Source organism: Oenanthe melanoleuca, chromosome 1 (genome assembly GCF_029582105.1).
Source record: "Oenanthe melanoleuca isolate GR-GAL-2019-014 chromosome 1, OMel1.0, whole genome shotgun sequence".
Taxonomy (NCBI): domain Eukaryota; kingdom Metazoa; phylum Chordata; class Aves; order Passeriformes; family Muscicapidae; genus Oenanthe; species Oenanthe melanoleuca.
Window position 1 is genome coordinate 106,844,772 of NC_079333.1, and position 108,840 is coordinate 106,953,611.

General features: G+C 46.7%; 3 protein-coding genes across 10 annotated transcripts; all 3 read left to right on the top strand.

Annotated features, from left to right (window-relative positions):
* The first annotated feature begins 18,761 nt into the window (after positions 1–18,761).
* Positions 18,762–32,793, top strand: U2AF1 (U2 small nuclear RNA auxiliary factor 1). Of its 7 annotated transcripts, XM_056505383.1 has the most exons (9): positions 20,303–21,426; positions 21,637–21,693; positions 23,629–23,659; positions 24,248–24,314; positions 28,475–28,524; positions 29,108–29,206; positions 30,348–30,481; positions 30,757–30,849; positions 32,541–32,793. In XM_056505383.1, exons 1-9 carry the CDS (start codon positions 21,380–21,382, stop codon positions 32,674–32,676), a joined length of 714 nt encoding a protein of 237 aa, XP_056361358.1. In that variant the 5' UTR covers positions 20,303–21,379; the 3' UTR covers positions 32,677–32,793. The 7 variants fall into 7 exon arrangements, with proteins under 7 accessions (XP_056361333.1, XP_056361325.1, XP_056361317.1 ...); XM_056505358.1 differs by lacking the exons at positions 21,637–21,693; positions 23,629–23,659 and adding an exon at positions 18,762–18,940 and having other exon boundaries at positions 21,339–21,426; XM_056505350.1 differs by lacking the exons at positions 21,637–21,693; positions 23,629–23,659; positions 24,248–24,314 and adding exons at positions 18,762–18,940; positions 25,130–25,196 and having other exon boundaries at positions 21,339–21,426.
* Positions 32,794–42,964: 10,171 nt separating this feature from the next.
* LOC130260205 (cystathionine beta-synthase-like protein) lies at positions 42,965–68,337 on the top strand. Its single transcript, XM_056505398.1, has 17 exons — positions 42,965–43,141; positions 48,590–48,720; positions 49,468–49,679; positions 50,571–50,677; positions 51,390–51,524; positions 53,942–54,021; positions 54,460–54,594; positions 55,107–55,176; positions 56,721–56,812; positions 57,595–57,720; positions 58,430–58,514; positions 58,682–58,787; positions 59,521–59,595; positions 60,288–60,422; positions 61,315–61,423; positions 64,011–64,095; positions 65,341–68,337. Exons 2-17 carry the CDS (start codon positions 48,679–48,681, stop codon positions 65,448–65,450), a joined length of 1,704 nt encoding a protein of 567 aa, XP_056361373.1. The 5' UTR covers positions 42,965–43,141; positions 48,590–48,678; the 3' UTR covers positions 65,451–68,337.
* Positions 68,338–73,542: 5,205 nt separating this feature from the next.
* Positions 73,543–96,527, top strand: LOC130260210 (cystathionine beta-synthase-like). 2 transcript variants are annotated; one of them, XM_056505409.1, is made up of 18 exons: positions 73,543–74,115; positions 75,037–75,069; positions 76,952–77,101; positions 79,008–79,150; positions 81,398–81,504; positions 83,451–83,585; positions 84,140–84,219; positions 85,306–85,437; positions 86,293–86,362; positions 87,795–87,886; positions 88,935–89,060; positions 89,993–90,077; positions 91,548–91,653; positions 92,178–92,249; positions 93,366–93,500; positions 94,040–94,148; positions 94,462–94,546; positions 96,250–96,527. In XM_056505409.1, the coding sequence occupies exons 3-18, from the start codon at positions 77,090–77,092 to the stop codon at positions 96,444–96,446; spliced, it is 1,686 nt and encodes a 561-aa protein (XP_056361384.1). In that variant the 5' UTR covers positions 73,543–74,115; positions 75,037–75,069; positions 76,952–77,089; the 3' UTR covers positions 96,447–96,527. The 2 variants fall into 2 exon arrangements, with proteins under 2 accessions (XP_056361384.1, XP_056361391.1); XM_056505416.1 differs by lacking the exon at positions 75,037–75,069 and having other exon boundaries at positions 74,023–74,115.
* Positions 96,528–108,840: the final 12,313 nt, after the last annotated feature.

Consider the following 108,840-nt stretch of genomic DNA (forward strand, 5'->3'; position numbering starts at 1 on the left):
AAAACTGCCAAACCCTTGAGCTCTGCCCTCCAGTGTGTTCTCCAGATTATTCCCTGGATTATTGAGGAGGAATGAGGGAGCCCAGGTTGCTCTAAACCAAATCCAACCAGGCCTTGAACACTTCCAGGGATGGGGCAGCCACAGCTTCTCTGGGCACCCTGTGCCAATGGGCAACATAGAGGTAACCAGAGCACTCAGTATGTTCAGTGAGATGGAAGGAATTGGCTCTTTAGAGAAAAATGAGAAATGTCTTCAACTGAATTTTATCTGAAATTATGTATATTACCACACATTCAAATACTGGAAAAGTCTCAGCCAACTTTGTGGTTTTATGTCTTTACTTTCTTCTGGACCCACATTTTCATGGCTTTCCCTAGAATTAATCATATCCATGTGTCTTGGACAGACATTTTTGTCTTTTGTTGGCAAAAGTATTTCACTGAAATGCAAATTTCATTTACAGGGTTTTTTTCTGATGCAGACTTCATACTGTCTCTGGGAAAAAACCAACCTCCTGAGATGCATCACATGTGACTTCCAATGGTCTAAAACTTGTGTGTCCTATTCAAATGAGTTATCCATGCTGCCTGTCCAGTCAGTGGAGGGACAGATGCCTCCAGATAACATCATGATGTGGGACAGGTGAAATGAGACTCCTTTCAGCAGTGTCTGTATCTCAGGAGGCAATTCTAATTCTAATTCTAATTCTAATTCTAATTCTAATTCTAATTCTAATTCTAATTCTAATTCTAATCTTCTGCACAAGCAAAACTGGTGAGAATAATCCCATCCAGTAGGAATTTGGTATGAGAAGAGAAAGTGATCATTTTGCATCAGATCAGCAGAGCAGACCTCACAAGACACACAACATTTGAGCATCATTATCACCTGCTGAGCAAAAGCAGTGAGATTTGTTGGTGGAAATTGAATGGAAGAAAATTAATGTATATGGTCATGAGCACATCCAAGAGCAATGCATCAAAGGCAACTTTTTCCAAAGCTTCATTGCAAGTTTAGAATGTGAATCAAACTGAGAAAGTCCTCCAGAATGTTCTGCTGTCCAGCTTACCTTTGAAATAACCCCTTCTTAAACCATGAGTGAGACATTTAGTAAAGGATCTTGCCCAGGACAAACTGAAGAAGTCCCAGAGCACGTTCCTGAGTAAAGCTGCCATCAGCGATCAAGCACAGCCCTCCAGCTGTGTTTAGCTGCTCTGCATGACTGACAAACTCCCACCTCCCCATCCCAGGTCTGTCTCCAGCCCCTTTGCCAAGCTCTGTGCAAGCCCAGGGTGAATAAAAAAAGCAAATATTGAAGAGGAGCAGTCACTGGTCAGGTTAGTGACTGGTTAGCAGTGACTGTGGGGGGTTTGTAGGAGATTCTCAGGGGCTCCTGTTCCCAACTGGTTTGTTGCAGCCCCAGGAGAGCCAAGAAAGGCAGGCTCTGCTCTGATCTGCATTTCCCCTCAGGCCAAGTGTACTCTGCAGAGGATGCAACTCTTCAGATAGGTCTCATGGAAAACAGGAATGCATCTCAGTGCTTTTTCTTTCAAATACACATATCAACTCCCAAAATACAACTATACTCATTTCAAAGGTCCTCTGTGTTTAGATATCAGCTGTTTAGAGATGATATTAGGGACTGAGCAATCTCTGGCAATATTTAATGAAAAAAATATTGCAGAATGCCAATCAGACTGTTTCCACTTCATAGAAATCTGAGTTAGAAAAACAAGATCATGAGAGGGACACAAAGCTAGAGTAAATGATAATGTGATTTTTTTGCAAGTTTTCTTCCTGAAGTGGAAAATACTACATAACGTGTGTAAGAAAGCTGGTGAGTGGGGAAAAGAAACAAAAGACCATGCTTTTCTTTATCTTGCACAGACCAAGCTTTGGAAAGGATGCAAGAAGTCAAGATGAAGTCATAGAAGTCAAATTGCAAGCAGTCAAGCAGAAAGGGCAGGGTCACTCATGGTTATCAGTTTTGGCTGCTAAGCACTTACTAAAAGCTTTCCCTAGAAATGATCACAGAGCATTTTTTTGTCTCTTTCTTTCTTTTTAAGGGAAGAGCCCTTTCTTTATAAGACTAATTTCCTGTTCCTCATGGCCAGGAGCTTCAAACCTTTCCACCACAGGCTTGGATGATGATGGAGGAGGGAGCAGGTGATTATAATATCATTTTCCTGCCCACCAGACAGCATGGCAAGCAGGAAAGCAGCGATTCTGATGAGTTCTGAATGCTGTTGATATCTTGCTAAAGTTTAAAAGGGATGGGAGGAAGGGAGCCCATGTTATCAGGGCAGTTTGCTTATCTGGAGTTGGGGATACAGGGCAATGCAACGGGAGGTCTGGCATGAAAAATGGTAGGTGCTATTTTTTTTAAATTAGATTAATTAGTGATTCTTATTAAAAGCAAAGAACACTTGAAAACAAGTCTTGGGGAATAATTCACAGCAAAAAAAGGAACCAGTTAGTGGGAGGGTCACTACATGCTGAGCACCTTTGGAAAAACAAACAAACAAACAAACAAACAAACACCACCAAACTGGGCTTGCCTTGCTTTTAAAGAGAGACCAGCATATCCCTAGAGAGCCCTGCAAATTCCCATTTCTCTCAAACAGCCCTGCTGGGAGCAGCTGAGCCCCTGCCCTCCAGACTCTTGGCTAAGCTTGTCCTGGTGCAAACCAGCCCAGCTCTCCCTTCCCTCACCTCTGCAGCTCCTGCCTAATGAACGGCCAACCCTGACCCCGAGTTCTGTCCCAGGTGGTCCCCACTCATACTGACAAAATGCTTTTGTCTCACAGGGATTGTGTTGCAAAGCTGCTGAACACCAGAGCCAAGGAGGGAACAAGTCGTGGAAAGAATATTTTTCATTTTCTACTGACAAAGAAGTCTTCACCTCACCATTTTTAAGGCATAATCCTCTGTTTTACTGCTGCCCTTTGTGATTCTTTTTCTACTCCAACATCTCCTTTTTGCCCATTTTAGAGGGACGGGGCAATTTTCATTTTACAGTTTGCAGCAATCCACAGTCAGCTTTACAATTCAGCTGTACACTGGAAAAGTTAAACATCCATCCTACTTATCCTAAGACTGATATTTATTTTATCTAAAGAATTTATATAATATCAACAGTCTGCCTTGGTGCAGCCAAAGAGGCTTAAAAAATTACTAGCAATCCCTTTTTTCCACATCAGAGCTCACATCCTAAACACTGAACAAATCCCATCAGTGTTTAGGGCACATAATATCATTGTTGTCAAATCAATGGTGAATTTACGTGCTGCTAATCCTTGGCACTTAGTCAAACAAGCTCAGCAAGTTTTAGCAGCACAATGCATTTTATGTTTTCATCAATGGATTTGCATAGGGAATGAGGGATGCTCTTTGCTTCCCAGCCTGCAGCAGCTCCCAGAGAGTGGGAGATGAGGAGAGAGCATCTCATACACACAGAGCAGGAGAACGGGGACAGGAGCAGGTTTGGAAGTTTGCAGCTGCTTAGCAGTGATGCTTCTCCCCATCTGTAGATCTCAGGTGAGTATCATCCTGTAAAACGATTTGACAGAGACAATTTCAGCCCTTTTCAGCCCCCTGGTCCTTTATTTAAATAAAACCATCTCTCTTGCAACTCCACAGAGCTTGCAGCTGGGAGTTCCCCTGCTTTGCAACCAGATCTCATCTCCCTGAACTTTCCATGGCCCCTCATCCTGCTGTATAAAATATTCCCTTGGCTCTGGAAATTAGACCCATTTTTATTTCCAGACCAGACAGAGAGCATAGGGTTGTTTTGTGACGTGATGTTTACTCATCTAAAGCAAATAATTATGGCAAATGATGCAGCAGCTTGAGGAATTAAAATCTTGGCTATTTTTTTGAGAAGAAAGGAGAAATTATGTCCATTCTTGGTTTGGTATGAACCTAAAAAAATTTGAATGAATGAATAAATAAATAAAATATCTCTTCAGATAGAAACCTCTCCAAAAATAAATCACAACTTGCTATAACTTTGAATTCATAGAGTAATTTTCTTTTTCTTCCAGTGCTCTTGACTGTTTACATGTGGGTTATTTCTTCACAGCCCTCATGAGCATTCCTGCATTGAGCAGATCATCCTACAGAGCCCATTGCAGGGTGATCATACAGAATTTTCTTCTCCAAAGGATTGCTACCCAGCTTTTGCACTGGGAAAGTGTGGAATACAGGGAGGAGGGGACAGCCAGGAAGAAGAGTGAGTAGCCAGAAAGAAGAGTGGATTTATCTGCTGGTGCAGGGGATGTGGTGCTGATGTAGTGGGGAAGGAGAGGCAGGAGGAGGAGGTCTGGAGGAAAGAGGACTGGAAGAGAAGATGCCATGGAAAGAGGGTGGTCTGATCAGGACAAGCAGCTCTGTAAGAGGCATTCTGCAAACCCTGTAGCCACCTGGTGATTGTGTAGTGAACAACCCAGTCCTGGTCTGAGTCTGCCTCTGTCTGAGCAGGGCTTGGAGGGGCAGCACCAAACACTGAATGCAGATATCACTGCATGAATAAATAAAGCCACCCAGGAAAGCTCCAAGAACTGCCTGACTGCAGGTGATGCTGCAGGAGCTGAGGTGCAATGGGGCTCTGGGAATTGAGCTGTTTGTCAGGGCAGACTGGCTTGCAGAGAGGGTGGACAGGACAAGAAGGTGGCATCAGACCTGACAGGGACACTGATGAAGGGGGTTTGGACAAGCAAGGCTTGTTATTGATTCAGCCTAGAGAGTGGGAGGTATTGAGAGACCTGCTGGTACTACAGACACTGAAACCAACTCGATTCTCCACTGTGGACACAGGCTACCTGTATAATTAGGTTCTTTGAAGTTAAACTAGAAAACCTACAGTGATTGAACAGCACACATAGAGAAATTGCTCCAAGGAGAATGTCCATTCACAGGAGTGAATCTGAACCTGCAGCACGTTTAGAAGTACCTGTGCAGCACCACGGGATCTGCAAATCTCCCCGTGCTGAGGAGAAACACAAAATAATCACAGCTTTTATCTGGTTTGCAGAGACCCCTGTTCAGCCAGCAGCCTAACTGAGAGCAAAAAAAAAAAGCCATCTCTTGATGGGATAATGATCCCTGTCCTTCACCCCTGAATGCTAGATGAGTCTGTTAGGGTGGCAGCTGTCTGGTGACTTACAGAATTTATTTTTACAGCAGCTCAGTGATGGGAACCTCAGGAAAAAAAAAAAAAAAAAAAAAAAAAAAAAAAAAAAAAAAAGAAAAAGAAAAAGAAAAAGAAAAAAAAAAACCACCCCTTGGCAGAGAAAAGACCCTAATGAACCATTTGTCTAAGCTGCTGCCAAATCCTCTTGCTGGATTTGTGTGCACTCATGTGAGGATGAGCATCAGCAGGAGGCTGAGCCCGGCTCTGTGCGTCACCGCGCCCAGCCCTGACCCCAGCAGGGCTCCGAGCTGCTGCTCCGCACCAGGGCACGGGGGAGAGCCTCGCCCAGCCACAACCCCCCTGACATCCCTGGAGGAGCTGGGGAGGCAAGCAGAGCACAGGGGCAGGGCGGCAGCAGCTCCCGGCAGACTGGGGGATCCTCAGTGCAGAGCATCGCATTCCCCAGACTAACCCCAGCAAAGCGCTGTGCTCAGGCACAGCAGATGGGATCAGTGCTGCTGCTGGCCCTACACGGCCATGGCTCTGCTGGGTATAATTAAGGTTAAATGATAACGATTGTCACAGCATCTGCAGTCTCAAACAACCCTTCTTTTTCCCCCCCCCCGCCCCTTTCCAGATGTTTAATGCATTTTGTCAAAAGGTCATAACCGGGGGACCAAATATAGTGAGGGAAAACAAGCAAACAGAAAAATCCCTGCTGCAGCTGCTGAGTAAAAGAAATAAAAGAATTTGTGTGTTAGTTCTGGGAAAAGTGGTGCAGTGGAGGGGAGTTGCAGCTGTGGGTGCAATAACAGGAGAGAAATTCAGAACAACCATTTTAAAATGCAAGGTCCCAAATCTAAACTCGCAGCGTGCAAACACAGAAGTATTTGAATAACATTTCTCACTCCCTAGGCTGACACAGTGACCTGTAGATCACAGAGAGGCTTTTCAGTGACACAAAGAGGGTGCTCTTAGTTTTAAAGGTTTAAGTAATGCACTTTATGATCAGCTGTGGATGGAGGAGAATGGCTCTGGAGCCTTCTCACAGCTTTCAGGCAGATGAGCATATCAAACTGCAGTCCCTTGCCCAAGGCTTGGTGTTCTTTCTCCACCTAGAGCACAACAGGAGGAATGTTCTGCAGCCACACAGAGATCTGAGAGGTAACTCTCCTTCAGTGATAGCCACTGTTCTGCCATTGATTGATTGTGTTCAACTTTCCTTTCTACCTCCAAAGTCTTGTCCTGCTCTCTCTCTGACTCTCTAGTTTTATTCACCAGGATATCTGTGTATTCCTGTGCTGTGTAGTGATTAAAACCTGTCAGTGCTGTTCAGTCTTGCTCTGGCTCTGTGTTGCTTTACAGACCTGTTCCAGCTGCCTGCTCTTCCCAATCCAGACAAAAGCAGGCTCCATTCTCTGAAGGGCATGACGATTTCACTGCTTTCATGTCCCTGTTGTGCCCATCCTCTTCCTGTCCCAGCCTGTTTTGGAAGTTGGCTGCTGCCCCAGGGATGACCCAAGCATAAGAGGGATAAGAGGAGGGCAGACATTAAATCATCCCTATGGTAACAAAATGTGGTCCTGGGGGCTCCATCAGCTCTGCTCCTCTGGAGAGTGGGCAGGAGACATTCCTCACCTGCAAGGAGACATCCACACTTTGGTGCTGATTACCCTGGAAAGGGGGAAAGGGGATCCAGGCCTGACCACCCTGGCTGTAGCACTGTGCCTACTCAAAAGATGTGTAAAGAAATCATCCACAGAGGGCAAAGGGACATTTCCCTATGGGAAAGTATTCCTGAGAGTGTCACAGCTCACTCTGACACACAGCACCCTCCCTCCTGCCCTTCCAACCCACACCACTAAACTTAGCCAGTCCCTGTGCACTGTGTCTCCTCTCATGCACCCCCTTCTTCTGGAATTTGGGAATTTGGGGGGTTCTTTCTTTCTGAAGACATGAGTTTCAAGAGGAACGAGCCAGTCCTTCAGTCACTGTGCACTGCTGCATTGTGACACTTTATTTGTAAGGGATGGGTTATCTTGGCCTTCAAAGATCCACTTCGGTTGAAGAAATCAACAATCAGCCAAGAGAATACCTGCTGGGATCAATAAAACATTAAAAAAAAAAAAAAAAAAGAAAAAAAGAAAAAACAAACAAACAAACAAAAAAAAAATTGCCATGTATCTTTAAGAAAATGAGGACAGCCTTCCCAAAAACTGCATCTGTCCCTCTGGGATTCCCAGAACCTGAGAATTCCAGGCCATGTGAGTAGAAGTGCAGCCCTTGTAAGGATGTGTGATAAAGGTCTTCACACCAAGCAGGAGGGACGTGTCCCTTCTCCAGTGAATGTTATTCCAAGGGTTTGGACACGGCTGCTCCATGGCTTACAGAGGCTGGCAAGGGCTTTTTATCTACATAAACTGTTGCACAGGCAGTTTTTCCAGTGTGTTCACAGCGTATCAGATGCAATGTGCAGCCTTCAGCTGAGATCACAATATGCTCTACATCCATTTAACATCTATTCCCAGAGGTTGCCACACTGCAGAGTTGGCTTTTCCTTTTCAAAGCACTCAGGCAAAATATGCTCCAGGGTCTGAAAATCTGCATGGCTCTGGAAGGGGCTCAGCGGGGTCCTTGTTACACTGCCAGGCACATGTAAAAGGCTTTTCCAAAGCTCTGAAAAGCACCAACACCCAAACTGCCAATATGACCCTAATTAGTCAGGAATCTCATCCATCCCAGCCACTTGCTCTGTAAGCTGTTCCTCCAAAAGGGACAAAACATAGGTGCCTCATTCTCACCCTTAAATCACATCTGATTTTTCAAATGTTCATCTCCCAGCCCATTTCGGTCCATACACAATTAGATTTTCCCAAGCAGCTGCCAGCAATGGATCACATTCCTCTAATACCTGGCACAAATAGGCAAGAGGCGGGGAAATCGAGTTATCAAGCAAACAAAAGAAGGTGCAAAGGGAAGAGCTGAGCTTCCACAGGTGCTGCTGCCTCGTTTGACACCTCTTTAGCTCATCTCCTGGACAGCAGTACCCTCTGGAGGTAAGCACTGGCTTTAACTGGCCCCTGCAGGGTGACTTCTCAACCCAAGCTTCCAACTGCAATGGGAAATTCAGCTCCAGAGTAAGAGGAATGTCGCATTTGTCTTTACAAACAAGCTGTAGATCTGATGGTAGATAAGGTTAGCACTGAGAGATATAAGAGAAACAATGGGATGGGTTCCACTGATTGATGAATAGAAAAAGATATTTGCCTTTAAAAACAAACTGTAGGTTCGCTGATAAATGAAACTGGATATTGAAAGATGAAAGAAGCAATGGGGAAAAAACATGAATTCCATAAGAATTAAAAATTAAAAGGGAGGGTTATACATTAGAGGGGAATCTCAGGTGTTCTGGGAAGTCTGTGCCTCTCAAGTACCTCAGACAATGGGGAAAGAGAGAGGTAAATGAGGCTGGGAAATTGAGATAAAAAGGAATCTGCCTCCTCCAAATATTCGAGAGATCCCAGGGGAATGTCCCATGGCCTCTCCCTTTATTCGAATAAAGCAAAAGGACTCCTCTGTCTCCTTTTTGGACATAAACCTCTGGTGTTTGTGGATTAATTTTCCTGACAAGAGCAAAGCCTTGTTTTGTGACCCTCATTCTAAACACCCAGCATTGTGCAAAATCCAGAGCTGAAAGCCTGCTGCATCCTCAGCCTGCTGCATCCTCAGGCAGGGAGCCTCCTGTCCCCCATGTGTGGCACGTTCTGAGCTCTGCACCAAGTGCTCCACTAGCCCAAAAGTGGCACACACACCCCCCACCAGCTGGATCTGTGCTGCAGATGGCACTCTGTGCTCCACCGGCCACAGGGATGCACCAGGGATGGGGAATCACCAGGACAAATGAACACAGCAGCAGATTTTTTCTTTCCTGACCTTTAGCTGGAGGTAGGAGTGCTCAGGACCAGACACACACTATCTACCACATCTAAACAGAGTGAGGAATGACAGATTTGAGGATTATGACAGCCTGTAGGATTTGACCTTGTTAATCCAGCTGTTTAGTAGAATATGTAATTAGACAGCAGCTGTGGGTGAGCCTGCATTGATTTACCTGCTCAATACCCAAGCACTGCTAACAGGACATTTTTTGCAGCCTTGATTTCAGGACCACTTCTGGCCTAGAAGCACAGCAAAATTCCCATGACATTCCAGTGAAGACAACTGCTTAGGAAAGCAGTTTATATGGGGGGAAAAAACAAGCAGGCTCTTTTGTAGGCATTGGCATACTGATTAAAGTGCCATGGATCTTGCCTTAGGGTGCTCACTGCAGCTGCCCATTTGTAGAGGGACAAAGGGCACAGAGAGCCTGTGTGGAAAAGGGTTGGGAAGGGCATGTGCTGCTGCTCTGCCACTGCAGAGATGGAAGAGGTTGGGTTTAATGAGTGCCACAGAGGTAGAACAGCAAGCTCTCCTTTCCTGGTGGAGGTGATTCCCCATTCACAGAATCACAGAATGGTTTGGGTTGGAAGGGACCTTAAAGATCACCTTGTTCCAACTCCCTGCCATGGGCAGGGACACCTTCCACCAGACCAGTTTGCTCAAACTAAACTCTTGGCTTTGAACACTTTCAAGGATGGGGCTGCCACAGCCCCACATAAAGCATTTCTTGCCAATATAATCTAAATCCATCCTCTTTTAGTTTAAAACCAATCCTTCTTGTCCTATCACTGTCTGCTTATATACAAAATCAGACTCCCTTCTTTTTATGAACTCACTTTAAATACTGAAAGGCCACAATAAGGTCTCCCCAGAGCCTTCTCCAGGTTGAATAACCTGGCTCTCCCAGCTCTACAGCAAAGGTGCTCCTGTCCCTGCATCATCTTTGTGGCCTCCTCTGGACCTGCTCCATCATACCCTGACTTTGTTTTGCCAAGGACCCCAAATCTGGATCCAGCACTACAGAGGAGTCTCATGAGGGCAGAGTAGAGTGGGAGAATCACCTGCCTTGGCCTGCTGGACACCCCCTTTTTGTGCAGCCCAGGACATGGGGGTTTCTGGGCTGCCAGTGCCCATGGCCAGCTCATGTCCAGCAGCATCCCCCAGACTTTCTCCACAGGGCTGTGCTCAGCAAATTCTACTTCCAGTCTGTGCTCATGTCTGGAATTGCCCTGACCCAGGTGCAGTACCTTGCACTTGGCCTTGTTGAACCTCAGGAGGTTTGTGTGGTTTCACTTCCCAGACTTGCTCAGGTCCTTCTGCATGGCCCCATCCTTCCATAGTGTCACTTGCCCTGCTCAGCTTCCCACCCCCTATAAATGTGCTGAGGCTGAGCTGGATCCAGTGTCTGTGTCACTGGGGAAGCCATGCAAGAGTTTCAGGGCCAAGCCAGAGCCTGAGGGACACCCTCATCCCTGTCCTGCAGCTGGACATGGAAGCAGTGCTCAAAACTCCTGTGTCCAATCAAGCTCCACTTCAAGGTGGTGAACTGTAACATCAGTGGGAGTTTGCACCACTTAATTAATGGTTTCTCTCAGTCTCTTCTGCCTGCACTCAGAGCCAGGATTAACAAATACACAAAGGAAACTGATTTTCTTGTGTTTGGACTTGGTTGTTTATTAAATCTTATCAAAAAGTACAGAGCATTCAACAGCACTTCTAGCTACCTGCTAGAAGTGAGGAAAATTAAGCTGAATTCAGCTGCTACAAGGTCTCTTAAAGCTGAACAGTCCAATAGAGAATTAACACCTATATTATTTATCTTTGTAACCCAAGAATGAAATTCCCATGACCCTCAGTGTGACAGTGACTGACCAACCAGAAACTACTGCCTGAAACCATGAAGAAGGAATACAAGGACCGAAAGAGATACCACCCAAAATCCTCCATCTTGTCCCATATAATATAAAAACCTCAAATTTAAAACCCTTCACTATGTGAAAGCATGGTGCTTCTATTTAACTACCCACCTGTGATTTTAACTCCATCACTCAAATTTGGAAGCTTCTCCAAGTCTCAGGTCAAAAGCAGTGTTCTTGTTGGGGTCAGTGCCAGAAAGCACAGAAAGCTCAAAACCCCCAGGTTTCTGGGATCCAGCACTGAACAACCTGGTTACACACCACAGACACCACTTCCTTCAAAAGAACTTCTTTTACACTGGGCTTTCAAAAACCACAGTTAATGCACGCACTTCCTGGGCCAACAACCGAACAATTTTTTAAGTAATGCCTAATGTTCTGTGTCAGGTGAGGGTACAGGCAGCCAGTTTCAGCCTGTGGTTACCAACCTCTTCCCCAGATCCCAAGCAGAGGCAAGAAGTCAGATGGATCCTGGGAGCCCCTTGCTGCAGGCTCCCTCCAGTCTAACTGCATCTCCAGCACGCTCACCTCTTGTTTTGTTAAGGACAGTGAAGAAATAAAATCCAGACCCTTTTTGGGGTAGATGAGACCTGTAAAAATCACTGTGACCTGTGAGACCAGCTCACTGAGACTGCAGCACCATGGATCTGAAGTCTCCTGACCTGTGCTGGGAGATCCCTCTGGAATCTCCCTGGGGTCAGGCTGGAGCGTGTCTGCTGTGGGGACCGAGGTGTGGGCAGCTGAGGGAGAGACCTCCATCTCCCTTGGCAGCTGCCAGCCCAGAGCAGCAGCTCCAGGCTCCTCAGGGAGGATTTTGGCCATTCAGTACAATGAGAGGCAAAAGGGGCCAGAGAACTGAAACCAGAACTGCACACCTGACCCCAGCGAGTGCCAGGGGCTGTTCCAGGTGCAGTGTAAAAAACCTTTCAGCAGCATCAATGAGTGCACAGGGAGACTGTTTAACTTGGGCTAAATGGCTGAGTAGCCTCCTGCCAGCTCTGGCTTCAGCTGCCTCATGCTAGCACAGTTCAGGTTCCTTCCTTGTGACACTGTCACCTTCCAGCTCTCTCACACCAACAAAGTTAACAGGAACTAGTGCTCTTGCTTGTGGTTGTTTCAAACAGATTTTGATCTTGTGGGAAAACTTCTGTCTAGTATTACTCCAGCATTCAGTATTGCTCTGCTCTGAAATCTAACTCCTGGGAAACTCCCTTTGTCTTTTGCCAATCCAGAGTTCAGTAGATCCTTCCCAGGGTCCAGGTTGTGCAACACCCCAAGGACATTTCAACAGCCATCCAGTGTTGTGTGGGTTTGCTGTAGCAGATTTACACCCCAAGCATTACTTCCTGAGATGGTGTTACTTCAGCTAGAGCTGTAAATTGATCTTAACCCTGCTCTGCAAAAACACAGTTCTGCTGGCTGTTGTGAACATTTACTTCTTGCTAAGCTCCAGAGAGATGCTTTAAGACCATATAGCTTAGCAACAACACTGACCCTTTTTTTTTTTTTTTTTTTTCTCTAAGCCTCATTGCTTCCTTAGTCAGGTGGCAGCAGAAGTCTGTTGTTGCAGTGACTGCCCTGAAATTAAGAGCTAAAACAACAATGGGAAGAATTCACACGAGGCAGGGCAGCTCAGGAGTCAGAGCCAGCAGCTTTGATGCCTGTGCTTTCACAGGGCTGACTAAACAGATCGATTAGATCTGCATCAGCCATCCTGAAAGTCATAATTGGAAAATAATATTTTCACAGGGTTAGAGCTCCCTGCTTTGAAAATAAGCAGCTTGACTTTGGGTAAAATTTTCCAAGGCACCTATGAGGTGCAGAGAGCAGAGCCTGGCTCCAGCTCAGGTCAGCAGCAGCTTACCTGGCCCTGAAGGCAATGCTGGCAGTGGAGAAATGAGAGCCTGGGCTCAGGCTTCACCCCAGGCTGCTCTTCTGGACCTGTCTGGTGCCAGGTTTCCACTGCCATTGCTTTTGCAGGTGTAACTCCTCCTCTGCCTCTCCCCTGTGGTAACCAGGGCCACAAACACAGGTTTGTGTGCCATGCCTGCTTCCATCCCTGTGTTCACATCAGGCTGAGCAGGACAGACACAGTGTACTCTGGATTTAATTAGCATAAGGAGCTTGATAACCAAGATGCCTTGGTAAGAATAAACAGAACAAGAAGATTGGATCAAGGCTGGCGACAGGGAAGAAGACTGAATCAGGTAGAAAAGTTGCAAAATGTTTAAGTTTGTTGTGTGATGTTTAACCCAATCAATGTTGTAAAAAAATTACTAGCCTTCCTAGAGTGGTATATAAGCATATATAGCTCACAGTAAATTTGGATTCTGATCACCAGTCAATAGTCCCCATGTGAAAGGAATGTCGGATTTGTCTTTACAAACAAGCTGTGGGTCTGCTGGTAGATAAAACTAGAACTGAGAGATAAGAGAAACAATGGGATGGGTTCCACTGATTGATGAATGAAAAAAAAGATATCTGCCTTTACAGAGAAACTGTAGGTTTGCTGATAAATGAAATTGGACATTGGAAGATGAAAGGAACAATGCAGAAAAAAACATTAATTCCATAAGAATTAAAAATTAAAAGGGAGGGTTACACATTAGAGGGGAATCTCAGGTGTCAGGTGTTCAAAGGAGTCTGTATCTCTCAAGTACCTCAGCCAACCTCAGGGGAAAGAGAGAGGGAAATGCAGCCAGGAAATTGGGATAAAAGGAGGCTGCATCTTCCAGAAATCTGAGAGATCCCAGGGGAATGCCCCATGGCCTCTCCCTTTATTTGAATAAAGTAAAAGGACTCCTCTGTCTCCTTTTTAGACATAAGCCTCTGGTGTTTGTAGATTAATTTTCCTGACACAAGCATCTTCTGTTCCCCCAGGATGCCCATAGCTCCAAGAGGACACAGCAGGCATCACCCAGCATCCCTGTGCTGAGGTGAATGCAGGCAGCACAACCCTTGGCACCTGGTTCCACATGCCAGCAAGAGACATGGAGACACAAAATTCCTTGTGGGATGTGCATTCCCTGCTGCTCAGAAGGCTTCTGGTGGGGACAGGGCAGCAGCAGCTGCACTGGGGAGAGTCCACACTGCAGGAACCATCCCAAATCTGCTGCTTCTGGAGAGCAGGGGTCACAGGGTGGGAAAAGCTGTCCTGGATGATGTTCCAGCTCAGTTCTGCTGAGATGCTGCAGCTCTGAGCCCTTCCAGCCGAATGCCACGGGAGGGAGCCCCAGCAAAGCCAATGGAAAGCTGAAACTTCCCATCCACCTGAACCTGGCTGCCACCCGAGCAGCCGAGCCCCTCCACAGGGAATATTTCCTGTGAGGTCAGGAAAAGCAGCACCTCTCTGTCAGGAGGGGTCCATCCACACCTCAGGCTGCTTCTTCACTTAAGCACAGGGCAGGAAAGCTTTAGAGCCCCCGTGAGTAGCTGAGCCACAGCCTCCTCACCTGCAATTCCTACCCTCACCTGGCCCAGGACACCTCCCAGGGGATTTGGGGAGGCTTGTCTGACCCCAGCAAGCAGCAATGAGCCTGCTGTGGGTGTGTTGTGCCTTGCCCTTCTCCAGGCTGAAACGACTGGGCTCTTCCCCTAAACAAAGAACTTTCTGTAAATATATTTCAGGACAAGTCTGGCACAGATATAGTCAGGATGTAAGTCTGGCACAATCCCCTTTTTTGTGAAAGTGGAGCTGTGAGCAGAGATCAACTGCAGACAGCAAAGGGAATGTGCAGAAGGTCTCCCCCCCTCCTACAACAACTTTCTCTGATACCTCTGCTCTGGTTCTCTGGCAGAAACACCTGCTATTTTTAGATGTAATATTTGCTGATAAAAAAGTTCCACTGTGAGGGTACAGTCCCATGATGGGCTTGAACTGAACAATTTGGCTGGCACAGAAAGGGAGAAGCTTTCTGTCTTTCTCCTTCTACCCTGTCCTTCCTGATTTCCCTCCCTCCTCCTGCCGTGTGCTCCCATCTGTGCAGTGCAGCTTCATTTCCCTGTCCTGATTGCAAGATAAAATGATTCAGCTCATTAACTTGGCCATTTGAGCCAGTTCAAGGCACTCATGATGCAAGTGTGGGAGATGGAACAAAATAAGATCTGGGAGGGGTGGAGGCAAACCTGCCCCTTGCACCTGGGCTGAGCTCATGTGAGCCAAGGACCTGCTGCACCAGGAAACCACAACCAAATGAAGGCAGGCTGAAAACAAACACATTTATGGGATGGGCACAGCAGATCTGCAAGCTGCTTTCCTATGCAAAGAGCTTACATGGGCTCAGGGGCACAAGTCATTGGAGAAGAGATGTAATAAGAGATTTCCACCAAAATATCTCCTTTCACTGCCTTGGTGTCCTCTTGGTCCTCAAAGTACCTGAGGGCAGCAAGCAAGCAGAACCTGGAGGATTTTTCAAAAAGTACTCAGAAAGGTCAAAAGACATCAGCTGCTCCCACAAAATGCTTCATCCAAACTGCCCAGGACAGCTCAGAGAGGAATTTCCCTCCAAGGAGCAGCTGGGTTTGCTTATGAGATGGACTTTGATTATTTTCCAGTGGATCCTTTTGGCCCTTGGAGAGTGGAGGTGGATCAGGGACAGCCCTGGGGCAACACTTCAGAAGGCTGGGAGAGGAGGTCTGAGACAGGAGAGCCAGGATCACATTCACAAGGGGCAGACAATGAAAGAAAAAAAGATATTTTTTTTATTCCATGGTGAATAGGGATGCCATCTCCCCATGGCCACAGCAGAGTGATACTGCCCAATTGCTCACATTTGGGGAAAGCACAGGGATCAGCACAGAGAGAGGCCAGGGGATGGGGCTCACCTTTAAAAAACACCTACATTATTTTAGAGCTCTCCTGCCAGACTGGTATCACTACAGTCTCTACTTACATCTTCTCTTCTGGGCCAGGCTAGCACACATCCTGAACAGAACTTGGAATTCCTGCCTAGCAAGGGGGGCTGGAGTGCTATGGGGAGGCAGAATAGGGAGAAAATGAGTGATGTGCACCCAAATAAGGAGAGCGTTAACAATGGGGTAAAAAAAAAAAAAATAAAAAAATCAAGAAATGGTTCTGGAGGAGCCAGAAGTGAAGTTGCAGCTGTGGACACCAGATGTTCCTTGTGCACTGAGGCATGAAGAACAGGAGGCCACAAACACACCAGAATATTCCTCTTTCTGTCCCCTGCCAGGGCACTCCACCCTCACTGCCAGCTAAGAGATCCTGCTGCCTCGTGTGTGAGTGAGGAGATGGAGCAAGTGCAGCCTGGTGAGCCCTCCATCTGAACCAACAAGGCTATCCCTAAATTCTCACCCTGATTCTGCTCATCTCCTGTCCACCTTCATGTCAGGAAAATCACCTGCTCTCTGTGTCTCCTCAGTAAAGGGGGGAGGATGGCATTTTTGTCTGGCTTGTAAGCTCCTCTGGGCATGGGGAGAGGGCTTTTCACAAGCAGCAAATGCCATAATGATGGCCTTGACCCTAGATTGCACAGCAGCTTGTCCAGCAAAGTTTTAATCACATCAAATGTTGTGCTGAACTTAGAAGCCCTGCAACTTTACTAATTTTCCTGGCTTACAATTGTAAAGCTCTCCAACAGCAACAGCGAATAAATAAATCAGCAGTGCTCCTAATCAGGGGTTGGATCTCAAAGCCTCTCCAAGGAAAAGCCTCCCTGAGACACAAATCCCTCAGCCAGGCTCTGCAGTGTCTGCACTGCTGCCTCTCCAAGGCTCTGACTCAGCATCTCCTCTTCTCCTCCCTGCCACTCCTCCAGCCCCAGGGACTGTCCCTGGTGCCAGAGCAGAGCCCCACGGCCCTGCCAGGGTCAGGGCTCAGCTCAGGGGGATCTGGGGGTCTCTGAGGCTCTGTCCTCATGTGCTTGGTGGCAGAGTCCTTCACACCAAGTGAAGGACCACGCCAGTGAAGGATCACACCGAGCTGCCCCAAGGGATGAAACAAAACCACAGCCAGTCCTCCCCCAGACCCACAAGGAAAGCACAGCTCCAAAGATCTCCCTGCTGTGCTGTGCAGCCTTCCCTGGGGTTGCTATAATTAAGGATCTTATCAAAGATCTGCTTATATAACCATGGTGATTAGTGAAGTATAGGCATGCAAGTAGATTAGATGAGGTTACCAGCCACAGCTCTGTTCTAATGTACACGGGCTGCCTTCTCAGATCAATTTTTTGACATTACATCTTAAATTGCTTCTCTTTCCTCGCAGTTGTGCCTTGTTCCAAGAGGTGTCAAGCAGAGCTGGCAAAATTGCTAAGATGTCTTGCTGGCTGTGGGTCAGTAATTATCCCTGCATATGCACTGTTAGCAAAATCCTTTTAACCTGAGAAACCCAGTCCTGTGCACTGGCCTGGAACTCCAGGTACCTCTTTAGCACATAGTTCCGGGCTGGCAACAACAAAGTGCTACTAAAGTGAATGCTGAAAGTACTTCATGTACCGACCCCCGGGATGTGTTTCTGTGTTTGTTTTAATCTTTTTTTTTTTTCCCTGTATCCAAGCACTGCTTTCTTTTGCTTCATAATTTTTTTTTTCTGCCTTTCCTCCTAGCTCTGCCTCTTAAAACCAGCTGCTTCCCTCCTCATTTTTCCTCTCAGCCTTTTTATCTCCAAACCAGATCTGGGTGTCACCATTTTGTCCTGGGTTGATACTCAGTGATGACTGTGGGCGTTAAGGAGGCAGAGCAAAACAGAGGAGGGAGCATTTAACTCAATAGATCTGAGCAATCTGGGGCAGGGAGCAACCTGCAGTAAATGGCTAACCTGAGATTTATAGATAGGTATAAAAAAGAAACATGGAAAAAGACTGGCTGCTGTTACCATGCCAGGCAGAGATCCCTTCCCGACTCACAGCACCACGCAACACAGCGTGTTTCAAATATTGGAAACGTGTTTTGATTCCCCAGGAAAAAAAAAAAAGTATTTTGACATATTCCAGCTGAAGGCTTTAACAAAAATGTTGAAGCAAAAATAGTGCAAGTTTGTTGTAAGGAGCAGGTAAGCTTTACATCCCTAAAGAGCACAGCTCAAACCAAATCAGGAACTGCAGGTGTCAGGTTGGATGGAGCTTGAACTGGAACCTGCTCTAGTGGAAGGTGTTCCTGCCCATGGCAGGGGCTTGGAACAAAATGATCTTTAAGGTCCCTTCCACACCAAACCATCCCATGATTCTGTGAACAATCCAACTGGAGATATCAGCTCTATCGAGTGTATTTGCTACAGCTTCAGGGAATTGCAAAATATCTAAGATTAATTCTACTTGTCTCACGCTGAGGGCTCAGTCTCATTTCCTGAATCAGCAGAACGAGAAAGTTTATTTCCTGATGTGGTTTCCAGTAATGTGCAGTTTTGGAATCTTCCACGTGCATTGCTACTCCACTGCAAAAATTTCAGTTCATTGGGTTCAGACTTGCAGCTTTCGGGCCGCAATTCCATGAAACCTCCCAAAACAAGGACCAGAAAGAATTTCGTTTTACTCGTCACTCTGCCTTTTTTTTTTTTTTTTTTTCCTTCAAAAGCATGGCTTACTCTTAAAAAAAAAAAAAAAAAAAAAAAAAAAAAACCAAACAAAAAAACCAAAAAAACCCCACAAAAACAAAAAAAAACTTCAGAAGGTACACAAATCCCACCACCTCTGAGCAAGTAATTTTATTCTAGCATTTGGAAGTCACCACCCCCCGAACAGCCCCTCCGGGGGCGGGACTCGAACCCGCGGCTTTCAGGTTGCGCCCCCGGCCCCGCCCCGCCGCCCCTGCGCGCACGCCGTGGCGACCCCGCGCAGGGCGCACGCCCCGCCTCCTCTCCCCCTTCTTCCCTCAGCGCGGCGTTTCCGGCGCGGTCGCTGTGACGCGGCGGCGGCGCCGGGGCGGTCCGGCGGGCGGGCGGGCAGTGGGAGATGGCGGAGTACCTGGCCTCCATCTTCGGCACCGAGAAGGACAAGTGAGTGGCCCCATTCCCCCGCTTCCCGCGCCGCTCCCGCGGCTCCGCTACCCCCGGGAGGGAGGGGGGAAGCTCGAGGGGAGGCCGGAGGCCCGTAGCGGGTTGCGCGGGGACGCGGCCTGTTCCGATCGCGGCGGTCAGCCCTGCTTCCCTTCTCCCTTCCCCATCTTCCCTGCGGGGGGACCCCCGGCCCGTTTCGCCCATTTCTTCCACTGCCGCCTCGGGGGCGCCGCCCGGGACCACGTCCCCCGCCTTTCCCATCCCGCTGGAACGCGGCGGGAAGAGGGAAGCGAGAGGCGGCCGCGCTCCCCGTTCCACCCCCCCCCCCCCCCCCCCCCGCCCGCCATCGCCTCCCTCAGGCCCTTCCCCTCCTCCCCTCCCCCTCCCAGGAGCGCGCGCGCCCGGCGGCGCGTGGGTCCCGCGCGTTCCCGCGCGCGCGCCCGCCTGCCCCGCCCACGCGCTTCCCCTCCCCCCCCACCCCTCCCGGGCCGGGGCCGTTCTCGGGCACTCCCTCCCCCCCTTCTTCCTTTTCCTTCTCTTCCTCCTCTCCCACCCCTTCCCTCCCCTCCCCCGGCCGCCATGAGGGTGTGCCCGCGCCTCGTGGCGCGCTGCCGCCCTCCCCCGTCCTCCCTCCGCCCTCCCCCCTTCCCCCCGCGGCTGCGCCTTCCTGTCGGGGCCGCTGGGTGCCGGAGCTTCCCGCCGCCTCCTGCCAGAAAGCGCCTCCTCCTCCTCCTGTTCCCCTTTTGTTCGTGTCCCTGAGCCTCGCAGCAGCCTGAGAGCTCCCGCTCTGCTGCAAGGACAGCGACTGGTTATTTCTCCCCCCTCCCCAGGGTGCGGAGGATTTCCCCGACTGCTGCATCCTGATCCTACAGGCTTCTGCCTGCAGCCTTCCACGCGTCCGGGAACGCCTCTAGTTTCTCTGGTTGTTGGAAGCACACACACAAAACCCTCCTAACGAAAATTTGGTCACCATCGGCCTGACCAAACCGGCGTGTTTTTCCACTCGTAAAAATGAAAAGGGGGCATCGATGTGCTGCTGGACTAAATTACTCTTGTCAGCCCCTGGCCGTGGGGCTTCTGCTCTGCTCTGTAGCGCTGCCATTCCAGGAAAGCAGTGTCGGCAGCCTCTCTTTTGAGCTCTGTTACTGTAGCATCCTTTCACACAAAGGAGATACATAGGAATTTAATGCATTACAGTTTCAGAGTTTTAATCAGGCATGAAATTCCTGTGCAGCTCTTGTTTTCTATTAAAAAAAGCAAACGGAACCTTCCAGAAGGTGCTGAAGTTGGAGGCACTATTGGAAATTTCGTAGTTAGGTATTTCTTTTTGTTTCAGGTTAGAGTTCAGAAAAGACAGTAAGTATTTTATAATGCTAAGTGTTTGTTTTCAAAAACATAATGAAGAGTGAGCATGTTGCAATTTTACAGTAGAATGCTTTGCTAGAGATCAGATGTGCTTTAGTACTTTAATAATTCTCCCCTCCATGAGTTGATGTTGATTACACAGGATTGTGGAAAAGAATTGGTGTTAATTATGGGAATAATAATTTTTCTTCCAGGAGAATTTTAATATTTCACTTACCCATATATAGTCCATAATAGTTTTCTTGCCCTTCAGAATTTTGCATTTCCCAGTCAAGGTAACTAAACTCCTTGTGGTTTTCTTTCATCATTCTATGTGAATTACACCTTTTTGTGGGAGTTCTAGTAGCGTTTCTAAACTCAGATCATTATCAAGGTGCCATGAGATGGATCTTTCAAGAAAAGCTTGTGATTTAAAACAAAAAGCAGCTTACTCTTAAAATCATTAATTATATTCATGGAAATGGCTTAAATAAATGAATTAATTTTGCTTATGTGTATTCTTTCTGTAACATGATTTTCTCTTCCCTGAGTTATTTCGGATATTGTGTTGTAAGCAGCCTGAGTTACCCTTAGAGTATAATTTAAACAGGTGGTTTATAAAACATGAGAGAGGTGCAACTGTGTCAGTTTTAAAGGAGATTTTATTGCCTGGACCCAGGGCTGCATCAACTCGGCCACAGAGCTCCCAGTGTAAATTTTCAGACGTTTTTTTCGTTACTTTCCATCCCATCACCCACTGAAACTGATGTAAAGACAAGAATGGAGAAGCGGAAGAGTAAAACAGAGATCACTTCTGTGTGGTGCATCATGAAACCACTTTGGGGGAAATTGGTCAGATACTGGCTGTAAATTAGGGGTAAAAGGAATGAATATAGACAGGTTTGTTGGAATGCTTTCCTGTACAGTTTTGATGTGGGCTTTTTTGTGTGTTACTTCTCCACATCAAGATAAAGACATTTAGGGCATATGCTTTTTTGAAAATTATTGTTTTCTGTGCCAGTGTGTAACTACCTTATTCATTTTTTTCTTGCAGAGTCAACTGCTCATTTTATTTCAAAATTGGAGCTTGTCGCCATGGAGACAGATGTTCTCGGTTGCACAACAAACCAACATTTAGCCAGGTTTGTTTTCCCTTTTTTCTCTTTCTTGTGGAAGTATATTCTTGCTTTTTTAAAACATAGATTCTCAGATACAAGTGAATAATTACCAAGCTCCAGATTAATTAGTTCAGTTTTAGCCCCAGTTTATCTGGGTCTTTGCTTTTTTTTGGGGTAATCCATTTACTTCTCCCAGCATTTCTAATTATCTCCTGTCACCCTTAATGGCTGCAGGAAGCGATGCTGTTGTAAGCTTGCCTGTAGTAGAGACCAACCAGTGCTAACTTTCAGGTGAGTGTGCCTTCTCAGTGGTGTTCAGGCACTTAAACCATCCCAGAGTTTTTAAATCACAGACAATGGCAGCGCTTTCCACCTGTCCTAAGGTGGGAACTTCAATCTTTTATGCATATCATAGAAGGAAACTAATTAATTAATGAAAGTGGCTCATCTGTCATTGCATTTGCTCTCTGACCCAGGCTCTTTAAGTTTCAAGAGTGACTTGCATACTTCCTTTGAATTTGAGTGTGGAAGAAATGGTTCATTGAAAACCACTTGCCTGGTTGCTGAGGGTGAATTGTCAGTTGGCATGACAGATTAAATAATCTTTAGCTCGGTGAATATATTTAAGAGACATGATGTGTGACTGCATGTCTGCCAGAAATAAAAATAAATTTGAAAAGATGCAGGGAGTGGCAGGGTTTTCATTATTGTTATGAGCTGTACAGTATTCACAAATTACATTCCTGGAGAAATATGTGTTTTCCTACTTTCTATCAATGCTGATTGTCAAGGTACACAAGATAAATTTCTTTGGGAAATTTGTACATGAGGGATAGTGCTTTTGAAAGTTAGTGCACTTTTTACTACAGCAGTTTCAACTGCAGGGGTTTTAACTACAGAGAAAAAGTTCACATGACAGCAGAATCTTCTGCAAGTTCATCTAATCTGCTTAGGAGCAGAGTTGATGAGAAATGTGGGCTGATGTTGGTTTGGGGAGAAATTCGAGAGGGGAGTACTATCCATCTGATGGGTTCAGAGCTATGATCATCAAGTTAAAGTGTGAGTGGGCAGGGGGATATTTAGGGGAGAATGTCAAGGTTACTGGTGTTTAGAGACTTCTGGTACTCTAGCAATAAAAACTCCTCTTTGCTTCTGGTATTTTAAATTATTTTAATGCAGATACTATATTTAAAAAGAGTATTGTCCATTTTCAAAACTATCCTGAGTTGCTGACCTACATGGAGCGCAAGTTGAAGTGCAGTTGGTTTATTTAGAGACCCAAATTTAGGTCATTGGCTACAAAAAAGTATTTCTAAAGAAGGCAGCTTCCACAGTAGTTGTCTTTTAAGTTAAAAAAACCTCAAAAACCTAACAAAAAACCCCACGATCTTTACATGGTTTTTTTTACCAGTAGAAGTTTGTGTGCAGCTACAGCTTTCTGTCAGAGCAGCCTTTAGCTTGGCTTTAGACTCTGGTTAGCAGTGCCAGCTGAAGTGGGTCAGCAGGGCACGTCCCATTCATCCAGGGATGTTTGGGACTGCACAGCCTCCTACCTGGCAGCTGTGCTGTGACATCTCCCAGGTCCCTGGCAGTGTGTGGGGTCTGCAGAAATCTTTATTTTTTATTAAAGTGTGCAGGTTGACAATCAGCTGTGATAGAAAACAGAGCAGAGATCTCGCTAAATGGTAGGCTACCAGCACAATGTTTTAACCTTGTGCAGCTCTTGCTGGTGCAGCTACTTTACAGAAGAGCTGTATTCAGAAAGGTCACACAATCCAGGGTGATCAAATTACCCCCAATCAGCAGAAATACCCTAATGAGATGCCTGTTTCTGGCACTCTCCAGTTGTAGGCTAAAGCATAGGTAGTTTAAACCTGGGCTATGGAAGCACAAAGCTTTGGTTGGTTTGGCTGGACCAATGATAAATCAAGTGTATGATTTTAAATGTGATGTTACAGTTGTATTTTCTTTACATGTTAAACGGATAGTATCTGTAGGTGTGACATTGCTGGTCCTGTGACTTCTTTAAGATCTGAATTCTTACTGTGACTAATAATAATAATGTCTAAGCTAAAGTTACTTGGGGATTGCCATTCATACTGACTAACACTGAGCTTGTATTTTAAGTAATCAAATCTCAAATTTTGAGCTGCTTACAGTGATATGGACGTTTGGAATTTTTTTGTAATATTAGTTTACTAACTTAAACATGGTTTGTTTTTTCAGACAACTTGATTTTAAGAAGAACGGTACAAATGTAAGGTTTCAAGTCTGCCTGGGCTAATTCTTCAAGTAAAAAGCAGAAGGGCTAAAAGGATATTGTCCTTATTTGAAGGATCGGAAACATGTGAACCTATGATGCTATTATATTATTTAAACAGAAATTCCACCAAGAAAATCCTGATGCACAAAACAAGATGTAGCAGTTGCCTAAAGGCCTTGTGCTCTGTTGTAGCATTTTGGACACTGTGGCATTATATATTACATGCTGTGCACATAACACTTACTTTTTTTCCCCCCCTTGAGTTGCGGTAGTGAATCTGGTCTCGAAAGTTTAGGCATCTCCAGAATACCTGCTGTGACATTTTAGTTTACTGGGGCTCACACCTCCCATTTTGAGGATAGCTGTTGAGACAAACGCAGCTCTTTCTTGGTGGTTAATTAAAACTGTTTTCATAATATGATGGTCTGGATGCAGTTTTGGAAGATACTCTGCAAATACAAAAGGAAGTCTTAAGGATAAAATATGACTTTTAGCTGTTTGCAAACAAGTTGTCTCTTTGCAATTGTCTATTATATGCACAGCAGCCAGTAGAATTCCCCTTTTTATTTTTTTTCCCCGCAGACCATCTTGATTCAAAACATCTATCGTAACCCCCAAAACAGTGCACAGACGGCTGACGGCTCACACTGTAAGTCCCACAGTTGGAGAAATTTTTTTAAAGAATGGTGTTAAAGAGCCCACTCCTAATTATGAGAAAATAATGTTGGCTTCTGAGCTGCTGACATAAAGCTGTTGCAAACAGGACAAGTGACGGAACTCTTCTTGCGCACAGATCAAGAATTTGTGGAATGTGTGCAATACTGAGTGCAGAAAGGACTGCACAAATTGGACTTGATGCAGATTCCCTTTTGTGTTGCAAAGTGAAACTTGGTTACTTAGTAACACTGGATTCTTTTGAAAGGGTTAAACTGCAGACATTTCTCAAATTCTTGATTTAACACACCCCCCCCCCCAAAAAAAAAAAATAAATAGGTATAATGTGATGTACGGTAAGTCCCAAAACTGGGTTTTCTTTCATCTTAACTTTTTTAGGAAAATGGAGATTTCATGTTATGCTCTAATTATTGTATTACTTCCTTTCCTGGGATTTTGCTGCTAAGAAGTCATTCAGTAGTACCAAATTCAAATTATTATGCTTGTAATGTGACTGCTGTGTTCAGATGCTGCTTATTTTCAGAGCTGTCTGAAATCATGCAAAACCCTTCTATAGTAATATTGGTGAATTGGAGTGAAATTAAGAATACAATAATGGAGTATCATGAGATCTCTACTTTACAGTGTTAGGTTGATAGAAAGGTCACCAGCTAAGTGCAAGTTCTCCTGCTTGGGAGAGAATAACCACCTCTCTTTCAGCACAGACTCGGCTAAAGCGACCCTAAAGGAAACCAGTTTCTTGTTAAAATTATTTTCCATAATATAAAGTTGTTGCGTTTTGTATTTCAGACCATTGCCCTCTTGAACATTTACCGTAACCCTCAAAACTCTTCCCAGTCTGCTGACGGTTTGCGCTGTAAGTTCATACAAGTTCCTTCACTGGTTCCCTGGGCTTGATTGTCAGAGCTCAGTGTCGACTTAAGCTGGTCTGCCATTTTAGTTTAACAGATCAAACTGACCACGTTTCGTTACTTGTGTTCAAAACAAACACAAAAAAAACCCAAAATTTTTTTTGTCCCACTACCTTCCTCCCTACTCCCAAAATTATGAGGGGAATTTGAATAACAACTGTTAAATCAAAAAGGGTTGAAATTGTACTTCCCCTGTGAAGCAGTGTTGGTTGCACTGCTTTCTTCCTGTCACCTCTCTCCCTGCCAGTTGCCTGCATCATAGGAATGGTTTTCTGTATGTTTTGTGCTATCCATTAGGTTCCACTGTCGAAAAGAGCAGGACAGTGACACATTGACTTCATCCAGAACAAATGTCCTGCTCTGTAAATGTTAAGAGAACTTGAACTGAAACTTTTCAGACTGCATGCATAAATTTGTCCTAGGTTAATGCAGCTTCCATTTAGGGAGTGCACTTTGGAAGAACACACCATGACTGACTAGCCCCTTCTGGCAGCTGTCCTTTTTGGATGGGTGCATGCTTAAAATTCTTTCCATGCTTTGAAAATTCAAATTCCAATGCCATTTGGCATATTTACTTAAGACAAGTATTTTTCTTAAAGTACTTTTAAGGAGGGGGAGGCACTTGGGTATGGTCATGAAGTAATTTATTGTCGCCTCCTGAGATACAAATGGGCATAAGTAAACACACTTCCTGTGAGACTGGCAGCAGTTAATGCCTAGGATTGTTGATCGGCGATTAACTGACTTATCATTGTAATTGAATCATCAATATTAGAATAAGATTAAAAAAAAAAGTCTTAGAACCAAAAAAGGGTCGGTGTTTTTTTCTAACTAATATTTCTTGTTGAAGTGAATATTGACTGTGTGGTAATAAAGCTTTGTTTGGCTATCCTTTTTTTTTTTTTTTTTAACTGTTGGTTTATAGACTAGTTCAGATTAGTTACCAGCATTTGATTAGAAGGGCTTTGTGCATCTGCCACTAACTTAAAAGTCAATACTGTCTCTTGCATCTTAAAGGAATAATAGCTCTGTAATTTGTGTTTTTGTCAAACAATCAAGCTGGACATGTAAATGAGCTGTGTCATTTTGTCTAGATGCTTGACCAGTTCCATTGGTTTGTAGGCTCTCTCCTTGCAGAATCTTAGTAATTAAATTAACACTGTTTCAATAGACCAAAACATTTCCAGTTGGGTGTTTCCACTCTCTCCCTGAACTCTCAACATGCTGGTAACTAATTTGCACAGAGTTACAGCAGTTTGGTCTGTGGAGCTGTTTAGATTTGCAGCTGCAAGAGTCCTGCACAGATCCTCCAGTGTTGTAAATGCTGGTATCCAACTCTAGTTTGTTGTGACAAGCAAGTAGCTGTGTGCCAGAGCCTGACTGTACCTCCTGGGGTAGAGCTGGAGCTCTGCAAGCAGTAGGTTTGCTGAAACTCCTGGCTCCTTGGTTTTTGATATTTGTCCCTACTTAAGTACTGCATGTATTTTAAATGGATAACTTGGGTAGCTATTTAATGCCTTGTCGTTGTTGCTTAACTGTCTTCCTTTCTATTGCCGTCGTAGAGGATTAACCTTAGTTTGGAACAGCAGTAGTTTTCTGAGTATTTTAATTAGTAATTGGGCTTCTCATGGTTCAGATACCAGTAGCCCTGGAATATGGATGTTTGTAAAGCCTGTGCATATGTATGCTTCCCACTTTAGAGGGTTATTGAAGTAGTCATTAACTAACTGTTGCCTGTGATCTCCTAATTTGACCAAAAAAAAAAAAAAAAAAAAAACAAAACGTTTTTAGCGCTTGTCTATCTGGTAAAAAGTAGTTATTCCTACTGAGGCTCACAGAGCCCCTGTGATACCTTTAAAACCAAAATAAAAAAATCCTTAGGTGTTAGTAAGCTGTTATCAGTGGTGTTAGCAGAACCTTGGGAATATAGTTAAGTATTAAACTGCCTAGAATTACTGGTTTAATGTTTGATATTCCTTAATTTGCTATAACTGTGGGGGAGAAGAAATTTCTTAAAAGCAAACATGTCTCAAATGCAGAAACATTGTTAGCCCACACTATAAATCAAATGCCCCTTAGCCTCTTGTGGAGGTGAGCTGGGTGGAAGAACAGGAACTGCAGTTCCAGAAAGTGTGGCTGGTCAATATTAGAGCCTTTGAAGAAAAACATAAAGTTTGTCCAAATGGTAATACTAGCCAAAAATTTTTTATAGCAGCCTGAAAATGAATAAACTCAGCTTTATTGGCTCAGTTTCTTCTCTTTCAAATTCTGTGAACTAAACCAGTCTGGTTTGTAATTTTAAACACTAGCATATTTTTCTAGCATAAAATGCAGGGTTTGTTGTAAAACTGCTCCACTTGGTCCTAATAAACCATTTTAACTGCTGAAGAGCTAATCTAATGGCTTTAATGTATATAGCTTGTTTAAAGTGCTGTAGACTGGAAAAAATAAATGAAACTCATTTTTATACTTTTAATACTTTGAAATATAAGCCACACTTACGTTGGGTTTTGTAGCAGCAGGCAAGCAGCACTCATTTTTGAAGTCCAGCTTGTAACATGAAAATAATCTTAACTTGTATATAAGGATGGCTTGTCTTGCACTGAAAGGTGTTCTGCAGGACTACAGAATAATTAAGTGACACACAAACTAAAAAATGGCTCTCTGTTGCAAAGTATTGAGGGCACTGAGAAAAGTATGTCATTTCAATGACTATTTTCAGCAAATTGAAAAAAAAATTCTGGGCCGTTTTACATTGCGAGCTCTCAAATTTTAGTGGACATGTTGGAGAAGTGGGCATAAATTTCTGCCTTTAGGAGGAGGAATACTAAATTGTAATAATATCTTAAGGTTTGGAATTGTAACAAAGCACTTGCCTTCTGTTTAGGTAAAATTGTTATTAGAGAGTGGGACTATACATTAAATTTTAAGTGACACTTCAGAGTAATTATTTTCCCCTTCAAATTTGTGGCATACAAGTTTGGCTCTGATTAAAACTGATTAAAACTTTGATTTGATTATATCAATGTAATGTTTGACAGATACTTTGGGGACTCAAAGCTCTTCACACATCCTTACTTTGCAATATTCCTGTTAGTTAGCTCCATGCTATATGGTGTCTCTTATGCTCCAGACGGCCTCTCTAGATTGTTTTGTAGTTTGATCAAAATCTCCTCTTCCTCATTGACAGGCTCTAATCAATCTGACTCTTTGACTTTTGCAGGTGCTGTGAGCGATGTTGAGATGCAGGAACATTATGATGAGTTCTTTGAGGTATGTAAAGGTGCCTTGCAGTGTCACTGGATTTGTCACTACAAATAAGCTAAATGGTTGTAGTGCATAGCACAATTAGATGGATTCAAGAAAAAAATACTTATTTCCTCAGGTGTTCATATAAAGCATACCAACTTTGTATTAAATATTTCCTGGTGTAACTGTTGGTTAGTTTGGCCTTAATTTGACTGCTTGAAATAGACTTTGTTTAACAGTAGCAGCTTAAGTGATGTAGCATTTTGATGGTACAATCTCTTTTTATAAATTTAAAGTACTCTTAATTATTTGTATAGAAACAACGTACCTGAAGCTAGCATCAGAGTTTCTATGTTGTGTTTTCAGTGCATCTTGTGTATTCTGTGAATGCTGTGCATGTTTTCCATAGGTTTTTATTGTATCTTGGTAGTGCCGTGCTTACAGAGGGCCAAGGAAGTACTAATTTTAAACCTAAAAGTGTAAAAAGATATCAAGTGGTCTTGCTTTTTTTTCAAGGAAGGTCTTTTTTATACTTAGAACTAGATGCAATATTTCTGTACTTACAAGTAATGTGCTGCAAACTTCTGCTGGGTTGCTTTGTGCTTAGGAGGTCTTCACAGAAATGGAGGAGAAATACGGTGAAGTTGAGGAGATGAACGTCTGTGATAACCTTGGAGATCATCTAGTTGGAAATGTATACGTAAAGGTAGGATGAAGAGATACTCATGTAATCAGGAGGGGTGCTATTTATTGATTTAGAATTTTGCAAGCTACTGCATGATGGTAATTTTATTTTGCTAGGAGAGCTCTTCAGTGTATAAGCTCCTCTCCAACTTCACAATGTAAAGTAGATAAAAAATGTTAAAGGAATCCAAAAGAAATTTTAATGGATTTCAAGAAACTTTTTTGATAGTTAAAATCTATGTAATTTTCAGAAAGATTGACCCTTTTTTTTCCTTTTATATAAACAGTCACCACTGCTGGACTTTTCAGTTTGGCAGGATTAATTTGGGATCTGTCAGAATCGTGCTGCCCTTTAGGCACATCAGTATGAGAAGGGTTTATATGCCACGGGTGCATTAATTTTTTAACTTCCCAGTTAAATACAACCTCTGTGACCAAATTAGATTTGGCTGTAGCTGGGTGGTTCAAGGTGCAAACTGCAGCACAGAGGTTTAACTTTTAAAAGTCATTGGTATCTCTTGAATAACGAGTACAAAGTTGTCACCAGCAGAAATTTTACTCAGTTCACAGTGTGGGGGAGGTGTGAGAGAGTTTCTTTGAATATTCTGTCTGTGCATTCCCTCAGCTGGAAAGTATTTTCACACCTGAAATTCTCAACTGCATAGGTCATAGTCAGAAAAAAGAGTTGTTTTAAAAAAATTAGTTGTGAAAATGCATTTCAAATTTAAGTTTTACATTCATCATAAAACAGGATCTGACTTTTGTAAATTCTCATTTAAATGAATGCGAGCTCCAGTTTTTATATCTCTTAAATGTTAGAAAAAATGCATTACATCAGGAGTGTTGGTGCTTCAGAAAGTATTTATAAGCATTCTCTTGGTTTAAAGCTGTACTAAAAAAACACAGTATCTTCTATTGACTAACTTTCCCACTTGAGAGACCAAACAGAGCATAATGAAGAGGAAAATCAATGTTTTGATTAGCCCTTGAGTCCCAGCTAATGAAAAGCTGGCATAGTTACCCTTGATTTGATGGACTGTCCAAGAAATCTGAAGTAGCTCCTAGTTTCATTACTAGCCCTGAGCCCCAGATATCACACAATTAATTTGACAGGAATCTTTTATCTACCATTACTTCTCTGAAAATGTTGATTTTGCTTTTAGTTCCGCCGTGAAGAAGATGCCGAGAAGGCTGTGATCGACCTGAACAATCGCTGGTTTAATGGGCAGCCCATCCATGCCGAGCTCTCCCCTGTGACCGACTTCAGAGAGGCCTGCTGCCGTCAATACGAGATGGGGTAAAGCAGGGCCTTCCTCTTGCCTTGACAGCCTGGGAGGGGTTTGCTCAGCAGGGAGGCTGCTTGGGTGTGGGCTTTGAGAAAGACACTTCAGAGACCTGTAGTGTGGAGGACCTGCAGTGAACCTCTTGACTTCTGCCATCTCCTGGGGATTTTTTGAGTGAAGCAGTAAATGATACTTGTAATTTACTGCATTTAATATTAGAGGTGTTAGAGGTCTTAGCAGATAGTGTAGAGCTGGGAATTCTAACTGTGCCTCTTGAATTCTGTTTCAGAGAGTGTACACGAGGAGGTTTCTGCAACTTTATGCATTTGAAGCCCATTTCTCGGGAGTTAAGGCGTGAGTTGTATGGGCGACGTCGTAAAAAGTAAGTTTGTTTTTAAACACTGCTAAACCAAGTGATTTAGGGATCAGTTGCTGAAAAATCTGAAGGCAAATCTTTAAACGTGTGCCAAATCCTCTTGTTTTTTCTGATGCACTTCTGACACATGCCAAAGGGCATCAAGTCAAGCTGGCAAGTGGCCAGTTTAAAACAAAAGAGTAGGGCTCTAAAAATACAGTAGTTGCTCTGCAGCACTGTGGATGCTGAAGGTTGGTGTGGAAGGCAGGGTTCAGTGAGAAGACTCACTAAGTGAGCCCTGCATGGGCCCTACCTGCTCAGATCTCCAAACTGTAAAGTGTACAGATGGACATTATTTGGGAGAAGTTGCTTTATGCTGCTTCTGTTTTATTCTCTTCTAACTGTGTTTGCTTATGGCCTTTGTTAGATGCAAGCTACTTGGACAGTGGATGCTTTGGCAGCATCAGATTGGCAGCTTTCAGCATTATGTGCAGTCAAGCATATCTATAAATTATACTCAGGACCCAGCCTTATTTGCTTTTAACTGCTAATGGTGAAATGTTGTAGCCTGTATTCATTTCTTACTGTTAATACCAGTCAGTCACTGTATGGAACTCACTTTTAACTTCACAGTGTGTCCCTTCTTGATAGGAATTCTCAGTAGGAGAAAGGAGAAGTAATTTTGCTTAATGGTAAAAAAAAAAAAGATAAACACATTTTATTATATAAGAATTTATTCATTTAGTGAGGTACCTTGCAGAAAGGCTTTTACCACTGCTGTTATTACGATGGCTCACTTGGAACTGGATTCAATCTGCTTGCATTTAATACCTTGCTGTTTGGGCGTATAAAATTTTTGATCTTGCTTTTGTATAGTGTGTGATTTTTGTAGATTTCTGTCAATCACAGAAGGAGCCTGGGATTGTGAATGTTTTTTTTACTGTAAACATCTCTAATTGGCAGTGTTTCAGGATCTGTAAAGATGAATTTTAACTTTGGAAAACATAGATTGTGTTGCTTAGCCACATGTATTTGTGGCTAAGTAAATTTTTCAGATATTTGAATGTTTTCTGAAAAAGACCAGGTGTGGCTTTTATATTAACCTTTTGGCCACTGTTATAAATCTGGAACTCTGAGATTCAGTAATGCTGATTAGTAGTAGCTGTGGTAGCAGTATGTTCTGGCTGCTTTTAGCTCCCTTCCTGAATTTATCAGCCTAAGAGGCAAGGAAGATGATTTGCCAGTGCTGATATCCTGGGGGGGATAGAAATCATGTAGAGGGAACAACAACAGAGAACTGGGTTGTAATTGCTAATTAATGCAATTGATTTAATATGAGTGGACTTGGAAGCAGCTGTAGGTTTCTGGTGTGTGTTGCTAAGAGCTATTCCTGGCTGCCAAAGCAGGTGTCCCCTTCTCCTGCTTTAAATAACAGCAGTGTAACTGTGCCTTTCCTTAGGGCTTGCACATCCATTGTGAGAGGTGACTGCAGGGAACAGCCAGTTCTTGTATCCATTTGTGTTGACTCCCCAGTATGAAATTTGGGCAGTTTGTAAATAAACTGGGTTTTGCAGCCCAAGTGCCAGTTAACCAGTCCTTCTAATGACCTTTTTTCTCCCTCATCACTTTTATTATTAATTGCATGCTCTGCTGTGTGGTACTGCAAATAAATTGCTGCCTGGGATGAACCAATAAAAAGTCCAAACTTTGTTTTGAAGGCATAGATCCAGGTCGAGGTCCCGTGAGCGCCGGTCGAGATCCAGAGATCGCGGCCGTGGCGGCGGCGGAGGAGGCGGCGGCCGTGAGCGGGACAGGAGGCGGTCAAGAGATCGTGAGCGGTCCGGTCGATTCTGAGCCATGCCATTTTTACTGTATGTCTGCTAGAAAGTGTTGTAGTTTGACCAAACAAGTTCATAATGACATTTTTTTTAAAGATGGGCTTCTGAATAAAAAATTTGTAGTGATACAGTATTCTTTGTGTAACTTGTTTCTTGTGGGGGGAGTCTTTTTAACTGTCATTCCTCTATCTTGACAAATACCTGGATTAAGTCTGCCTGAGGGAAAGGTGGTAAATGTATTGGAGGAGCGCCAGTTTTGGTTTGGGTTTTTTTATTTTATTCGGGTATGATTTGAACTGTTGATGAAAATGTGTGTGTATATAATATAAAATATTATATACATAGTAAAAATAATATACTGCTTAAGAAACAGTTACTCACATAAGTTTCCCTTTTCTGCTATGCTGTCTGCTTATTTAGGTTAGTTTAGGCACATTTAAGAGGAAGGCTGTGCGAAATGCATTTATTTACTGAGTAGAAACGCTTAGTTACAAAAATGTATGTTTGTTTGTTACCAGAAGTCTGTGCTCTGTCTATCAATGTGACTGTGGCATCTACAATAAATCCAATTTCTTGGTGTAAAATCTAAAGCCTATTTTCTAAGCACTCCGGAGTAGTTGAGTTGCTACTCCTGGCTGCCTATTTTCTAAGCACTCTGGCGTAGTTGAGTGGCTCCTCCTGGCTGTGCCAGAGTTCATAGTTCAGGTTTTTATAATTCTTGACTAAATTCTTTTCTTTAGCTGGAAAGACAGTTGCCTAGTGCATTGTGGGGAAAAAAAAAAAAATTATTTCAATGATTCATAATAGGCAGGTGAGGGTTTTATGAAAAAAACCCACCAAAATTATGCTCCATGCAACATGACAGAGAAGTGCTATTGAAGGAAATGCAAGGATCAAATTTCTTTAAATTTTGTTTTTTCTAATCTATGCTCTCTCACCTGTCATTTAATGAAAAGCATTTTGTTAGCATTCAAGGTCATAAAAAATTAATTGGATGCTACTGGAAAAATTTTTTCCACCTTTCTGATGGTCTGGAGTATGATGAAAGCTGTTGGACAGATGGCAGTTCCTTCACAAATACTTTTTTTTTCCTTTTTGAGCTTGAATTGCACAATCGCTGAACATCGTCGGTTGTGTCCCAAAGTGTAAAAGCTTCAGTGGAGATACTCAGTTGGAATATCCTGAGAGTCAGTTTGTACAATGGTTGACATGCAGTTTCACTTCATTCATGTCTGCTTTTCTTCAGAGTGTAACATAGCAAGACATTTGGGTCATTGATCATACTTCTGCAAAATAGAGCTTTATGTACATAAAGCTGCACAATAAAACACAGCTTTCCAGTGAGGGAGAGAATTTGCTAGAGCTTCTTTAGTTCTGAGCCAGAACTTGCTAAATGATAAATCTGCTCCTTGGTGATTCTTTTAAAAAAATTGGAAACAGGATACGGATGCATCACATAGTCAGATGATTAACAAACCAGCTTCTTTTTGCTTCTTAAGTATAAAACCATTTTTCTCACTAGAACTTGGAAAAAAATACTGAAAAATGAGCTTTTCTAAATTAATGTGCTTTGCTTTTTAAACTAAATTCTTGCACCAGTTCAATTTGAATTTTTGTTGTTCCCACTGGATGGTTTGGCCAACCAGACTTTGGAACTTGGTGTGCCAGGACCCTTTTTGAAGAAGTATCACTCAAGCAGTGAAGCCCATCTCCACATGATGTTTTGTTGTAAGTACATAAATCAAATTATGCTTTAGTGGAAGAAATTAAGCAGTGCCTGGCATTAAATGATTGAGCTGAAATGTATTTCTGCTGGGCATTAGGAATTTCACATTGGTAATTTAGTTCTTAGAGTTTACAGGATAATAATCCAGTTCCATATTTCTCTTAAGTGAGATTCAGGATTATTGGTGAGCTAATTTAAATCTCAAGCTATAAAAGGTGAGGATAGTTTTTGTTTTTTAAACAGTATCTAATGCAATGTGGATGCTATTTAAAAGGTTTAGGATTTGCTCTATAAAGCTAGTTTAAGAGTTAGCTGTTCTATAAAGTTAGTTTTAAACAAGTACAAATGTGTCCCTGTAATGGCTTTAATCTGTTTATCTAAACCCTGTTTCACTGCAGGTATATTTTTGCATGAAGAGATAGTGGAAGGTTGATTTCTCTCTCTCCCCCAATACAATTTTACTTAAAGCATTCTAGAATTCTGCCAAATGTATAATTCTGTGATCTGATTGAATTCCCCATGTAACTGGAATACGTCAGAATGGGCACTGAAAGCAGCAGATTTTACTGGATAGTCCAATGGGTGCCTAGTGACAGCATTCAGCACATAAACTAATCTCATGACATATCTTGTTAGGTTCACCTTTTGAGATTGTGCTACCAGTAAAATTCATCAAATTTGAAATTTAAACTGCACCAATTTGGTTAAACATTGACACCTGATAGACCCAAGTGTTGGTTCACCAATACAAACCAAGTGGAAATCCTACCTCCCCCTTCTCTTGTTGCCCATAATGTCTTTAAGATTTGTTTTTTCCCCCCCTCCTCCCCAAGATTCCTACTTCTCAAATATTTCGTTGTTGACTCTTCTGTTGAACAGTGGATCTTAATTTCTGGAATTCCTTTACCTCAAATAAGTGACAGCATACAGGATTTTCTGAAGTCTGAGTCAATTAGGTTGAAACTGTTAATCCCAAGTGGCTTTCTCTTCTTTGTATTTGGCTCTTACTCTGTGAAAATGCTGCTTGTCCATGAATATGATGTATGTTGAGACTGTAAAACCAAATGGAGAAAACTTGTTCAAAATAAAGCCTTTTTTTATAAGAATCTGACAAAAATTATCCCTTTCCTTTAGATTGGATGCTGCTCTCTAAATATCTAATGAAGACATAAACTGAAGTTTCAAATTCTTAGATCTTAACTATTTTTAAGCAATTCTTTGCCTTCTGTTTTTCAGAGCTGGTGAAGCATGTCTTCAGCTAAAATAACCCCAGCCTCTCTGTATTCACATGATCCAGTTGAATTTTAAGAGTGCAACTTGGGGTGTTAGGAGTTGGGGGTTTGGTTTGGGTACTTTTAGTTGATAAGGCTTTTGATTAGGTTAGGAACAACTTGCCAATTTCTGTTGTGGTGGTCTGCAGAGGACAAGAAAGCTCATTTTTACAGAAGGAATGTGTTTAATTGAAAAAATAGGTAATCAAAGGGGGTCATGACTTTTTAGAAATCATTTCTCCTGGTGTTGCACCATCCAGGCTGCAAAATTTTGAGTGTCAATGATTGTACATCAGCACCTTAAACTGCATCTGTTGTCTTTAATACATTAGAATTGAAACTGCTTTCATGGCAGCTGGGGAGGGTGTGGGTAAATAATTTCATTCTCCAGACACTGCTGCACTGAAGATTCCCTAAAAACAGCCCTGGTCAGGAAAAGTTCCAGCTGAAAAGCAGAACTGAGTTGATGTTTCTTTTTAGCTGGTAAGGAAGTAATGGCTGAGTGGCAAAGCTGTTGCAGGAGAGAATATTTGCTGCATTTACTACTTACTGCAAGGCTGAAGCTGAGCTGTGTTACTGTACAGTCTTACCCCGGTGGAGCAAATGGATTTCAGTTTTTAAAAAAATAGCAAAATTACATCCAGATGTCTGTAGAATAAATTAATGTATCTTCACGTTGAATTGATACATGGTACTTTCTAAAGCCATCCACAAGTATTTCTAAATTCATCCAATTGGCTGGTTTTTTATTAATCATAGAATAATTTGAGTTGGAAAGGACCTTAATACCCATCGTGTTCCAGCCCCCCTGCCATGGGCAGAGACCCCTTCCACTAGACCAGGTTGTTCAGAGAGCCCGTTCCAGCCTGGGCTGAACACCTCCAGGGGTGGGGAGTGCACAACTTTTCTGGGCTGCACTGTCAGTGGTGAGAGTTCTCCAAATCGGTTTTATTTTTTTGTGATTTTCATTGTGTTAAATGCACTTGTATGAAAAATTCAGCGCATCTCCTCAGCTGTGTAGACAGCCCTCCTTGTCAGCAATGTGCTCATCAGTCAAAAACCCCTGGTCCCCTGTTAACCTTTCATGTTTTGGGTTTTTTTTTAACAAAATGACAACCTTAGCAGGAAGAGCTGTGAGGGAGAGGACAGCACAGTCCCACTCTGCAGTCCTGTGTTGCTTCAGCAGCAGAACTGCTCTAGAAGTCCCCGTTTCCCTGCTGGTGGTTTCTGCCAGGAGCGGCATTAATTCCAGCTGTGAATGGGATGTGCGGATCGGGTGGAACGGTGCAGCCAAGAGCCCGGCTCAGCTGCCAGCAGCCTGGCTCCGGCAGCCAGCGGCTCCTCAGAGGTATCAGAGGTGGGAGGGGGCAGGGTGTGCTTATCTCTGACTGTTCAGATGCAAATGCCGACTTCTCCGTGCTCTGATAAGCATCAGGGTCCGGTACTTCTGCATAATTTGTGTTGCTTGGTGTTGGCTTTCCAACAGGATTGTTTGTAGGGGACAACGGCTGAAGCGGTGGGATGTGAGTGAGGGGTGGGCAGCAGCTTGTGTGTGTGGCTGCCCCTTTGATCCAAGTGCCTTAACAGCATTCCTGGAGCTGTTCCCACTAGGAGGAGACAATTACTGTGATCCAGGTGTCCTTTGGGACAAACCCCTGTGTTTATGACAAAGGTCTGCAGAACACTGTTTTCCCAAGCACTGCCTCTTCCAGCTCTGCACTCCCATGACTGCACGTGTAGTTAAGTCTGGAGGAAAAAAAAGTAGTTTCTGCTCTGGTTGAGCAGCGAGACAAAGTGGGAGAAAGACAGCAGGGAGCAATGGAGTCTCCCTGCCTCCTGCCTCCTTGTTTTTCAGGGAAAAGCCTTTAGTCTGCCAGGCTGAAGCCTGCTGTGCTTTTGCCAGCACCTGGCTTCATTTCAAGTCTCACTACCTATTCAGCTGAATATTGGATGTGTTTCAGATCCTTCTCACTGTCTTCCTTGGAGCTGTCTGGGATTCTGGCCAGGCAGAGGGAGGGAAGGAGGGAGCTGCTCCCACTGCAGGCTCTGCACCAGCCTGCTCCTGGGCCTGGGAGCTGTAGAAGAGCCCAAGGGGGGGTGACTGCTCCTCCCTTCTCCACCACCTATTTTCCTTGAGAGTTAATACTGCTCCTGTCCCAGAGAGAAACGAGAGAGAACCTCACAGATTAAAACAGTCCTGCATCTTCCATCATCCTTTTTCCTTCCTCTTCAGTGAACATGCAAAATGTTTGCTCTTATGTTGTATGATAAAAGGAGAGAGGAGTTGATAAAAGTACTCTAGGCAGGACATGAAGAACTGATTTCTGGACAAAGCACCGGTGCAGAGTGCGCAGCCACCCCTTACTGCCTTGGGGATTGCATGCACCATTAATTACTGCAGTGCTGCACTGGAGATGGGCAAGGGAAATTCCAAAGTAACTGACCAAATAACAGTTTCGTTAATGTCTGGGCCACTTTTCATTCTGCAAGGGTTTGACATTATATTTTACCCTTTCATGTGACCACAACAAAGAGACATTTAATTGCCCTCCTTGCTCAGTCTCCAAGCAAAAAAACTCACTGAAAAAACATCTTCAGCAGAGGGAATAGACCTGCAGAGCAGAGCTAGCAGCAAATTATATTCTTTCTCCTTGTAGTACTTGTCTCTGATTTTTTTCTTTTCTCTGACAACTTCACTTCTTTCAGTCTTCACTCCTGGCCCATATTTCTCTCGACACCTTGTGTTCCCCAGGCCACGTCGCACAAGGGCCACGTCATTCCGGGTGGGACAGAGCACCTCCCCACAGCACAGGGGTGCTGGGAGTGCCATGTGTCCTGCAGGCTGGATCCCTGTTTGCTTAACCCTGTATGGTGTTTGCTTTTTACACAACAGCAGGGCCTTGTTGACTCACACTGAGCCTGCCTGGCACTGTAGTCAGCCCTTCCACTCAATTACTGTCCAGGTAATGGCCACTCAAGCAGGTTATTCCTCCTGCCTGGCTGCAAAATTTAGCACTTGCCCTTTTCAACCACCTTCCTATTTTACCTTCAGATTTCTCCAATGTGCAAAAGATCACTTTGGAATATGATTCTGTCCAAATTTGTGGCTCATCCTATGCAGTTAAACTAAGGAGTGATTCTTTTTGGGCTGCATTTTCCTCCCTTTGCATGAAAACATTTCTTTGAACTTGTGTAATAGGCTTATGCTCTCCCTTCCCAAAAGGACTCTGGGTACCGCCAAACCTCCATTGGTTCTTTTGGTGACTTCAGCTGCTGGTCACAAAAAGCCTCCTCCATTGATCTCCTCCTTCAGTGATCTTACCACAACAGCATTTACCTTTTCCTCGCTTTCTGATCACTGACTGTGGTACTCCAAGGGGTTCCTCTTCTTTCAGTCTTCAACATGTCTTCTCATCACTGATACAAGAAACATCATTCTCTGCTTGCCATTCCTAAACAAGCTGTTTATTTCCATGTTAATATTCCAGCTGGTGTCACTTCACTGCTAGGCTGGTCAGATCATAATTTTGTTTTTATAATAACCCTCACTGCAGCTCCTCTTGTCCCTTGTGAGAGCAAGAAACCTAATCATTGCCAGATCTCAGGAAATTGATTAAGTGCCTCTCCTTATAAAATTGGTGCAGATTTATGAGAATTATTCTCAAGGCTGGGATGAGGAGTAATTTGTGTCCCACTGATTGGGCTGAGCCCCAATGGAGCTAATTAGTTGTGTCTATTCATTCCCAGCCACCATGATTGATTTTAATGGCTTTAATGCCAATGGCACAACGTGGTTGGTGTTGCTGTGGAGATCTTTAAAATCAGTTTATTATGTATACCAGAACTCCCTTGTAGTGGAGAGGCACTTTCCAGAAGAGCATGTAGTGACAGGACAATGGGGAATGGCCTTAAACTGGAAGAGGGCAGGGTTAGATTGGATATTGGGAAGCAGTTGTTCCCTGTGAGGGTGGTGAGGCTCTGGCACAGGATGCCCAGAGAAGCTGTGAATGCCCCATCCCTGGAAGTGTCCAAGGCCAGGCTGTCTGGGGCCCTGAGCAACCTGGGACAGTGAAAGGTGTCTGCATGTGGGAGACAGGAACTAAGACATTCTTTAAGGTCCCTTCCCACCCAAACCATTCTTCACCTGGCTGCTGCCTTGGTGAAGGAAACTGAATCTTGAGTGCAGAGCTGTACTGCAATTACAAACCCCTTTAATTTGCCTCACACATTATGCTCAGATAGTTTTCAACACGCTTGGTGCTGTCACTTGGTCTTACAAGTTTCCTCCGAGGTGTCTGTCTTGCATCTCTCAGGATCTGGCACATCCATCTGTGCTGACTATTCCATACCTCAACACTCATCTGCCTGACGTTGCAGTGGTTGCTGCAAGGCTGGCACTTCTTCAGGCAGAACAGCTGACTCAGGGCCTCTTCCCCAGTCCCTCCTGAAGGCATGAAAGGTATGGATATCCCTCCTTGGCTGTGACTGCAGTGCCAGTGCCTGCACTCCTTCTGTTCCAAATATTCATGGATTTCTGCATAGCTTCACCTCCTGTCTGCCCTGGCATCTCGTGGTTCTCTGCCACTCAAACCAAGGACTAGCCCTTCTTCACATCACCATTTTCGCACTCTGCATCGCTCTTGTGCCATCCCATAATTTAGCTGCACCAGATGCAAGCCACAATCTTATTCCACGTGTTTTTCCAACTGATGTTTTACCAGTGGGGCTAATGGTTACTTGTGCAAATGTCACTTTATAGCATATTTCAGATGTAATTAACTAAGCAAACTACGATTTAGAGTAAATAATTGTTCTGTTTAAGAACACTATTTTCTAATAAATTCTTCTGTAGTAAAACTAGAATATAGAGGGTAGGGAAAAAAGTGTCATTTCAATCAGAAATTGTATTCCAATGATCCTTGTGGGTCCCTTCCAACTCACAATTTTGTGACTAGGATTCTGTAATTTGTCATTGATGTAGATGTTTCTCTGCAAGTTGTGAGTTTTTAACACTGTAATGAGACAGCTGCTTCAGTCTCTCTATTTATGGCAAATATAAAATATCTGACTCTTCTCTTGATTTGTTTTCAGTTGCTCAGTCATTTTCCTTCATTTTTTTCATAAATTTCACCCCATGGTCCATTTTCTTATCAGAGACAGACCCTTGACTTTTTAATCCTGACACTCGTCCCTCAGCTTTAGACCACAGTCACATCCAGTTTGAAAGCCTTTTCTTTCACTTTTACCACTTGATTAAAGCATCCTATTTCTTATTTTTTCCTATTTCTACAGCATGCAATGGTCTCCAAGTCACTCTATATATGATATAGTATATGGCAGATGAAGACATACAGCTGTCTCAACTCCTTCAATGGCCTGAAACACATGGAACACTTCAGGGTGAATCTCATGTCCTAAAATAAACTACCTTGAACTCCTTTTCTCTGTATTGGTACTTTTTATAGATACAGAAGAAATTGCTGCTTGGACTTTCCAGAGCCACAGGTTGTGCTCTTGAGGAACTTCTCTCTGCAAGGTCTTTCAGTATTTTCTGCTTTCATGCAAGGATTTCTGTGGGTTTTTGTTTGTTTTTTTTAAAACTTTCTGCATAATCTAGAGCAACTTTTTAAGAATCACTGTGAGATAATTTGCATGGAGTGTATTAAATTCACCTGCACCCTGTGTTCTACATCATCAAACCATGTTCACAAAAGTGAGGATGTAGCTGTTGTGACACTGAGCTGTTACCCAGGTGAATAATTCATTGTCACATTCTCAGACACCATCAGAATAGCCTCAGAATACATATTAGGAATAAATTCTTTACTGTGAGCATGGTGAGGATCTGACACAGGTTTCCTGAAGGTGTGGCTGCCCCATCCCTGGAAATGCCTAAGACCAGGTTGGATGTGGCTCTAGTGGAAGGTGCCCATGACAGGGAGTTGGAACACGATGGTCATTGGAGTCCCTTCCAACCCAAACCATTCTGTGATTACCTGGTCCCTGCCCTGAGATGGGCATTTCTAGGGCTACCTCCCCTCTTGCTCGTCAAAATCCCAAAAAACCTTAGTTTTTTCTCATTGTGTTGGAATTTTACATTAAATATAAAAATATTTGCTCTCTCCCCTATTTAAATAATATTTGCTTACATATCAAGATTATGTTTAGCTGAGATGTCTGCACAACCCCAAGGCCTTTTTAGGGGCAGCACCTGACTGCTGCCCCAGCATGAAGCCCCTCACAGACCCCTCAGAGGCAGTGGGTGTTTACCCCAAACCAGAGACGCAGCCCCTACCACAAGCTGTGCTCAGGAGCCACTGGCAGCCACAGGCGTGTCCCCACTACAGCCACTGCCCTTGGGGACATGAGTAAAACACTTTCAAAGGTGCCCCAGCAGAGCCCTTTCTCCAGGGTCACAGGATCAATTAGGTTAGAAAACACCTCTGAGATCATCAAGTCCAACCTTTGACTGATCTCCACCATGTCAACTAGACCATGGCACTGAGTGCCACATCCAGTCTCTTCAGGGATTCCACCACACCCCTTGCAGCCCATCCCGATGTCTAATCTCCTGTTCTGTGAGGAGCCTCTTCCTAATCTCCAGCCTAAACCTCCACTGAGGACATTTCCTCTTGTCCTGTTGCTGTTTGCCTGGGAGAAAGGCTGACTCCCACCTGGCTACAACCTGTCAGGGAGCTGTAGAGAGTGACAAGGTCTCTCCTGAGACTCCTTCTCTCCAGGATAAGCATTCCCATCACCCTCAGCCGCCCCTCACGGGCCTCCTGCTCCAGACTTCAACAGCTCCGTTGCCCTTCTCTGGACACGCTCCATCACCTGGATGTCCTTCCTGAACTCAGGCCACCAGACCTGGACACAGCCTCTGGAGGCCCTGTGGGTAAACGCCGGGTGTTTTCCCCCGGGTTTCCCTCAGCGATCCGGCCGGACATCGTGGGACATTCCCAGGCATGGCGGGACATTGCCGGACATCCCCGACCATCGCGGGACATCCCTGGACATTGCCGGACATTGCCGGACATCCCCGGACATCCCCGGACATTGCCGGACAACCCCGGACATCCCCGGACATCCCTGGACATTCCAGGACATCCCCGGACATCCCCGGCCATCCCCGGCCATCGCCGGACATCGCCGGACATCCCCGAACATCCCCGGACACCGCCGGGCGCTCCGGCCCCGCGCACCGCGCTCCCATTGGCTGGCTCGGAGTCGCCGACGCCCCCGCGCTGACCAATCAGCGCTGGCCGCGCCGCTCCCTCCCTCCGGGGGGCGGGCCCGGGGCGGGGCGCGCGCGGCGCGGGGCGGGGCCGGCGGCTCGCGGGCTCCTCTTAAACCCCGCGCATCCTCCGCGCCTTCATCATCATCCTCACCATCATCATCATCATCATCCTCATCATCCTCCTCACAGTCACCATCCCCACCATCCCCACGGCGGCCGTGTCCCGGGCAGCAGCCGGACCGCGCAGGTGAGGTGGCGGCCGTAGCGCGGGGCTGGGCGGGCATCCCGCCGGGCGCAGGTTGCATCATCCGCGGGAGCGGGATGTGCGGGGAGAGAGCTGCGGGCAGCCGTGCCCCGCACCCCGCGGGGATGGGGGATGGACGATGGGGGATCGAGGATGGAGGATGGAGGGGTGCGGGATGCCCGGAGGCGCTGCGGAGTCTCCCTGGGTGAAGATATTCCAGAACCGTCTGGGCGCGATCCCGTGCCATGTGCTCCGCTCGCGCAGGGACTTTGGACCAGGTGCCGCACCGTGGTCCCTCCCAGCCTGACCCGCTCTGTGGTGCTGTGCCAGCTGGGGTTCTGCTCGGTTCGGTGACGCCGGGCAGAGACCCCGCGGGTCGGGGGAGCCCCGGGCGCTGCTGGCTCTGCTGGGTGCCCGGGACACGGGAGTGTCCCACGCGTGGGAGCGCCTCCGCTGAGCTCGGAGCGCAGATGGGCTCTCTGCTTTTCCTGCAGCCTCACAAGAGGATGTTGTGCCTTTTGGGTTTTGCTCGGGGTTTGGCACTGCCTCTCCAGCTGGTCTTGGCTCGTTGCCCATTGTTCTCCTGGGCGCCATGAGGTTCTCCTGCAAGGTTTTTTTGGCAAGTCTGGCTGATGCACTGGACCACGAAGCTTCTTTTTTTACATTTGCTTCCGTATATTACCCCTTCCCAACTGGGAGGGATCTGAACTTGACTAGGACCTGAGGGAGCTGTTCAGTAGCAGTGTTAATAACGCACTCAGTGTCTTGAACCAGCCACAACTTGAAAGACGAGTGATTCTTCTGCTCCTGGTTGAGTATCTAGTCTGGTGTGTATCTCTGTAATCCTAAATCCTTTGACCACGGAGGTTTTGGAGTGCTGGGACCCGTTCCAGCAGAGTTGCTCACTCTGTTTACCCTTGCCAGGAGTCTGTTTGCTGATTTGAGGCGAGAGCTCCGTGTTCTGCAACGCTTGCGCTGTGGAAATGCGGAAAAACACGGAGTGTGGAGGCAGGTGCAACGTGGGGATCTTATGTGAGAGAGAAAAGGCATTTCCTGGGGAGCTGGGACCTGCTCAGAACGCACTGGTTCTCTCCTGTAGTTAGATCTCCACTGGTGAAGTGTGGTTTGGGTGCCAGTGCACTCTGCATCCTTTCCCGTGCTAGCTGGTGGCTCTTGGTCCCCTGCCATACCCCCTGTGTGTGACTTCCCCAGCTTTCCTGGAGCCAGGGAGGTGGCAGCAGGGTCGTGAGTGACCCGTGTCCTGTGCAGGCTCAGGGACATCACTGAGCTGGCACTGGCAGCCTGCCAGGGTGGCTGGCATGGGCTGGCCTCTGGCTACTGATCCGTGTGCACACAGGAATCAGGCACACAGCAGAGCTGTGCTCGTGGCTGCTCTGATCCTGCTGAAAGCTCCACAGGGGCAGCCACAGTGGTGGCAGCTGGTCTTTCCCACAAAACACGTCAGACAAAAGCTGCCTTGCTGCCCAGCTCTCTGCCAGCCTTTATCAGAGGTCCCTGGGCTAACAAAAGTTGTGAAGCCTTGCAGGAGGCACCATAATGCTGGGGAAAGGGTGCTCTGCCTCTGCCTGTCTTACAGACCTGGCCAAAAAATGAGAGCAGCTCCCTCTTTTTGTCGTGCTGGGCAATTTGTTTAATCTGTGAGCCTCTGTCACCCTGCCTGGAATCCTTCTCTCCCTGGGCAAATCTCCTGCAGTGTTGGTTCATCTCTGTGTGCTAAGGAAGGGGAGCTAGAAGCAGGGAAAGAAAGACTGAAAGCTTCTGACTGCAAGAGGTGAAAATGCAGATAAAGCATTCTCCAGTCTCTTCTCTAATGTTTCTGTGCTCCTGCAGACACCAGTCTTCACTCAGAAGGTTTATCTCATGGCTGTGATGGGCAGGGTTGCAGTGAGCTCAGGAAATGGAGCTGTCAGACACCTGAGTGAGGCTGCAGGCACAGCAAGCTGAACACTCCCCTGTTCTCCCTGGCTGGTTTCTAGAACAACAATTGCCACAGCAGTGGAAGTTGCTTTGCTGCCAGTTTAATCTTTGCAGTGTTACAGAGGTGAGGGCATTAAAGAGCTGCCCCTTTCCTTTCAGAAAGTTATGACTGTTTGGGCCAATCTGGGTTTTAATGATTATCAAAAAGACATGCGTGTGCTCACCTGAAAATGGAAATAAGACTTTGGATTCTTGTAGGATTTCTTTCTAGAACCAGATGTTAATTCATTCCCCTGGTACTTCAGGTCACTTGATATCTCCTGACACAGGAGGGGTGGCTGCTCCTGAGGAAGTAGCAAGGACACACACACACTCACAGGAAAACCACAGCAGCAAACCAGCCCAGATGTTTGACTTTCTCCTTCATCTGTTACAGCTGTGGTGTTTCCAAAGGCTGGATGGGTACTGCTGCATCTGGGGATCTCCAGAGCTCCTACAGCTCCCTGTGGTGCTCAGGCTGAGCAGAACAACTGTTCTGCAGTGGTTTGTCTGTACCTGCTTAACATCATCAAGTTTCCCTTTCTCAGGCTGCAGCAAGATGGAATTCTGTATCTCATCCCTGAGCAGTCACCCTCTGATTCAGCTTTCCACCTGCCTTTTAGGCAGCTTCATCTGTGCCCCAGGCCTGACTCAGTTAATTTGGCAGTTGCACATGGATGTTTGAATAGTACAGCTCATTAGTGCTGATACCACACACTGTACATGGGGACTGCAGCTCCCGACTCATCTGTGCACTGGGTTCAGCTCAGGCTGCTCAGGGATTAATTTCACTCACTGGCCTCCAGTCCTGTTCTCCAGGAGCTGAGGAATGGTTTAGGTCTTGGGTTCCCTGTGGGGATGGATCCAGGGCTGTGAGCCTTGCCCATGAGACTTTCTGGGTCTCATACCTCTGAGTCCCCTTCATCACTTGGGTATAACTGGCTTTGTAAATTGTCTTTCTGATTAATTTTTTCCTTTGCCTTGTGTGATCTGCAGATATAATGGCAGGAGCTAGTCAGGCCTTTCTAGTTAGACTCTACCCACACCCCCAACTAGTTTTGTGAATGTTCCCCTTTACAGGAAAATTAAATTCAGGCTGACAGAATTTTTTTTTTTTCCTAAAGATGGACAGCTCTTCCTGCAGCTTATCTCCCTTGGCCTCTGCTGAGCAGTGTTCAGCTGCAGCTACAGAGGCAGAGTTGCCTCCCCAGACAAAAAGATTATTTTGGTCCTGTAGGGAGGATCAGGGTGGGGATTTGGGATATCCTAGACCACCTCTGTCCATTTTTGCTGAGGTTGTATCACCTAGGGCTGTAAGCAATTAATTATGTTGCTTAAGGTTAGTATTTGGTGACAGGATTTTTGTTTAGCTTTTTGTCCCTCTCCTTTGTTCAGAGTTGAAGCCCCATTTTTGAAGCTTTGATCAAACATCAAATATTGCCATTATAAAAATATGAGAGAATCTCACAGCTTCTTTGAGGGCAATAAATACAGCATTTTCTCAGTTTCTGCTGTTCAAGAAGTAATGGGATTTGCTGTTAGTAAACTACTAAATTTTTTGTCCTACAGTAGAGGAATTGAGATGCTATTGCCTTGCCCAGTCCAGAGGGAATCCTCCAAAAAGCAGCTTTTTGAGAGTCACATTAATTTCTTTCCTGCAAAGAACAAATGCTGTAAACCTCTTAATTTTCTTTTTTTCTTTTTTTTTTTTTTTTTTTTTTTTACTGCAATTAATTACACCCTCTTTCATCTCAGCTTTTGAACACTCTTGAAAGACACTGAGAGCTGGTGTTTTAAAGCTTTTAAAGGTTTTGTGCTCCTATTTTATGATAAGCTGGAAGCAGAACAAAATTTGCAGTTTCCTGTCTCTAACCCCTTGCTGCTTTTCTCCTGCTTTTTGAAATTATTTGATCCTTTGGCAGCAAGACCCCCTTTTTAGCTGGACTTTGTCAATATTGCCAGTCACTGTCTGTGTCCAGGGTTTCATGCCAGCTGTCTGAGGGAGCATGTGCCTCACAGGAAACCTTGAAACTCCTCCAGTATTTTTCCTTTACAAAAAAAACCCACTGATACTCTGGACTGTGAACCAGAGTATCCTAAAAAGAGAATTGAGGGCTGGGCTTTGTTCTGGAGCTGGAAGTGAGCTGATTTTTGGTAGCAGAGAGGCTGGTGTTAGATTTTTTTTTTCAGACTGGTGTCTCTCATTCTAACCCTGGTCATGGTCTGTGACAGGTTATATCCATTTTGGTTTTTGGGCATGTATTAACCTGATTAAATAGAATTGTGTCATTTTGCTGGCATGGAAATCTTTTTATCTTGAAGGAAAATTATTTCAAGTCTTAGTCTGGAAAGTTGAACTTTTCAGAGTTTTTTTTTTTTTTTTGTTTGTTTGTTTGTTTGTTGGTTTGTTTGGTTTTTTTTTGTTTGTTTTTTTTTTTTTTTTTTTGTTTGTTTGTTTTTTTTTGTTTGTTTTTGTTTGTTTTCCCCTAGAGGAGAGCAGTTTAAATGCTTTAGGCATTTTCTCCCAGCCAGCATGCAGGAAGGGCATTGGTGTCCCTGAGGCAGCAGTGCTCAGTGGCCCATGTTAACTTGCAGGATCAAATACTAAAGGTCAATGATGCTGTAATCCAGATTTTTTCCTGTTTTCTCACCATCAACCCTGTGAGATTTTAAATATGTGTTTTGTGTATCTGTCAGAAGGAGGATGAGGCCAGGGCCCCTTTCCAGCACAATTCAGTAATGGAAAGAGCTGAACCTTGTTGCAAAACAGTGATGAAGAAAAATATTAGGGGAAAAAAAAAACCCTCATGCTTTCCAAGACTTCAGCCAGGTTTTGTCTTTAATTGATAAGAAGCAATCAGGCTCTGTGAACTACTGGTAGGAGAAATGAACTTTAGACTATTTTGTATTTCCTAATTTGGGGAGCAGCAAGCTGCCAGAGGGCACGGACTGTGTGTTACATGCAGCATCACTGCAGCTGTGCAGGCAACACTGGTGAATTTTGGGGAGGAACTTGTGAGATTTTGCTCTCCTCGAGGGTGGAGAGGCCTCTGTTCCTGGATAAACCTTTTTCCAAGGTTGTGTTCAGGGTTTTGGGGACAGCACCATGAAGCCCTTTCACCCTTTGTGCCTCTAGGGCTGTGTTTGCTGTGAAGTATTTCCCATTGCTTTTTGTGGCTTTCAAGCTCCTGGAGTTGCAGAAGGTTTTGTGGTCACTTTCTGGCTCTGGGCTGTGCAGGATGGGGCAGAGGGAAGATTGGGTAATGCAGGAGGGACAGGTCAGGGGACCTTCCATCACTCTTGCACAATTCCTCTGCTGCATCATTTCTTTTTAATCCTGTTTATAGAAGTCATCTTCAGTGTTACAGCTTCTGTTTTTTTTTCTCTATGAAAAAGATGTGTGTGTTTTGCCCCTGTGAGAGAGTTTCCTGATTGGTTTTTGTTTTTTTCTTTTCTAACTTGTGTGATCTGCAGCTTTGAAGAGGATTCCAGTCTTGTGACCCACAGCAGTCGTTCTCCTGGAGAAAATCCAGTTTCCTGTGCCACCACCCCCACCAGGAGCCATGGAGAAGTTTGTATCAGAAAGGCCTGTTCCTGTGTCCAAGGTACTCACAGGTCCTTGGGAACACTGTTTGCCCATCTTTCCATCACCAGGATCTGGGAGAGCCCTGCCTGTTTCCAGGGAGATTCCTGGGTTGTTTTGCTGAAATTCTGTGGAGGCAATAATAATAAATAAAAAAATGAAATAAAATAAAAATAAATAAAATAAACCAAAGGGATTAATGCTGGGAGTGCTGGAGAGAAAGTGCAGGCTGGACAAGAGGGGAGACTTCCAGTTTTATCAGAACTCTTTGGCTGGAGAAGAAGGGCCAAGACCAAGAGGTTTCAAGGCCAGGTTGGATGGGGCTCTGAGCTGCTGTGGAGGGAGGTGCTGTTGAAACCTTTCTGGAAGAGTTCCTTATGGCCACCAGCAGCAGTGCAGAGTCTTCTGGCACAGTTTTGTAATTAGTCACTAAGCAGCCTTACTGTATTCCAGTCTGCTTGGAGTGGGGAGGTTTTATTTCAGAGAGCTTTTGGCGTGGCAGGGGTGTCTCCCATGAGAATAGTCCTGGGGTTTTTGTATCTGTGGAGGCTTGTTACAGTGAGCACATGTGTGTTTAAATTATCTTGGTGCAGAGCACTGTGGTGAGCTTTTGTTCCTGAACTTGCAGTGCAAGATTCTTGTGGTGGTGATAAGGATTTGGCAAATCAAGGTGATGCTGAAACACTTCCCCATCCTCACAGTACTATGGAAACATCAACTCCTTTTTTTTTTTTTTCCTTTCTTTTCTCTTCCTTCTCCCTCCCCCAAGAATGAAATCCCTACTCTTCCTTCCCAGAAGAAGCCAGATACAAACTCATGCCCTCATGCACCTGCTAAATTTGTTATCTCTGGTGGGGTGGACACTGAGAACTGCAAGGCTAAAGAGAAGGAGAGGCAGTGGATCCGCCCTGACACACCCAGCAAGTGCACCTGGAAGCTTGGCAAACCCCCCTCTGCCTCCCCCCACCATCACACCACCCTGTAAGTATCACTTGCTGATTTTCAGCACAAGTCCAGTGTTGTAGTCAGTGAGTCAGGGGTCTCTGAATTCTTCAGAGGGAAATCGAAGTGCAGGGATTGTATTAAAGCCTTTGGATGCATTGAAGTAAATTAAGCCACTCACACATAAAGTAGACATTTAAGTAGAAGTAGGTTAGTAAATTTTAGGGTGAGCTCTAATGCTTTTAGTAAGTGAAAGGTTTCAAATGCCACAGTAGTAGTTTGAGTTCTAGTGAAGGTTAAAACACACTGATATCTTCAGCAAGAGGCTCCAGGCCCACAGTTGTAGACAGGACTAAGACATAATAGAGCTACAGAATATTGCTTACATTGCTTACATTTTTTAAATAGAACAAGACAGGTTGTATGTGTAGTTGTATACGTAACCTGGTGTGCTAAGAAACTAAAATTCTAATAGGTTAAGGAGTGGTGGTCTGAGTTTGTGTCTTAGCTTGTTGGAAAAATCCTGTATAAGAGTTTGTACTGGGGGAGTTGATGCTTTTGGCCATTGAGGCTTCTAGCCACTTGCTTTCAGCCACTGCATTTGCCATTGCTTTTTGCTATTGCCTGTTGAGACTGATGTGCTTTGTAATAAATAACCTTGTTAACTATTAGCTGCTTTGCTTATTTAGAAGATTTCCCAACAGAGTTGGTGCCAAGAGCACTGGAGTTCTGAGAGCCTCACAGTCCAGGTCTGATTAATCCATGTTTTGGATCAAGGACCTGATGCTGTGAGTTAGTATCCAGTGGATATTCCTTTGAACTAAAACAGCTAAAATGACCAGCCTGATAAAGGAGAAAGCTGGCTGAAATAAAAAGCAATAAATGCTGTGTGGCTGTTGGATGCACTGACTTTGTTTGTGTTTGTACCAGGCCAGAGCCCCCGAAGATCCTGCCAAACATCCTGAATAAAGTTGGCAACACACCTATGGTGCGGATCAACAAGATTGGGAAGCACTTTGGGCTCAAGTGTGAACTCTGTGAGTTGCTGCAGGCAGAGAGCAAACTAACAAACACTGTGTCAGAAACTTGGGTAGCTCAGGTTGGTAGTGTCATATAACCTGGCCACAGGAGTGCAGGTAATTGGCAGCAAATGGTGAGGAAAAATTCCTGGTTTTCCTTGGAATTTTTGGGTTTTTAGGATTTGGTCATCTAAAACATCTTTCAGTTTGTGCTTCATGAGAACAATTCCTGCAGCTTTTCCATTTCTGTAGAAAACATAAAAACGTTTTTCATAGAAAATTATTTTTTTAATTTAAAGAAGTTGTGTGAAATTTTTGGCTGATTCTCCTATTCAGAGTATTCATCAGTGTGTGCAAAATGCAGCTCTGCAGTTATCACTGAAGATCACTGAAAATGATTAAAGGGGTAAAACTGTCAGTGAATTTTTTTTTTTGTTTGGTTGGGTTTTCAAACCCAACCATACTGTAGATATTAGGAGGCTCTGATCAGAGTCCTGAAAGGTGGGGGAGGGATTAATGCTGGGAGTGCTGGAGTGAAAGTGCAGGCTGAGCATGGGGAGAAACTTCAGTTTGATCAGAACTTTTTTTGGCTGGAGAATTTACCAGGAAAGGGGCAAGACCAGATTTTAAGGCCAGGTTGTGGGTGCTTAGAGCAACCCACTCTGGTGGAATGGGTTTGGAGGTGGGTGAGCTGGGGATCCCTTGCAGCCCTGCTCTGCTGTGTCTGCAGTGGCCAAGTGTGAGTTCTTCAACGCCGGGGGCAGCGTGAAGGATCGCATCAGCCTCAGGATGGTGGAGGATGCTGAGAGGGCTGGCACCCTGAAGCCTGGGGACACCATCATAGAGCCAACCTCTGGCAACACAGGTAGGGCTGGGGAGGCTGGAAACTGTGGGGGAAATGCTGTGGTGGCTTTGCTGGAACAGGCAGGGTGGAGATCACAGCCTGTGCAAGGAAAAAAGGGAATTTCCTCCTGCCTGTGTTGGTGCAGGGAGCACCTCTTCTGTCTCACACAGGGAACAATTCTGCAGTGTCCTGTGCTGACCAGAGCAGGTGGGAAGGAGTTCTGCTGAATTGCAGAGCCTCTTTGCTTTAAAAGAAAAGAAATGCTAGGCCAGATTCACAAGAGTCCTTAGGAGTTCAAGTCTGAAATTATTGTGGAAAAAAGCACCCATGAGACTGGAGTGATTCTGGATATCCCCTTTCTTTCTGCTGGGGAAGTCCCATGGCTCCTGTCAGGTTTGAGGAGCAGCCCTTTCCATGCTGATACAGTTGAGATGGGAGATGAGCTCCATCCTTGCAGCACTGCCTGACAGAGCCCCTGCATTCCTGGATTTTCAGCAGATCCCATCTGGGCCCACATTTCCTCCTCAGAGGGCTGGAAGAAGGAACAATCCCCTTGAGTCAGGGGCCAGGGCAGAGATCTGATGGTCTGAGCAGGCTGGAGTAAACTGGGCTCCTGTGTCAGAGCTGCTGTAATTGTGTTAAGCTGCTCTACACACCTGGAACATTCCCCCTTGAGTCAAATATAAAATAAAGAATATAAATAATAGAAACAGTTAAATATCTAATGCACTGCCTCCTCTGAGGAGGTTCATGGGATGAGTTACAAGCTGCTCTCCTGCCTGGTGTGTTCAGGAGAGGTGTCTGCTCCTGTTCCTAAACTCTTCTCTGGATTTCCACCCACTGCTGCTTTCTGACAGACACAGACCAGGCAGATCTTTATTTGATGTTACTGGAGGCACTGGGGGATGAGCTGATCTGGGACCAGTTCCCCAGCCTGCAGCAGAAAATGGGAATTCACATCTGTTGGTGTTTGCTCAGCAGCTGCTCTGGGGGAGGCAGGGGTCTGGGGGCATTCAGGGCAGCTGAAAACTTTGTGTGGCTGTTCCTCCTGCCTGAACAATGGCATGGGGTGGAAAATGTCCTGTGTGTTCATTCCTCCAGTATCCAAGGTCTCACCATGACACCCCTCTCTCTGGGTCAGTACCTGATAAATTATTCTCCTTGCCACAGGCTCCAGAAAGGCAGAACTGAGGGAGATACAGGACAGTAGCTTCAGAAAACTGATTTTTTTGTCATATAAGAGCAAAGAGCAGGGCACACAATAACCTGAGAGAATTGGCTTTTGCTCTCTACTGCCCAGTGCTACTTAGTATGTTGAATGGGAGAGCTAATGTGTTATATTTTTATCCTCTCTGCATCCCAGTTTTCCCTCAGCCAAAGTCCTGTTTTAATGTTTGCTGCATTTCCAGATCAGTAGCAGAAAGTGCAAAGTATTAGAGTTCAGGTCTCAAAATCCTTCCTTCATCACAGACCATGAGGAAGATCTGGTGACTTCTCTCCAGCCTGTGGCTTTAATGAGGCTGCTGCTGTCTTATTAGTATTTGGGCATCTATATTTATCTATAATATACTGAGAAAACTTTCCCTTCCCAATATATTAAACATTACAGTTGTTTGAGGTGTGAGTTATGTTTCTCTTACAGGAACAGTTAAAGATTGTTAGGCTGGGGAGTTTTCTCTCCCCTATGCAATCCACACAAAAACTGAACCAGCTTTGAGCAAGCAGGTCTCTGTGCAGGGTGTGTTGGTTCTGTGCTGGTGCCCAGGAGAGCAGGGGAGCTGCAGCCTGACCTGTCACACCTCTCAGGAACCTCATCAGCTCAGCCTATCCAGCAGAGGGGATCTGACAGCAGGTGGGAGCTTCTCTTCCACAGGGACAGCACTTCTGAGCTCAGCTCTTCTGGTGCAGGCAGGAATCAGGCTGGAGGTCAAAATACTCAGAGTAGAAATGAGATTTCTGTCTCCAACACTGTGGAGCAAGCTGACACAGTGTATTAGAACCTCAATCACCAGCAGCATCTAAATAATTTATTTTTAGACAGGACTTAGTTTCAGCAAACAGGGATTTGTGCAGAAGTGAGTCAGTAAAGGCTCTGTGGACCTTTTGGCAGAATTGAAGTGATTCCTTTAGTCTCCTCTGCCTTAAAGTACATTCCTTTCCCAAATTACTTCTGGAAAAATGAAGTGGGTGAGACAGGAGGAAGGTGATGTGCAGTTTGCACACATCAAGCTTCCCCACCCTTGGCTAAACTTTCTGTGGGCTGTGAGCCTCAGGCAGTATCAGCACCTGCAAACCCAACAGGCAGAAACATTCCCTTTGCCAGCCCTCTGGAGACACTCCACTGGAGCCAGTGGTGCAAACCTGGTGGGAGCAGGGCTGCAGAGCTGGCAGTGTGGGTTTTGTGCTTTCCCTGAGTGCTCTGTGTGCTTGGCTTGCAGGAATTGGGCTGGCCCTGGCAGCAGCAGTGAAGGGATACCGCTGCATCATCGTCATGCCAGAGAAAATGAGCATGGAGAAGGTCAGAGCTGCCTCTCTTCTCAGGAATTTAAAGATAAACGTGTTTGTACTCACCAAGTTCCTGGTGCAGATGGGTGCTGGGACTTCAGCAGCAAAGGTGGAGGCTTTGGCCAGGGAGAACTGCTGAGGGGCTGTTGCCAGTGCCCAGAGAAATCCAGGCTGGCCATGGGTGGAAAATGGCTTTGAGAGCCATCCCCACAGCACTGCCACTTTAAAAACTCCCATGATTGTTTTAAATATGTCAAGACAAGCTGAGGTTTGCCTGGCACACTGAGGTGGTTGCCCGTGCCCAGGTCAGCTGTCCCTCACTCAGCAGAGGGTGAAGGAACACAGAGCTGATGCTTTGAATATTCTGCAAATATTCTGGCCTTGGGGCTGAGTGTGAAGGGAGCCTGTTGAGGGTGTTTTAGGGTTTTGTGACCACCTTTATTTGCTGCAGGTGGATGTCCTGAGAGCTCTGGGTGCTGAGATTGTGAGGACCCCAACTACAGCCAGGTTTGATTCTCCTGAATCTCACGTGGGGGTGGCCTGGAGGTTGAAGAATGAAATCCCCAATGCACACATTCTGGACCAGGTGAGAACCAAGGTGTCAGAGGTGCAGGTGTAGCATGGAGGAGGCTCTGTGGTGTTCTGGGTTGTCTGTTCAACACTCTCCATGTGTCTCTGGAAGAGAAGATGCCCCAAATCTGGAGCTGGAGCTGAGCAGTCTCCACATTGTAGGGAAGGAAGTTTTTAGAGTCACTAGAGAGCAGCAGTGAGCTGGTGTTCACCAGAACTACAGCACTTCTGGTGTCTATTTCCAGTGAGTTGGCAATCCTGTGAGGAAGAATGGACACAGGGGTCATGTTGCTGGGAGTGCTGTCCCACAGACAGAACTGATTTTGGCATGGGAGGGTGCTGGCACCTTAGAGCTGTGCTTAAACTAGGTCACTTAGGAGGCCTAGTCCTAGATAATACACTGAAACATTCTGCAGGGAGTGTGCTTAGGTGTTGTGGGGCTTGGGGACTGTTTGAAATGCTTTTGAGCTCCCTCAAATTGTGATTTTTGCATTTCTGATCTATTTTCTGATCTCTCTTTCACTTTAGTACCGCAATGCCAGCAACCCCCTGACCCACTATGACACCACAGCTGAGGAGATCCTGCAGCAGTGTGATGGTAGGTCTGCTCTGCTGCTAAACCCCTCCAGAGAGCCCCTGCCAGTGCCCTACTGTTATGTCCTTGGAGAATGAAACCTCAGATGAGAAAAGCAGGGATTTGGATAAAGCAAACCCCAAACACGTGCTGTGTATCATTAAAGAGTTAACCTTATTCCATATAATGATTTTTTTTCCATTAAAGAAGAAACCTTGTTTCAGAAGTCATAATAATGATTTTTTTCCTATTAAAGAATTCTTTGTTTTTTAGACTTCTCTGCCTTTGAGCAGATGAAGAAAGCTGTGATGTTTAAGTTACCTTAAAAAACCCCTGTAGGTAGACTGGAATAGAGTAATTCTTGATCACAAATGCAGAAATAGGTGTTTTACCATTCCCAGAGCAAATACTCCAGACTGGAAGCATCTTCACTTAGAGCACAAATTGCTCTGTGTTACAGCTGCCACCAGCAGGAGCCTCTGGCTCTGGGCAGCTGAGCACAGCAGGGGCTGAGCTGTGGCACAGAGCCTCAGCTGGGCTCATTCCTCAGCCCAGGAGTTGGTTTGGGAGCTGTTGGAGACATTCCCTGTCATGCTGCAGCATTTCCATGGGGGACAGAAGGGAGTCACACAGCAGGCTCCAGACCTGCCTCATTAAACAGTGCAGTTTTGATTGGCCCCTCTGATCAGAAAATCAGCAGTTAAATTAATTTGCATTAAGGTGAAGACCACATGAAAGGTTCTCCTCCCTCCTAAAGCTCTAGCTGTTCAGAGAACTTGGCTTGTCTTTCTGGGACAAACCTTGAGTTAAAGTGAGTACACCCTTACAAGCTGCCATGCCACAAACTGAGAGTCCAGATGAGTTCCAGATTTAGGCTTCTTGTTTCTGTTTACCTCCCCTTACAGCCCAGGCACTGTTCAGTTAGCCCTGCTTGGTGGAGTGTTGTACTTTTGGCTGGTAAGCAATTTATTTTGTGTGTAAATTGGTGACCTTTTAAAAATCTATTTTTTTAGAATTACCAAAGCTGTGGGGATGCACCAGAAAAGCTGTAGGTGGTGGCACAGGGATGAACTGTCCTATCCACACTCAGTCTGAGTGCTAGTGACCAAAACAGTCTTATTCACATGAAAATGAGGGAGTAGTTGTGTTAACATTTCTCTCCAGGGATGCCTGTCCCATGCTCTTGGCACTCACTCAGTTAATTAGCAAACATAATGGGCTGCTCAGTTTAACTCTGAGAATGAATTATCTGTCTCAGCAAATACAGTCACAGGAAAACTGCAGCTGTCAGCTCTGTGGGCCACCTCCAGCTGTGTCCAAAGTGCCACAGATTGGTGCCTTGCCAGGCCTCTGGCTGGACATTTCAAAACCCTTGTTGGGGAAAATGATGATTGAGCAATGGTTTCAAGGCAGATCTCACAACAGCTCCTGGAAGCAAAGAGCCCTACCCTGCCCTTTTCAGCCACTGTGTGCATTTTTGTTGAAGAAAGTCCATCCTTAGGTGTCAGTGAGCTTTCAGTCCACCACCCTGTTGGAGATTTGACACTTCTCTCCCCACCCTTGAACAGGAAAGGTGGACATGGTGGTGGCCACGGCTGGCACAGGGGGAACCATCACTGGCATCTCCAGGAAGCTGAAGGAGAAGTGCCCAGGGTGCAAAGTAAGTGAGAAGCCCATTCTTTCATCTTTAGTGTCTTCTCAAGCTGCTCCCTTCCCTGTCAGCCTGCCCTGGGTCTCATGGGGAGCTCTGGGGTGCTCTCAGTTTAAAGGCAGTTCTGGCTGCACAGAGGCTTTCAGAGTGTCTGAAATCATTGTGCTCTGGTCCCACTGGTGACCAGAGTTCAGTTTGGCTCAGCAGATGAGCACTGACCCTCAGATCCCTCCATGGGAAAGTTCCTTCTCTGCTGTGTTGAGTTCCCTCCCTGGCTGTGCCTTCCCCAGCTGCTCTGGAGCTGCTGAGGTTTTGCCCAGTGGAATTGTCTCTGACACACCAACCTGTGTGTTTTTCCTGTGGGATGTGTTGGATTTCCTCACAGAACTTGGGTATCCTGCTTCACTGGTGAGAATTTTCCTACACAGGCAGGGAGCTGTAAAGAAAATAAAACTGATCTGCATGCACTTGGCACAAAATGAGTTGTCTGTAATGATGCCTGGCATGTGAATGAGGACAGCTTTGTCTCAGGAAAACCCTGTTTTCTCTTTCAACCAAGCAAAACCCAAGTGGTGCCATCAGTGTCCACAGCCTGAGGAGGTGGGATGGGTTTCCAGGGGGGCCAGAAGCAGCAAAGCATTTTGCTCCCAGGGGAGGTGAATGTGGCCAGGGGGAAGTGAACAGGAGAGCAGGTTGCTGTCACTTGGCTGTGTGCCACCAGCAGCTGTGACAAGGCCAGTGCTCACAGGGGCTCTGTGGCTTGGTGACCTGAGTGGAAACTGCTTCTCCAGGTCATAGGTGTGGATCCTGAAGGCTCCATCCTTGCTGAACCGGAAGAGCTGAACAAGACTGACAAGACAATGTATGAAGTGGAAGGAATTGGCTATGATTTTGTCCCCACAGTGCTGGATAGATCTGTAAGTCACACTGCTTCCTTTGCTGCCCTTTGCCCTCTGCTGGGATACAGGAGTGAGGTTAAAGGCAGAGGAAAACTTGGGGAAGTATTTCTTTGAGCTGAAATGGAAGGGCTAGCAGACAGAACTATTCCTGTTCTTTCCTTCAGCATAAACAGCCCTTGAAAGGTTTCTGAACTGGCCACATTAGTTTTACAATGCCAGGTCAAAATGCTGTGAGTAGGTAAATAGATTTTCCTACAAAACACACTTTTGTTTTGAAAAACCCACAACACACCTGAAAAAAACAGTAATGAAACACATACAATAAAAATAAAACAGACATAACAAAGAACACCAACTTGGCAATCACAAAAAAACAAAACAAAACCTTCCAGCAGAGCATCCCAGCCCCTCCTGGACAAAGTGGCTCAGTGTCCTGAGCTGAGCCTGTGTCCCTGGGAAGCCTTCCAAGAGGGGAGGAAGCTGATGCTGTCTGAGGCTGGCTCACAGCAGCCTGCTCTCAGAAGGGTTCCAGTAGGAGCCTGTAGTGCTGGTGTGATCATCTTACCTTGGCAAAAGCCCCACTAGGAGCTGGAGGAGGACGGAGATCCCGGGCTCCGTGGGGCAGCTGTTCCCTCAAAGAGCCAGGGCTGAATTCACACTGGCTGTGCACTTCCCCTGTGCCTCCTCAGTTAAACAGAGCCTTGTTTGTGTCTCCTGCCCCTCGCAGGCAGTGGACCAGTGGTACAAGAGCAATGATGAGGAGTCCTTTGCCTTGGCTCGGATGATGATCCGCGAGGAGGGGCTGCTGTGTGGTAAGAGCAGGAGCCCTCTGCCTTTCTCCCTCTGTGGGAGCCTCACAGGCACCTCCTTCCCCTTCAGACCTTCCCCTCCTCACTCTGGAATCCTCTGTTCTTTCTCCTCCCCTGCCCTGCTGGCCCTCATGCCGTGGTTGATGTCCTGCCCTGCTGTGTCCTGGCAGGTGGCAGCTCGGGCAGTGCCATGTCTGTGGCTGTGAAGGCAGCCAGGGAGCTGAAGGAGGGCCAGCGCTGTGTTGTCATCTGCCCTGACTCCATCAGGAACTACATGTAAGGACCTGCTGCTTTTCTCTCTGGGAGAGGGGTCAGGGAGTGCCTCAGACCTTGGAACACCCAGTTATCCCAGCAAGGAATGTCTCTGGGGCTGTCTAAAAGGGGTCTGACATGGAGCAGGGAGGATCTTTTCCCTTTTAAAGCTGAGCTGGTTTCAGTAGATAATCATCACTGATGATTATTCTAGTGGGAGATAATTTGTCACAACAGATGCCTTGCATTCTCTGTATGATTTGTGGGTTATCCCATTCCTGAGAGGGTTCCTGTGCCCTTCCAGGATCCAGCAGCCCTGCAGCAGCAGCAGCCACACTCAGGGTGAGTTTGCAGGTGGAAGTGCCAGGGCTTTGAGCTGTGCTGAGAAGCTTTTCTCCAATCACATTGAAACATACCCCAAAACATGGCATTTTTAGCTGAGTTTCCTGACCCACGTTGCATCCAGCTCAATATTGGACAAACAGAAGCTGCAGACAGACACATCTCCATTCCAGGCTATGTCTCTGTGATATTGCAAGGGGCTGATGCAGTTGGAGCTTTGTTTCCTATGGGATTCCTTTTTCCTCCATGAGTATTTCTTCTCCATGTCCCTGGCTGCTCAGCTTGGATGGCAAATGATGGTTATTTGCAATTACACTTCAGCTGTTGGTGACAGGGAGCTGTGAGCAGTTTTGTTCAAAACCTCTGTTTGCTGTCAGATGTTCAACCCCTGCTAATGAGCTTTTCACTTCTGCAGGTCCAAGTTCTTGAGTGACAAATGGATGATTCAGAAAGGGTTCATGAAAGAAGAAGACCTTGGCAACAAACCTTGGTAAGCCTGTCAGATCCATTTGGATTTCCATCAGTCTATTCAATCAAGTTTATGGCAGTTGCTAATTTAAAGCTCATTTCAATTTACACCTCTCCTTTGATCTTCCATGCTATTGTCTTGATGTATAATTGCAGATATTAATCAAGTCTGCTTTCATTAGTTGACATCCTTCCTTGAGAAGAAAATTTGGTACTTAATGTTTGGTTTTTTTAATGAAAAGTGTTACATCTGGAATTAAAAACAAAGGAAATATGCAGAGAATCCTTTCAAAATCAGAATTCTTGAGTGCAAAGCACTCCAAGTCTGCATAGGTGGAAGGGAATCTTCCCTAAAGTGTTCCCTATAATGACTGCAAATACAGATGGGTCTTTGAGTAGGTGCACAAAATTTTCTGTGTGAGATGAGCAATGAAATTGGGCAGATTAGTGCTCTCCACTGACTATCTGTAATCACAGAAAGCAGGTGAAATGAGAAAAAAGGGTTTTGATTTTCAAGCCTTCTCACATTTCAGTGGCTTTCTGATATTGTGAGTAACACCTGAGAGCCCTGAGGCTTTATTGACTCTCAGGCTGAATCCTGACTCTTCCTTGCAGCCTTTGGTCGTTCCTGAGCTGCTGGAGCCACTGTGCATGAGGGATGGTTCTGTGCTCTCCATAAGGCTTGCATGGGTTTGTTCTTGATTGCATCCCCAGGTGGTGGAACATCAGCATTCAGGAGCTGAGCCTCTCTGCCCCCCTGACTGTGCTTCCAACTGTTACCTGTGCCAAGACTGTGGAAATTCTCCGGGAGAAGGGATTCGACCAGGTACCAGTTGTTGATGAATCTGGGTATGTCCACATATATCACTCTATCCATAAGTATCACTTCTCTCAGCAGCTCCTCAGGGATGCCTTTTAAGTGCTTGCTGGACATACAATGTCTGCTCACTCATCCTTTTTCATTTATTAATGCTGTTCAGAAATGTTGCCTTGAACACACCAATGCTGGGGTTTGTGTTTTCATGCCAGGATTGTCCTGCCATTCTCGTGATTCTAATGATTATTATGATATGCTTACTTATTTTGTCTCTGCAGGATAATTTAATTTCTTTTAATGATGCCAGTTTTACTTAAAAAAAAGCAAAAATTAATATTTAAAGCAACCAACCCCAAACGTGCTCACCTCTATCAGAGCTTTTTGAGTTTCTTCAGCACACTGTGCACACTGCAGTGCTGCAGTGACCCCTGTAAACCAGGGTGTCCCCAGCAAGCTGGAATGTGCCTTATCACCCTGCAGGTCTCCTGCAGACAGGCTGGAGAGTTGCTCAGTTGTGCATGAATTGTTGTAGACCCTCACAGGGAGAGGAGAAATGAGCCAAACTGGGGTGAGCTTGTCTCTGGCTGTCACACCTGTCAAAAGGACAGATGAGAGTGTGAAAAAATGAAATAGTTTGTGCTTTCCAAAAGCTCTCTGGGATTGCAGGTAGCTCTCTGCAGTTGCAAGGAGCAGAGGTGAAAAGGTCCTGGTGCTCAGAGGGACCTGCAGCACTGCTGCCTGGTGTGTGAGCCTCCAGAGCCCCTGAGAACACACTGAACCCAAGTATGCCATCAATGATGCTGCTTTATTACCATGAAGCAGCTGAGCTGACTCCTCCAGGCTGGCTCAGAGTGGATGCTTTGTTCTACAGGAGCACCTGAGGCTTTTGTGTTGTTTATCCCTGTCTTGTCTCTCCTTCCCCAGGGTGATTCTGGGCATGGTTACCCTGGGTAACATGCTTTCCTCACTGCTTGTTGGGAAAGTTAAACCTTCTGATGAAGTCAGAAAAGTAATCTACAAGCAATTTCAACAGGTAGGCAGTTATATTCTGCAGCTCCTGGTTCTCTGGTTGCAAGTACCAGAGAAGATGTGCTAACACTGGGTGAGGTTTACCTGGGACCATGCCAGCAGCTGTTACTGAATTTTCTTTCAAAAACATGGAATGCTTGACTTAGTTTTCATCAGGATTCAAGTTCCAACACCATCCCAAAGTGGATTGAGTGCTGTGTTCTGGAAGTGTGTTTAATGTTTCTGTTCACCCTGTGAGCCACCCAAGGTTCTTCATGGACAAATGTAAATTTATTTTTTCCTCCCCAGACAGATGATCCAGCATCCTGGGGAAGTGTGGTGCGTAACACAACTGCTTGGTTCGTGTTCTCCCTCCCTTGGACACCTTGGGAGTTTCTGGGGCTGGTGGTGTGTGATGGGTTCTGTGGCTGCTCTGGTGTTGGCTGCATCAGCCAAGTCTCTGCACTTCTGAGGTTGTGGCTCTTGCCATGGGCAGCTTGAAGGCTTCTTTAGTACAGGACAGCTTAACCATTTCTTTTCCCTTTATTTCTGGTATTTTCTTGCTGGAGGCTGGAAGGGGAGTGACACAAGCTGTGGTACTGCTGACATGTTAACTAGAAATGGTTATTTTCCATTTGAATTGATGGGTTAATGGAGAAAAGTGGTGGAATGCACCACAGAAACATTCTTCTGGAATAACTCAGAAGCACTGTGGATTTTGCTTCTGTTACCACTCTAGTCAAGCTGATTTGGCTTGTTTATGAGTGAAACTGGGAAAATGAATCATCTGTGTCACCAAAATCACTTCTGATATCCTACATGGGATACCACAACCTGCATCAAGAGGCTTAGGCTGTAAATCAGGGCAAAGGTACATTTTAGATGGATCTTTTGGCTTTCTTAGGTTGCTCAGAGGGGTTGTGGATTTCCCATCCATGGAAGTGCTCAAGGCCAGGCTGGATGGGGCTCTGAGCAGCCTGAGATAGTGAAAGGTGTCTCTGCCCATGGCAGGAGGTTGGAACTGGGTGATCCTTGAGGTCCCTTCCACCCCAAACATTCTGTGATTTTATAACATGGGTAGCCTGCTTTGGTAGGATCAACACAATTATTTTATGATAATCTCTTTAAATGGAAGCAGAATGGTTAGAGCTTTTTTGGAAGTCCCTGGTACAGTTGTGCTCTGGGGATTTGAAACACCAGTCACAGGATAATTTGCCAACCCAAATGTGGAGAGAGGAGCCATCCTTGTAGAGTCAGATGTTAGTTCAGTTGTTTGGGTTCCTAGTCATGTGTAGAGTAGTACTCACTGCCTAGAGACCTAGTAAGATTAAAAACAAACCTAAATGTGGGAAAACCCATGGGTAAAATGTTTGAGAAGCTTGATTGAGGAGGTGAAAACTCAGTGGGGATTCTGTTAAATTTCCACTGAGCATCTTTAGGCATTTATTTTTAGATTTTATTCCTTCATGGTTGTCCCAGGCTGCCAAGGGGCTGCTTGTCCTGGTTGTCTGCAGCCTGCCCAGTCCCTGAGGACAGGTTTGGGACTGGTGGGTGACTCCATGTGGCAGCAGATCCAGATTTCCCACCTCCTTCTCTTCCTAGCCCCCAAGTTTGAACACAGGCTGCTGGGAACCCTCTGGCTCCCAGTGTGACCACAGAGCTCCATGTTCCAGTGCAGCCCAACTCTTCATGTGTGGCATTTATTTCTCACAGAGAGGCTTTTTGAAGCTGCAGTGCAAGACTCTGCTTGGCTGTGAATTCCTTTAATAAAAGTGTCAGGTGGGGGGTGCTGGGGAGAGTCACCTGGTTAATGGAGCAGTGGCTGCTGCTTCATCTGTTAACTCATGTTTGAACAGTTTTTTAATAGTTTAATTTTTTTAAATGATTGCAGCAGGTGATTGCTGAAGTGTTTTGGAAATGTCTGTATTTTTTCAGAGTTGACACAGGGTGCTTTCTTGTTCAGTCTCAGCAAAGTTGAACTTCACCAAAAAAAAAAAAAAAATTGTTAAATCTCAGTTCCTGGATTTGCACCAGAACTCAGTGTTAGCTGAGCAATCATTCACCCTTGGTTTTGTTTTTGGTTTGTTTGGGCTTTTCTGCCTTTGCAGATCATATTCACTTCTACAATGATTTGTAGCCAGATTCATTCACTCTTTCATTCATTTTAGAATAAAATCAGTAATACAGAGACTTTTATGGTAACTTCTTTTGTTGAGATGCATGGAACACTTGACCTTCTTTGATTATTAGTATTTTTCAGATCTTCATTATATTCATTTACAGAATTTATTATATATTAATATAATTATATATTAATATATATTAAAATATATAAATATTTCTCTAAATATATATTAATATATATTTACATTATATTCGTTTACAGAACCAGAAGGAATAACTTCATGCAGTGCTTCATTTCTTTGGAAATTACAAACAAAGAAAACTGCTCTTTTAAGTTGGCCTTGTTTGTTGTTTTCTAGTGCTTCAGGTGGGAGCAGTGCACAAATGCTGATGAATTGATTTTAGTTCTGTGTGAAGTGTGTGTGGGCTATTTACTACTAAATACAGAAAGGACTGTTTTATTCAAGTTTTGTAAACTCTCTCCTCAGATTAACCTGAAAGACAACCTGGGGAAGCTCTCTCACATCCTGGAAATTGACCACTTTGCTCTGGTGGTTCATGAACAAATTCAATGTGAGTACAAAGCACTGCACCTTGTGAGAGCAAACCTTTGAGTGGTAGCAAGGAGCAAATGAGAGTGTGAATGTGTGGAGTGAGCTCTGAAGAAGCAAAATCCTCATTCTGTGTCTAAATTTGTGTTACTAAGTCTAATTTCCATCCCTGGAAGTGTTCAGGGCCAGGCTGGACAGGGCTTGGAGCAACCTGGTCTAGTGGAAGGTGTCCCTGCCTGTGGCAGGGGTGGAACAAGATGATTTTAGGGTCCCTTCCAACCCAAACCATTCCAGGATTAGTAAGACTAAATAAATCTTCTAACTGGGGTATATCACTATTATATGTGAATAATATTTTTTCCTGTTTAATATTCCTAACAGCAGACAGCTTTGCAAAGTTACAAACACTGAGAAATGAGAGTCAAAACAATACTAAGTTGTGCCAGATAAATTTATCTTTAGCTTCTCAACTGTAACTGGAAGAAGAGCCATCAAATTTGGGGCTGTTCCTGATAATGTCCATAAGGATGTGCTCTTGGCTCTGAGCTGACTATTTGTAAAACTGGAATCTCACTGGAAGCTTGCAGTGAAACAGAGATTAAACAAAAAGCCCAGGACAGTCCAGCTGATTGAAAAAACTGAGTACAGAAGTAGATCTAACATCTCAGTACAGGCAGACTTTAGGAATTTAGACAATTGATAAAGGGCCAGAGGTCATGTGGCCACTTGGTTCCCAGGTCAAGGCTTAGGCTCACAATGAGAAAATCTCTTGAACCTGTGCTGTCAATGCAGCAAAGATTCAATGGTTGTTAGTATGTTTTTTGGATATAAATGGGGTATTGTAGTTTTTTATACTGATTCTGTATTTGACAGGGATACAGGAAGATGGTTGTGCCACATTTCCTCCTCAAAATGTGGTTCCAGTGGGCCATTCCAGTGGCCCCTGGTTCCAGTGGGGCAATGCCACTTGAGCTGTTTCAAGTAACTAATGCTTGAGGAAAATACACTTTATAACCAGAGGGCCTGGTTTGAATTCTTGTGTCAACAAAAAGAAATCCAGTGTATCCTTATCCTTCCTTCCCTAAAGTTTCAGTGTCCCCTTTGATGAGGAGCTTTTCTGAGCTGAAAATCCCTGTCCCTTGTGTGCCAGGAACAATAAACAGCCCCAGGCTGGTGGAGCTGGCTCAGCCCCCCATTTCACAAACCAAGCAGGGGAGGGTGTGTTTGTGCCTCCTGGAGCCAGAGCTGCCTTTTTTTCTCTGTGCAGATCACACAGATGGCTCCTCCAGCAAGAGGCAGATGGTGTTTGGCATCGTCACAGCCATCGACCTCCTGAACTTCGTGACCGCGCGGGAGCGGGAGAGGAAATCCAACTAAAGCCAGGCAGCAGCCTGGAGCCCTTCAGCCTCTTCCAGTCTCAAACAAAGAATCAGGTCTAGGTCTTAAGTAGAATGCTGTTTTTTTCTTTTTTCTTTTTGTTTTTTTTTTTTTTTTTTTTTGTTTGTTTGTTTGTTTGTTTGTTTGTTCATTTTCATTTTTTTTTAATTCCGAAAATAAGTTTGCTATCCTGTTATCAGCTATCCAGCCAATGTGTCTTACTGTATTGCCCAGCTTCTGGGACTTGTTTCTTAATCAGGTTAAGCAGTATTTCTTATCAAGACAATTTATTTTTTTACCTATATATATGTATATGTAGAAAGTGTTGCCTAAATTAACTGGTTTGTTCCTTACTTGTTATGTCTGAAGGCTGGCTTTCCAAAATGTTTCAGAATCATCATATTGAAATAGAGTTACTGAAGTAGAGGCCCAAGAGAGCTCTGGAAAGTTCTGGATTTTTTTTCCCCTCCATTCAGGGGTGTTAAGTTAGATATTACCTGTGTGGAGACAAAATTTGGACTGAGGTATGGGTAGAAGAAAGGAGGATTTCCCTTTTGGTGGCATAATTGTAAAACTAGAGAAAATCCTGAAGCTGAGACTTGCTCCAACCATCTGCTCTGGGGAAAAGCTGGTTTGAGCAGAAGCAAGGCAGTGAAGTGACAAACATAAACCAGTGACACTGTTTTACACAGTGCACCAGCTTTTCCTGCCATGACAGACCTATTTTTCTCCCCAACAGTATCCTGATAAACACAGTGGAAAGATTTAAAAGGTAAGATGAAGCATCTTGCCTGAAAGTTTTTAAAATAATTCTGTTTCATCCATTACCTTCCTCTTCCCTCCCCACCCTCTTGTTTATCTCAGAGTGCCTTTTTGTGCCTGTTTCAGAAGAGCCAAGGCTTATCTGTCAAGAGCTGTGAACTCTTCCAAGCCTTGTTCAGGCACTCCTACCCTATAGTGCCTTATTGCAGGAGAAAAGCCCTGCATTGAGATTTTTCATAATCTGAAAAAGCCCTTTCAGATTATTGCTGAAGGAAAGTGACCCATCCTTGCCTTAAACTGTGGTTAGCCATTAAATTCATTCACTTCTTCAAGATTTAAGATTTTAAAGTCTTTCTTTAAGATTTTAACTTTCCCCAAGGCTCTGGGGAAAAACTACCATAAATCTAAAAATGCACAACTTCAGTAGTAAATGAATTGTTCTGAAGGGTGATTAATTTCTTTCTGCCATTGTAGATGTCACTGCTGCTAGATTTTGGCATTACTTTGGATATTTACTTTACTGGCTTTTATCTGATCTTTGTTTTCCCCCATTTTCCATCTGATCTTCACTGACAGCAGCAGGGAGGGAGGTGCTTGAGCAGATGAGGTTTGTCCTTTTCCCTTGTAAAAGCTCCATGTCCTGACCTAACTGAATTCAGCAAAAAATGTGAAAATGGTAGGAGGAGGTTCCCAAAGTTATTTTCAGAGCAGCACAAGAGAGGAGTTAAAGGTGGGGCAGCAAATTAGTCAGCTATAAAGAAGTGTAAAGATTTGAATATTTTTTTTATTTCACTTTTCATACATTAATCCCTGTCGTGCCAGGAAAACAGTATTGTGGGCTGAGACATAGAAGGTGGTTAGAAATGGTAGGAACACAGGATGGGAATCTAAAACATTCCAAGTAAGCCAAAGGATCCAAAGAAATTCACCTGCTCCCCTGGGATTTGCTATAACAGGAGCTGTCTCCTGTTCTGCACTGGCACAGGGAGGAAAAGACCTTTCTTATCCACAGCAGCAACTTGGTGAGACCAGAGGAACTGGGCAAATAAATGGATTTGCTGCACAGCTGAAGAACTTTCCAGAGCTCTTTCCCATGGCAGGGATGAGGGCAGCAAAGAGAAAGGGACAGGGAATCCAGCAGGGCTGAAGTTCCTCTGCAAAAGCTTTTAAGTGTGATGCTTTTTTGCATGTCTGAGACCCTCATTGCTGGCCTGCTCCTGGTTAGCTGTGGTAGGGCTGATTAAACTGGGCTTATCTTTGTTCCAAATGCTCTGAAGACCAAGAAAGTTTGTTCAGTCTTTTACCTGAAGGCCAGAGCCTGAACAGAACTCTATTTTTTTTTCTGAAGTGAGTGCCTGCATCTTCTGTTTACCTTTGCTGCTTATGCAAGCGCTGACTAAACCTGAAAACTTTTGCACAAGGATATTTTTATCAACAATTTATGCTGCATTTGTTCGTCACTGTAAGAGATTATCAGTCCTAATGTTGGCTCTGCAAAAATGCTTTTTAATTTCTCACCTGAAGACAGCTGTTCAGTAAAATCTGTACAGTATTTTGTACAAGCAGTTACCAGGTTCATTTTCACATTGTCATGTCCAATGTTATTTCCCATTTCTTGTACAAGCTGTGGCTGGCTCCAGAACTCTGGCTGGTTCCTCTGAGCAGCCAGACCAGTCTCATCTGCCCACCAAGCTCATTTCTGAGCACTTCTGCTTGCTGTTATAAATCTCACATCAGGCTCAGTGTCAGAAGTTTCCTGTCATTGCCCCTCATCCAACAGCTTTTCTTATTCTGTAGTGTCAACTAATGGAAAGGGAAAACTTCTTATGCTTCAAGGAGCTGGGAAAAATCATCACTACAAGCTGTATTTATTGCACAGATGTTCACAAATGTACCATACAAAGAGCTCAATAAAACATGTTCACAAATGTACAATACAAAGAGTTCAATAAAAGATGTTCACAAATGTGCCATACAAAGAGTTCAATAAAAGTTGTTCACCAGTGTACAATACAAAGAGTTCAATAAAACATGTTCAGAAGTGTACAACACAAAGAGTTCAATAAAAGATGTTCACAGATGTACCATACAAAGGGTTCAATAAAAGCTGTTTGGTTGCAGAATGGCTCTGGGTTGTTTTTTTAATGCCAGTTCAAGCCTGTAGGTGTGTTAGACTGTAGGAAATTTGTGCAGAAGACCCCTGGCTGTCAGTGTGAGGGCTGTGGGACTCTGCAGTTCCCTCCATGTCTCACACAGCCAGTCCTGCCAGCACAGGCTCCTTGCTCTCCTCTGGGTGTTCAGGTACCTCCCCACACCCAGAGCTCTGTCCAGCTTCATCTTCTCACCCCTGATCCAGCTTGGGGTGGCTTCATCTTGCTCATCCTTCCCATGTGATACCCAAAATGCTGCCATTCCCTTTTGGCAGCCCCAGAAAGGGGCCCTGAGGGCAGCAGGCATCACTTGTGTGCATGGAGAGACCATTCCAGCAAAAGGCCAAAGGCTACCCCAGCACAGAGAGCTGCAGGAAGCAGGAGGGATCAAGTTCCACTTGCAGCAGGCTGAGCAGGGAGCTGGACAGGTTCAGCAATGCCCTGGTGAGGAACATGAGGCTCTGAACCTTCTGCCTTCAGCCAGAGCAGCTGTGAGAGCTCAGGGCTGCCCAGCACCTCAGCAGCAGCCCCAGGCTGGAGCTGAGAGCAGGGCACTGCCCAAACCCCGTTTCTGCAGGACCTCCTGACAGCTGAGTCACAGCTAGGTGACAGCCCTGGGACTGAGCTGTCCCCAGCTGAGCAGCTGCCCCTCCTCGTGGGTCACCAGCAGGAAAATTACTGGGTACAATCAGCTGTGCTGGCTCTGCAGATAAAGGGAGGACTTCAGTCCAGAGAGCTGCCTTATGAAAGCCATAAATTCCCTTTGGGGAAGGGAAAAAAAAAGAAACAAGGCACAACCACCAACCCAGACTCGTGTTGCTGCTGGAAGTGCTGCTACCCTTTGTCACGTGCTGGAGATGGCGGGTGAGGGCCGAGCCCACAGGCCGCGACTCGTGGAGGGACTAAGAGCAGCCAGCTCACTGCCACCTGTCCTGGGGAAACATCCACTTTAGGCAGAGGAAAAGCCAAGTGCTGTTTGCCCTGCTCTTCCAGGAGTTAAAAATCTGCCATGGCTTCTCCCACACCTGCCAAATCCCAGGCTGGGGGAGGTCAGTGCCTCCTCCAGTGGCAGCCAGCTGGGCCTGTCTTCCCTGCCACAGACACGGCATGTCCCTGGTGTGATGAACACCCATTTATTTCACCTGGCTGCTGGAATTCTAGAGCCTGGGGGTTTTGAGCTTTCTGTGCTTTCTGGCACTGACCCCCTGGATAACCCTGCTGTTGACATGGGGCCGTGGAGAGGCTTCCAGATTTGGGTGATGGAGTTAAAATCATGGGTGTGTAGTTAAATAGAAGTGTGTGATTTCACATGGTGAAGGGTTTTGAATTTGGGGTGTTTAGAATATAGTAACATGTATGGGACAAGATGGAGGATTTTGGGAGTTGTCTCTTTCTGTTTTCTTCTTCCTTCTTCATGCTTCAAAGCTGTATCCATCCCTTCACCGTGGGGAAGCTGGAGAGCAGGCAATGCCCTGATCACAGCAAGCCCCTTCTGGCTGCAGCAGGACACAGGAAGGAGCTGATCTGCCCCATGGGACAAGCAGGACACCCAGGTCATCCTTCTGACCTGGGCAGGGTGGCAAACATGGTGTGTTTGGTGCTGCCATGCCTTGTGCTCCTTCCAGGAGAAGCCAGCAGCTCTGCTCCTCCCTGGATGTCTCTGCAGCATCACTCTCCCCACAGGTCCAGGAGCAGACAGAGCATCAAAGGAAGCTCCTCAGATCCACTGAATACTCTGGGTTGTGCTGATGCCTTTTGGGGCTACCTAAAAACAGAGGCCAGACAAAATTAAGGGAATAGAAAGCAGTTATATTTATTAAAGGGCCTTATTAAAGGGTATTCAGGGTATATTCAGGCAGATGAAGCCCCTCAGGGTTACACCCAAAATGGATGATGAGTCATAAGTTTTCACACTTTTATAAGTTTGGTCCATTTGCACATTGGGAGTTAATTTTCCAATTGCAGCTTCAGGTAATGAAGTAATTTACCCCAAGTTTTCTCATCCCTAATTCACTTTTGTTTAGATTTCTTGAGGCTCAAGACAGTGAGGTGTCCTTGATTCCCAGCCTGGAGAGGAATTGTGTTGTCTGACCAAACTGGGAAAGCAGCAGCTCACACTGTGTATGGAGTTTAGAGTTACACACTAAAGAATTGCAGGATTACAAATATATGAGAAACATCAAAGCTGAAATCCCAAGGCATCACTACAAGCAAATGGTGACCTCTCCTGAAACAGGTGGGTGTGAGCAGCTGCTCCAGCACAGTGACTAAAAACTTGACTTTTCTAACCTGCTCCTGCCTTGGCCTGTGGCAGCTGGGACCTGGCTCAGCTGGCATCACTCTGCACTGCAGCAAGGCTTCTACACCACGTGCACTGAACAGGTGAAACAAATGTTTTTAACAGCAAGTGAGAGCCTCCCTTCCTGTCAGTTCACCCACATTATTCAGATGGCAGGTACCATCACCAGCACTCCAACTCAGGCCAGTTCAGCTCAGCCAGAAGCAGTTTTTACCTCGTGCCCTCACAGCAAGATGTTTTTACTCTGCTGGCCAAAAATAAGCCAAGAACCAAGGAAAGCCTGTTCTGCCCTGAATTATTTGCTAGGCCCTCCCAAAACATTGGCAGCCCTTCTGACATCTCTCAAGCCCTTATGTGGAGCTGCTTTGACAAAGCCATTTTGAATATTAAATTACATGGGAGGGGAAAATGTCGATTTCTTCCTACTTGGTACAGCAGAATCAGGGACTATAAAACTATTTAAAATTATTGTGTCTTCTAGGAAAAAGAATATCTGATGGGGGGTGACTGTGATCATGAGAGGTCTTTCCTCCTAAATGCCCAGAAGTAAAACCTGGGTGTTGCATCCCTACAGGGGTCACAGAATCAAATCACAGGATGGTTTGGGTTGGAAGGGACCTTGAAGCTCATCTCATTCCACCCCTGCCATGGGCAGGGACACCTTCCACTGTCCCAGGCTGCTCCAAGCCCCATCCAGCCTGACCTTGGACTCTTCCAGGAATCCAGGGACATCCACAGCTCCTCTGGGCTGTGCCAGGGTATCCCCACCCTCACAGGGAAGGTGAGGTGAGAACTATAAAACTCCCTCTGCAAGGAGGAAGTTTGGTGGTGTTTTAAAAGCAGAGTCCCTCTCCCTGGGCATGGATTTTTGTGTCACACCTTCTCATGAGAGCTCAGAGCCATCCCAGTGCTCTCAGCTGCTTCCCCCTATTTTTTTTGGCTGGCTGATTGTTGCTCCCCAGCCTGGGGATGCTGATGTTTAGCAGGTGAAATGCTGCAAGGCAACTGCTCAGGTAGAGGATGGGGAATGAGCAGCTGTGCTCTGTGCTCTCTTGTGGTTTTTAAACTTAGTAACACCAGCACTGCAGCACAGCAAGGTAAAATTAGATTTTATGATGTGTACAGGCTGTGAAATACCTGGAATTCCTGTGTGGGTGGGAGCATGGCAAAGATTCCAGGGCAGACCCCAGCCCAGCTCCTCCTCTGCTCTTACCCCAGGCACAAGCAAAGCAGGAAAACCCATGTCAAAATACATAAAAAAACCAATTTTGTGTGTGACAGACAGTAGGGCTGGGGATGCCAAAGAGCCTGAGTGCACAGCAGCTCTGGGGATGGTGGTGGTGGTAAAATATTGTGGTTAAACCCAGCCAGCAACTAAGGCTGAGCATTCTGCTCAGATGCAGTGAACAGCTTTAACCTTGCCCCCAAAAAAGGGACATTTTTTTCTTTCAAAGTCCCCAAACTTGCCACTTAGAACTTTTTTTTTTTTTTTTTTTATTAAAAATAAAGTATTTAATTAAAAAATTTGTTTCTCTAAAGGAAGCATTTTATTTCAAAACTGTCTTCTGTCCCTCCAATACCCATTCTAAATCTTGCATCCTTTCTAGTTGAAAAGATCCCCATTTCTTGCAGTTTGGTTACCTGAAGGGAAGAATCTTATTTTTGACCACAGACAGCTGCAGAAGACAACCAGGAAAGGGTGGCTGGGTTATTCTGTAACTGCAATGCCCAGAAAACACAATTCTTGCTGGGGTTGGGGTTATTTGCAGCCTCTTGAGAGGAGAGCTGCATGTTCCCTGTCACATCAGATAGCCCACAAGAGTTTTCTGTGATGGATTACCTCTGGCAATGTTTTCCAGAGAGTCCATTTATTGCAAAAAGACCAAAGGTAAAGTCATCCCTGTGCTAACACCTACACCAGTCCTGTCTTCAAAAGTTTAATTCCAAAATAAGCATTCTGACAAGCCTCACTCTTGCCTGATCAGTGGTGAGGTTTTCTTCAGCACTGTGTTTTGGAGGAGCACAGCCCCAGCACAGACCAGGCAGCTCTGTGTGCTACCCTGGCTCTGGGGAAAAGAGGGACTGAAATTCTCATGGGCTCTTCCTCCTCAAGGAAAATCTGCATCCATGTAATTTCCAGAATGTTTGGCAATGACCGTGGAGCAGAAGCTGTTCAGGGCTCCCAGCTGATTCAACAGCAAAGCATGAGACAGAGGTTTAGGGCTGGAGGTGGTGCAGACACTAACCCTAGGATCCTGGAGGACACAATATGGCATTTCTGTCACCACTTATGCCTGACTCAGCAAGGCCCACGCTGACACATGAGCTGGGTTTAAGCTCCAAGACACGAAACCAAAACAGCAGCAAAATTTCTACAACCAGCACCAAACTGCTGGGGGAAAGGGTTCAGAGCACTCCTGGAGATAAGTGTGTATTAAAACAAACAATAAATTGCTTATCTTTCCTTCCTCCCCTCGCAGGGCAATCAGTGCTGGGCACAGTGAGGTGTGGGGCAGGACCCAGGTGAGTCCCTCCCGTTTGTCACAGGTGTCCCCTGCCACCAGCACATATTAACTGGGGCTGAGGCTGGGCTCAGACACTTGGCTGCCGGGCTGCAGGGGTGAGTATTGCCTCATCTGCTCCCTCCCTGGGAAATGGGGACCCTCAGTGCCACAGGGAGATTTGGAATTTGGCAGCCCCTGCTCCCCATCCTGGATCCTCACCTGGGGAGGAGCTGTGCTTTCAGTGAGTCCTGAACAAACCAGGCAGCAGGGAGGATCTGGCTGCACTCTGCAGTGGGGTGCTGGGGAGGAGAGCTGGTACCATCCATCCCTGGAGGTTTTCACATCAAAGCCCTGAGCAGGCTGGGCTGAATTTGGTGGTTCCCCAGCTTTGAGCAGGAGGCTGGGCTGGGATCTCCCGAGCTCCCTTCCAGCCTGGCTCACTCCATCATTCTGCTAAACTGATGTTACATCTGTCTTGCTCAATGGCAGCAATGCAATTTCTTTAGAATAAGGCAAGAAAAAGGCATTTTGCATCTAATGGAGCGAGCCTGCATGTGCCTCTTTCTGCCTTGCTGAGTTCATCTAATTTTTCCCTCACTTTACTTAATGAGCATCTTGATTTTCTTCCCCTTGAAGTTATCAGAGCAGTCTGATAACCTCATAACTGCAATCTCCTACCTGCAAAGTGCTCTGTAAACATTAGCCTGTGCTCCTTGTCATATATTTTCATTAAGTGGCAGCAGCTGGGTGTTATCATTCCCAGTCTCTTGGCCAGCTTCCCAGCTCCAGTGGAGATTTCCATTTATCCTTTGCCCAGCCTTGTGCCCTCTCCAGATTCTCCATTCAGCAGCGAGTAACGGGGCTGTGGCAGCACACCTGCCGTGGCTCAGCTGTATTTGGGATCACACCTGAGCCTTCAGCCAGGGACTGGGAGGAGTGCTGGGACACAGGTAAGAGTTTGGGTAATCCAGAGGGGATGCATCTTCACTTTGTGATCTAAAACTGCCCTGGAGGTTTGCAGTGGGCATTGCTCCTCTCAGCCATCCTTGGCTGTCCTTTCTCCTCACACTCCACCCAGCCCCTGCTGATGGGTGGGACTGGGGACAAACTCAATCAGTGCTGTTTTAAGGCTTCCAAAAATCCCAGATTCTCCCTATCCTTTGCTGCCATTTCAGACTGTCTCATTTTGGGGATTCTACATTTTAAAGTTACCTTCAGAGCCCTGTTGGATTTTTGAGGTATATTAATGTAAATATGAATCCAGACTCTGAGCACAGAGATGCAGTGATTTGAGAGTGTTTTTAAGCAGAAGGACATCCATGCCATTCCTGCAGCACCAGGAATTACCCAGCCCTTGAGGAGACATGGGGCATTCTCCAGCACAGAGGAATGTAGATGTTGACTGGTCAAAATCCTGCTCTTGCTTCTTTGTTCCCTGAGTGTCTAGGAAATACGTCTGCATTCACTTTGGGTGAGAGAACAAATGAAAAACCCATTCTTGACTTATTTCTGTATCAGATGTCAGGGAGCTGAGCACAGTGAGGAGAATGCAAGCTTATTTTAGAAGGTGGGAGCCAGCAATGCTCTTCCTTCCATGAAACCCTCCTGCCCCAGGGCTGGAGGGGAGAGGGTAAAGTGTGATAAAAGAGTGTGGTAAAGCTCTGCAGCCCCAATAATTTCAACCTCCTGCCTTGTCCCTTCTCACTCCACCACGAGTATAGTAGTGATGGGCATTGCCAGGAAAAGGGAGAAAAACCAAAATCCTCAGAAAATCTATTTTGCCAGCATTTTGGGTGGTAACTGGTGAGCTCAGTTGTGAAAGCATGCTGACCACTCTGATCCACTGCAGATTATCTCTTCTTTACCCACAGGTGACTTTTGCTCCTTCCCAGCTAATTTGTTAGGTAAGCACAGATTTGCTTTGGGACATACACTCAAGGCCAACATAAATCCTGGTTTGCAAGGAAATGAACCAATTTTTTCCCTTTAATCCCTCCCAATGTATTGTGTTTTATCTTATTTTTGTTAGGGTTGGGATTAAATGTGTGGGACAGTATTTTTTGTTTGGACTTAGATGTTTATTACTTTTTATTTATATTACAGTTTTACAAACTGTGTGTTTTAGAGTACTTTAAGTTAACAAAAAAAAAATTAGTTATATTTTTATAAGTATTTTTAAAGATAAACAGTTTAAGAAATGATACCTAAATTATTTTTACTTTTAATCTAATAATTACTTATGGCTTTTAATGTGGACTTTTTTATTTAATTATAAAATACTACTTAGATTCATGAAGAAGGAGGTGAAAAAGAAAGACAAACTTTTGTCTTGAAACTTTCATTTTGCTGTATATATATTACTATATTTTCAAACTTTAAGTTTTATACCATGTGATATTGCAAACTTTTATTTAAACTACACACTTATAATTTTAGTTCTATCATTTAATTTTTGGAAGCTTTTTTCACGGCCTCAGGTTAAAAGCAGTGTTTTTTGGTGGGTCAGTGCTTGTCAGTAGAGCAGGTTTAAAGTTTAAAATTCTCAACACCAATGAGCAGCAGGTTTGTCAGTGGTGAGGAAGAGCACTGGGAAGCAAAGTTTGCTGGGAAAGCTTTTGCTGGCTGCAGGATCCAAGGCATTTTGGGGTGATTTCCCTGCACTCTCATGGTTCTCTGCTGCTTTCTGAGGCTGAGGTGATGTCTCTGGAGAAGAAAATGTGCCTGGTGTTGGGGTGGAGCAGGGATCTCTGTCTGTTTTAGCTGCAACACGAGGTTGTTGAGCTCCATCTGCAGAGATGCTCTGGGTAGGGAAAAGGTTCAGCCACACTCCCCAGGCTGCTCCATCCCTCTGGTGCTGCTGGAGTGTAACAGTGCTGGCAGTTTGCACCACTTAATTAGTGCTTTGTCTCAGTCTCTTCTGCTTTTACTCACAGCCAGGATTAACACAATGGAAATGGATTTTTTCGTGGTTGGGCTTGGTTGTTTATTAAATCTTGTCAAAAAGTATAGAAAGTTCTGCAGCACTTCTAGCTACCTGCTAGAGGTGAGGAAAATGAAGGAATGGAGGAAGATCAAGGTCTCTTAAGGCTGAACAGTCCAATAGAGAATTAATTTTTTTTTTTAAACTCAATAGCTGAATTCCTATGACCCTTAGTGTGACACTGACTGACCAGCTAGAAACTACTGCCTGAAACCATGAAGAAGGAAGATGAGCACTGAAAGAGACACCACCCAAAAGTCCCCTTGTCCCATACTTTTTATTGTACAATAGAAACCTCAAATTTAAAACCCATCCCCACACACTTCTATTTCACTATACACCTGTCATTTTAACACTATAACTTAAATTTGGAAGCTTCTCCAAGGCCCCAAGTCAAAAGCAGTGTTCTCAAGGGGGTCAGTGCCTGACAGCACAGAAAGCTCAAAAACCCCAGGGTTATGGGATCAGCACAGCAGCAATGGTGTATTTCTGTTCCAGCACTGCAGCAATGGTGTGTTTCTGTGTTCCAGCACTGCAGCAATGGTGTATTTCTGTTCTAGCACTGCAGCAATGGTGTGTTTCTGTTCCAGCACTGCAGCAATGGTGTGTTTCTGTTCCAGCACTGCAGTAATGGTGTGTTTCTGTTCCAGCACTGCAGCAATGGTGTGTTTCTGTGTTCCAGCACTGCAGCAATGGTGTATTTCTGTGTTCCAGCACTGCAGTAATGGTGTGTTTCTGTGTTCCAGCACTGCAGTAATGGTGTGTTTCTGTTCCAGCACTGCAGTAATGGTGTGTTTCTATTCCAGCCCAGCCCTCAGGGACCAAACTCCAGCCCCATCCTCCTGGCCAGCGTGGAAACCACCAGGGAATCCCAGCACAGACCTCAGGCTGCTGCAAAGAAACTGCCACCAGGAGGGTGGAAGGAGCAGGCAAGCAGGAGGAGGATGGCAGAAATGGTAATTAAGGCTGCCCTTGGGCTCCTATGTCAAGCCACAAACAATTCAGACAATCAGGATTTAGCCACAATAGCCACTGTGAGTCACAGCTACTGCAGGGAGACAGGGACTGAGGAGGGGCAGGGCTGTGGATTTGTGGCCTGGGGGGAAGATGATGCTCCCCAACTCAACTGGATTTGCCATGGCCCCTCCACGTGGCAGCAGGTCCAGCCCTGCTGCAGGCAGATCTCTGTTTGGAAATGGGATGTTTCTTTTTGAGTCACTGGTTTGGTTCTGTCAGATGGCAGAATGATGTCTCTGTCCTCAGTCTGAAGATAAATGCAGAAGGAATGTCCAACACCATGTCTTTGACCATTTCTGCTGCAGCAAAGGTAATGAAAGGATTGGATTTGCTCTAATTGCAAAATGCAGCAGCACAGAGGTGCAGGGAGACAGGGCAGACTCAGCAGCTTAACATCAGCTGAAGTGAGACACAAGCCTCCATCCATGACCTGTGGAGTTCCAAGGTCTCTTTATTCACTAATGCTTGAGGGTAAATTCATTCTGCCAACAAGCCAGAAAAGGAAGTTACAGGTACCAAAAAACACATGTTTTTTCTCCATGGGGTTTGTTTCCTTAGCACAGATGGGTGCTGGCTGGATTGCAGAGAGGTCTCACCAAACCTGCATGTAACCCTTGTTTCTACTATTGTTCAGTAGCAGATGCTGAAAATGCCCAGACTCCTCCTTTTGTCAGTATCTGCACCAGCAAGACAGAGAGAACAGCACAGAAACAGAAAATTGCCTTCCTACAGAGCACTGATGCCATCAGGGCTGGTGTGCTTAAAATCTGCTGCTGAGCTCAACCTTTTCAAGCTTGTTTAACCCTTTTCTCATTCCATTTTTTATCTGCTCTGCCCCTGTAGTTGTTCCTGATAATTCCATTCTGCCTTCTTATTTATTGCTCATTATTTGATGCACCTTCTCCAACTCCCCCAGGATTTACAGCCTGCTCTCAGCACCAGCCTCTTGTCTCATTTCCAGCCTGATGAATCCTCCTCTCTTAAAGCTGCTTTGCTGTGGGAGTTGCTCAGGACCCCTGAGCACCTTTGCTGCCCTTTGTTGCTTTATTTGTTCTTTTTTCTCAGTTTTAATACACTTGGATGCCAGAGCAGAGGTGACCTCTAAGTCCCACCATCACCATAAAAGTGTTCTTTAATTATTGCTGGATGGATTTACCTGCAGGTTCTTCACTGCTAGGGTGAAAAAAGCTGTACTTGATCAAATAATTAAATTAGAAGCATAAAATTTTCTAGTGGAGGCAATAGTTTTGAAATGGAGAATGTACTGGAGAGGATGCCCAGGTGATGTATGGGGTCTAGCACACCACTCCAAAAGAGCAATTTTATCATGGAATCATGCAATTCCTAAGGTTAGAAAAGGCTGTTATGATCATCAGGTCCAACCATGAACACACCAACATGTTCACCATTAGTCTGTGTCCTCAAGTGCCATATTTACACAAGTTTTGGACACTTCCAGGGATGGTGACTACACCACTTCATTGGGAATTCTATTCAAATGCTTACAACTCTTTCCAATTTTTTTCCCCTAATGTATAATCTTATTTTTATTTTTTCTTCTTCTTTTTCTCCTAATGTATAATCTCTCCTGGGACAACTTGAGTCCATTTCCTCTTGTCACACCACTTGCTCTCTGGGAGAAGGGACTGACACTGACCTCTCTACGACATCCCTTCATCTGTTCCTCTCCTTCCATCACTACAACCTCCTGATCCACTTAGATCCACGTGGTTGAAATGCCAGCAGGATGCTCCAGGCACACCTTCACACCCAAATGCCATTTTTCTCCCTTCTGCAGCTATTTTCCTCCCAGGTGTCTCTGTGACCTCTGTTTCCACCCTGCAGGAGCTGAGTAAGACGTGTCCCCTCGTGAATGGCAGTGGTGCAGGAAGCCAGGACAGCACCTGGACCCGTCCCAACCTGCCCAGCAAATGCACCTGGACAGCCACAACGCCTGCCAGCAGCTCTCCACACTCCTGCATTCCCCTGTAAGTGATTCCTCTGTGCTGATTATTTCAGCACCTTTTCCTGGAGGTGAAACCAGGATGCCCATGGCCAGGAGCCAGTTGTTGTGTTAATGATGGTTGATTATTCCAGATGGCAAAACCAGCTCCTCTCCAATAAGATCTATTTCAGTCCCTTTTATTTTGCAGAAAGGTGTGGCTGGCTCGAGTCTTGTGCTTTCTCTGCTTGTTTGGGGCATCTTATTTTAGATGGCAGAGACACCTTCACAGAAATGGATTTCCAGGCTTTTAGATCAGTAGCAAATGGCCCCAGTGCAGAGAAAAGTGCTTGTTCTGAGCTGCTCTTGCCCTCCCAGCAGCAGGCTCCCTCCCAGGGTGACGTGAGGGCCCAGGCTAGACTCCACAAGAGGTGCTTTAATGACCCTGCAAACCAGACTCAGACAAGCTACTAAAGATAAGGCTGTCCCATAAATGTCAGGGGAATGTAAAACAGGGATCCAGCTCCAGCCAGGGAGGAGCTGGAGCCCCTGGGAGCTGCAGCACTGCCCTGCAGGGTCATCCTGACCCCATGCCAGGCAGGACATGGCCAGGGCACTGCCACCAGCGTGGGGGGAGCCCAGAGCAGCCCCTGGCTCTGCCCCATGAAGGAGGGAGGAGAGGAAGGCAGAGCCCTGGAGCTGACCCAGCAAGCTGTGCACCCAGGCACTGCTCAGTGCAACCCCTGCAGCTGCTGCCCAGGGAGAGAATCAGCTCCTTTCAGTCAAAATAAATTTTTTTAAATCTCAATTATCATTCTGAGCAGGATAGCATTCTTGTTTTTTAACAATTTAGCATCAGGGTGCCATGGTGGTGCCAGTGGCTGAGCCCATGCCACCCCCCGGCAGGAGATGGAGATGATTCCCCAGCCCTGGGCATCAAACTCTGCTCTGAGAATGGGGTCTGGCTGAGGGGGAGCTCAAACATAACCCACTGTGCAGCAGGGAAGAAAATACACTGGGACATGTCACACCTTTGCAGCAGTGTGTGGAGGGAGAGGTGGTTTGGTTTCCCTGCTCTGGGTAAACCACAGATGGTTTTGCCAATGTAGCCAAAGTCTCTGGACTTCCAGAGGCTCCCATGTGAAATCTGATTGAGTTCTGGGGTTAGAAGCAGAGGGAGGAGACAAGATGTTATTTTAATTAAGAATATTAAATACTTTATTCTTTTTGAGAGATACAGAGACAGACTAGCTCTGATACCCCTCAAGCTGGTTCTGACCCACAATAACCTCAGCAGGAATCCTTTGCTTTGCCAGGACTGGTTTTCCCCTGGATATCTTAAGAAATAGCAAGCCATGACTAAAAGCTGGGATCTTAGGGGAAAACCATCCTTGTCCACTGTCCTGAACTGATTCCAACATCTGCAGGATCCAATCCAGATGTGCAGTAACACAGGTCACTCTCAAGAGAGCCAGTTAAACATTTCCTGAAGGAGCTGGAGCCTTCTTGTACCCCACTGAACAACCCCCCAAGCATTTCAGTGGCTTTTGGAGCAGCTGGGCAAAGGCTGCAGCTCTGGGGGAAGCTCATTTATTGCTATTATTATTATTATTGTTATTATTGTTATTGTTATTGGCTCACATTTGCTAACACTCAGTGGCTGTGGTGTCTCTTCTCACAGAGGGAGAGGTTTGGCACATCCCATCATTTCTGGCCTTGAGATTCAAGGGGGCTGGGTCCTGCTGGTAGTAAAGACTTTCCCTGTTTAGGGGAAACCCAGCTGGGTTTCACTGATCACAGAGCTGGGTTTGACTGTTTGCAAAACACCCTCCAGAAACCTCTGTGGCTTGGAGCCATCCTTGCAAGTCTGGGAGTCCTGGGCAGGAACACTCAGCCCAGAGGAGCTGGAAAAGTGGGGAGCAGAGGTGGGGCTGGGTGGGATGGGGAAAAGAGGAGCCTTGGGCTGTGTCTCCTGCTTTTCTCACCCACAGCATAAAATGCTAAGGCTTGCCAGCATCTTCTCACTCATTATAGGCCTGGCCTGGGGTTTTGCAGAACAAGGCATTTCAGAACAGCCCTGAAAATTCATTAGCTTACTTTTTATGCAAAAGACCTAATAACTGATGATGGAGAGCTGTAACTAACTCCTGGTGCCACTAATTGTTGATGGGAGCTTTTTCTCTTGGAGCTGGGGTGTCTTTTGCTGAAGCCACACTCAGATTTTCTATTGGTTCATGTCACACAATAGCTTTGATTCGACTTATTGTTTTTTCCCCCTCCTGCATTATTTCAGGACAGAAGAAAAGAAAATCTTGCCCAATATCCTCAAGAAAATTGGCTGCACCCCAATGGTCCGGATCAACAAGATTGGGAAGTCCTATGGGCTCAAGTGTGAGCTCTGTGAGTGCCCCTTCCCCCTTCCCACCAGGTTTTTGCCACCAGGGGAGGGTGAGGGGTGGTGCTGGAGGGGCTCCAGAAGAGGCTCTGAGAGGGAGCACAGAGGGGGATGGCTCATGTTGGGCTCTCCTGATTGTTAGTAATTTCTCAGGCCAAACAGGAGGTTTCAAGCAGCAATAAGCAGGAGGCAGTGGTAGTGAGGCACCTTCCCTCCCAGATAACAGCAGCAGAAGCTGCCTGAGCTTGGGGGTGGATCTAAGGAGGGATCCCCTCTCCCTAAGGAGATGTTAGCATAGCACTGGTGCTGTCTCATATCCCCTGCAATCACAAGGATGATAAAATCAGATATGTGCAGGTGGACTTCCCAGTCTCCTTTCCTGTTATTCCTAACCCTAATCACTAATTTCATCCAAATTGGGCAGAAAGATTCTGAGAGGCAGAGAGTGCCACGAGTGTCACACAGCTGAGTAAGGAGAGACTTGCTGAGCACTCATCCTTAAAGGAATGGCACAGCAGACCCTTGCAGGGCTGTGTGGAGCCCACAGGGCAGCCAGACCCCACTGAGCACTCTGGGCCTCCCACCAGACCCCTCTGAGGAGCTGGGACCTTTGGGAACCTGCACACTGCACTGCTCACCCTGCCCACAGGGACAGCTCAGGGGACTTTAGGACGTCGTGGGATGAAGGGCAGATGTGCAGTGGTGGTGCACATCTGGAGCAGCCTGTCCCTTGGAGGATGTCTGGCTGGTGCTTCAGGGGCTGGGAAAGCCAGGCAGATCCCATTTTCTGGGCTGGTGTCTCCCTCCCCTGGCACAGGAGGGGAAGGAGAGCAGCACAGGCAGAGCAGCCCCAGGTCCTGCCAGGGGATGTGCCAGCACAGAGCCCCTTCCCAAGCAAGCCCAGGAATGCCTCAGGGAAGCAGCACAGCTGGATGGGGTTGCCTGGTGTTTTCTGTGTCCCCAGGGATCCTTGTGCAGCTGCAGTTGTGCCATTTTACACCGTGAAATGTAACAATGAGCACAAGATTTCCCATTGAGGCTGCTCTGGTGTTGGGCTGATTTCTCAGCCCCAGGTAGCTGTCTCTGAATGAGCCCTGGAAATCCCCATTTCTCCCTGTTGTCTGTAAACCAGAGCTCAGTAGCACCAGTTTAGATGCAGATTTTCATCAAAGCCTTGGGTGAGAAGAATTCTGTGCTGTGGATGTGATGGTGCCTTGGAAAGTTGGTTTGTTGCTAGCTTGGTGAAAAAAAACCTGTAATTTTGTCTGACACTTGAAAATGTTCTTTCTGTTGTTTGGGATTTTTTTATGGCACTTCAGTCAGGACTACAGATCACCCCTGCCAAAGAAGTTTTTAGCTATCTATTAAAAACTTCAGTGGCTCAGGACAGACAGACCACACTGCTGACCCTTGTCCACAGAATAATCCTCAAGGCAGAGCAACAAGGAGTATTGTGCCCTAGGGAGACCTCCCACCTTGCAGTGGCCGTGTCCAGCTGGTTTTAAACCCATCCTGGGCTGTCCAGGTTGGCTTCAAACCCATCCAGGGTGGAGGAGACAGGGGGGATAGAAACCCTTGTTTCTACTATTGTTCAGTAGCAGATGCTGAATATAAACTTTAAGCCCAGACTCCTCCTTCTGTCAGTATCTGCACCAGCAAGACAGAGAGAACAGCACAGAAACAGAAAATTGCCTTCCTACAGAGCACTGATGCCATCAGGGTGCTTAAAATCTGCTACTGAGTTCAACCTTTTCAAGCTTGTTTAACCCTTTTCTCATTCCATTTTTTATCTGCTGATGGATAATCCCAGAAAAGCAGATGATGGATGCATTCCCCTGAGCAAAGAACCATCCTGCAGAGGGGAATAGGTGTCCTAAAACTGCAGAGAGGTCTGGGGGAGCAAGGAGCTGTGCCTGATGGAGTGTCCTGTCCCCTTTCTGTCCCTTTCCAGTGGCCAAGTGTGAGTACTTCAACGCTGGGGGCAGCATAAAGGACCGCATCAGCCTCAGGATGGTGGAGGATGCAGAGAGAGCTGGGATTATCAAACCAGGAGACACCCTGATTGAGCCCACTTCAGGAAACACAGGTGGGAAGGGCAGGGTGGGATTCCTGAGGAGCAGGGATTCGTGGAGCTCCTGCTCCTGGAGTTCCAAGCTTGGTTCTGGCTCCATCCTCCCCTCCTGGTGGCCATGGTGTTCCTGGGATGCTGAGGTGCCTCAGCACATCCTCCCACATTTCTGGGGCTCCCAGCACACCCTCCCAGCCTTGTGGGGCTCCCAGCACATCCTCCCACCCTTGTGGGGCTCCCAGCACACCCTCCCAGCCTTGTGGGGCTCCCAGCACATCCTCCCACATTTCTGGGGCTCCCAGCACACCCTCCCAGCCTTGTGGGGCTCCCAGCACATCCTCCCACATTTCTGGGGCTCCCAGCACATCCTCCCACATTTCTGGGGCTCCAAGCACACCCTCCCACCCCTGTGGTGCTCCCAGCACATCCCAGGAGGTCTGTGGAGGATGTCCTCACCTGGGGCTTGTCAGTGACCATTTCATGGCTCCATCCAGGACAGAGGAGTGTAGGCAGTGGTGAGTGTTGGTCACTTTGCCAAATGCTGTTGTCACATTCCCTTTCCTCCCCCACAGGGATTGGGCTGGCACTGGTGGCTGCACTGAAGGGTTACCGCTGCATCATCGTCCTGCCAGAGAAGATGAGCATGGAGAAGGTCAGAGATCTGTCTGGTTTTACCCCAGGGAACGTCTCCTTCCCTCTCTGTCTGCCTCTCCTTTCCTGGAACCCTCTCCTTTAGAGGCCAACAAGCCTTGCACACCCACTGCCACAGCTGCTGCTCAGAAAGTTGCCTCTAGAGGGGAAAAAAGCATCCTGTAGTGGTTTGGTGGCTGTCTGGTGGCAGAAGTGCAGCTGGGTGGTGGAAGAGCCAAGCAGGGTGTGTGATGCAGAGAAACAGAGCAGGGTCTGCTGTAAAAGCACAGCAGGAGAGGCAGGCAGTGCCAGGGCTGTCCTGCCAGTCCTGCTCACATCCCCTGATTCTGACAGGGCACCTGGCCTCACTGGGTATTTATTTGCTTTAACCTGGAGACACCTGGCCTTGCCTGAGCTGCTTCTCAAGGTGGTGTCTTCACCACTTGCACAGGAGCTGATGATCAGGTGAACACACATCCTGGGGATGGCAGAAACCCTCATGGGTGAGCCAAGAGCCTCAGGCTGCTCAGCTGAACTCCTGCCAGTGAAGCCAAACCTGGACCCTGACCTGGCTCAGGAATGAGCCCCTCTCCAAAGTGTCACCCTCATTTCAACCTAAATCTCACTTAAGCTCAGTCGGGATCAGATGCCACCTCCAGCTGCCATGGGATTCATCCCCAGGTGTCCCAACCTCTCACTGACAGCCACATCTCCCAGAGGAGACACCCTAGGGCTGATTTGCTGAGGGGAGAGGGAGAGGGAGAGGAGCTTTTTGATCCCCCTTTGCCTGCTGTGGCTGCCATCCCAGCACACAGGAGACACTGTTCCCTGTCCAGTTCCCTCTGCCCTTTTCCCCTGGCACCAAGGGGCAGCACCCTGTCCCTAGCCTGCCCTCCAAGTAGGACAGGGCAGGAGGCCAGGTTGAATCCATGTGCCAGCTCCAGGCAGGAGCCCTGGGGTGCTGGGAGCGTGTCAGAGATAGAATGTCCAGTTCTGGACTGTGCTATCTCCAAATGATAAATGTGTCCTGCATGCCAAGCTGCCCTGAGCCTGCAGGTTCAGGTTACCATCCCCTGGTGGGTGCTGCATCTCCCCTTTCCCCCCACAGGTGGATATTCTGAAGGCACTGGGTGTTGAAATCGTCAGGACCCCCTGCACCCGCTTTGATGCCCCCGAGTCCAACATCCGTGTTGCCTGGAAGCTGAAAAGTGAAATCCCAAACTCCCACATCCTGGACCAGGTAAAGGCTGTCCCTCCACTGATTCTCCTTCCCAAGAGAGTTCATGGGGTGTTCTCCAAGTGTGCCTCTGGCACCAGAGGCAGATTTCCTCAGTGTTTTATGGCATTTGAAACTTAATCTCTCCCCTGCAAAGCACGGGGGGACAGAAACAGAGTAAGGGACACTTCCAAACCTGTGGGACTCCTGCCAAAGCCTGGATGTGGGTGAGGCTGGGTTTTCTTGCACAATTCAAAGACTCCTCAAATTGCTTCAGATTTAACTTTGACCTGAAAAGAAACCCATTTTTTAAGCCTAGCTAGCAGGCTCTGTTCTGCCTCAAAAATAAACCTCATGCTGTGAAGGGCCAACCCTGGTGCCTCCTGGCAGAGGCTCCTGCATTGCTGGGCTGGGACAGGAGGGCACTTGGTCTGACCCCTGGAGTGCAGGAGAGTCAGGCAAGCTCCTTCCTTCTGAGAAAAAAGTAGCTCAAAGACCGAATGAGCTTTCCAGGAGCAGCCTGATCCGTGGGTGTGAACGTGGGGTGCACAAATATCAGCGCTGCAAAATCCCTCTGTGCGTGAGAGCTGATGATCAGGACAGCTCCTGCAGCTCCCAGAATCTGAACATCCCCACGGGCACCAGGGGCTGGGGAGAGAGTGTTTGTGTGGAAAGACCCCAGGTGTGCTTGGAAACCTGTCCCAAAGGGACAGACAGGAGGAGCTGTGACCTGCTCTGTGGGGTGGCAGGGAGAGGAGGGGGCAGCTGCATGCTTTGGGTCTGCATGCTTTGGGTGCAGCTCTGTCAGCAGCTCTTGCTGGTTTGGAATCTGACCTGCTCTTCCCACGGTAACTGCTGCTGTTCTCTTGGAATAAACAGTACAGAAACCCGAGCAACCCCCTGGCTCATTACGACACCACGGCTGAGGAGATCCTGGAGCAGTGTGAAGGTCTGTGCTGCTGCCTCCACGTGCAGAGGGCTGCAGCCCTCTCTGAGAGGCTTAATTTACATCATTTATTGACCTGGATGTCTAGAAACAGCCCAGAGGGCCTCTGCAGGGGCAGGCAGTATTATCTTAATAACACCGACACGCAGGGTGTAGCAACCTCTGCTAATCCACTCCAGATACACCTCAGCCTGCTGGGCTTCCCAGCTGTCCCCTCCCATTGCAAAAGCCTGGGAGAGGAGACCAGAGGCTTAAGAAATTCAGGTTGTACCTAAAGGAGAAAGAACACGTCTCCTGGTGGCCACAACAGCTCTGTGACCTGCCAGCTGGGAGCACAAGATGCCCCACGAGGCTTGACAGGGGAATATAAATCCAGCAGGGCATGGCAAGGGTGCATCTGATCCAGCACACCCATCTCAAATCAAAACAGGCTGAAACCTCACAAACCAGTGACTCTGGAAGTGAGGGCTGGGGGAGGATGCCAGATAGAAGTGAAATTTATTGCCAGTTCTGGGAGCACTGTAAAACGTGAACAGGAGTTGAGGATTTTAACTGCAGAGAGGTTATCAGAGCAGGAAAGCAGTCAGGTATCAATGGGACCAAGAGCCTTCACCCAGCACAGTGTTAGGGTTTGCTCCAGCTGGCTGCCAGCCCTGGATTGCAGGTCCCCCTTTCCCAGGGCAGCTGCAGCACCAGGTTCTGAAGGCCAGACTCCAATTCTGCTCCTACCAGTCCTAAATCTATAATTTCAGTGATTCCATGGGGCTGCATCTGGCAGAGGCAGGTGCCAGGGCAGAGCTCAGCCCTCCCCCACTGTGGATGCCAACACAGGCTGAAAAGTTGTGCCTGTGGGTGATATTCACATGTGTGATTTGCTGTGATATGCTGGGTTTGAAAGGGATGGATGTGCTGAGACATTCCCTCCCCCTTAAACCACAGAATCACAGAATATCCTGAGTTGGAGAGGACCCAGAAGGATCATCAAAGCCCAACTTATGGTCCTGCACAGGACACCTTAAAAATCACACCATGTGCTGCCTGAGAGTGTTGTCCAAACACTCCTTGAGCTCTGCCAGGCTGGTGCTGTGACCCCTGCCCTGGGGAGCCTGTTCAGTGCCCAACCACCCTCTGGGGGAATAGAAACATTTCCTAATATCCAACCTAACCCTCCCCTGACACAGCTTCATGCTGTCCCCTCTGCTCAGGAGATGCCAAAGATGCAGAAATCATTGAGATGCAGTGGGAGACCTGGAGGTCACCTCCAGCTCCCTGCAGTGGGGCAGGACCAGCTGTGCTCATCTCCTGCAAGCTCATCTGAGCTTCTGCACAGCACAGCCCCTCAGCCTGACTTCTCCTCACATGGGTTCTGGTGGGCTCTGGTTCAGGGGGGATGGTGCTGAGGGCTGTGCTGAGCCTCTCTCCCCCTGCCCTGCAGGCAAGGTGCACATGGTGGTGATTGGGTCTGGCACAGGAGGCACCATCACTGGTGTGGCCAGGAAGCTGAAGGAGAAGTGCCCAGAGTGCAAGGTAAGGACTGCCAGGGCTTCCACAGAATCACTGAATGGTTTGGGTGGGAAGGGACACTAAGGGCCATCCCATTCCATCCTCCTGCCATCAGCAGGGACACCTTGCACCAGAGCAGAGTGCTCAGAGCTGGCCTGGAGCACTTCCAGGGATGGGGCACCCACAGCTTCTCTGGGCAGCCTGTGCCAGGGCTTCACCACTCTTACCATAAGGAGTTTCTTCCTAATATCCAGTATAAACCTACCCTCCTTCAGCTCAAAGCCTTTCCCCCTTGTCCTCTCACTGCATCATTTCCTGCCTTACCCCACAGCTCACCTGAGGGAATAATTGTTGTCTGCACCTATTTGTTTGCTCACAGCAATCGTGGCTTTTGTTGGAATTTGGTGGTGTTTGGGTTGACCTAGATCCATCCAAGCCCCTTAGAGACCAAAGTTCCCACTAAAATCTCCTCCTGCCTGGTGCCTTGCCCTGTGCAGGACACTCTGGGGGGTGCACAGGCAAATTCTTCTCCTCTGCCACTGCAGGCCCCTCTGTGCTTTAGGGCTAACATCAGCCACGATGCTCATCCTGCTGGGGGAGGCAGCTCAGCCCAGACACAGAGCTGTAGATAACCAGGGAGGAGTCACCATCAGCCAGCACAGCTAGATCCAGGGAGGATGTCTGTACCCACGGGTTTCCACGGGTTGGAGCTCGCTGGCTGGCTTCACCTAGAGCACATTCAGGAGCTCTGGCACTGTCCTGAGGGCTGGGCTTTGGAAGTGGCAGGCTCTGCCAAAGGGGTGATGACAAACACCTTGAGAGTGATAACATTTTAAGCCACCAGTCACTTCTGCAACAGCTGAAGGCTACCTAGGATCTATTTTAAAAGACAGTGAAAAACAGCACCCTTTTATCCTGGAAGCTCTCCATGCTGCCAGTGATTAGGAATATTAATGAACATCAGGGGAAGGAAACATTGCTGATAAGGGTGTGGGTAACTTTTCCTTTGAGTTTTGTGTTTGGCTGTTTCTGAATTCCCATTTTGGTTTGACAAAATGCCTTTCCCTCACAGATCATTGGCGTGGACCCTGATGGCTCCATCGTTGCTGTGCCCAGTGAGCTGAACAGGACCAACACCACCACCATCGAGGTGGAGGGCATTGGGCACGACTTCATCCCCACTGTCCTGGACAGAGCAGTGAGTAACTGTGTGAGGAGGGGCTTTGCATCCATCCTGCTCCCCAGGCCACAAGTGGTGGCCCTGATGTATCTTCCCAGGGCAGATTGTTGTGGGGGGATTGGGACACCCAGTGACTTTCTGATTACAGCTGACCCACAAGGAGAAGGTAACCAGAGGTGAAAAGCAGGCATATAACACAGTGTGAGTCTCCTCTGCTCAGCCTCACCACTGTTCAGAGTGTTCCCCCTTCTCTGTCATCACACAGATGTCCTTGCTGAGGCTGCCCCTCATCACCTACTGTTTGCTGAGGCTCCTCTGCCTCAGGCACCACACACACAGAGCAGAAATTCTGCACCATGCACAGGCTGGACAGCAAGATCCAAGCCCTCTAAGACAACAGATCATGAACCTCATGGCTCTTGTTGCCAAGAACCCTCTCAGTGCATCAGAGCTTTAAATTCCTATCACAGGCTGCCTGTGTGCCTCTGGCCTCGTTCTAGAAAGGTCCCTCACAGCCTCAGACTCCAGATCCTTTCTGCTTCCAGGTGTTAATTACATCCCTGCTGTCAGCACATGCCTGTAGAGCTGTCACCTTAATAATCCAGACTGATTCTTGTAGCTGGATCTCATTTTGGCAAAATCTCAACCATTAATCTACTCTGGCCTGGGACATCATAAATACTCTTCCACATCCTAACTCTGGACCTGTCAGGCATCCCTAACTCTCCAAGGAAAGGGTGCTGGCTGGACAGGTGTGGGTGTCTGCAAGCAGGAACACACCCTCCAGATGTTCAGAACACCCCTGGATGTCCTGACAAATGCTTTCAGCAAGTGTGGAGGCAGCTCAGAGCTGCCAGATATTGTGGGCATCAGCACCATGGTGTGCATCAGAGGGTCAGGGCAGCCTGAAATGGCATTGCCAAGACTCATCCTCCTTGCTTTCCTCCCAGGTGGTGGATCAGTGGTACAAAAGCAACGACAGAGACTCGTTCCTCATGTCCCGCAGGCTGATCAGAGAGGAGGGGCTCTTGTGTGGTAAGCACAGTGCAGCCACAGAGGTTTGCTCTCTTAGCAAACCTTCTGAACCTCATCCTTTCAGCACCAGAGTGCTCCAGGGTAGGTGCCCTCTGTGTTTTGTGCCTGCTGGGTCAGCAGGGCTGAAAGGCAGAGCAGAGGTCACTGCACTCTCCAGTCCCTCCTGCTCTGGGGTCTGACTCACAGACCACAATAATTACAGAGGTAATACATGGAGCACTTTCATAGTGGAACTGGATCTTCAGGCAGGGTAGAGTTACAGAGGCTGAAGGGAGGATTAGTGGGACTCAGGGCAGGACAGGTGGGCTGTGCCAGCAGCTCTGTGAGCCCACTGTCATTGCTCAGTGTCATTGCCACACCAGCAGCGCCACGTTTGGACCAGGAAGGTCTGAAAGTGAAGAAGGTGTGAGATGTTCTTACTGAGTATTTCTCCTTGTGCCAACAAGCTGTAAGTGATCCCACTGGCTTCCCAAAATGAACAGGTGCCCTCAGACAGAGCCTGCCTGTACCCTGAGAGCCTCCACAGAGCATCAGCCTTGTTTTCAGCCTTCCCTGACACCAAGCAAACAGACACAGGACCAGACACTACGTAGGCTTGTAGTTACAGCTGATAAAAGCCCTGAGCACTCATATCCAGGGAGTTTTGGGAAAGTTCAGGCTATACATATGTAATGAAACACTTACATGTTGATTTAACCTAGAGTCACTGTGTTTCAACAGAAACCACTTGTTTGAATTCAGCTATAATTTGTGAACAGCTCCGTGTTCCCCGAGCTGCATTTTTCAGGGCTTGTTTGAAAAATGTGACCCAGGGATAATTAACCTGCTGTAAAATACGTGCTGCCTCGAATGCAGTGTGCAATTGGCACACAGATAGTGGAATGTGTTTGACTTCCAGTACTCAGACAGGAGGTGGAAGAATTGCCTCTGAGAGGCAGGGACCTGCTCTCCCTACGTGCAGCAAACCACATGCGTGCACGCCGACACGGGCAGCGTCCCACTCTTCCCAGCACGTTGGCCTGGTATTCCAGGCATGAATGTAATGTTTATGGGGTTTTTTTTCAGTCTTTGCAGGGAATTTAAAGCCAGTCTTCGGCTGCCAAGTATGTCAGCCAGAAGCTCTAGAGCTGGCGTGGCCTTCTGCTCATGCAAAGGGAGGGTGTGGTTCTGAATGTCCCTGCATGGGACCTTCCAGCCCTTGGTCTGCCCAGAGCCACCACAAGAAGTGGTTCATGGAGTTCATGAGGTGGCTTTTATGCTGCTTCAGAAACCCAAGAGACACATCCTATCAGTCCCTGCCTCTGCCTGCCCCTAAATCCTACGAGGGTTTGGGATTGATTGTCCCCCATCCCAGTGTCCCGGTGCCACCTCCGCACCCTGGGCTGGGGCAGCCTGTGTTTCCCACAGCAGGACAGTGCCCTGTGCCCCGGGCAGCCCTGACCGTGTCTCCCTGTCCTTGGTGCCCCCCAGGTGGCAGCTCGGGCAGTGCCATGTCCGTGGCTGTGAGAGCTGCCCGGGATCTGGAGGAAGGGCAGCGCTGCGTTGTCATCCTGCCCGACTCTGTCCGGAACTACATGTGAGTGTCCTGCCCCTCCCCGGCTTCCCAGCATCAGGGTGGCACCTCCCATGGCCTCTGACAGCAGCTCAGCCCAGGTGCTGGGGGGTTCTGGAGAACCACCCCAATAAATCTGATAGCAAGGCACAGCGAGTGAGCCCAGAGCTGGGAGCCTCCCTCGGGCAGGTCACAGGAAAAAAAGCAAAATAAGAGGGAGAAACAGCACATCACCGTGGCAATCCCCAGGGGCTGGGTGTTGGGACACTTGGGTTTATTTCCTCTGGTCACTGACTCACTGCACGGAGCAGGGCTCAGCCAAGCCACACTTTCTGAGCCTGCATGCCTAAAGTTAGGAAGGCAAATAGCTGGCGTGCTTCGAAGAGTTACTGAGCACCCAGTGCTCCTGCTGACCTTAAAAGGGGCTGAGAGCAGCCAGCTGCAAAAACCATGAGAGCCCCGGGGGCAGTGCTGTGGTCTGCTGCATGAAACAAGGCACAGCTTCTTCTGGAAGCCTCATAGAGTCTCTCTTTGTTGGTGATTCCTAGGTCCAAATTTGTGAATGATAAGTGGATGATAAAGAACGGGTTCCTAAATGACGTCCAGGAGCACAAGCCTTGGTAAGACAGCTTTCTGCTGGGGTAAACTGTGCTAAGGGAATCAGCTTTCTGAGCCTGGAAATCACTATCTTCAAAGGAAAATGTTCCCTTTTAGTGTTTAGAAAAAACACAGTAAAGTCCAGACCCCCCTGGGGAGGCTGTAATGTCAGCTCCTCTCATTTGAGTGGTTATCACTCAGCTCTCCAATCAAAGTCTGTAAAGGAGCCATTTCTGTCCCAAAGTAGCTGATCCACTCCCACGTGGCAGCCCAGCCACCTAAACCTCTGAGAACCTCTCTCTGCTCCACATCTGATGGTCAAAGGACCATCAGGCTGCTGGGGAGGTGGGTCCCTGTCACAGCAAGCTCCCTTTCAAACAGCTCTGCAGCTCTTTTCAGGCAGGGGATGGGAAATTTTCACCTTCCAGAGCTGCTGGCCAGAAAAGATGGCCAGTTCTGCTGTCCCTTGGACACCACAGGGAAAGAGTCCCTCAAGACAGCAAACTGCTGATGCCAGCTGATGTGTGGCTGGGCAAATGCCAGTTGTTCAGAAAAGCTCTTGGTCTCACCCTAAAGACAGCAAATACTACTGATGTCACCTTCTCCTTTACCAAAGGTTCTTGTGAAATATTTCCTAAAAACTGAACACATTTCCAAGGCCTCTGGTGTCTAGTTAGAGTTGCTCCTGGCCCTTCCAGGCTCTAGCATTGCCCTGCCCTTCCTGCAAGGACTCAGCTGCCTGTGTCCCCCACAAACAAACCCAGCTGGTCCCTCATAAGTCACAGGAGCATCTCTGCCAGGCTCTGTCCTGCAGGAGCTGCAAATGCTGCCTTGTGAGCACCAAGGATGCAGAGCAAAGAGTAAAACTGGTGGGTCACCCATTCATGAGCTTGAAGTGAAGCCCTCAATAGCTTCCTTGGGTTCAGGACAGCTCAGCACCTTTCCAGCTGCTGGTCTCATCCCTGGAGCTGTGTGGTGTAAGGAAAGCTTGGCTCCAACAAGACCTGGCATTTCTGCTTTGGGTGTAGGAGTGGGGCTGGCTTTCCAGGCACACAGCTGTCCCTCATCCCCTCTGGCCTCACCCCTCTCAAGGCCACAGCTGTGCAGCACTCACAGCCCTGCCATTTGTCTTTTGACAGGTGGTGGAACATCAAGGTGCAGAAACTGAATCTCTCAGCCCCTCTCATTCTCCTCCCAGAAGTCAGCTGTCAAAAGGCAATTGAGATCCTCCAGGAGAAGGGATATGACCAAGCTCCTGTTGTTGCTGAGTCAGGGTAACTATTTCTGTTCACTACAGAGATGGGTATTCATACAGAAAAATCAGTCATGGTGAAGGTAAAGTCCCATTTACTCATTCAGAGTTGGGGCTCTTGTGTTGGGCTCTGATGCATAATTTAAAAAAGATTCTCTGCCTCCTTGTGAAGATTCATCCATAAAGCTCCTGCAAACAAGCCAGTTAAAGCCCAGTCCAGTGCCCACCAAACTCAGAAGATGATGGATCATGCACAGGCAAGGGGAGCCCAGGGGAGTGCTGAGAGCTGGGGTTAATCCACAAAAATAAGCAGCTGGAAAGCCCACAGGTTTTCCTTGTCCCAGCTGCTGAGTCCTGGACTGCTACAGCAGATGTTAACTACTGAGAAACCAGCAGCTTGGTGAGGACAAAGCCCTGCCTGTTCTGCCCAAGTGAGGAGAAACCTGGTGCCTCCCACTGACTGCAGCCACAAGTCACTGACTTCAACCAGAGCAGTTCCTACATAAAATGTGTGTTCTACCTCAAGTCTGGCCCTGTGGAAAACTCCCTGTTCCCTTACAGGCTGATTTTGGGGATGGTGACCCTCAGCAACACGCTGAGCTCCGTGCTGGCTGGGAATGCAGAGTTCTCAGACCCTGTCACCAAGGTCACCTACGACCAGTTCTCAAAGGTACAGCTGGGGCTGGGCTGGGTCACTGTGCTGGCAGGACAGAGGAGAGGGGCAGCAGCACCATCCTGGGCTGTGAGAGGAGCTGGGAGCAGAGGAGAGAGCAGTGGGGAGTGAGGTGGGGACACCTTGGGGATGAGGGCAAGAACTCTGTGAAAGCTCTGCTGAGCCAGCAGGGCTCAGACAGGTTTTCACACCAGGAGCCAAGCACTGACAGGGGATTTCATCCAGCTGGGGAACCAGAACCCTCCAAAATCAGAGCTCAGCCACTGGCAGGTGAAGTAAAACGTTAAATGTTGCATTTTGTGCTGTTTAGATTGGCCTGGAGGACAGCCTGGGGAAGCTTTCCTGCATCCTGGAGAACGACCACTTTGCCATCGTTGTACATGAGCAGATGCAGTGTGGGTATCTGCAGGAACTCTCCAGGGAATTGGCCCCAGTGTGAGAGGGAAAGGGAAACCCCATGCCAGTGTGGCAGGTGTCAGCCCCTGAGCTCTGCCCCAGGGGTTTCTGCTCTGCCAACCCTGGAACTGCCCATCCTCACCCACATGGCCCCTCTGACACCACAGAGAGGAGGGGAGGGGGGCAGAGCAAGCCAGGGGGAAATTAGGGATCTCTGTAGGCTTCTGTAGCCCAGGGACAAGGTCAGAAGGAGCATTTGGCCACATTAGGTAAAGCCTGGGTGGAATTCAGGGACCTGAGCTGAGGAAGCTGAAAAAAATGGGTTGGGCCATGAGCAAGCCCTGATGTGTGCCAGCTGGACCATGGCTGGGTGCAGGGATGCTGTGCCAGTCTGGAGCACCTGAAAGCAGGTTTGGTTCATTCCCAACCCCCTGCACAGCCACCTTCTCCTTGGTGACTCCAGCAGAGTCACCTGCAGCAGCATCAGGATTGCTGACACATCAGGGCACCAGGGATCCCCCTCTGTGCCTCCTCTGACCCAAAATAGGTGTGGTGGCAGGTGCTGCTCAGCACACCTGACCTGACACACCTCTCCTGTACAATTACACCAAAAGACCTCACGAGTACAGCTTTGACCTTGGCTGGGAAGAGTGAGCAACAGGAAAAAGCAGCCAGAAGAGCCAGGTTTAGGTCTTGAGAACTAGAGCTGAAGGGTGTAATTATGGTGATTTGATGGGATTGCACACTGAGCATGCAAAGCATCCCTCAGGTGACACTGCCAGCAAGGGGCCTCAAAACCCAAACCATGCCCAAACACCCCAAACCTTCCCTCTCCAGACCCTGCTCCCCCAGAGCCCCACCTGCTCTGAGCCTTGCAAGTCCATCCTTATCCCACAACAGGCTGCAAACAAAAACCTGTCACTCCAAACTGCCCATTTCCAATCCAGTCACCAAAATTAATGCCAGGTGGAATTTCCTTTCTCAGCTGTGTCACCACAAAATAAGGAATATCTCTTTTGTATCATGTTTTGATATAAATTAAATGGTGTCAGCAAATTAAATGGCACCCACCAAAAAATATCAGCCAGCTGTCTGCAGCACATCTTGCTCTGATTTTCAAACAACACCCACTTGCTTTTTCAGAGCTGCTGCTTTAATGCTGTCACAGTTACCCCCTTATTTATTACATTCTTCCCACACCTTTGAATTTTGCATTTTATCTTGTGTTTGGACTCTGGTGGCTAGTTTTATTTTTATTTAAGAAAACATTTATCAGACGGTTAAAACAATTATTGAAGTGCTGTTTCATTAATGGGGGTGTAGGATGTTATAAGAACAGAGGTGAAAAGTGCCTGACTGCTGCTTTTAGAGAGTCTCATTAGTTTGCTCTGAAAAGTTTTGTGGTGATAGGAGCAGGACTGGAACAGAGGTTGGCTCAAAACAATTGGGAAATTAAGTTTTCTGCTCAGGGAAAAAAACCTCTCTGGTGTGATCACAGTAACCTGACTGAGGCTCCATCACTCATTTCTGTGGAGGTAGAGCTCAGACAGGCTCTGTCCTTGTCAGGGTTTTCCTTTAATAAATGAACAGCAGCCTCTGCACAGCTGGAGGGTGCTGAGGGGGGCTGGTGGAGGTGGCGCTGTTCTTTTTTTTTATTATAATATTTTTTTTGCCACTAAGCTGGAATTTTCTGTGCTTCCAGTCGATGGGAATGGCAGCTCCTTCATGAAGCAGATGGTGTTTGGTGTGGTGACAGCCATGGACCTGCTGACCTTTGTCAGCAGGAACGACAAGAAGCAGCAGCTCCCTCCTCCAGCAGCTCCAGCTGTGCCCCTGTGCCCAAACCTGGGCAGGGCAAACCTGAGCCCAGCCCAGCCAGCAGCTCCTCCAAATGCCTAGGTGAAAGTCCTGATGTATTGTATTTGTCTGCCAAATGCACCCACAGTGTCACTGGAGAGATAATTAAAGAAATTGTGTTTAGCAGTGTGGTCACCTGGAGCTTCCCAGGGCTGGGCAGGGAATGTGGGAAGGAGAGGATGGGAAGGGGATGGGTGTTGCTGCCCAGATTTTGGCAGGAGGAGGCTGGGTGTGTTTGCCAGCTGTGCACTGCCCGTGCTGCAGCTGCTGGGAGCTCTCCTGATCCCTCTGGGCCATTTCTGCCACGAGAGCAGCAGGGCTGGGGGCAAATCCTGTCACTCTGCACCTCCTGCCCCTTCTGCCCACCCCAGGAGCCATTCCTCCCCATCCCTGGGCATGTTTGGCTCCAAGAAGGCAGCAGGAGCAAGGAGGAACAGCTGGGACACAGAGCCCAGGATGTGACAGGTGACAGCAGGAAGGAAAAGCCAAGGGTTGTGATGAGCAGAAGGAATTCAAGAAAATCAAGATGCTCATTAAGTAAAGTGAGGGAAAATTAGATGAACTCAGCAAGGCAGAAAGAGGCACATGCAGGCTCGCTCCATTAGATGCAAAATGCCTTTTTCTTGCCTTATTCTAAAGAAATTGCATTGCTGCCATTGAGCAAGACAGATGTAACATGAGTTTAGCAGAATGATGGAGTGAGCCAGGCTGGAAGGGAGCTTGGGAGATCCCAGCCCAGCCTCCTGCTCAAAGCTGGGGAACCACCAAATTCAGCCCAGCCTGCTCAGGGCTGTGATGTGAAAACCTCCAGGGATGGAGGGGTACCAGCTCTCCTCCCCAGCACCCCACTGCAGAGTGCAGCCAGATCCTCCCTGCTGCCTGGTTTGTTCAGGACTCACTGAAAGCACAGCTCCTCCCCAGGTGAGGATCCAGGATGGGGAGCAGGGGCTGCCAAATTCCAAATCTCCCTGTGGCACTGAGGGTCCCCATTTCCCAGGGGGTGAATTGTAACATTGAACAAGTTTGGGCCACAGTGACATGTCTAAACAAGTCTAGGCTGTAATCTGTATCATATGCACCAGCCAAACTATATTTAGCTGTTTTTCTCCATATTTTGCTGCCTAGTTGTTTTTCTGCATATTTTGCTGTTTCTTCACACACTTAGTTGTTTTTCCATATATTTCTTAGTTTGGACCAATGTTTATAACAAGTGCACAAGATAAGCCATTTTAATGTGTTTTTCTGCAACTTGTTGAGATCCTTCAGTTGTGGGCTGTGGGACCAAACTGAAGTGCCATTGAAACCCAGTTTGGGGGAGCTGCTCTCAAAAGACCCAAAGAGGTTTACAATCTTTCTGTTAAGTTTCAGGAGCTGCTCCAAGATGGTAACAAGCAATTCCAATTTTAGCTTGCTTCTAAGTGGCCACTCCATATTCTCAATCTAATCTAGTTTGTACAAGACTTTTATTAAGTTTTAGACTGCTGAAGTATTTACATTTAGGAAAAGTGTCTCTGCTGCCTGTTGTTTCCTGAGTGACATGAGCTATTATCAGATTTTCTGAGAGTTTCTGCTTGAGCAATAACCATATTTGTCCAGAAAAAAACCAAAACTGATTAGCTCAACCCTCATTATATCGCATTTATTTTAGCAATTCTGTTGCAAAGTGAAGCATGTTAGTCCATGCATGTATTCCAGACTCACATGAGTAAGTCTGAAAGTGCCCCATAACTCCATGAAGCCCAGAAGTGAGTCTGAATCTGGACCAGCCTGGCTGTTGTGGATGAACCCAAAGCCCAGTGCTTCCAGGAGGGCTGCAGGGCAGGGGCTGCCAGCCCCAGGACAGGCAGATGCACTCCAGCAAAGGTGAAGTAACTGCTGAGTATTAACCAGAATATTTACAACTTCTCCTGCATGTTAACTATGAGTGTGGGAGCTAATAAAGCTGGGTGTGGGCTCCAGATATTTGAGGATTGCTCCACCTGGGCTGGAGCTGGGCTCACTGAGGTGCTCCTGGTGTCCCCTTCCCTGTCCCTGGGGCTGCTCTCTGCAGGCACACACAGCAGTTGTTGGGAAGGATGAATCAAGAAAACCTTATAAATATGATTGCCTAGCAAAGGATTTTGAGAATATGGAAACCATCAGTGAGATTGAAATGAAAGCCATCTTTGAGATACCAAACCTGAGTTACTAAATAACTAGAAGACAATAGGATGGCCAGCCAAAAGTAATCCCCTCTTGGTAGAACAATTCTTCTGCTGGAGAGCAGCTCCAAAGGCCAGAGAAGACCCTGCTAGCTTGGCAGAAGGGTCCAAAGAGTAGTTTTTAGGGTTTAAAGTATAACACATTATGGTAATGTAATGATTCTTATAGGCTGTATGTAAATGCTATAGGATTTGTATCTTGTATTAGATTGGTTAGTGGAAATTAGAATATTCAGCATAGAAGAAGATTTATTGTATTGTAAACGGGAAAATCACTCTCTTACCTCTCTTACTTCCCTCTCTTACCACTCTCTTGCCTCTTAGAACTCTTACAACCCCCACTCTCTCTCTGCCCTGTTCTGATCTGAGCTGGCAGCTCCCAGTTAAGCCCTTTTTACCCACTCCCTATGCAATAAACCACAAGTGTCAAGGCCTGGCTTATAGAGATCCCTCCATCTGTCACAACCATCCTGACACTGTCACATCCTACAGTCTCCTACAAGCAGTGGCACTGCCCTGCCCTGCCCTGCCCAGGGATGGTGGTGCTGAGTCTCCTGGTGTTTGCCAGGCTGTGACCCTGAGGATGGGCACAGCCCCACCACCACCCAGTGCTGGGCTAGGAGTGCCAGGGGCTGCCTGGTGACATGCTGCTCACCTGCCTCTGGTGTGGAAAAGGCCTCAGGAAGCAAGGGGGCAGTTTTCATTTCTGTTTGCAGAAATCCCTGCAGGACCTACAAACACTTGTCCGTACACAGCAGTGTGTCTGCGTGTCCCTCCCACCCTCTGTCCCTTCTCTGCACATCCCTGGGCCTCTCCTCTGACCCCCTCTGCATAAATGATCCTTTGAGCTCCTTTTCCTTCCCTTGCAGAGACCCTGTCAATATTTTATGTCCCCAGTGAGAGGCAGCTGCCCAGCTGGCACAGCTCAGTGCTCCTGAGCTCTGTGGGTATGGGGGCTCTGGACCTGAGGGATGGGGTTTCCAGGCTTGAGGAGCCACGAGAGGGAAGCAGGAGGTGATGAAGGCCAGGCAGCATCCCAGCCCATGTCCTGAGTGCAGTGTCCAGCTCCAGTGCTCCCTTGAGCTGCAGCTCCAGCCTGTGCTCTTCTCCAACTCCTCCTGCTCCAAAGGGGAACGGGTGTGTGCTCCCAAAACCCTCCGTGCTGTCCTGTCCCATCTCCCCAAGATGCCTCTGCTCTTCACCCCCTGTTCTGCAAGGCTGGGGCACATTTCCAACGAGTACATCAGGCCAAGGCACTTCCACACAAGGGAGCAGGGGGGAAGGAGCTCAGGGAACATGAAAATCGTGCACCCCTTATTGCTGAGATCCATGGCCTGGGCTCCCTGCAGCTTTATCCAGAGGAAAACAAGCCCCAAATGCTTTAAAGGGTGCACAGGGAGGATGAGTGTACACAAGGATGTGTGCTCTGGGAAGGTCCATGCCCCTGCATTTCGGGGTGCATCACCCCAGAGCTGGCTGCATGTCAGCTGTGCTGCCTTGCTGGAGCTTTCAGCTCCTTCTGCTCTCCCTGTGGACCCTGGTGCCCCTGTCCCCAGCAGTCTGTGGAGCACAGGGGCTGCTGATTTCTCAGAAATCCTGGTGGAGTTTGCACAGAGTGTGGGGAGGGAGGACAGACCTGCAGACACCACATCAGCCTGAGCTCAGACTCAACACCACAGCGAGATAAGCATCTTGCTGGCCCTGCCCAGCACCTCGGAGGCTTCCCCGCCTCCCCTTTCCCCCAGCCAGGTTTCACATAAATAGAGGAGCCGGGCAGGCCGTGGGGCAGGAGCAGGGACTCCTCCCGAGGGGCTGCAGAGCGTCCCAGCCCTGCCCGGCCACCCTGCAGGTAACTGGGGACGGGGCAGGGCAGCCCGGAGCCCAGCAGGGAGGGGAGGATGGACATTTCCCCAGGGAACAGCGGGGGCGTGCTCAGTGACAGAGCCACGGCGTGCCTCTGCCAGATGTGCCCAGCTTCACTGCCAGATGTGCCCAGCTTCACTGCCAGATGTTTTGGCAGTGGATGGGACTGATGAGGTGGGGGGTGAGCAAGCTTTGATTTGGTGTTTGGTGGGGGTGTCCTGCCCTGTCTGTGGGGCAGCTCTTGGCTTGGGGAAGGGAAATCCTTCCCAGCAGCTTTTCCATGGGGAGCATGTCTGGGTTCTGTGCCAGTCCCCTGGGAATGACAAACAGCCACTAGATTAAAATGTGTGAATGAAAGGAAGGGCAGAACAGTAAACTCCAGCAAAGATAAAGCAGGTCTAAGTAACTTCAACTAACAAAAGCTTGCTTTAAAACCAGAAAAGCTTCAAACTTTTTTTCTTTTTCTTTTTTTTTTTTTTTTTTTTTTTTTTTTTTTTTCCAAATTGATAATAGACAGGGTTCATGCTTTCAAAGGGTGATAATATAAATATAATCAAAGGTGGCACTGGGGCAATGGGAGAAGAGACCAGAGCTGGAAGGAGCCAGTGCAGGAAGGAAGAAGGTGTATTTATTACACCAGGACATAAAGGCACTCAGACAGAGGGAAGGCATCCAAAAATGCACTTAAAGAAACACCTGGGTGTAGAAAAGCTGAAAAAAAAAAAAAAAAAAGAAAAAAAGAAAAAAAGAAAAGAAGCTTTTTCTCAGCCTTTAAACAGGAAAAGGATTCAGCATGGGCTGCCAGGTGCTGTGCATCCAAGGTGTGAGTGGAGAAGGAGGAAGGAGCACAGGAAGGGAATTTCATGCCAGGACTGAGTCTCTGCAAACAGGCTGGGCAAAGAAATGGAGAAGGCAAAGAGCAGAATCCCAGAGGGTGACCAACATGGGAAACAAATTCTTTAAGAAAAAGGGTTTTTCCAGTTGAAATAAAGATGGAGTGACCTCCTTGGCTTCCCTTGAAGGAGTGAGGTGGCTGGAAAAGGCAGGCAGTGAGGGGCACAGCAGGACAGGCTGGGAGCTGACCCCAGCCACAGGACAGCCACCAAAGCAGACAGCACTTCTTTGAGCCCTTCTTCTGCCCAGGCCTGAATGCCTTCTAGGAACGATTAAATAGGTCACTTAAATGTAAATTATTATCAACAGGAGGGTGAACAAGTCCCGTTTGCCAGCCAGAGCAGCCACACCAAAGCTCAGGGAGTGCTGCAGGGTGGGCTTGGCTCAACGGAGCCCACGGTGAGCACTGTGGTCCAGCCAGGATGGGATTCTGGGGATGAGAGATAGAATCTCTTTTAGAGAATGTGGGTGATCCAAGCTCCAGCCATTGGGCTTTATATTTATTTTTATATGCTCCTATTCATATGCTCCAATTTCCCCTTTTCCCCCCAGAACCATGGCTCTCCCAAACCCATGGTGAGCACTGTGGACAAAGGGATTTGGGGATGAGAGATAGAATCTGTGTTAGAGAATGTGGTTGATCTAAGCCATGGGGCTTTATATTTATTTTTATGTGTTCCTATTAATATGCTCCAATTTCCCCCCTTTTCCCCCAGAATTGTGCTTCTCCCAAATCCGAGGTGAGCACTGTGGACAAAGGGATTTTGGGGATGAGAGATAGAATCTGTTTTAGAGAATGTGAGTGATCCAAGCTCCAACCATTGGGCTTTATTTTTATTTTCTCCTATTTATGTGCTCCAATTTCCCCCCTTTTCCCCCCAGAACCATGGCTCACCAGAGCCCATGGTGAGCACTGTGGACAAAGGGATTTGGGGATGAGAGTTAGAATCTGTGTTAGAGAATGTGGTTGATCTAAGCCATGGGGCTTTATATTTATTTTTATGTGTTCCTATTAATATGCTCCAATTTCCCCCCTTTTCCCCCAGAATTGTGCTTCTCCCAAATCCGAGGTGAGCACTGTGGACAAAGGGATTTTGGGGATGAGAGATAGAATCTGTTTTAGAGAATGTGAGTGATCCAAGCTCCAACCATGAGGCTTTATTTTTATTTTCTCCTATTTATGTGCTCCAATTTCCCCCCTTTTCCCCCCAGAACCATGGCTCACCAGAGCTCACAGTGAGCACTGTGGACAAAGGGATTTGGGAATGAGAGATAGAATCTGTTTTAGAGAATGTGGTTGATCTAAGCCATGGGGCTTTATATTTATTTTTATGTGTTCCTATTTATATGCTTCAATTCCCCCTTTTCCCCCAAGAACCATGGCTCTCCCAAATCCGAGGTGAGCACTGTGGACAAAGGGATTTGGTGATAAGAGTTAGAATAATCTGTTTTAGAGAATGTGGGTGATCCAAGCCACGGGGCTTTATATTTATTTTTATATTCTCCTGTTTATATGCTCCCATCTCCCCTTTTCCCCCAGAGCCATGGCTCTCCCCGGCACCCTGCTCCTGTGCCTCGCCTGCCTCCCGCTCTGCAGCGCGGCCCCAAACCGCGGCTGTGACCCCGGCAGGTGCCCCCCGTGCCCCGAGGGGGACCCGCAGGGGACAGCCACCCCCGCTGCCGGGGGCTGCTGCCCGCCGTGCCCGCCGCCCTGCCCGTGCCCGCCGCACCTGCTCGGCGAGTGCGAGCTGCAGGGCTTCTCCAGCATCCCCGCCGGCCGCTCCTTCTACATCGACTTCGCCCGCTCGCTGTGCACCTGCGGGCCCTCGGGGGACATCGCCTGCGTCCCTCGCTGTCCGCGCCCGGAGCCCGGCTGCCGTGCCCTGGGCAGCCCGCTGGCCGACGGCTGTCCCCGCTGTGTCTGCTACGACCAGGACGAGCTGCCCGTGCCCGCCGGCTCCGTCACCGCCCGCGGCTCGCAGACCTGCACCTGCCCTGCCCAGGGCGGGCAGCTGCTCTGCAGCGCTGCTGGAGCGGGGCACTGAGGCTCTGCTGCCTGCCGGGCGGGCTCCGAGCGTCCCCAGGGCTGGGGGAGCTGATGGAGAGGGGCAGGGGGAGGTTACTCAGCTCCGGTGCTCTGGGCACCGACTTCGTCGGGTTATCTTAAATGAGCAAGCAGCTGGTAGTCGCTAAAAGGTTATTTATTACAATGCACATCAGTCCCAAAAGGCAAGCAGAAATGCCATGGCAAAAAAGCAAATGGCAAAAGCAAATGGCAAAAGCAAATGGCAAAAAAGCAATGGCAAAAGGCACCAGCTCTTCCCAATACAAACTCTTCTATGGAATCTTCCCAACAAGATAAGACACAAACTCCTTAACCCATTCGAATTCTAGTTTCTTAGCACACTAGATTATGTATAGACTACTCATACAACCTGCCCTGTTCTACCTGAAGAATGTAAGCAATATTCTTAGTATAGCTCTACTATGTCTAAGCACTGTCTACAATTGTGGTCCTGGAGCCTCTACTGGAAACAATAGCATGTTTTTCAACCTTCACTAGAACTTGCACTTTTACTTTGGCATCTAAACCTTTTACTTACTAAAAGCACTAGAGCTCACACTTAAACTTACTGACTTGGTTACTTATCCTAAAATTTAAACTTACACCTCTATCTAATGTGTGAGTGGCTTAATATACTTCAGTCTATCCACAGGCTTTAATTCAATCCCTGCACTCTGATTTCTCTCTGAAGAATTCAGAGACCCCTGACTCACTGACTCCAACCTTGGAGATGTGATGCCACCTTCTCTGTGGTTTGTAGGCCAGGGCAAAGTGTCTGTAGGGGGTGAGCTTGCTTGGTTGTGAGGTTTGCTCCACAGGGCTTCAGCTGGCTGCTGCTGGTGTGTAACTGGAGCAAACTCAGCTATTTATTTATTTGGAAGATGATTCTGCTTTTGTATGTGTTTGTGTTTATATGGGCTGTTTATATTAAACTCACTGAATTAACTTCCTCCCAGAAGCCAGGCTTTTTCTTCCTGCAATTCCATCGGGTTCAAAGTGTTAGGACCAGGATCAGAGGGCTGCCTGACACCTTCCCTCCAATCTTTTCACCAGGTGGGTTAGCACAGGTCTGTGTTCTTGGGAGCAAACCCCTCTCCTGTCTCCATCCTCCTCTCATGGGGATGGTGGCAGTCAAGGCTCATTCCTTCACAGCCACCCTGACCTTCCCCAGGGCTGACCCCACTGCCAGTCCCAGTTCAGCAGGAATGCTCCAAAACGTGTCTCAGTGACTGTGTCCCCTGGATACAGGAGAGCTGCACCTTCTGAGTGCTTTGACATACATAAATACACACATTTATAGGTATATCTAGATAAAAACCCCACAGCTCCATCAGGCTGTGTTATTAACACATGGTAATTGTTTAAGGATGGAATAAAATCAGTATTATAGTGAACTTTTGAAGACTTTACTGGTAAGGACACATGCACTTTCCTCTTGTGTTAGCTAGTGGTACTTGGGCTACACAAGGCTCTCTCCAGCCACTTGGGCTCTAGGACAAATTAAATGTGTCCCTGGATTGTTTTAATTTTTTCTTTTTTTTTTTTTTTTTTTTTTTTTTTTCTGCTCTGTCTGATGCTGTTTGACTGCAAAAAAAAACAAAACAAAAAAACAAAAACAACAACAACAATAAAACACAAAATCCAGTGAGTAGGGTTTGAATCCCAGGTGGGATTCAGATGGACCAGAGGGAGGGTCAGGGAAAGGTTGGAGGAAGCAGGTGAATTTGCCTTTTGGGATGCAGCAGGGGTCTCCATCTTCTGGGGAAGGGATCTTAAGGATCATCCAATTCCCATGGGCACCTTCCACTGTCCCAAGCTCCTCAGAGCCCCATTCAACCTTGGGCACTGCCAGGGATCCAGGGACAGCCACAGCTGCTCTGGGCACCCTGTGCCAGGGCCTGCCCACCCTCACAAGGAAGAACTTCTTCCATATATCTAACCTAAATTTCCCCTTTTCAGTTTGAAGCCATTCCTCCCTGTTGTGTCACTCCAGACCCTTGGAAGTTCTCTCCATGGTTTTTGTGGGCCCCTTCAGGTACTGGGAGACCACAATGAGGTCACCCCAAAGCCTTCTCTTTTCTGGGCGGAACAATCCCAGTTCTCTCAGCCTTTCCTCTCAGGACAGCTGCTCCATGTCTGTGTGTCAGGGAAGGGGGTTTGACCTGACAGCACTTCACCCTCTGCTCTTCCCCACTCAGTGTAAAATTCTTAGCTCTTAGTAAGGTGAAAGCTCACTGCTCACCTTCCAGACACACACCAGATGTGCCCACCAGCAACACAAGAAATTCTTCCTATTACAGGTTTCTAGTTACTTTTTGTCCAGGTATTTACTGATTGCTGAAGGAAGCCACATCCTGTAGCCCTTGCAAGGTGTTTGAGTCCATGGGGTTGCTCTCTTTTGTGTCTGCCAAGAATTTAAGGAGATCAGGACGAGTTTGCAAGAGCAGTGATGGGTTTTGCAAGCACAGGGATTATTCAGAGGGACTCGTGAGGGATTTGGGAGCACTCCTCACTGCCTGGGGAGGCTGGTGGGCTGCTGGGGCTGTTTATCCTCTGTCAGGCATCTTATCTGTCTCACTGCTCCCTGCTTTGTGTGACTGATAACCTTGGAGCAGGGGGGAACGACCGACAGATGGGCAGCCCCCGCATAATATTGGGTTTGTCTTCTCTACCCAGTGCCAGCAGGGGAGCAATGAGAGAGTTATTGTTCAAATATCTCTGCAGAAAGGTCCTTGTCGGCTCCTTTGCAAGCTGCTCCTGGGAGGTGGTGCAGAGTTTCTTTGCTCTGCCCCACTCTGATGTGCAGATACCTTCTGTCTCCAGGATCTCTGTCTGCGTTGCATCACAGTGAATGCAGCAGCTGCTCTGTTTCACTTTTACCATGAACAGCACCCGCACAAGAAAATTAAAAACTCACAGTGATCAGTAGTCAGAATTTATTCACTTATCTCCAGTGTCCTGGGGTTTGGTGTGCTTTGTTTGAATGGGTGTTGTCCTGGATTCTCCAGCATTAATCACCCATGTGCTTGTCTGCAATTTGAACACAGTATTGCTGGTATTATTTGTATTTTTCTAGATGATATTTTCCCCAGTCTGGGCAGGGGTGTAGTTTATGGCTGTTCCTTCACAAGGTCACTGTCACTTTTCAGCCAGGCACGTTTGCAGGGAAGGACTGTGAGTGTTTCTCCAGGGCAAAGCAGCAACACAAACTCCTGTGCATCCTAAACGAGCCCTGAGAACTGAAACCAAAGCTGAAATTTGCAGCTCCTCAAAATAACTCATTTTGCATATAAACCAATCAGGTTTTGGGGGATTTATTGTAAAAGGTCATTACTGATGTTAGTTGTGGAAGGGACAGGACCTTTCTTCATCGTGTTAATCATAAAATGACTAATCTAAATAGAACCATGTTTCAGCCCTCAGTCCTTTCACAGCATGAGGCTCATGAACATTAAAATATTCATGAATGAAAGCCCATCAGGAGGTTTCCTTTGGGCACAACTCTGTCAAGAAGTTGAAGTGTTTGCCCAAGTCCTTGCACCTTTTCCAACAGCCTGCCAGAAGTGAATTCCTCAGGTGTGGTTCACCGAGCAGCTTTAGCCCCCCAGACTACATTTGCAGAGCCCAGGTGTGGGGGGCTGGCTGCCTGCCATTTGTTTTATCCAGTTATTATGCTCTGAAATGATCAGAAATCTTGATCATGGCTGGTTCTGCTCTGGTGATTTCTGATCAGGATGAGAACAGAGGTTTCCTAGAGGACCCCCTAATTTAATTAGAACATACAGTGTTGCTAATGGACTGACTACATCCCCCGAGGAATAGTTTTTCTTTAAAACTTGGGGAGGGGAGAGGGGTGACATTTGACATTTTTGAATGTGTTCATTCTAGGAAATGTTAAGCTGCCCTGATATGCCAAAGGTGAAATGCATTTATTAATCAGCAAATGGCACAAGGATGGGTGCTACACACACAAGTATTTGGGTTTTTATGATTCAATAGAGAGTGCTCTGGGCTGGGGACAAAGTGGGGATCAGTAAAAAGTTGGGCTCCATGATCTTCAAGGTCTTTTTAACTAAGTTGTTGCTGTGATTCTGTTCTATGATTTAGCATCAGCATTGTGCATCTACACTAAAAACAGCTTTTTAAAAAATCATTCTGATACTGCATCCATAGCAGCACCCACAACTCAGTTCTCCAAGGCTGTTGGGCTTTTCCCAGCAGCTGGCTTTGAATCCTGGAGTGATTTGCAGAGTCATTATTCATGGCTATTCACAGTTCAGAAGTTCAAGAGACACAAAACAGCCCAGGGTATGTAATCAAGAACTAATTGTTGCCAGTCTCTAAAGGAAAAAAAAAAAAAAAAAAAAAAAAAAAAAAAAAAAAAAAAAATACAAAACTAGCTATTTGAAATGGAGGATCTTAGGGGAAAATAATTGTTTCTGTAGCTGCTGGAAGTGTCCCTGTGTGTTCAAGTGAGTCAGGAACATTGTTCCCAGCCAGCATCTGAAAAGCTGGGAGAGTAGCATAGGTATTACCTAACAAATGCCAACCCAGTTCCTCAAAATCTTTGGAATTTTGCCATTTTGAGTTTCATTTCATCATGATGATGCTTAAAATTTTCAAGAGCTTTCAGTTCTTGATTCAGTTACAGTACTGAGTTAAGAAATTTAATCAGAATCAGCTGTGCAAAATAGTCATTTTGTGTATTAAAATAAAAAAAGCAACAGAAATATTCTCTCTCTTTCCTGGCTTTAATTAGGATCGTGCCCATGGAACCATACATTCTGCTAAGTATCTTAGAAAGATCAGTACCTGCACAGTAATGGAATTTGTAATTATTGTGATTGCACATATCAGTAAATCCCCTTGTCTTTTCTGTGTGCCAGCCCCTGCTGAGAGCAAAGAGTCTAAATCTTAAATACCAAACAGGGCCATGAGCTGAGCTGTGCAGACACACAAAGAAACAGAATTTGATGAATGGTAAGAAATTAAGGAAGTGTCCATAGTTTGTAGCTCACAGTGAGAGGCTGCAGGAGGAGGGACACGCACATAAAAGTGGCATAGAAGTCAGTCACTGGTTTCTAAATCACAGAAACATGAAGGTTGGAAAAACCCTCTGAGGCTGAGTCCTGCAGGAGCCAGAACTGGACACAGCCCTGGAGGTGTGGCCTCAGAGAGATGATCACTACCCAGTATTATCTGTGTATTTCTTCATGAATACTAAAAATCTAACTTGAAAAATTCTTGGATCTTAGCAAAAAATTATATAAATTAATTTTTATTACCACAGTCATGTTTAGTATATGCATCAGTTTGTATTTAGGATTCATGACCAACTTAATGAAAAATGTGCAAGGAATAATTTTCAGCTCCTGCCTTGTGCCAGTGGTGACACCAAAGTCCAACAGAGAAG

Coding starts and splice junctions, on each gene's coding strand:
- U2AF1 (XM_056505342.1), top strand. CDS start 20,127: ATGCATTACAGTTTCAGAGTTTTAATCAGGCATGAAATTCCTGTGCAG. Junction 21,427..24,247: donor ACAAACCAACATTTAGCCAG/GTTTGTTTTCCC, acceptor TTTTCCCCGCAG/ACCATCTTGATTCAAAACAT. Junction 29,207..30,347: donor TTGGAAATGTATACGTAAAG/GTAGGATGAAGA, acceptor TTTTGCTTTTAG/TTCCGCCGTGAAGAAGATGC.
- LOC130260205 (XM_056505398.1), top strand. CDS start 48,679: ATGGAGAAGTTTGTATCAGAAAGGCCTGTTCCTGTGTCCAAG. Junction 50,678..51,389: donor TGGGCTCAAGTGTGAACTCT/GTGAGTTGCTGC, acceptor CTGTGTCTGCAG/TGGCCAAGTGTGAGTTCTTC. Junction 55,177..56,720: donor GATCCTGCAGCAGTGTGATG/GTAGGTCTGCTC, acceptor ACCCTTGAACAG/GAAAGGTGGACATGGTGGTG.
- LOC130260210 (XM_056505409.1), top strand. Junction 81,505..83,450: donor TGGGCTCAAGTGTGAGCTCT/GTGAGTGCCCCT, acceptor GTCCCTTTCCAG/TGGCCAAGTGTGAGTACTTC. Junction 89,061..89,992: donor CCACTGTCCTGGACAGAGCA/GTGAGTAACTGT, acceptor CTTTCCTCCCAG/GTGGTGGATCAGTGGTACAA.